Source organism: Temnothorax longispinosus, chromosome 5, assembly GCF_030848805.1.
Source record: "Temnothorax longispinosus isolate EJ_2023e chromosome 5, Tlon_JGU_v1, whole genome shotgun sequence".
Taxonomy (NCBI): Eukaryota; Metazoa; Arthropoda; class Insecta; order Hymenoptera; family Formicidae; genus Temnothorax; species Temnothorax longispinosus.
This window is the reverse complement of record NC_092362.1, coordinates 6034754-6159717: the sequence shown is the minus strand read 5'-3', so window position 1 is coordinate 6159717 and position 124964 is coordinate 6034754. Positions and strand designations below refer to the sequence as shown.

At 38.3% G+C, this 124964-nt stretch overlaps 11 protein-coding genes, 1 long non-coding RNA gene and 4 pseudogenes across 20 annotated transcripts; 6 read left to right on the top strand and 10 right to left on the bottom strand.

The window, feature by feature from the left end:
• Positions 1–2500: 2500 nt before the first annotated feature.
• LOC139813389 (uncharacterized) lies at positions 2501–5356 on the bottom strand. 2 transcript variants are annotated; one of them, XM_071778889.1, is made up of 6 exons: positions 4842–5352; positions 4379–4730; positions 4102–4293; positions 3824–4006; positions 3545–3712; positions 2502–3481 (listed from the first exon to the last, which is right to left on the bottom strand). In XM_071778889.1, exons 2-6 carry the CDS (start codon positions 4629–4631, stop codon positions 3276–3278), a joined length of 1002 nt encoding a protein of 333 aa, XP_071634990.1. In that variant the 5' UTR covers positions 4632–4730; positions 4842–5352; the 3' UTR covers positions 2502–3275. The 2 variants fall into 2 exon arrangements, with proteins under 2 accessions (XP_071634991.1, XP_071634990.1); XM_071778890.1 differs by having other exon boundaries at positions 2501–3481; positions 3563–3712; positions 4379–5356.
• A 10059-nt stretch (positions 5357–15415) lies between these two features.
• Positions 15416–18765, top strand: LOC139813592 (uncharacterized; annotated as a pseudogene).
• Positions 18766–18816: 51 nt separating this feature from the next.
• LOC139813593 (MYG1 exonuclease-like) lies at positions 18817–20335 on the bottom strand (annotated as a pseudogene).
• Positions 20336–22090: 1755 nt separating this feature from the next.
• On the bottom strand, positions 22091–27247 carry LOC139812848 (MYG1 exonuclease-like; the record flags this gene model as incomplete). Its single annotated transcript, XM_071777948.1, has 6 exons — positions 22091–24721; positions 25690–25872; positions 26139–26490; positions 26574–26711; positions 26815–27061; positions 27147–27247. Coding segments are annotated over 6 exons (1374 nt in total), but the record flags the coding sequence as incomplete, so codon positions are not given.
• A 1419-nt stretch (positions 27248–28666) lies between these two features.
• On the top strand, positions 28667–31075 carry LOC139812925 (uncharacterized). 2 transcript variants are annotated; one of them, XM_071778112.1, is made up of 6 exons: positions 28667–28848; positions 28964–29081; positions 29422–29463; positions 29550–29851; positions 30109–30257; positions 30350–31075. In XM_071778112.1, exons 2-6 carry the CDS (start codon positions 28974–28976, stop codon positions 30520–30522), a joined length of 774 nt encoding a protein of 257 aa, XP_071634213.1. In that variant the 5' UTR covers positions 28667–28848; positions 28964–28973; the 3' UTR covers positions 30523–31075. The 2 variants fall into 2 exon arrangements, with proteins under 2 accessions (XP_071634213.1, XP_071634214.1); XM_071778113.1 differs by having other exon boundaries at positions 28671–28848; positions 29616–29851.
• A 329-nt stretch (positions 31076–31404) lies between these two features.
• Positions 31405–34857, bottom strand: LOC139812924 (uncharacterized). 2 transcript variants are annotated; one of them, XM_071778109.1, is made up of 8 exons: positions 34515–34857; positions 33704–33876; positions 33527–33636; positions 32960–33427; positions 32823–32883; positions 32545–32737; positions 32293–32470; positions 31405–31896 (listed from the first exon to the last, which is right to left on the bottom strand). In XM_071778109.1, the coding sequence occupies exons 1-8, from the start codon at positions 34803–34805 to the stop codon at positions 31634–31636; spliced, it is 1737 nt and encodes a 578-aa protein (XP_071634210.1). In that variant the 5' UTR covers positions 34806–34857; the 3' UTR covers positions 31405–31633. The 2 variants fall into 2 exon arrangements, with proteins under 2 accessions (XP_071634210.1, XP_071634211.1); XM_071778110.1 differs by having other exon boundaries at positions 32563–32737.
• Positions 34858–35159: 302 nt separating this feature from the next.
• LOC139812847 (uncharacterized) lies at positions 35160–36987 on the top strand (annotated as a pseudogene).
• An 8100-nt stretch (positions 36988–45087) lies between these two features.
• Positions 45088–73948, bottom strand: LOC139813761 (uncharacterized). Of its 2 annotated transcripts, XM_071779454.1 has the most exons (7): positions 56618–57092; positions 53587–53826; positions 52056–52445; positions 51339–51640; positions 50688–51087; positions 48916–49031; positions 45088–48680 (listed from the first exon to the last, which is right to left on the bottom strand). In XM_071779454.1, the coding sequence occupies exons 2-7, from the start codon at positions 53666–53668 to the stop codon at positions 46086–46088; spliced, it is 3885 nt and encodes a 1294-aa protein (XP_071635555.1). In that variant the 5' UTR covers positions 53669–53826; positions 56618–57092; the 3' UTR covers positions 45088–46085. The 2 variants fall into 2 exon arrangements, with proteins under 2 accessions (XP_071635555.1, XP_071635556.1); XM_071779455.1 differs by lacking the exons at positions 53587–53826; positions 56618–57092 and adding an exon at positions 73032–73948.
• A 202-nt stretch (positions 73949–74150) lies between these two features.
• On the top strand, positions 74151–77107 carry LOC139813764 (aladin). Its single transcript, XM_071779462.1, has 7 exons — positions 74151–74433; positions 74888–75294; positions 75381–75498; positions 75575–75874; positions 75965–76134; positions 76210–76540; positions 76683–77107. Exons 2-7 carry the CDS (start codon positions 74936–74938, stop codon positions 76983–76985), a joined length of 1581 nt encoding a protein of 526 aa, XP_071635563.1. The 5' UTR covers positions 74151–74433; positions 74888–74935; the 3' UTR covers positions 76986–77107.
• Positions 76684–86784, top strand: LOC139813762 (uncharacterized). Of its 4 annotated transcripts, none has more exons than XM_071779459.1 (6): positions 76684–76812; positions 81296–82271; positions 82623–83053; positions 83401–83562; positions 83858–84260; positions 85510–86784. In XM_071779459.1, the coding sequence occupies exons 2-6, from the start codon at positions 81377–81379 to the stop codon at positions 85617–85619; spliced, it is 2001 nt and encodes a 666-aa protein (XP_071635560.1). In that variant the 5' UTR covers positions 76684–76812; positions 81296–81376; the 3' UTR covers positions 85620–86784. The 4 variants fall into 4 exon arrangements, with proteins under 4 accessions (XP_071635560.1, XP_071635559.1, XP_071635557.1 ...); XM_071779458.1 differs by lacking the exon at positions 76684–76812 and adding an exon at positions 79991–80143; XM_071779456.1 differs by lacking the exon at positions 76684–76812 and adding an exon at positions 79992–80448.
• On the bottom strand, positions 84284–87802 carry Coa7 (Cytochrome c oxidase assembly factor 7). Its single transcript, XM_071779463.1, has 3 exons — positions 87660–87802; positions 87462–87596; positions 84284–86576 (listed from the first exon to the last, which is right to left on the bottom strand). Exons 1-3 carry the CDS (start codon positions 87757–87759, stop codon positions 86107–86109), a joined length of 705 nt encoding a protein of 234 aa, XP_071635564.1. The 5' UTR covers positions 87760–87802; the 3' UTR covers positions 84284–86106.
• A 14-nt stretch (positions 87803–87816) lies between these two features.
• On the top strand, positions 87817–91300 carry LOC139813763 (mini-chromosome maintenance complex-binding protein). The gene is made up of 8 exons (XM_071779461.1): positions 87817–88082; positions 88335–88609; positions 89263–89604; positions 89691–90016; positions 90100–90279; positions 90358–90601; positions 90679–90849; positions 90970–91300. The coding sequence occupies exons 1-8, from the start codon at positions 88076–88078 to the stop codon at positions 91162–91164; spliced, it is 1740 nt and encodes a 579-aa protein (XP_071635562.1). The 5' UTR covers positions 87817–88075; the 3' UTR covers positions 91165–91300.
• LOC139813766 (uncharacterized) lies at positions 91077–92596 on the bottom strand. Its single transcript, XR_011732233.1, has 2 exons — positions 91796–92596; positions 91077–91511 (listed from the first exon to the last, which is right to left on the bottom strand). It is a non-coding gene; the product is annotated as an uncharacterized lncRNA (long non-coding RNA).
• Positions 92597–96829: 4233 nt separating this feature from the next.
• Positions 96830–99896, bottom strand: Gilt1 (Gamma-interferon-inducible lysosomal thiol reductase 1). The gene is made up of 5 exons (XM_071779140.1): positions 99736–99896; positions 98940–99113; positions 98306–98503; positions 97200–97355; positions 96830–97112 (listed from the first exon to the last, which is right to left on the bottom strand). The coding sequence occupies exons 1-5, from the start codon at positions 99808–99810 to the stop codon at positions 97005–97007; spliced, it is 711 nt and encodes a 236-aa protein (XP_071635241.1). The 5' UTR covers positions 99811–99896; the 3' UTR covers positions 96830–97004.
• Positions 99897–101801: 1905 nt separating this feature from the next.
• LOC139812846 (ciliary microtubule inner protein 2B-like) lies at positions 101802–105108 on the bottom strand (annotated as a pseudogene).
• Positions 104512–121247, bottom strand: Ip6k (Inositol hexakisphosphate kinase). Of its 2 annotated transcripts, none has more exons than XM_071779139.1 (9): positions 121188–121247; positions 111349–111424; positions 110999–111155; positions 110592–110816; positions 107540–110322; positions 107307–107434; positions 106979–107028; positions 106261–106627; positions 104512–104592 (listed from the first exon to the last, which is right to left on the bottom strand). In XM_071779139.1, exons 2-5 carry the CDS (start codon positions 111352–111354, stop codon positions 110099–110101), a joined length of 612 nt encoding a protein of 203 aa, XP_071635240.1. In that variant the 5' UTR covers positions 111355–111424; positions 121188–121247; the 3' UTR covers positions 104512–104592; positions 106261–106627; positions 106979–107028; positions 107307–107434; positions 107540–110098. The 2 variants fall into 2 exon arrangements, with proteins under 2 accessions (XP_071635240.1, XP_071635238.1); XM_071779137.1 differs by lacking the exon at positions 121188–121247 and adding an exon at positions 116313–117416.
• Between the last annotated feature and the right edge of the window lie 3717 nt (positions 121248–124964).

The window sequence follows — 124964 nt, the reverse complement described above, 5'->3', positions numbered from 1 at the left end:
TACATGAAGGATTAGTGACAAACGATTGACTAATGATTGACATTAACAGGCCTCAGAGTTAATAAGATTTAGAAAGTAAACTAATATTAATTTCATAGGAGAATTCAATATTAATCAAGATGACAAGTGCGGGAAAATCGATCTGGAATTTCGGGCACGTCGTCGCCTCGCAGCACCTTTCCCCGATTTTGCCAGCGTATACTCACGACGTATCTGATCATCATCGCGGCGATCACCCTGCGTATTCCAAAGGTATCCCGTCGCCCTCAGATCTCTCGGCAAGACACTGTGCGGTTGTCGGGCACGCACGTTTAGATCCGCATTACAGCCGCCATCAACGTGCGTGGTGCAATTTATAGGGGTACGAGCGTCTCGATCGGGCGTGCTGTGGCTGCCCGTACCCCGCCTGACTTGGCGCGATCGACTCGCGGGGTAACAACCACACCCAGGAAAAACGTTCTCCTTAACCGCACACCACGCCGTGCCCCGTAACATTTACGCCGTGCGTTAACAATGGCACCCGTATGCGCGTGTCCCGTGACCTCGTGTCGCGAGTAAAATATGCACACCTCGGCTAGATGCTGCGCCGCTATGCGCGTCATCCGCGGATGCAGTTCGCAGTCATTTAAGTCGCCGGCTTTCGCCAAAGTGATCTCGCTGATGCCGCGAGATCAATGATTTTTCCATTCCCAGCATCGTTGCCTCTTCAAACGCGGTGCCAGGAATTAAATCGAGAAGTTACAAAAGTCACTTTGCAAAGAATGTCCGAGATTCTCACTCAATTACTATTTCGTCCATATTTAATTTCTCGATTAAATATATTATGCACAGAGAGAAAAGTTCTTTAGATTTAATAAATTTTCTTAAATCTTAAAGAAATTTATGCATACAATTCTTTAGATTTAAGAAAATTTATTAAATCTAAAGAAACATTTCCCTCTGTGTGCTATCCAAATTTTTCTTTGCTTTTCTTCTAAAAATTTTTCACTGTTAAATTCGTAGTGCCAAATTATACTCAATTTGAGTCATTTTTAACCATTCTTATAGGTCGCCACTGCTCTTACTCAATATATTGTTAAATTAATTAAAACATTTTAATTAATAATAAAATAAAACAATTAATTTAACTATATCTATTAAAATAATACTATTTTGTTAAAATAATATATTTTGACACATAATATGGTAGTTAAAAATAACAAAATGTTATTTAATTTAGGTATTGGCTTAAATTTTATTTTTTAATATTTAACCCGTTGACTGTGTATGACGGCTATAGCCGCAACGTAGAAAAAAACAAAGTAAAACTTTCTAATTTGCTTGAAACTTGTTACTCGGGGGTTTCTGGGGTCGCTGATTACGAATCCGAAGTCAGATGTAAAAAATTCAAAATGGCGGATCCAATATGGCGGATCAAAATTACAAAAAAAGGTCTGATTTTTATGAAATTTGGTACCCTTATGTTTTTTGGGTTTCTGAATTCGAATATAAAGTCAGATTTTCAAAATTCAAAATCATAATAAAATTCCGTCTATTTTTTGTAATTTTGATCCGCCATATTGGACCAGCCATTTTGAATTTTGTAAATCTGACATATTCGGATTCAGAGACCCAACAAACATAAGGGTATCAAGTTTCATAATAATCCGATGAACTTTTTTTTCAACACACTTTTGGCCCAAATAGTAAAATTCTCTTACACAGCCAATGGGTTAACAGTGTTTCTTTGAGAATTAAAAGCATGAGAAATGAGTTCCGTTTTATTTGCACAAATATACGATATACGATCAATTATTATGGGTACTATGGGTGAAGTTTTCAGTAAATTTTCATTAGCATTTTATTGAAAGCAACAGATAACAGCCCGCGAGACCGATTTACGATTGTATCTCACACGTGCCATTATCTTTAGGCCACGATCACGCAACGAGTTACACCCACTATATGCCCCGCAGTTTACGGGGATTATTTATCCGCACGTGTCGTATCAATCACAATAGTATGTCACCGGATGACGATAACAATAGTTGTTTGAATTACTAAAACGGAGATAGCGGTGTCGCAACCGACCGCTTGGCCAGTTCATCGATCAAGCCTTATTGGTACGTTTTATCTGAAAGGAATTGCGGAGTAGCAGTCGATCGTGAGTGATCGATACGCACGATCGGCAACCGAACTCGTGCTTCTGAACCATAATTGAGCTCGGCTCGTCGTCAGCACTTCTCACCGCAGAACCGCGAGAAAAAATTCTTATGCACTCTAACCGCGTGAAACAAAACATTTGCACTCTGCTGTATAAATATTATTCAAAAGGCAGAAATGCATGGAAATATCAAAACATCAAAAAATACAAAAATCGAGTATATAATTAATTTCCGTAATTTTCTATTCAAAATTATTACGTTACGAAATTAATAATTATTTGAAAGCAATAACGAATCTTACGGAGATACCTTCGATTTGTACGAGAGGGAAATCAATGAATGTCATTTACTCACACGTTATATTTTATTTGTTATTTATTTACACATTATATTTGTTATTTACTCACACGTTGTATTGTATTTGTTATTTTCGTGTCGTTACATTTATAGCGTGTATGAAATAATATTTATGTTGCTCGAGATGCACATCCGCCAACGCGAGCGTAACAAGATGCGCGTCGACACAATTCTTTGAAGATGAAAGCAATGAGAGTTAATGGTCCTTCCGTGGTGTATTCCCTCGACAAGGTGTTCATCATGAGAAGTGCGGATAGGAATACGCGTACGGCAGATGCTTGGCCAACTCCTCGGCGTGGGTGGACAGATGCGCGATCTTGGCGTGGGCCACTTCCGGCGTATCTACGACTCGTCCGTCCTTGCCGAGCGGTGCCGGTGGACCGTGGTACTTGCTCTGGTACCCGCCGTGATGTCCGTCGGCGTAAGCGATGTAACTTCCGCCCGCGGGATATCCCCCGTCGAATCCGCCGTCAAATCCGCCGGCGTATCCCCCGTCGTGACCTCCGCCCGCATAATATCCAACGTGAAGCGGCGCCGCTTTGGCAGCCGCCTCGCGTAGGAATTCGAAAACGGGCCAGCTTTGGTCCAAGCCTGGGCACCCAGGTTGCCAATCTTGGGCGCCGTTTCTTAGCCTCGACTGGCCCAGTTTTGGTTGTATGACGGGATGATAACATCGGCCCAACACTGGCTACAAGCTTCGGCCAAACCTTGGGCCACCAGTCTTGGGCCATACAACGGCGTTTACGTGAGTAGATAGGCTATGCCGGTTCTGGATCAAGGCGCGGTGCTCGCGCGGGGTGCGGTTGAAGTTAAATTAGGTCCAGCTGCAGAAGTCAAATCCGCACCAATGATCGTATTTTTCAACTCATTTATCTTTATCCTTAAATCGTATCCAATTCTTTCTCTTAGATTTTCAATTTTCTTCTCAATATAGTTTTTTAAGTCTTGGAATGGTTCGATATTATCAGCAGTCGACAATTCTAGATTTTCAAAAAAATATGTTAAGAATTATTCAAAAGTGGACTTTTAATTTTGTTTCTTACCATTGGATACTTTTTCACCTCCTTTGGATTTTTCTTTCATTGATGGTGTTAGTAACTGTTGCGACATTGATGTCGGTCTTTTATTAGGAGTTAATACATTTAACGTACTGTCATCTTCACTCTGTTTTGACTCTATGCTTTTAAATAATTGCTTCCTTGGATTGCTTGCTATCAATACAAAAATGTATGTTATTTTTCATTATTGTTACATAAATTGGAATTAATTAAATTCATGATTTATTATGTGAAAAATAGTGAGAAGCTCTAAATAAATTTTACCATTAATCTTCTTAGAATTTGATGAAGATTGCTTTGTCTGATATGCCTTATCAGTATTGTGCGACTTTCTCAATGGTGATAAATGTGAGGAATAAGTGGATCTATGCTCCTCATGTTCACTGTCAGAATCACTTGCAATTACGTTTATTCTGCTGAATCGTGACTCTGACTTTGATCGTGTGCCTAAAGAAAATTTAATTAATAAGTACATATTTGTTTATGATTTTCAAATAAAAAGTTTGTAATTAAAATTTATTTGCATCATAAGAAGAAATTACCCGTGGGTGTATTTTTCCTTTGAAGTGCAGAGTTAGAACGCATTGGGAGACTGTCATGAAGAGTTTCACTAATCTGAGACTTAGATAATAGTGGTGGTGCTTTAGCAGATTTTTCGCCTTCCATATCAGTGGTTTGACAATCTTTGGTAAAGTGTGCTCTTTGTAATCGTCTATGACCCTGTGCCACGTTTTCTAGCAATAAAAGACAAATTGCATTTTTTATATCTGTTTATTGAACAAAGAAATAAAAAAGCATGATTAATTAAGCAAGATTTACCTGCACCAACAATGAATGTGTAGGGAACGCAGGGCCACAATTTTTCTGGCGTTCTGAACTCTTCAAGAAATTGATCTCGTAAATGGTACTGAGCTTCAGGTGGATATTTGCACATGTTTTTATTGCCACGCGTTATGAACCACTTTTTTAATACTAAATCGATGCATAATTTTCCCTCCTCGTCTATGTCATCGAATTGAACTATTGCATACGGTTCTTTGGGATTTCGTGGATCCAAGGATGAATTTGCCATTTTTGGTGACTTGAGAACGTCTCCGAACGTGAGGCGAGGCGGGCAAGGCCACTTCCTATTGGAGCGATGAGCCACCGGGTGGCTGGCTACCGGCGCTTTCTGATACACGAGCGAAATCGATAGATAAACAAACGGGAAAGGAGCGGTGACAGGACGAGAGATAGTACACTCCCGTCGTCCTGCCGTCGCCGACGTTGTCGCGTGACTCACGCTCTCTCGCTCTCGATCTCTTTCAATATAATCCCGTCGCCGGACCGCTTGCACGCTCCTTCCGGGTTCCACGCGAGCGAGCCGCCTTTCTTTCCCTCTATATATATGTAAATAATTGGCGTGCACGAATCCCTGAGGTTAGGTTTACGTTATAATTATAAAAGCTATTTAATGTCTATTTACCACATACACAAATTATATTGACGGGTATTAACTATTATTAATGTAAGCAACTCTGCTCACGGGAACACGATATAACAACTCAATCGCGGGACCGAGGGACAGAGATGAAGCAACGACGCGAGAATCGAGATACACTTGTACATACAACGTGCGACGTGCGACCACGCCGCGTCGCGCCGCGCGAATCTGCAAGAGTAGAATTGTGCAATGTCGTGAGTCGTTACCACGCGTACTCAATCGCTCGATCGCTCGCAATCACAATAAGTGCCTTTTATTCACCCGAATACTTTCGATGCAATATACCGGTCGGGAGGGTCGCGTGCTCGTAGCTCAACAACCGTTCCCGCCTTCTTCCTTCTTCTTGCGTAAGTGCAGAGTCTCTCATTGGCCTGTCCGCGGGCCTGTCTTCTCATTGGTTGCGGTGCGTCGGCTGTAGCGCCGGCGTCTCGGGAAATTTAGCGGCAAATTCGAACTCATCGTGGGGCCGCGGAAAATCGTTTACATTAATTTTACCGTAAAATTAATTATTAACTATGATTGTTGAATTATCACTCTAGCTACATGTTAAGCTAGTTTTCCCGCAATGACATCCCCCCTCGGTCTTCTCTTTAGTAGCGGCACTAGTACAGTTTATTCATGAAGAAGAGTAAATGAATATTTTTTTCCTTCGACATGTAACAAAGCACATTTGTATTTGATGTTTGTTGCAACCTCGTATTTTATTGTAGTTGAAAATTCGTTGACTAAAGTTATTCCCGCATTTATTGAAGAATCTGGAAAATCAAAAACTTCTCCTGTGTCACATTCTTCCTGTCCCATAATATAGATATTGTCAAGATTATTGAAATATTTTGGTGTTCCTACTTCGATTAATATTTTTGAGATAGTAAAGACTTTACCACTATGTAACTGCACAGTATTATCTGGATGCCTAGTTTTTAGAGTAATACCACGTATGTTGATTTGGCTTGCTGTTACATATTCTTTGTTACGAAAAAAAATTATTTCAGGATTCTTGGAGATGATCCAATCACTACATAAGTATTTTTTTTCAATTATTATCCGTTCACTAGATTCTAGCTCATCAAGTCGGTTCACAATTTGTGTATAAGTGGTTTATTCGTTGATTTAATGAGTTTTTTGAATAAACCTATGTAACTTTCGCCCCAAAAACCCGAAAGATCATTCAGTGGTATTTTAAAATGCTTGGCATCATCAGCAACGTGAATAATATTATGCCAACTCAAAACTTGGCTATCTATTCCATACAGAGAAGGTAATTACAGATCAAAAAATTTTTTCAGCAAGTCATTGGCATAATTAGTTGAATCCGCAATGAGTTCTTTATTGTTCAAGATGCGACTTGCAAACACGAGGAGCAAAAAATGACGATAATAATGACTTGGCAGGATATTTTTCAATACTACAGCTCCACAATAATTGAGCATAAACTTAAACTGTAATGCCTTCCATCGACAAATATGGTGCACATCAAATTTCTTCCTCTGAAATTCACGCGGAATATCATTAGCCAATTGTGTCATTATAGTTTGAAGACGTTTAAAATCAGCCAATTTCATGCGTGTTGCTTCATTTCTTGATGTCCACTTATCTAATAGCCATTTCATATTATTCAAATAAAATAAATGCATTACTTCTAGAACTACCTGCTTGATTGGATCAATATTCTTCATCAAAACTATCGGTGAATTACAATCTTCATGGTGATGCTCGCGTTGAAGTATTTCTTCAAATGATTGTCGCGTGCGCAATTCAGCATCAGTTTGAGGATACACTCGTTTTTTGGATCTTTCAATTTCTACTGATATGCCTTTTTGTTGTACATCTTTCACAGGCATAAAATGTTCCAGGTGCTTTACAACACTTCTGTTGGATATAGCGTGCCCTATTGCGAGAGAAATAAACTGGACAGACGTACTTTAGTTAAATATTATATTCTTCACAAGAGTACAGCGTACGTTATCAGGCGAAGGTTCGCAAGAAGAAGTAGAGAAGGGGCGCTAGCTAAAAAAAAAACTAAACGCGATTGTAGCGACGCTAACGCTAATTAAAAATAACTAAAACTAATTCGACCAATAGATGTCGTGAATGTCTCGAGATCGTATACCAATAACTTCAAAAATGCTCTGGCAGGAGAATCAGCTACTATGGTCATTATTTCAATTGAGTATTTTTTTCCGTGTAATTCTATTCCATTTTCAATCAAGTCATTTGCTTCTTCTACAAAATCAGAAAAATAATTTTCAGCAGAAAGAGGTTTAGAATCTCCGCAATAAATTGCTGCTACAAAAGGTTTAGCAATATAATTTGGATGATAAACTTTGACAGCAATAGGCCAAACTTGTTTCGGAGAGTTGTGGTAAATTTGCATTCCGTCAACATGTATTAAGAGAGAAATATGTTCTTCAGTGTATACATTCGGGGAAATAATACGTATAAGGCCTTTTTTGATGCCTAAATATGTATACTCTCCAACAATATTGTTGATGCCTGGCATTTCCTGAAGTGTCCTGCAATGCATTGTCCCCAATAAAGTCTCGGCAGTCTTCGGCAATGACATGTGGCCTATACTTCTTAATACGTTCAGCAAATCGGTCACTGCAGTGAGCGTTACATTAGTTCGATTACGTAGTGCCCAGTCACGAATTTTTTGCTTTGTTCCAATTAGCACAGATGGTCAGGGCCGTGCGAAAAGAAAACTGCGCCCGGGGCATAGCATGAGTTTGGCGCCCTTTCCGCGGTTAAAAAACAAAAATTTGACTGATACAAAATGCCCGAATGCCGTGTAGTTTTATAAGTCCGCCTTTTGTATAGGTAATATTCTTTGTGGAATTTGAAATAAATAATGAATACTTTTTCAGTTCTAATAAATATGTAACATACATAAATATTGTTAGGTATTTATATTATTATAATAAAACTAAATCAACTCATAAATTAGAACAATAAAGCTTCTTCTTTATTAAAAGTATTTTTTTTACAATTAGTCTTTAGTTGATAAAATAAAGTTGTATTTTAATACAATAAAATTTAAGTCTGGAGTTAATAGAATAAAACTTGTTAATATAATAAAATTGTTTGGACAATTACAAAAATAAAATTTGTTAATAAAATAAAACTTTTCTCTCTCCGTTTGGACAATCACAAAAATAAAATTTGTTGATAAAATAAACTTCTCTGTTTAAACAATTACAAAAATATAACTTAAAATTAGAAAATAATTACGTCAACTTTACTTTCCTAGCTTTTAAGGAAGCAAAATTATCAATTATTTTTTCCAAATCTAACAGTTGCGTTATTTCGTATTCAATTGCAAGTATACTTAAATTGCTTAATCTCTCTTGGCCCATTGCAGATCTTAAGTAATTTTTCACCAATTTAAGTTTGCTGAAGGATCTTTCCGCTGATGCGGAGGTGACTGGGATAGTTAAGTATGCTGTCTCCATATTTTTGTAATTAGGTGTCAAGTCAAAATCATGAATTAATTGAAGGATTTCTAAGTGGTCCATTTGTTTAAAATTTTTGTTTAAAGGCGGAAACAATTTTTTCGCACTCAGTACTTCACTCAAAAACTCCGGCCCGTTCAAGTCAGCAGCATATTTATCAACCAGGCCCATACAAAATTTGCTCAAAATATTTTCGTCCATTGATACTATATTTAAGCCAGAAAGAAATTCAAAATCTTCAGATATTTTCCGAAGTTTCTCAAATCTCCAGTTAAGTTGCTCGATTATTGTATCAATAGCTTCCAAGTAAGCAACACGAAATTTCGCATTCTCATTCAAATTGGCACTTTCATCAGAAGCTTCATAATTAAATTGTTTTTTTGTTTTTCTTTTCCGACTCTCCTTAAATACAGGATCTATATCTAATGACTTGGCCAAATCTATACTTTCCCGTAGAAAGTTTGGAAACTTCTCATTTCTTATTGTGCTTATAATATTTTTCAGACTTTCAATAAGTTTGCTAGCGATCGAAACTGTAATAGTTTTTTTCTGTAGAAGAACATTTACATTATCAATTTCCTCTAAGATGTTATTCCATACTACCAAACTGCAGATAAAGTGAAAATTTTTTATCTGTTTTAAAAAGTTTTTTGCTCCTGAGTATGATTCCTCATTTTTTCTAATTTGCGTAAGGTCTTCCAGAGCTTGTAAAATATCTCACTGTGAGATGGTTCATTAACAATTGACGAATCAGTAGAGACAATAATATCATGATCACTGATCATGTCACAATCGCTGATTATTGAATTTGGATCAAAATTGATTTTTGATGGAGTTTCTAAATCTTGAAAACTTAAAGATTGCCTACTGATATTCAACTCACGTTGCCCAAACTCAATCCTAACCTCACTTTCAACATTTGGTGTTCTGTTTATCTCACCATCATTCGGTTCATCATTGCACTCATTATCACTTGGTACTGATTTTGATTTTTTTTTCTGCTGCATATATTGCCATTTTTTCACACGTTTATATGAATTTGACGACATAATGAAAAGCTAAATGTTTCTCGCGTGTTTTTTACTGTATATATAGCAGTGATTTTTGTCAGGACTACACAGTGGGAGCTTTCCAACAAGATAAAAAATTTTCGATTCACACATCTACACACACGCGCATGCACACACGCATACGTACGCACATTTTTCTTTTTATACATTAGCTTACAAACTTTCGGGCTGGTGGTCCGTGGTAAGAGTAATGTCCCACGTGATACAGCTTAGGCTCGTGATGCGTCGGCAGAGTCAGCGTCGACAGCGTGAGGCACGATAGGACAATCTGAAAGAACGAAGAGATTTATCTGTGATAAAAGATCCTGAGAAAGAATCCTGAGATAAAAGGAGGAAACTATGGAAGACAGCGATAACAATAGTTATAAAAAGTCTCTTGGTGTACGCTGCAAAAAAATTTACAAGCAAAATAAGCAAAAATTGTATTCAGATGTGAAAGCAGTCTTTTCATTGCGCGAGAAAATTTAATTTTAATAAACTTAGTACAGAATGTTGTCTCAATCTAAATTTTTTCATATTATTGTCTTTTTTAATACTAAAAGGGTTTATTATTAAAAAATGATAATTTTTTTAAATATAATAATTAATATAACACTTTTGTTAATAAAGAATTGTGAAAATAAGAAGGATCTGGATAGAATATCCGTGTACTTACAAGGGACTTCATACTTGCGCGCGTCTATTCGAGATCAGGCGAATCTCTGTTTGTACGGTCAGGCCACGTAGACTTTATATAGCCGGCGAACGATACGCGGGCAACTAGTACAGACGTGCTGTACTAAATATTATAGCGTAAACGCGGAACGTTTTGATTGACAAGAACATGGGGCCGCCTTGATTTTCAGATAACAAAAACGCGAAAGAGGCGGTTTTTCGTGTTTGGTTCATTTCGCTTGAAAGGCGAAGTGGAGACACATCGGGGCGATCATTTTGCGCGATAAAAAGAGAGATCGAAAAATCGCGGTAGACAGAGAGAAAGAACGAGAAAAAGTTGGAAACAAAAAGTGAGAGATACAGATGGGATAGAGGGAGAGAAGCAGAGAGAAGGAGCGAGAAAGGGTGAAAAGGGGGAGGGATAGAGGGGCGGCTTGGAATGCCCGCAAGAACGGAATTATGATTGCGCCAAAACGCGAACGTTCTATGAGCGATGTTGTACAATTGGGCTCGGCAAAAAAGTGTCAGCGCCGATGGGAACGTATCCGATCGATTCTGCATCTCGTCGGCATCCCGATTGCCGAGCGAACGGCTCCGCGAGGAAAGATTCAAGATTGCAGCCCCGACATAAATCAGGAAGATTATCGAGACGAGCGATTAATCGCAAGTTCTTCGACATCGCGTTTATTAACGAATCTAACGTAAAGATTAAACGCTGTCAATTTAATTGTCCACGAGGAAAAAAACCCATTAGTCCCCTTTAATATTGAAATTACTCGTCGACATTGACATTCTCCTGACTACAATTAATAAATATCGTATAACAAAATACAGGTTCCCTAATAGCCCGTAACGTGATTCGCGATTATCTTGCACTGCGAATTAAATTCCGCCACGTAAAAGCACTGCGTCTAATTGTTTAATGAGCCATCGCGGTTTACTTGGAGAACAATAAGAGTGCCGATTATAATTACATCAGATACAATTAAATATATCTGATCCTTTGTTGCGAAATCTAACGAAAGATTAATGATTCGATCAACGAAATGAAATTACACGGGCGCCGCTTGGATTGTTGATCTAAACAATTGTGATTAAATTGCACATTCCCGCACGGAAAAAGAGATGTTGTATCAACAACGTTAGCTAACAACAATTATCTTCCAATTGAAACAAGAGTTTAATGACATTTTATTAAAACATATTTGTTTCATTAACACTGTTATTTAATTAAGATTATTTTTTATTAGACCGCTGTTAATACAACATTATATTTATTTCCGTAATATAGTCTCGCACCATTGATGCGAAAATATCGAGAATTTTGACGCAATTTCGTAAAAATCGAACGATCAGTTGTACGAATATTTGCCGAACGGTGTTCACCATTGGTGGGGTGACACTGTTAGGTAAGATTATATCACCGATTGTATATAAACCGAGCAATTTGCTCTCGATGGTTAGAAAACGGTGACACTTCTATTCAGACTTGAACGTAATAATGAAGTCCTTGAATGAAGTAAGTGTAATGAAGTAAGTGATTTTGTTGGATTACAACCATTTTTAGCAGTCAATCAAGAAATTATTGAGCAAGTATCAATAAATTATTATCATTAACGATTAAACAAACTGTCGGAATTGCGATAAAATCTGCAATAAGAATCGCAAAACCACGAAATTTGTATCCAAAAATCATTTTGCTGAAATATCGAAAAATGCTGTCTTCACACACACACACACACACACACACACATTAATCGTTTTTATGTTCATAGATCTTCTTAATCGCCACCGTTGTCTGCATAACTTTGGCTATGCCGACGCATTATCAATACCACGGACCACCGGCGCCCATAGGCCACGATGGCAGAGTCAGAAACACGCCGGAAGTGGCGCATGCCAAAGCGACGCATCTCGCCGCCGTGGCGGAAGCTGCCGCGAGAGTTCCGCACGGTGTGGCTTCCTACGCGGAAAATGAGGACTATCACGGATACGTCAAACCCGTATTGGTCGGTCATCAAATGTACCACAACGGATACGGATATCACGGGCCACCTGCCCCTTTGATCGCGACGTAAGATTTTTATCCCATTCAGTTGAGTGAACAATTAAGTTCGATGCGGTGCACAGTTTCAAAAATATGCGAAAATAATAATCCTAAAAGTGTACTCGGTTTAGATCAGTTTCTTCGAGTTCTTGAAGATTTGAACTATAATTTAATAATGATGATCAACGAATTAACATTCGCAAGCGTCTCGGTTCTGTATTCAGACCGGTGTAATTTACAAAAGAACACATGTAATTAAAACAAAGAAACATGCAATTAAAACTTATATAAGCACGCAAAGTGCATTATTCGCGGTCTATATTCTAACGCAATCATATAAAACGTAGATCAAATTCCCCGCGTGCGAACATATCAAAAATTAAAAAGTGAAAGCAGTAATAAAAATGGTTCAAATGTTCTTTATAATAAGACACGTTGTAAACTGTCATTATATAACGGTCGAGAAACACGTATCGATAAGGAGAATCGGGAGATCTTTATAACTTTATAAGATTGCATTAGAATATAGGCTGCGTGTAATGCGTCTTTGCGTGCTTATATAATTTTTAATTACCGTTCCTTTCGTAAATTACACTGAAGATGGTCTGATTACGGACCGAGACGCCTGTGAATATTAATTCGTATTAAATACATCGACACGAATACCTATTTATGGCACTAAACCTTTTTATTTTATTTGATTGATTTTTCTTCTTTGAGCTTTTTTAATAATAGATAATCATAATAATAATATAAAATCCTTCTTCCACTTTTCTTCACATTTCTTGTAGTTACGCTTTACTTGATTTCAGGTGTTAATTTTAGATTTTGAATATTAACAATAAAGAAGTATTATTCACTATAATTTACATACTTGAAATTTCGCAAACCTTTGAAAATAAATTTTATACATTTTTCAATTAGTAAGTGGAAATTACAGTAATTAATTGGAAGATAATTTAATAACATCGTATCGAAGAGGAAGGCCGTAGACGTTAAAAGGTGGATATTAATATGCCGCTTTCTTTATTGTTTTCTTCCTTTTGTTTTCAGGGTCGCGTGGTAGACACGCCGGAAGTGGCCCGAGCGAGGGCCACGCATTTCGCGGCTTACAATCACATAGCTTCCGCGACACCCGTCGCGTTCGATCATTCGCAGATTTACAAGCCCGCGGTCTACAGCCACGACGGCTATTACGGCGACCCGTCGGGCACCCTGTCTTGTGCGTTTCTATTCTGAATACACAGTCGAATTCAATTCAAAAGGCACACAACATTTCACACGCAACAACGATTCCGACACCCCTTGAATAGGTTTAATATTTTACAACGTCGACATCTCTCGCAATATCAATAAATCACTCGCGGTCCATTAAAAAAAAAATGTTAATTACGAATATTTTAAAATTAATAAAAAACGTTAATCCATTTTAAGTCTCTGATATTTATCTACTTACTTTTTTCTTTTCCCTCTTTTACTTTTTTCTTTCCAACATGCGTATTTCTTTAATTCGATAATTCTTTAATTTGATGATATAACAGGCTCCTCCTTATTTTCACTCTTTCGACAACTTGAAGATGAATTTCCTCACGATGAAGCAATTTTCCATACACGCAAATCTTATATAATTACACGCGTAATTATCTCAGCACGAGAAATCGCGGCTCGTCATAATAGCTGCTCCACCTAATCGGTACACTAGAAATCGCTGGGAGATCGATGCTTTCGGCCCACGCGCGCGCGTATACGCTCGAAGGAAAAACGGCAAGTTGGCCGGCGCTAATTGCAGACGTCGTTTAATGGGGAATTAAGGTCATACAGTCATACCCGTATATGCGCTTATGCTAATAGACAAATATAGGGTCGCCGGGCGTGCCGGAGATTATCTCGAATTCCAAGGAAAAGGGCTTTTGTTCCCCGGCCGTTGCGTTAATAAAGCGCCCACATAGATATGGGGAAAATTTCTCGCTGAAAACGCGAGTGAAAATTCTTCGCGTTTAAAGGAATCGTTGAAATTAACGCAACGTTCCGAATATAGTGGTCATGCGTTACTTGCGTGTTGCAAAATCACACGTGGATACTATTGTAAATTCATTTTTACATAAAAGAAAGATTGTTGCTAATTTTGAATACATTTCAAATTTAATATCTTTATTATGATATATATGAATAATTTTATATATTTAAAAATACATAGAATTTTGCATATCATATACGGTCGTATTTCACACATTTACTTATTAATATATAAAATTTATATGTATATTTGTTTGTAAATAATTTTTAATATATTCGTTTACAGGGTATATCCGTACTGCATACTGGATGATCTTAACGTTGCTTTTCGTAAGTGGCCTATTTACGACTTCTCATTAGTTATTTATCAAATTATTTAAAGTGATTTTAGCAATTAACTCACCGCATTTACGCATGTGCAAACCCATAAGGTTAACAATTCGCCATTATGTGCAAATGTAGTAGGTATCTTACAACTCGGTCGTTGCTCAATGATATTACGTTGGCAGAGCGCGTATAATGAATTAACGTAATGCTTATAAAGGCGTTACGATTTGCTACATATTTCATTTTAATAGATGCAACAGATACGAATCGCTTAAATAAATATTAAGAAGCGGTGTTCCGCAAGTTTCAAGCTCCCTCCCCTCACCGGCCCCGCTCCTCGTGAATGAAATTTTGGAATTTCCGGAAGATATTTTCTCCAAGAGATCCTAGAAATTAATGCGTTTTAATTTTCACGGAAGACGCTTTCGCGTTTCCGAGTAACGCGAAACCCGTAAAATCTTTCTCCCGCGAAACATTACGAGTTCTTAAACGTGTGGTCGGATGGCCGAAGCGTTCTGCGCGAGCACACAGCACAAAGAGAAGTTTCGTTCAGGAAGCGAGACCTTGAGGAAGCAGAATTTTCGATCGGCGAGCAAAAAGACGCGTGCCGCACCTGCCGATACGGATCAGACGTGTACCGTCAAAGAGAGCGATCCGTCCCGATCTTCCATCCAGGAAAAATCACGATCCCGATCTCGATCGAGGACGCGCGATCGAGACTTTCATTTCGGCACGCTCTCTTTTTCTACGTCGCACCTCATACATTTTAATTGCGTCTCGCCCCGTCCTTTCCCTTCCACCTTTCGGCAGCTTCGCTTTGATATCGGCAAGGACGGCCGTTGATCGGCATGCCTGAGAGTATCGAGAAGTTATGGTAACGCGGTGAACGGGGATCCTCCGCCGAACACGGTGATATACGCAACCTCGATTCTATTTCTTTTTATAGAAGATTTTTCTCGCAGATAAATATAAAGATCAATAAGGATTAAGACACCGACAAATGCAATTATAGCTGTTCAATATTTTATACCCTTCTTTTACACATCGTTTATTATTATATTTTTAAATATATAGACGCAATAAAGCGATCGAAAATGCGTTAAGTTTAGTAGCAGAGAATTCAGTGATTTAAATTAAATAATGCTATATATTAAATTATATGTAAGATTCAAGGAAACTAACGTATTTGTTTCCATTTTAATTAACCCTTCGTGTGTAACGTCGGGTCACTCGTGCCCTGGCGAAAGTGACTGTCCCCTGTAGCTCAAAGGTGGGGGGGAGGCGGGACCAAACTATACTGAAAAAAATTATATACTACTAAGCTACTAGCTCCCCAAGCGCCGACGGTCTAGTGCGTAAACAGCCGTTGTGAGAGCCAGACGAAATTTTGAAAGTGCACGAGTGATCCGACATTACACGTTACGTTGATTAAAAATAGCAGGTGAGTAAAATGTTTATTTTAATTTGGATGTTTTTTTTACTAAAAATTCATGTTCTTTCATTGGGAATTGATAGATTAATCTTAGTTATCGATAAATAATATGTTTTGACTGTGCACAATAATTTAGCCTCGATATAATTTTTTCATATTTTTGTACTTTTTTATAATTTTGTAATAAATAATTGTGATTGATTACATTTTCATGAATAAAATTGATTAAAAATGAATAAAATGTGTATTTTATGGAAATTTGTACCTATTTACGTACTTTCAAAAAACGTGATTTTGATGCTCAAAACTTAAGCATCCCATTAATTTATACATACTTCTAATATTTTTTTCTTTAAAGTACTATTCTTAAACTTTAATTTCTTTTTTTTTTTTTTTTAATATATTAATTTTTGCCAAAGTTACGATTTTTTGAAAAAAATGGTCTATTCTTCACGTTTTTATTTGTTTATATAAATATATTGTTTAAACAAATGAAAAAATCGGCAATATAGCGATTGATCCTTAAAGTAGGATAGTTAATAAGGTAACATGAATTTTTTCAGATTTTTTTAGAACACTTTAAAGTATTTTTTAGGCGTCGGACACGAGTGACCCGACGTTACCCGTTACAGGTGCCGAAAAAGACGTTACACACGAAGGGTTAAATCGCTCATTTCGAAGCTCACTTGATACGCTATGTAAATTTATGTACACCTGCAGGAAGATGATAGTCTAGCATATTGCGGTTACATGTCCATGAGAAGGAGGCTCATTGTCCATCATTTTCGCGGTAATAAACGAAACTTTACGGCCGGGAATCACCTTCCGCGCATCCATCCAGCAAAAAGTAATCGACCCTTCGTGCAGCAAACCGCGCCGGGCTTCCTATTAGGCCCGAGCCCTTGGCGGTCACTGTTGATGATGATGATGAGCGTGAAAAAGAGCCAGCCAACGAAGTCGCAAGACGATGTGAGACTGACCTCGACGATGCGGCCACATCTCAGAAGAGCCGGAGAGAATATCCCTCCCCGGGGCAGAATCAAACGGTGGCAGCAGGGCCTCATTAACGTAATGTCAATGTCAGCACTTTGAGGTATAATACTTATTGCTGCAGGGTGTGGTTCCCTCCTACGGGTTGACGACTCCCTACCAGGATTCACATATATAAAAGGAGATCCGAGACGCGACACGATACGACACAGCAGTCCATACTTTAGGGCGAGTACTGGTTTATCATCCAGCAGCGCTTGACCTCACTGATAAGATATGAGGGCTCTCGTGAGTACCATCGGATCGGTAGGGGACCCTTGAACGAATAATCTTACAGACGACAATTTTATTGCATTTAATCGTTTATTCCGCAATCAACTCGATTATCGTTCAACCGATTTATTAGTTGTAAATTTAAATAGAACTTGATATAATATCTGTCACTAATTCTTTCCGTAATTAGGTTTCTTTAATTTTGGGGTCAGATTCTTTGTTGAGAAAGTATTTCACAAGCATTTGGAATAATGACTATACGCACAAGATTTACGCGTGAATTTCTCTTTTACAGATTGTTCTATGCGCATTCTGCGCCATCGCGGCCGCAAAACCGGCCTACTCGATATATCGCGTCGGTGTACCGCTCGGACCGGACGGGAAAATCCTGGACACGCCGGAGGTAGCGCAGGCGAAAGCGGCGCATCTCGCCATTTAGGCTTACGAGGCTGCCAGGAACACGCTCGGCTACGGATACGTGCCCGCCATTTATGCACCTGCGATCTATGCACCTGCGATTACGTACGGCGCGCCCATCGGCGCCGACGGTCGGGTGGTAGACACACCTGAGGTCGCCCAGGCCAAGACTGCCCATCTCGCCGCTCACGTCCAAGTACGACACTCTCGGTTTAGAGATGGTTGCGCAAACGGCAATAGCTATTCGTGACCGGCATTCAACGTAGCACTGCTCTTCATTGTTAAAAGTCGAGAACCGTTGATGCAACGTTCATCTACACTCCACAGCATAGAAATATTATATATTGTATATTTAGACTGTAAATCGTTTAATGCCCCATTCATCTCGTTACATATCATCATATCTCCGAGGCGTTTTGGTAACATATTATTTAGTCTTCCGTGATTTCCTCGCGTCGCAATATATCGATGAGTAAGGTAAATTGTACCAATGCCTGGACACGTACCTATCCGTCCAGACATAAGGTACGTGTCCAGGCATTGATATATTTATCTTAATTTAATTAAATATTCGTTTACGCAGGAGGCAGCTAAGACCGTCGGACTGGTTCCATACGGTGCTCTGGCATACGCCACTTCGCCTGCGTTCTACGCTTACAGTTACGCTCCACTTGGACCTGACGGCCGAGTAATCGACACTCCCGAAGTGGCCCAGGCTAAGGCCGCGCATTTGGCCGCACACGCGCAAGCAGCCGCCCGAAATGCTGACTGACGAGTTAAGCAACCATCGGAAACCGCGTATCGATAAAATCGTGCTATCTCTTCGCCGATCGCAGAAGAACATTCGGAGAAAACTTGTGCCATGTTATATGGATCTGAGAAGTGAAGAAACTTCAACAATAAACGAACCATTTTTTAAATAATTTCTGGAATAAGTGTGTGCAGTTTGGTTCGTTTTTATTGAATATATGTATTTGACGCGTAAAAATTCAAAAGATGAAATGATTTTCTTATACTGTGATTCCATGAATGTAAAAAAAAATTACATGATCGAGTTGCATTTAATTAAGAAAAAAGTTTTTAAAAAATGTTCAATAATTGTCATAAAAATTCTAAAAAAAATTCAATGGTCTAGACATAATCATTTCTCTCCACTTTGCACAGTTTTCCCATAATCTTGAGTGCTTCCTGTGCCATACTTATTGCGCCGTCCTTGGTTTTGTGACTTCCCATGCACCGATTGGAAAGCACAAATAAAGCGCCCTCAATTCCACAGGCTTCTACAAGAGCATCACTCATTAAATCGCCCCACGCTTGCGGGAGTAACATTCTGTACATGCGACTTCTCAGCGCTACTGGCATACACTCAATCCAATAAAAACAGTCTCTAGACTCTTGACTCTGTAAAATAACATACTTTATTGATGGCGAAATGTTTATCTCCTTTTCCAGTTTAAACAGATACTCTTTATACGGTAGAGTTTTCGACAACGTTATTATCTCTCCGCTCGGATCGACCTTAAAAGAATGTTTTACATTAAACGATAATCGAAAATATATCCAAAAAGACAAATGGAGGAAATATTTTCCTTACTTCGAATCGACTTTCCACAGCGTGTCGCACGATGTCCATTGACGGTAAGTGAACCTTTTTCACGTCTTGTACAATTTCTAAAAATTCCTTTTGAGCCAAAGCCACGGCTTTCTCAAACTGTTTCTCTTTTTCCTGGCTGTCCACCGAAAAATTTAATCTATTTATGCGCGCACTTAAATCAGTACATGATAGATATCTGAAACAAATGCAGATGCAATTATTCTGGAGAAGCGTTCTAGACAGCATATAACATCACAAGCGTCCACTTATAATGACACTGCACCGTACATTTGCTCATCATTATCTATAGCGTCGATTTCCTTGATTAGCTTGTCATAAATGAACTTAAACATTTCATCAATAACTCTGCTCTCTGTTACGTCTGAAAGTACATTCCTCAATATCTTATGACCGAAATGACAGTAGATCAGTCCGGCACTGGTTAGTTCCACTGTCGAATCATACCCTGGTTTTCTTATGATGGTACTCACCGATTCTTTGAAATCTCTAATTAAAAAAAAAATAAGTAAATAGTGGTGTAGTAAAAACAGAAATTTTCTTTAATGGCGCATAATTAAATAGTACAAATATATTTTACTTTATGTTATGATCATATCGATGCCTGGATGGATCATATTCTCCGCCAACACCCACCACAATATCACAGGTATCTAAGACACTTTTATCTCCAGATCTAAAAATTTAATTGTATAGCTATGAATTTTGCAACCCAATATTTCATATTCAATTCCGATATAATAATCCATGTCAATTCCCTTTCTCGATATCAGTTAGGACGTCAAAATTCTTGACTCTTAGATGAGAATATATAATTACCTCACTATAGATGCATCCTTATACTGTGGTAGCAGTTTTAAGAGTGCACAGGCAAGTACTCCAAAGCAATAAAAATCTTCGTCATCTGTGCCGATCCTCACAATCGATTTTCCCGACATCGTGAGAAGATTGGAAAATCCGCCGAAAAGCGCGCTTCTTGATATAATCGACTGAAAACTATGATCATCATATTAAATTACGAGATTTAATGCTATATTAAGTAAATATATCGTGTTATTTAACAAATCAACAGATTGTAGCGAAACATGAGTTTCACCAGAAGCACTTTTGTATGCAGAAGTTCTTTAAGTTGTGTTTAGATACCTTAACGTTGCACGCCGAAGAACGTACGTTTTATATAGGATTTCGTGCTCCTTAAACTGACCGTTTTCCAGCAGAGAGTGGCAAGAAGATGTCCGTGCTCCCTTTCTGTCGGAAAAATCGAACTTCTTCCCTTGGTTGGCACCTGCCTCTTTTCAGAGGTCATTAATTCAATACGGCTAGTATGTTGTCGAAGTTGGTTTATTAAGGCGTATTTACACGAATACTGTTCGAGATTCTCTTTCGATATTTGTTGGTGGGAAAATCGAACGGTGTAACCCGTCCAATGACGCCTTTATGTACGCAAAATGTGCACGTTGAACTACTTAGCCATGAATATTTCCTGCAGGTAACACACATATACGTTTCAATGATTCCGTCCCATGCCCACAAAGTGTAACTGCGTAACAATATATTATTTAAAAGATAACTATAAAAATTGGAATAATTTAAGCCTGATAAGAGATATTAAAAATAAAAAAAGCGTCAACTATATACATATATATTCTTTAATAGTATTTTCATGCAAAACATATACCAAAGAATAACTGCAATGGAGAAGAACAAATATAATGCCATTGCTCAAACATTTATATTTGTACAGTTTTAACTTTTTAGGCTTTATTTTGACCGAATGTAATTACAATATAGAAACTTAAATTTGAATTTTTTCTATACAGATTATGAATATATATATTTTCAATATAAGAATTCAAATAAGGTTCAAATAAATAATTCAGTATAAATGGACCAACCGGTATAAAAAGCCTCCACTACTCCCGCCGATTATAATCGATCCACGATGTAACGCGCCGCGCAGTACTTACATGAAAATCAGCGTTGCGGAAGCCGTTCGCGCGGGTCTCGTGTTGCGCGATAACCGAAAATAAGGAAACGCTTGCGCGTTGCGTTTTTACATTGTCGTGACTTGTCGCGACGTTTTGGGAACAGGCTCGTGCCGATCAGTGATCACGAACTGGCGCGTGGTTGTATCAGAACCGTACGCGCGTGTGACATCGCTCAATGCTAAAAAGCTGTTTTTTCTTGATCCTTAAGAATATTATAAAAAAAATAACTAAAAATTGGAATAATTTGAGCCTGATAAGAGATATTAAAAATAACGAAAAGAAATTTAAAGAATTAAAAAAACAAGTCATTACCGCAATAGGCGTTACTTTTGAAACATTTATCGAAAGAAGAATTATTATCGTTATAGTAAGATATATATGTCGGCACCGAAAAAATAAATATTAATCAACGAAAAAAAACACAGTGACGTACACAAACCATATTTACCGAGACTGAAGTTTTCTGATGTCTTAGCACTAACTCATTCGAAATACAAAATACCTACGCTGCAAAATTGTCGTAGAAAAAAGATCTCCAGGATGTCACGTAGCTTGCCACAGCGGAAGTTCAAATAGAATTTCAAAAAAGAAATCTCCAGGAATCGAGGTCGTTAAAGTCGAAACTGCGACGAAAAAAGACGACGTAAAGGAAAAAGTTGAAGCGACGAAAAGCTACGATAAAAGTATTATACAAGAATGAACATTTGAATACCGTGGCTCAAAGCAAATCGTCACTTTATAATTGCTAAAACGAGATCATCAACGTGGAATCAACAGCGATGCCGGACAATTCTTTGTTTTTGTGATGCTCCTTGCTTTCGTGCGAAGAGACGCCAAAAAAAAAGAAAAAAGTAGAGATAAAGAATAGGAAAGCAACTGAATAATTCACGCAAAGAATAAACATTGAAGAAAAACGACTCGCGTAAAAAATCAAATAAAGCTGGTGAGAAGAGGAGAAAGTGGGAAACTATGAAAATCGAATATTCGCACGTTCTCCATCTCTGTGGAGTAGCGAGTGATTGTAGGACTTTTGGAACTTGGAAGGGTGGACGCGCGAGAGTCGGAGGCTTTCGGGGGTGGATTGTGCGCATGCGACATAAACAAATTAACCGTAAAGAAAAAGCCAATATACCGGGTGGGAGACTCTGACAGTCTCCGGTGTGTATTCAAGTAGATGACATTGTAATATACAATAATTTGAAACGGTAGTTCTGTGTCATGAGCGCAACGGACTTTGGCACTCCGGATATCCGGAATATCGCGCGAAACCGATAAAGGAAACCGGAATTGAAACCCCGATTTCCGGAAAATGCAAATCATTCAATAAACTGAAAAAAAATCGCTTCGCTTAATACAGGATATTCGCCGATATCGTGCAACAACAGTTACATGTATTCGCGTTATTGAGAGCATACAAAACGCTGTGCAAATACAGTTTCAACAAAGTTAAAAACGTGCAAAAGTGGCATTTTATTTTATTTAGTTCACGAAAAGGATTTCTTCTTTTTAGAAACTTCCGGATTTATATTGTCTCTCGATCATATGATAAATCGTTGTTAAATAACATATACATAATTGTAACGTCACTTAGTGATGCAGCGATACCTACATTATGTTCCGCACTCTCGTCTAACATATTGTCTGCTCTATCACTGACAAGCCTGTGCTACTCGTGTTCTGAATACAACGCATTCTGCGGCGCTACCTCGTATATAGGCTTGCAATCCGTCTAACTAACAGTCTGATGCGCTATAGATCTTCGCCTTCTCCGTGAATTGCAGTGTCTTAGAGCAGATATCTCAAACGACATTTGCAGTACGGCATAAATGTGCACCTCGCATTAACCCTCTCGCGGCTACGAAACCGACGATAACGTTCCATTATAAGGGGGAATACTCAATTAGAAGCGCGAAAAAAAGGCAATTTTTGTGAATTTTTTTAAGGAAACCTATATGAATTATGGTATTGGTATTTTTTCTACATAAAAGTACACACTTTTAAGAATGTTAAATTTTTTTTATTAAAAAATATTCAATATTGGCGGAGTATTCATGGGTTCTGTCGACTGCCGCAAAAGAAGGTCCTCCGCGGTGACCACTCCCATTTTTAATCATCAGAATAAAAAAAACCAAAAAGATTATTAAAATTGACACTATAATTTAGTCTTTTTCGTAGGGGTTTTTGAAAATATCAATTTTTGACAAAATGGCGGGCGTTTGAATTTAAGGGTTCGATTTTTAGGGAAAAATTCGGGTTTATTTTGCCGATAAAAAAAAACTAAGTCACTTAAAAAAAATCCTACGTCAAAGACTAGATAATTATGTATAGAATAACCTCTATAAATTTCAAATTGATTAGTTCAGTGGTTGCCGAGATATTTTGGTCACCGATTTTTAACATGGTTTCGAGAAAAACGCGTTTGAAAATTGAACAATGAATAAATTGCGAAAATTTTTCAACTTACATTAGAATCATCGATTCCAGGTCCATAATATAAGTCCTCCAGCTGGCTTGGAATGCAAAAATTGAACAATCAATTTTTTCGAACTTTTTAATTGGGTATTCCCCCTTAATAATAGTGATTATTACTGCTGATCGCGATAACGATATAAGGTTGCGCAGAGTTATCATTAACAAATAGCCCAACGTAAAGGATCTTACGGAAATTAAGTATCCGTCTTTATTCCTTATTCACGCTCGCCTGGATATGAAGTTCATGATTCTCATATTTAAGTCGCATTAAACGGTTTATAAAAAATTAAATAAAATTGAATTAAATTTATCATCGGAAGTGAAATTATTCACATAACTGCTGATAACGGATGCGTTTCTAATATATTCTCGTTATGTGATAACTTATGCTTGCAATATTTAAATATAAAGTGTATCGAAAGTGTGTTATCAAATAAATATTTTGACTCATCTTTGCGAAGAGTTTCAAGAGATACGTCATATAACGAGTTAGCATTTGAAAAAAATTTTTTCCAGCCTGTAACTAAGACTGGTCCTTCTTTACTTTGGATATAAATTTTATATACCTGAATACAAATCTTATATAGCTTTAGATTTGTTATTAGTAAGACAAATAGAGAAACTTATTTTTTTATTTTTTATATCAGTAGACATCTTAAGGTTAAAGGGCTGTCCTTCGATGTTACTAGATTGTAAAGTTTCAGCAAAGCTGCATTTCTCCCAAAAATTAGAAATACTCCATATAAAAGTAGTTTTTTTCAAATTATTACACTTTGTTCGATAATAACAAAGGTTATACTTCGTCTGTTGTTGATCCTTGTTTTCCGAATCGTTATTTTCCATGACGTACTTCGTCTGTTGTTGATCCTTGTTTTCCGAATCGTTATCTTCCGTCTTTTCCGGTGTGTTTGTACCGGTAGAATGGTACTCACCTGCAAGTAAACATTACCTGTTCTAAGTATTCGATAAGTTTATATACACTGCTGAAAAAAATTATAGCATAGAAAAAAATTTGCCGAAAATTGGCCAATTTTGACTGCCGGTTACTCCGCGAAAAATTATCATAGACGAATGTTTTTTATTTTTTTTTAAATTGAAGCTTGAAGTCTCTACTTTAAGAATGTATCTTCATTTTTTGTATGCGATGTACCCCTGTAACCCCTGAAATTTGAGGACATGTTTGGCATACCAAAAATTGCAAAGTTTGACGGAATGCACGGACGTGGAAAATTTTCTTTCGGCGACGCCGCGTTTGCATCGTCATAAAATTCAAATCTTTCACTTCAATTGAAAAAAAAAAGCGAAGTCGCTAAGATTTTTTTCGCAAAGTTACAGTTCTTCAAAATTACCGTTGTTTTTTTGGCTTTTGGACCAACTTTGCTTTTTTTTAAATTGAAGTAAAAGATTTGAATTTTATGATAATTGATGAAATTTTTCCACATCCGTGCATTCCGTCAAACTTTGCAATTTTCAAGTATGCCAAACATGCCCTTAGATTTTAGAGGTTACAAAGGTAGGGGTGCATTGCATGCAAAAAATGGAGGTACATTCTTAAAGTAGAGACTTCAAAAGCTTCAATTAAAAAAAAAAATTATTTGTCTACGATAATTTTTCGCGAAGTAATCGGCAATAAAATTGGCCAATTTTCGCCAAATTTTTTTATGCTATAATTTTGTTTAGCAGTGTATATATATATATATACATGTACATCTTATACACTTTAAGCAGAAATCGGTAATCCCTTCATCGATCCTCAATAACAATCTTCCTTTAAAATGATACTCTATCCATCAATAACTTAGGGTAGACCGAGGCGAATCAGATCTGCAATAAAAGTTTTAAGATCGTGCTAATTACTAATTACTAATTGGTAGTATCGAATTTTGAGGCGGGAAGGTACCTCCAGCATTATTTTGAGGTTGCTGCTGTTGCTGTTGTTGCGGTTGCTGCTGCTGCTGCTGCTGGTGCTGCTGTTGCTGTGGTCCGATAGGGTTGACACCAGGTGCTTGTGGTGGCTGCGGAGGCACCTGCGGTACAGGCTGAGGAGGATTTTGCTGTCTAGGTGGAGCCCTCTCTTCCCGATCTATATAATAAGTGTATGTAATTTTTTATTCGTTTTTATTGAATATGTTCGAAAGTATTTAACGCACGACCATTCGAGAGATAAATTAATTTTCTTATATTGGGATTCAATATGAGTGTTAAATGATCGGAGCCTTTAAATAGAACGAAATGTAGGAAGATCGAGTGCATTTAATTAAAAAAATGTTTTTTAAAAAATATTCAATAATCACCACCATAAAAATTCTAAAAAAAATCAATAGTCTAGACATAGTCATTCTTCTCCACCTTGCACAGTTTTCACAATTTTGAGCGCTTTCCGCGCCATGGCCATTGCGCCGTCCATAGTTTTGTGAACGCCGGTTTTTCGAGTGGAATTTACACGTACGGCGCCTTCAATTCCACAGACTTTTATAAGGGTATCATTCCGCAAACCGCCCCACTCTTCCGGCAATAACATTGCGCGCTTAGAACTAACCGGCATACACCTAATACGATAACTATTCCCAGTCTTAGAAATAGCGTACTTTATTGATGGCGAGACGTTCATTTCCTCTGCCAAATAAAACACAAATAACCGCCACATGTTTTGGCACCGCGATGATTGTGGCACCATTACTATCTCTCCGCTCAAATCAACCTTACAAGAAAATGGTTTACATTAAACGATAGTCGAAAGTATATCTAAAACGAAAAGAGAACTAGAGAAAGGGTCTTCCTTACTTCGAATCGATTCTCTACAGCACGTCGCATGTCTGTAATTGACGGTAACCAAATGTTCTTCGTGACGTGCAAAATTTCCAAAAATTTATCCTGAGCCAAAGCTATGGCTTTCTCAAATTGTGTCTTGATATTCTCATCCTGGTAGTTTAATCTGCTTACGCGTGCGCTTAAATCGCTAATTGATCGATAACTGAAACAAATGCAGATGCAATTATTCTGGAGAAGCGTTTTGTAACATCACAATGCAATGGCCCTGCATCGTACATTTGTTATCTATAGCGTCGATTTCCCGGATAAACGTGTCGTAAATGATCTTAAAGATTTCACCAACGATTATATCCTCGAGTACGTCCTTGGTTATGTCCGAAAGTATTCTCCTCAATATATCATGACCAAAATGGCAGTAGATCAATCCCGCACTGCTTAATTTATTTGTCCAATTGTACCCTGATTTCTTTACAATGGTACTCACTGATTCCTGAAATTCTCTGATACGAGGAAGGAAAAAATAATGATGTGGCGAAAACAGTGATTTTCTTTAATAGTGTACCATTAAAAAGTATGTTATTTTACCTCACGTGATGGTCGTATCGATGTCTGGGAGGATCATACTCGCCGCCAACACCTACTACGATATCACAGTTATCTAAGACACTCCGATCTCGAGATCTAAAAATTTAATTGAATATCTATGAATTCTGCCACTTAATACCTATTTCCTATTTTTTTCGTTGCGGTATTATAATTTATATGCCAATTCTGTTTCTTGATTTCATTCAATGTGTTAAAGCTCTTCCTCCGATAGAAAAATTGCGCAAATATTGTACAATAACTGCCTCATTCAATTGAGAGGAATTTCTCGATTATTGCATTAAGATAATTCGCCATAACGCAGCGGTTTTGCAAACATGAAATTTCTACATGAAATATCTAAATGATATTTGCACAAAAATTGGCAAATTCAATTTTAGATTTAAATTTTGCACAATTATTTACATATTCGACATTTAGAAGTAAAATTATCCCAGCAAACACCAATTATTCTTATCTTCTAGGATTCAATGTGTATTTAAAATTGCAGTTCCCTGCACGGACATGTCTTTAATCTGCATGTAACATTACAAGAAAAAACAATTTATTTCGACCAAACTGATAAAGTATTATTACGTTTATACACACGACTCTTGGTTTTTGTATATATGACAACGTTTTGACCATTATTTTTGGTCCTTATCAAGTACACTCTAAAAAAACAACGAAAGAGACACAGATATTAAGCCAAAAATAAAGAACTATGAGAGGGAATAAAAAAGAAAAAAGAAAGAAACATATCGATACCTATGTCATAAACTTAAGTAGCCGCTCGAAGAATCTTGTTAGTTGCGAGTTTTTTCCCGGAAATTCATATCTAAAAGCTAATTAAAAGTCAGAATGATAACACCAGAACATAATATTGAGTTATTTACATGTAATCGAGTATCCATATATGTTCGTGATTATTACAGCAATAGCATTGTAGCGAGATTAAGCCATTGTGTGACAATTGCAATCTTTTCTTTAAAACATATGATGTAACTATGAGATGAGACCATAATTGTCAAGACGGAGCAATAAGAGCAGCATGAATAAGATTGTAAATTTTGGTTTAGAGAAAATTGGAATGACGATTTTATATCAGAGCATAATTTTGGGGAAAAACCTATAATGCATGAATCAGCAAACACTGATGTATAACAGTACATAACAGTTACATAAATACATATACATATATACCACCGTCATCATATTTTACATACGAGAAAAAATGCCATCTAAGGGCAACCTGGCAAACCCAGAATATATGCTACATAATACACGAGTAACGTAATAAAAACTGAACTATATATTCAATTATTTTACAATTTCTTTCCAAATTTAATTTTGCAAATATTTGTAAGATAATTTGCCATATGCTGCTGTTTTGCTGAAATAAAATCGTGTTTTTCGTCTAGTTTAGTTACAGGAGGAAGCGGTCGTGCGGCCCGATTAGGCAGGGTGGCGCCATCCGCCGGCGCGGCGAAGCACCTCAAAATTGTAAGAGGCCGCGAAGCGGGCCCGCCAGTGGACGGTCCACGTCACTGTCAGTCGGCGTGGTTTCGGCGGTTTCGGCACATCGTACGGTTTTCCTGAGACGTGACTCGCGAACGGCGGCTCGCTCGTAACCTCGTGGCGGTCGATGAACGAAACGTTCACGCAGATGACAAGCTACCTGGACATTTCCTAGCGTAAACGAGAGGTACCTTTTCACGATCTCGCCGAGCGTGGCAACGTGGTCGAGCGCGAGAGCGTTTGCCGACATGTCCTGGAGCCCACGACTAACGTACGTTGTTTCCTTTTTTCTCTCGATACAGCGTAACGAAGATGCATTGGACGCTGTGCGTGCTGATAATCGGGTCGTTCGGATGCAAATACATCCTCGTCCAGGCGCAACGAGTTCCGCCCGGCGTACCGCCTCAGCATTATCAGCAGGTAACTCGCGCTTTTCCCAACGACGTTGCTCAACATATGGTTCAACGTGGTCGCTTCCCGGCGTATGACGTGGAAGTCAATTCGAAGCGAAGCCGGTATAATTCCGTCAAGTTTGATTTCCGACGTTGTGGGTACTCTAAGAAAAATCGTTCGGTCACGTTTTATTTACCGGCGAGTAAGCGTCAAGTTTGTTATTGTCAGGTTTTTGACATCTAAATGTATAGCAGAATTATACTGGCCTAAATCCTCGCGTTGAAGTATTCAACATTGTTTATAAACAGCTGTCGTTAACGATACTCCGATGTACGTTATTTTATAATTGCCTACTTGTCTGTTTCAGCAACAAATGCCGCAACATGCGCAGCACGTGCCGCAGCAACAGGTAAATTTGCTTGATTACATCTCAGTCACCCAATTATCTTCAATACCGCTACATCTTATCTTCGCTGTTGGCTTTTTTTTCTTTAGTATATGTTTAAGTTAAGAACGAGTTCCGATTTAATTAATGTCTGGCATAATAAAACTCTGCCTAAGTATCAAGTACCAGCGCAGCAACAGGTTCCCCTTCAACAAGCATCGATGCAGCAAGTACCCATGCAACAGCAGGTACCTGTACAGCAGCAAGTACCTATGCAACAGCAAGTACCCATGCAACAGCAAGTACCCATGCAACAACAAATTCCTGGTCAGCCTCAGATTCAACAACCACATGGGCATGGTCATGGGCAACCTCAGTTACTTAATACCGCCAACATAGCTCACGAGAAAGAGTAGGTATCATCTGGATACGGGTTTACGTAAAAATTTAATTATTTAGCTTCTTTTATTATTATTATTTTTTTATCTTATTTTTTTATTTATCTTTTATTTATTTTATTATTATTCTTTTATTATTTTTTTTATCTTATTTTATTATTATTATTATTATTATTATTTTTATCTTTATTGCAAAGATAAGGCACCAACAATTTGTTGCTATAAAGCCTTCCAATATACAAATGACAGTATATTTCTTTTTTTCTACCAGACACATCGCCGAGCACGCTGACGTTCCAATAGATACCAGCAAGATGACAGATCAGGAGCTGCAGTTTCACTATTTCAAGATGCATGATGCAGATAATAACAATAAGTTGGACGGTTGTGAGTTGATCAAGTCGCTTATACATTGGCATGGTATGTACGAACTAAATCCATCAGCAATCTCTCTTTTTACTGTATCTTTTCTTGCGCAACTGAATTTCTAAGTATTTCCATTGTATCCGTAGAACAAGGTAGCCCGGATTCTCGTACGCACGGCGATAAATTGTTCAAGGATGAGGAATTAGTGCAATTGATAGATCCGATACTTAGCATGGACGACAGTAATAACGACGGCTATATCGATTACCCAGAATTTATCCGAGCCCAACAAAACGCCGCAGCTAATACCCGTACATAGTGGTGAATCGAAATTTAATATGAACTTTTAAAAGAGATTGTGCAAAGTCGAAGGAACATGGAGGGAATGTTGGATTTTCGTTATGGATTATTCATGATGCATTATTGACACGTCATTTATCCTATGTACATGATGAAGCAGAATCAGTACTTGTGGTAATTCATCCTTTATCAAATTAATTATTGAGTTATAAGCAAGAAAACTAAGAAAACAGTTGAATATAAAAGAGAGGAAACTTTTTTAATATTAGTTATACACATTGTCTATGTGTTATACACATATAGACAATACATAATTTGAAAAATTGTATACTTGAACAAAATATTGTATAATTAAAGAAATGATTGAGGAGTATTCCTCTTGATTATTGCTTGATTATGCTCGACGAGATTAATTTTACAATGAAAGCGTGTGCTGTGTATTATGGTGTAAGATGATCACAATGTTCTATTGTTACTAAATAAGTTTTTTGATATATTAGAAGACTATTTTTAAACGAGAATATCTTATAGAATATCTCGGACTCTGTTAATAAATAAAAAATGGTCATTTATCAGTTTTTTATTATTTTATTTTTTTTAATTTTTTTTTATTGAAATTGCATAAATTTATAAAATAATATTTATATTAAGATAAATGTTTCATTTTCTAGTGAATATTTCTGAGTAAGATAAGGCATAAAAGATTTTTCATGTAATAATAATGTATATACATACCTTTATCTAACTCTATCATATGTATCAATTGAAATTTTGTTCATAATTAACTATATTACAATTCAAAACACTTTTGCAAGGTTTTATCGCAAAAGATATTTAAAATAATAAGAATAAATATAATGTGTATAGAGAAAAATCAGTAATAATATAACAATAATTCATAAATTTTTTGCTTATTGCATTTTTATATCAAAATGCTATCAATAATCACAAAAACACTTGCAATTTTATGTAAAGCGAATAAGTATAGCTAACAAAGTTTCAGCTTTAGAGAATGACACAATTCGTTTAAAGAGATCGTAATCATGGAAATATAACCTGATACGAAAATATGATAAATACATTAAAATGACTAGATTGCGGCTAAATTTATATAAGCAATTCGTATTTACTTATAAATACATTCCGTTAACTAAATAATCGGCATCGTGCGCAAAAGGTCCATGCCCGCATCGTCCACGCCGTTTTACTACTCGCAATCGGCAAACAATTAAAGCAGCCGTGATCGCGGTCGCGATAAGTCCCAGTGATAACGACACTACGGCACCTTTGGGCTTTAAAACGTCATTTTCGATTATTTGAAGATGTTCCGCAATAACGTCAGTTCTCTCATGTACCTTTGCGCGCTCTTCGATTACAATCACAGTTTTATGATCTGAAAGAAACCGTGTTATAATAAAAATTAAATTAATGCATTGTAGATGTTAAAAAAAGATTTAAAACTTTAAGAATGTATAAAAATTACTAAGAAGGATGATTAAGGCTGCGATCCACTTGACGCTACGAATGCTCTAAAGCGTTCTTCTTCTCCTTCTTTCTTCTTTGAAAGAAAGAAGAAGAAGAATGCTGCGAAGCATTTGTAGCGTCAAGTGAACCACAGCCTAAAAAACATATCATTTGCATGGATCCACACTTATACGCACATTAATAAAAATTAATTTCTATAATTTACTTATAAATAAAAGATATTAAGATACTAAGATTATCGAAAATAGAATAGTATACATTTTTTCCTTCTTTAATATTATAGCAAGTTTATAACTACATTTACCTTTCGCTTCTTTTACATGATTATGTTTAACAACAATCTCACTTGCTGATAAAGTTGGTTTTTCAGTGATTTGTTTGCTTGTCTTTACATGTGTTGTCACATATTTATTGACTTTTTCTTCCTTCTGTACAGGTTCCTTATTCTCATTTGTTAATTCATTTTTATGTTCCTCCGAAGTCTATTAACGAAATTATTATTTACCAAATTTTTCAAGATTCTGTAATAACTCTAATTGCCGAAAGACGTACTTACATCACAAGACGTACTTACATCACAAGCGGGCGTCGTCGTAATTATTGCAAGATTTCCCACATCATTGGCCTGCTTATGTTGAGAGTTCGGTGCAACAGATGGTGAAAATTGCACGGGATTTTCTTGCCAAACTGCTTTGTTTGACGATGGAAAATGTGGAGAATATGGATGTTTGGAATCTATATACGGTCCCCTAACATAATATTACAAAACACAAATTAGAGTCTAATTATTCGTTAGTTTAATGTAATAATTACAAGGACAATATTTTGAATTACCTATCCGCTTCATTGTTTCCTATGACGCTCGAACCTTTGTGATTAAATATACGTGGTTGCTCTGGAAACATATTCACATTCCATATGATGCAATCCAATGACGATTATGTATGGCAAAAGAATTATATTTTACATACGTTCATAAGGATTCATATGTTGTTCACGAATAGTATTAGCAGGGACATAGGGATCCTTATTTGGCTCATATAGAGGCGGATAATTCCATTCAGGCGGATGGTATCCCGATGATCCGTAATTCGTATGCATTTGCGGCACCTCTACCGGTTGGTCGGGATATATCATATTTTGCGGCTGTGACATTTGATGGGCCAGATTCGATATATCCCAAGCTTTAGGATTGATCTCCGGCCTGGGATAGAACGGGGGAAGAGGCTTACGCTGATCGATCACTTGCTGATACCGGAGGATATCGGCGGGCGGACGTGGTGCCTGTATTATTGGAGGAACCGTCGGTTTCTCCGTGGGACATACGAGATCTGCTGCTTCGTCGGAGCCGTCCGCACATTGCGGGATACCGTCGCAAACGTTATAAATGGCTATGCAATCTCCGGATGTACGACACTCGTACTGATTTCTGGAGCAAGCTATTATTAACGACAAAAGATTTATATTAATATCGATCTGTAAATTCTTCAATTATTTATAACACTCAGACACTCCTAACGTTTAGAATAACATCATACCTGGTTTTACCGGTGCTGACGTAGTTAGTATCACTTTTGCTATTTGCGTGACTACAGATTTGACAGGAGTTTCCGTGAATCCGTAATCCGACGTGATCTCGTTACTTTTTCTGAGACACGAGAACATTTAATTAGTCGCGAAATCGATAAAGGAAATAAGGAATCATAGGTAAATACCTGAGAGATTTTAACTCGTGCTCCTGCTGAGATATCCTCACTTCCTCTTCCACTTGTACATTCTGTATAGGATAACTGGTGCGCACTGCACTGGTATAATTGGCGTGCCTCGTAAATTTGCACTTGAAATCGTGCAGCGGGCCACACTGGAAAAGGTAACAGCTGCTCGGTTTCTGTAAGAGACGAAGCAATCGAGATGAAACATTGATCCTGTAACGTGGTAACACTTTGTCTTGTATTATTTATACAAGATGATTCTGAATAATCTTACAAAAATTAAACAGGAAGGAGAAAGTCCTACTGACTATTTTGATATAAACAGTTTACGGTCTGCGAAACCACTTTAAGGAGATATCCACTTGCACAACCATGTGAGAGTGGAGCCAACATTTATGTCTTGACGGATGATGCCTGTTGGAAGATCGTTCCCTGTAAAGCTCTTCAACAGCAATAACATCGCTACAAACTTCTCCAAAAACAAGATGCATGTCTGCTAGCTCTGCAAAGGTGTAGTCCTCCATCTGTATGCTGTGTACTTCAAACCTCGACAGCGTCTCTTGTCAAATGGGGCTTGTTATATCAACATGGTCTCCTCTGGACGACGGAGATACGATTGACAACCAGTCAGCGGACGTGTATGATGAGTTGCCTACTCTCCAGGCTCTTACATGTTTAAGCCCATATCTCTTTAAGCTGGCTTCGCAGACCCTAAGTTGCCTATCTTAAGATACTCAGTAGGGCACTCTCTCCTTCCTGTTTAATTTTTTATAAGGTCATTCAGAATAATCCTGTCGATTAGGCATGTTATTACCTTCTCTTCGAAAATGAACACGTCGCAGCGTTCAGTCTCGCAGCAATATTTCAGGCAATCCAGTCTGGAGTCGACGTCCAACACGTTCAAGTACTTGGCGCCCATATCGCGGGAGTCCTGGGTCCGGATGATCTTGTCCTTGTGGATGTCGAAGCTCTCGAGGCACATCTGATAGTCGTTCGCGCCGCCGTGACGCTTCTCGCTCGCCCTGATCGCGTTGTCGCCGCACGCACGGTGGAGGATCGAGACGATGAGGATTAAAGGCACGACCCGCCGCGTTCCGTCCAACATCGTTTCTGCTTGTGCATCATACTGGAGCGTCCGAGTGGAGCCCTAGAGCAAAGTTGCGCGCGCTGTCGCGCCCATATATGTTTTATATGTATGTATAGGCGCGACCCGTATCACGATCGATAGCTGAATCTGTCTTGTCAGACGATAAATCTGTCGCGCCTCTTCCATCTTTCGCCGTCGAACGGCATGACAGAACGTCGAATCGTGTCAATCAGCGTCATTTTTTTTCTTTTTTCTTTTATTCTCGTTCTTCCTTTTTGCGTAAGCTTTGATTTAACCCGCTCTAATGGTAATTAACGTCGTCAGATGCGACCCATGATGGCTTCGTCTATTTTTCATTTTTTGTTTTACTGAAATTATTTAAAGCAAGTTAATAAATTTTATTGTATTTCAAAATATATCAAACGTGTATTTTCGTCAAGACCTGTAGTAGAACCCCATCCTTTTCCCATCGACATAGAATATCCATTTTTCGTGGACTATCAAACTATTAAAGATTATAATTTATCTACATCATACATATTACTCTGTATATCAAAGTTACACGCAGGTATGCGCAAATATTTTTATCGCACTTCTGTTGTGATTCCGAGCCGTCACGAAATTTACCGAGTTGCGTGCATGTATAGAAGAACATCAAGAGTTACTATATATGGTAAATAATAATTAAAGCATCATGCATCATGTTCAATTTATTTAAATTTTTTAGATTAGGTATTTGCTTTATTATTCATATATTTTCTCTGTATAAGAGAGTAATCAGTGTTACATATAAAGCAATATTATCTTAAAAAATTTTTTTTAATATTAAAAAATTTCTATTCTATTATATAAATGGTTGAAATTGCAATTTATAATAATATTTTATATTAAGTCAATAAAAAGTTCTAATTTAAGTTTAAGTAGAAAATTAATTAATCCATCTTTATCTATTTATCTATTAATATTCCAAGATATATTGGTAATTAATCATTCTTGCATGCGGTTTTATAAAATGTGTTAATATAACTGATTCTAGTATAAAAAAAATTTTTTTTTTATTAAACAATATTTATTGTTAAAAAGAGCATAAGTGACATTTAATTAATTCTTACATCAACGTTAACTGCAAGATTTTGATAGAAATGTATCTCTTTCATTTTAGGTACGGAAGAAAGGTTACCCTTTCTATTCGATATGTAATGTTAGCGTCGTTAGCCATCATAGGACGATAGTTATTATTTTTACTGGTTGCACTTTTCTTAGCGTGAGTAAAATGGTTCATTTTAGTTAACGAAAAGTAGATATAAATATCATACCTGATATTTTTCAATTTTTTGTTTCTATATAACGTAAGCATCTGGCACGTAAAACTTTTGTAATACAGTTTTCTTATTATTTCTGCAAGGTAGTTTATTTACGATAGTCCCATAATTCGAATATGTTAATTTAAAGAACATTTCAACAGAACATATCGTTTGACGAAGCATAATTAGATATCACATATCTACCGTTACAATCCTGTCTTTTAACAGCGACAACCAATGTCAGTAAAATCTACGTTCTTAATCTTCTTTATTTCATCTCTCGCAAAAGTATATTTGTGTGCGTGGCCAGCTGACCATCTGCTAAGTGCAGTAAGTTACGTTTATATATCTATATGTAGAGATCGTAATAAAAGAAGCTCGATACTTTTAAAAATTAATATTCTAGAGCTCTAATGTTGCACACGCAGCGTATGATTCGATGTGGTATAACGGGAAAGTTGATTTTCAAAAGAACTTTTTACACACTCTATTGCGTGCCCAACAACCTATAGCTGTAAATGTATGTACCTTGCATGTTACCGTAGCACTATTTCTGTATTACTTGATATAGATGCGTATACTGGAGATAACATCGTGCCTGTTATCCCGCACAAGAATTATTTATAAAAATTCATATATGTCTATGTTAATATGTTTTTTACAAGAAAAAAGTTCTTTTTTTTTGTAATTAATTTACTTTGCATATGCTATTTATTATATTATTATCTATATACAGAATGTTTATAATCCCCCTTTTGTCATATAACATAATTATTTTAAACGTCTAAATTAAAATTATTGTATTCGTATTATTTTAGTACGTCTCAACTCTCAACTGCCTTCTTCTATCTGGCTATACTTTTCGAATTATACTTGAAGAAAGCAATGAAGACTAATTGACTGGTGCAGATGTATTATGGTGATGATACATTTGTTTATGTTCAGTATGTACAAGTATTTTTTCTGTAATTGTATATTTACTATCAAAAGTATTTCTAATCTAAATAAAAGTAAAAAATCGTGCCCATTGATTTCACCTGTACGCTGATCCAAATTATAGACCTAGATCCCCGAGTTCGTGAATGCCGGCGTGCACGGTAACGTCTGTCGTAAATATTTTGGTGCTTTTAGTAGCAGCTGATTTTTAAAGCTGGTTTTATTTTACGTAGCGAGTGATCTGCTTCCAAAGCAGCGTCGTTTACGCTGTCACAGCTTCCTCCCTAATGTGAGATGTATTATTAATGATATTGCAATCACATTAGCGCTAATTACGATATTTTATGTCGTTTTTGAATGATGTTTATATCTGTGGTGGTTGCCGAGATATAAGCGTTTAATGAAAATAAGAAATCGCTCGGCGCTGCTCGGCGCCCGAACGTTGAGATTTTGCGCGCTTTCTCGTCTTAATAAACGGAAACAAATAATTGCCAATAATAAAAGTGAGCAATTCTAATAGAGTAGAGAGCACGATCTAAACAGTGCTTTTTGAATCATTTTTCTGTCTTTTACGATTGCCGAGATATAAGGGTTTTATGAAAGTCAGAAATCATTTGGCGCCCGATCTTTACGGCCAGCTCGCGCTTTATTGCTTTAATAAACGAAAGTATATAATTGCGAGTAATATAATTGAGTAATACCAATAGGGCAAAGTATAAAGTACAAAGTCTTTCTTTAATTATCTTTCTATCATTTACGGTTGCCGAGATATAAGCGTTTTATGAAAGTTAGAAATCATTTGGCGCCCGATCTTTATTACGGCCCGCGCGCGTGCTTTATTATGTTAAATAAACAGAAGGGCGTAATTGTTGGTAACAAAATCAAGATATTATAAACTAAACAGTCCTTTTTGAATCATCTCAATATCTTGGGTGGTTGCCCAGATATTTGCGATCAACGAAAGGGGAGACTTTTTTTTCTCGCGCCAAGCCAGCGACACATGGCCTTGACCGGCTTGACCTACTTTCGACGAACAGCTGTACATTATTGATCTACTTTCTAAATTGGCCTTGACCTAGATCGCCGAGTCCGCGAACGCCAGCGCGCGCCCCGTCTATCCCTAAAATTCCTCAGAAATCGCTCCTGTTACGCGGGAAGCATGATGATGCAAGGAGGGTGCAGTAGAGGTATTCCAGCAGCGCAGCACGCCTACCCCCACTTATTACCCATCGCCATCGGAACGGCGCGCGGTACAAAATATTTCATGTCGTTGTTGAATGATGTTTATATCTGTGGTGGTTGTTGCGATATAAGAATTTATTGATTTGTTGATTAAAGCAATATGCGTTTTAAAATTCTTTATCGTTAAATCTTGTTCAAGAGATCATGCCTTATATTAAGAAGCATACTGTTAATTGGAACAAACAATGTATTATTAATTTGTAATGTATTTTGACAAAGATCTGGACGATAATCGTTACTGAGATATTAGTGATTATCATTAAGTACCTGATGCAATATTTTTTATTTGTGTTTATTAATTAATAAAACAAACGGTTTACTAAAAACTTGAAGGTTGTATATTTCATAGTTCGAAGAGAACATTATTCATTACTCCCTCACCCCCCTTCCCCCACCAGTTAATTCCAATTTGTTTTCGTCTTTATTGCTAATTTTGCGATATTCGTCCTTATACATGTTGCGTGCGCGTGAATTATACATTCATATCTCTATGTATACATAAACTTGGAACATAACACTACCGTGTCTCTTGTTAAGCAAATGTAATTAATAAATTATTACATTACTAATTTAATAAACAATTTATATTAATATAATATTAAATTACTATTAAGTAGTAGCGAGAAACATATTGTGTATTCGTTAATACGCTTGAAAGATCGAAAAAATTATGGAAAAAATTTTACGTTATAAGAAAAGCGAGAATCTCGAGTTTAGAGTCGTTTTTAATTCCTCAGAAATCGCTCCTGTTACGCGGGAAACATGATGAGCAAGGAGGGTGCAGTAGATATTCGAGCAGCGGCACGCCTACCCCCACTTATTACCCGTCACCGTCGGAACGGCGGCGCGCGGCGGCCACGGCGCGGATGCCCAGCCTACGGCCAATCAGAGCGCTAGCAGGTATGCATAGAAGGGGCAGTAGGCTCTCGCGCTCTGGCCAATAGCAGCGTGACTAAGCGGAGGCAATGTGGGGAGGCAACACCCTCGTTTAGAATACCTCCGTCAACTTCCTTGCCTAACATGCTATGCTGATACCTTTGCCGATTTAAACGGTGTTTTCGACACCAAGAATCTCCGCCATTTCGCCTTTCGCTTAATCTCTTATCCTAATACATACTTTCAACTATTTTTATGATCTGTTGTGCATCTCTACGATACGTGAATAAATTCTTCTATTGTTTAATTTTAACCTAACATAAAAATATGAAACTTTTGTTATTATTATTATTATTATTATATTTATTAATTATATTCGTTTAAATTACAAATAATTGACGCGTATGTGGCACGCAATAACGCTCCAATTCATTTTTCACGTTAAACATGGACACCATAGCGAATTGAGAAGACCCGTAATATACGTGTTTTTCGCAAAACAGCAGATATTAACTTACATTACTTTGCTAAAAAATTTCTAATTATTTAATAAAGATTAAAAAGTTCGTGAAACAATAAGCGTTGTGTAAACGTATATTTCTTGAAACTTGTTTAGTATCGGGCGACGGCATTCGTCGCTCTTTTCTCTCATTGCCGCGTTGGCTAGAATTATGAAACAATATTCTAGAACCTTTTATCATTTAACCTTGTTCGATAAAGCATGCCTCACATTAAAGGACAGATAACAATGATAAAATTAACGTATTTCTCGAGATTCCTCTCGTGTCATTCATCGTACATATCTCGGACCTTTTGTCTTCCCGAGCGCCGCCCGACGGCACTCGACCCTACCTTTTTCTCGTTACCTAGCATTATGCAACGATATTCTAAAACTTTTTATTGTTTAATGTTGTTCGAGAGAGCATATTTCACGTTAAAGGATACATAACAATGATGAGATGAATGTATTTTTCGAGACTTGTTTAGTGTTGTTTGTCACATTTCGACGCTCCCGATTTTCTCGCCGAGCGAACAGCAACAGCATGCGCGTAGCTCCTTCTTCTCGTTGGTTAGCATTATGCAACAACATTCTAAAACCTTTTATCATTTAATCATATTCGAGAGAGCATACTTTGCATTAAAGGATACATAGCAATGATAAGATGAATGTATTTCTCGAGATTTGTTTAAGTGTCGTTTGTCACACTTCGGATCGTCTATCTTCGCGCAAAGCGCGAGCGACGGCATTCGTATAGTTTCCTTTTCTTCGTTGGCTAGCATTATGCAAAGGCATTTTACAACTCTTTATCGTTCAATCTTGTTCGAGAGAGCATGCCTCACATTAAAGGACACATAACAATGATAAGATGAATGTATTTATCGAGATTTGTTTAGTCGTTTGTCACATTTCGGACCGTCTTTCTGCCGAGCACGAGCAACGAGACTCGTAGTTTCCTTTTTTTTGTTGGCTAGTATTATGCAAAGGCATTTTATAACTCTTTATAGTTCAATCTTGTTCGAGAGAGCATGCCTCACATTAAAGGACACATATGTTAGCAATGATAAGATGAATGTATTTATCGAGATTTGTTTAGATGTCTTGTCACATTTCGGACCGTCTACCTTCTCGCCGAGCACGAGCGACGAGATTCGTAGCTTCCGAAAATAAAAGCAGCTTATACACACAAGAGAGCTCTAAGGTACTGTAATACAGGATATAGCTTATATTATAGCTATATTGTGTGTACTCAATTTTACTGTTACACATATCCATATGTATTTATAACACGTATACATATTATAATTGTACATGTATTCCTACAAGATATATTCTATCTAAAAAAGTATTATGTTTTTAATTTGTGCATGAAGATTTGTTAATCTCATTGAAGCAGTGTTCAGCCAAATGTTCCTTAGCGGGTTTCAATATGCTTATTATTAGTATAACAGGTGTTACGGTATGTTAGCTTCATTCATCTTAATTATAATAATATATGATAATGTTCTATTTTCTATTTCGTTCGATAGCGTACGTTGAATGTAATTATTAATATGAAAAAACTGATTAATTGCTTCAACATCTATGTAATTTAAAGATTAGTAAAAAATAAAAGTATTTTAATGAACAATTTAGTAATATTAATTAAAAATGGATGCGTAGATTTAAAATTAAAATATTACTTATTCCTTTGTAATTACAATGTTAAATGTTTTTAAGGCAGTCACAAATATGGATAACCCTGAAGAGTTTTTAAGACAAATAACATTTTCATGTGCATTGTTAGTACATCTATTTTTCGTCTAATTGACCATAGCACATATATTCACACCAGTTTGTACGTACAAACATTTTGGTATTATAAGAAAATCTTTAATGTGATCTCGTGGAGTATATATCTAAAATATTCATAAAATGAAGAAAAAATTTAGAGCAGATAATACATTTTGTAAATATAGCGAATCGATGAGTTTACAAAAATTTTTGTATTAAATACTTAAGTATTCTAATAAAATGAGTCAATCTATTCTTGCTTATTTTCAAACTAAATAAAAGAGGAACAATTCTAATCTATATACTTAACTAAAAATAAATTCTATAATACATTGCTTCGAGAATGATCTTAAATACAAGTCATTGTAATTTATTTGCAGAATAAACGTAGCATGCCATGGTATCAAACTTAATCTCGAACAAGAAAAATCTTAATTTTTATGATAATGAAAACGCAAGAACCTTATGTATTAACAGCAGGAAAAATGGATTTGTTATATCCATAGATTCTCTACGTACGGTAAGTCATATATAGCATATGCATATTATATACGAATATGTGTGTGTGTGTGTGTGTGTGTGTGTGTGTGTGTGTGTGTGTGTGTGTGTGTATATATATATATATATATATATATATATATATATATATATATATATATATATATATATATACATATAGTTCGCTCGGCGAGAAAGCTAGAGCGTCGAAAAAGTGACAAACGTCACTAAAGAAATCTCGAAAAATACGTTTATTTTATCACTGCTATGTATCCTTTAATGCGAAGCATGCTCTCACGAACAAGATTAAACGATAAAAGGTTTTAGAATGTTGTTGCATAATGCTAGTACACGAGAAAGAGCAGGTAATAGCGCCGAATGCCGTCGGGCAGTGCTCGACGGGAAGATAGAAGTTCCGAAATGCGACAAACGATACTAGACGAAGTTCGAGAAATACGTTTATTTTAACATCGCTATGTACCCTTTAATTAATGCGAATTATGCTATTTCGAACAAGATTAGACGATAAAAAGTTCGTCCGCATTTCAGAGTTTTTTCCTTTTCCAACTACCGCCCGACAGCATTCGTCGTTACCTCTTTCTGGTTCGCTAGCATTATGCAACAGCATTCTAAAAATCTTATTTGTCTAATTTTAATCAAAAAAGCATCCTTTTACTTAAAAAGCATATCAATGTAAACATTACGGCACTTTGTAACAATTATTTAATTCCGTACGCTGATTTAGAACACTTGGTTTTTTTTCGCTGGTTTACTTTATTCACTAATATTTCGAAACGTATTATTTTTAAATCTTTGAGCAGTATACCATTTATTGGCACTAACATTGTAATGTTAATATTTTTTATGTATTTTGTCTAAATTTGACAATAATTACTAATAGGATGTTATTATATTTTTCAAATGAAACAAAAATGCAATTTTTAATATACCGATGAGATAGATTTGAACAAAGTTAGTCCATAAAAGTTTTATAAAAAATAGTAAATTTGCAATATTTAATTTGTGTTTATTAATCAATAAAACAGATCCTTTATTAAACTATTTAAGGAATACTTCGTTGTTTGAAGAAAACATGTTCATATTACAGTTGATGTCAATTTGTTATCGTTTTATTGCTAATCTTACAAAATATGTTGCTACATTTTGCGTGCGCGTAAATTATACATACATGTATGTACATATCGCTGTGAACTTGGCATAAGATACTACTGTGTCTTTTAATAAACAAATGTTATTAATAACACAATATTTTAATATTTATTATTAAGTAATAGCGAGAAATATATACATATAATGTATTCGCCGAGGCGCTTGAAAGATCATAAAAATGTGAGAAAAATAGTTTTGGGTTATGAGGAAAGCGAGAATCTCGAATTTGCAGTCGTCTGTAATTCCTCAGAAATCGCTCCTGTTACGCGGGAAGCATGTTGAGCGAGGAAGTTGCAGGAGGTATTCGAACAGCGCGCAGCGGCAAAACGAGTTTGCAGTCGTTTGTAATTCCTCAGAAATTGCTCCTGTTACGCGGGAAGCATGTTGAGCAAGGAGGTTGCAGAGGTATTCGAACAGCGGCACACCTACCCCCACTTATTACCCGTCGCCATTGGAACGGTTCGCGGCGCAGATGCCCCTCCCACGGCCAATCAGAGCGCTGGCGGGTATGCTTAGAGGGGTCAGAGGCTCCCGCGCTCTGACCAATAGCAGCGTGACTGAGCGGAGGCAATGTGGGGAGGCATCACCCTCGCTTAGAATACCTCCGTCAACCTCCTTGCCTAACATGCTATGCTAATACTTTCGCCGATTTAAATGAAGTTTTTGACATCGAGAAACGCCATTTTCGCCTAACCTCGTAATAGATTATATGTATGTATATAGGCGCGACCCCGTATCACGATCGATAGCTGAATCTGTCTTGTCAGACGATAAATCTGTCGCGCCTCTTTCATCTTTCGCCGTCAAACGGCATGACAGAACGTCGAATCATGTGAATCAGCGTCATTTTTTTTCTTTTATTCTCATTCTCCCTTTTTGCGTACTTAAGCTTCGATTTAACCCTCTAATGATAATTAACGTCGTCAGATGCGACCCATGATGGGTTCGTCTATTTTTCATTTTTTGTTTTACTGCAATTATTTAAAGCAAGTTAATAAATTTTATTGTATTTCAAAATATATCAAACGTGTATTTTCGTCAAGACGCTTTTTTAATATAAGTCGTTTTATTTTCGACCCAACTGGCCAATTAAAACAAGATTGCACGACGTTTCGACCGAATTCCGGTCCTTATCAAGTGCTACTGTAACGATTTTGTATAGTTTTTCTATTGTTAAATGTATTATTTTCTCTTTTGTTTAGTTTTGCGTTTGTCTTGACGTTGTCAGGACACCACGTCAACGATGCAATTTGTTATGCGGATCGGTGTAACTTAAATTAATAGCACTTGATAAGGACCGAAATTCGGTCGAAACGTCGTGCAATCTTGCTTTTTTAACCATGATTAATCAAGGTCGTATATTGTCTTGACGATTATAGCCAGAAGAAAAGATAAAAAGTAAATTAAACCGAGATTAAAGTTATCTGCGCTAATAGAAATGGACGATACTCCGAAACTATAATATATACTCAAATTAAAAATCCTGCAGTAAATCGAAGTTGCAGTCGTGTTATCATCTTTTTACTCGTTTCTAAAAAATTACGAGATTAATATATATATGTATAGAGCTCGCGATAAAAGTCAGGAGTAAAGATTTATATATGTATTTCAATATTGTTTTCTTTTCTTATTTTTGACACAAAGCAAATGTAGCTCACAAAAATTCGATTCGCAAAAAACTTTTCAATAATACTTCAAAATTCTTCATACAAAATACGAAAACGATTTCAATTTATTTATGTCGATTAACATGGTAAAAATAATTAATTAATTAAAATTATCTGTATGTCTGTCAAACCTTTTTAATTATAATTCAAGTCTTCATATGAAATACAAACAATTTCATACGGAAATTGTTTAAGAAATTATTAAAAAGAAATGAAAAATGATAAATGTATAATCGCAAAAGATGGACAAAGTAAAATAATGGCGTCTCCTTTCTTGCCTTGATTTTTTTCTTCTTCCTTCCTCTCACATTTGAATATAAATATTAGGGGCACTGTTGACTTTAAAAATTGAAACGTTTTATTCATATTTTATAAGCAAAAACACAACAAAATTCAAGTACACTTATTCCATACATGTTAACTTCAACTAAAATATAATTGTACAATAACATGACTCGTGTGTGTACGATGCAACGCTTTAATGTCTTTATGAATAATCGGCATACAATCGGATCGGACGCATCCGATGAATGGAGGTCGATAATTTCGTGAAAAGGAATCTAAACGAATATGCGCATGCACTGATAAGGATCATCATCATCAAGCGGACAAGGTCTCCCACGCGCTTCTCTCTCTCTCTCTCTCTTTCTCTCTCTCTCTCTCATTCTCTCTTTCTCTCATCAATTTTAACAAGTCTTAATCGCACCTTGATATCTCGCTATTGACTATTATCAAGGAGAGTGCTTTGAAATAGTTACAAAAACGGCCGCCACAGAATAAGGCACACAATTGATGCAACGCGCATTTTTTTTCAACAATGTAACGATATATATTCGTACTTATTCTTTAATGTTACTTTGATGTGAACAAACGTCCATAAAGCTACGCCTGATCATCTTGGAAATGATTTATATGTATTCATGCTTAAGGAAACTAGAACTTTGCAGGAACAATGGTGTCTACATATTGATGCTGTGTGACATTAGGTTTCGCGTTTTTTTTTCTCCCCCCCTCGCTTCCCCCGTTATCATCTTCACCCAGCACTGTCTTATATGTCGCTATTCGATTCATTCTTTTCTTTCTCTTTATTATCGTTATCGTTAATGTGTACTATCGGTATTTATTATCGTTTTGCGTTCTGCTAATGCCTCGAATGACTTCTATTTACACATCCCTCTGAGGTATGTTGCGGGCGTTATGATATGGGATACATGACTTCGCGAACCACGTCTATCAATCGACCTATAATCGCGATTATGCAACCTAAGGTACTCTCGATCTATCCCTGGACACAAATCAACTAAAGCGTGAGCTATCGTCGTAACGAACGATATTATTGTATGTTGCAGCACACCGCTCTGCTCGGTATCGGACCCTCGCCGTTCTGACCGTACAACGGCCGTTGCCGGAACATCTTCGTATCGAACGATAAGAATGGCGATTTCCCGGTGTAACAGCTCTCGTACGCCTCGAACGCCTCGTCGATGGGTATCTTCTCGTTCCCTATGGTAATGTCCTGATTTTTGTCCGGTATAAAGATCGGGATTTCCTCGCCGCGGAAATACCCGATTGTTTTGTCCTCCGGATCATTTGGCACTGTTCTCGACTTCGTCGAGATTACCGACGTGCTGAACTCGCTCGACTCCTCCTCCGTATTGACGGTATCCCGCGCCAATCTGTAATACCTCTGCACATGTTCCACGTTAGCTCGTTCGATCTCGATGTTATCGTCCTCCGCCGCCTCGCCCTCGCATAAAACCCCCGGGGTTTGCAGCATCCTCCTCGGGGTTATCACAGGTTCCACAGTTTCCGCTTCCCAACACTCCAACACGTCGGGCTCCTCTATGCTGACCGAGGACGCTATCATTACGCTATCGTTCTCGTCGTTCTCGCTGCTGGTCTTCTCGCGTATCTCCACGTTTTTGTTAATCACGTCGATATAAGCAGCGGTCTTCGCGACGGGATTATCATGATCGTTAAACGGAACAGGTTCGTACGAGGAGGTCGGTAACAACCTACCGTCTTCCGAGATGATAATCTCCCCCTTCTCGAACGTCCGTACGCTCACCATACTGCCCTCGCTTGTCTCTTTGCCCTCCTCGACGTTTAAATTATCTATACGTCTCATCTTGATGTCGATATTCTCAACGGGATTTTTACTGATTTTTCTCAATGTCTTCATTCGTTTTGCGTTAACTCTCTTCGAGTTTATCCGAGAACTTAAAGCAACCCTCATACCCGCAACGCTATCCTCCTGAGTAAATTCGCAAACGTCACCAACATTATTCTTCGGCTTGTCTCTTGATCTCACGCCAGTGACAAAGTCCAACGAAACCAACGAAGAAACCAACTGGCTCTGCGTCTTCTCATCAACGTTCTTGTTCCGTTTGTCGTTTCTCTTTGCCTTTGTTTTTCTTTTCACGACTTTCGCGTCCCTCTTTCTTCTGCCGATCGATGCCGAATCAGTTTCCATCTCATCGTTCCTGGCGTTGATGTTGTTGTTGTTGGTCTTTGCGAATTCGCCGCAGCTAGCCGTGCGCGACAACGTAACGTTGTCGACGCCGCTATTAGCAGATAGTGCAGGCATGGGGTTGCCTTGCAAGTTTTTTGGCGGCTTTACATCCATTTCTTCGTCATCGTCCTCGTCTGTCTCGCTCTCCGAGGTTGACGCTGATGTTACGAACAGATCGGGCGAGTTCGCTCGACGCAGCCACTCCTTTACCGCAGCCGTAACGGGATACTTCTCCGACACCCGAGTCTGGCTCTCAAACCCGGAATCCTCGTTCGAACCTTCGACTGTGACTCGGCTTGTCGCTTTAATCGTGTCCTCGTTACATACCTCCGATGCGTCTTCCTTGTTCGCCACTTTCTGTTCCGTCTCGCCCAGCTTATCGTTCACAATACTGCATTTGCAGTCTGCGTCCGACAGTTCAACGGCTTCGACCTGTTGTATGAGCATCTTATTCTCTACATCCAGGTGCGCGGAGTCATCTAAGTCCGGTCCGGGCGTACTCTCTCTCACGAATTTCAGACCTTTCTTATATTTCCTGGGCAATCCAAGTGATGTTGCTCGTGTAACGGACGAATTGTTGCAGTGTCGCAATCGTTGAATTTCGTCTTTTTCGTTGATATTTATCGTTGTTAAATTGGAGCCATTGTTTTGAGGACTTACCGATCTCGACTTCGATGCCCTCTCTGTCAAGTCAGCAAGATGTTCGTAATTCGTATCGCCGTTCGTTAAACTTTCTTGATGATGTCTAACGCGATTACTCAATATATCTGTATTAACGTCGCTGCTATTATTTTCGAATAGCTCATGTTTCACATTGGCACTAGTCGAATCGCCATCATTCTCCATAGTATCAGTTCTGGAGGGCGCTACATCAGTCGGAGCACTGCTCCTTATCTCTGTAGTCTCGTTCGTCATTATCGCTTCCACATTCACGACTAGATGATTCGCTTGACCGTTAATTTCTGTATTTCTGCTTCTTGGCGTATGTCCAACTGCGACTAATTGAATGTTCTCTAAAGACGTCTTCCTCACGATTTGCTCCGAGTTGCAGATTGCCATTTCTTCCTGGTTCGTTAGACTTTGAGCAGTTGACGAATCACACGTCTCGGTCTCGCGACTGGCGGATTCCGTTTCGACGTAGGATGATACATCCCGTGCGTCAGTGACAGACGACGACGTGACTTCTTCGGCCACGGTGGTGACGATGGATGTCGAAACAGGACCAAAGGGGATTCGCGATTGCAGGTCCGGCCGCAACTGAAATTCCTGGCACTCGGGATTGAGCGGTCGATTCGCCGCCGTCGTCGTTGCAGTCGCGGTCGAGGTCGGACATTCTGACCAAGGTAATCGGGAAGACGATACATCATTATCACATTCGGAACTGTATTCTCCTTCTTCCTCATCTTCGGTGTTACCCTGTTTAATCAGAAAAAAAATTTAATTTAAAAAATGCCAAGTTTTACCAAGCGATATTTCAGTGAAAAATATCTCGCAACAAAAAATAGTTACGAGATATTTCTGGTATTCATATTCATACCATCGGTAATATATATTATTGCTGTTATATGTTAATCATTTCTTCCACAAAAGCAATTTAAGTGCTTTAACAGCATTTATTTTACTTTGCGTTAGGTGAGTTTTGCCGACTTACCAAAGTAGGTCTTCTCTGTTTTCTTTTCTTTTTCTTCTTTCTTCGCTTGGCGCACGCCATTGTCATAGCTGTTACGTCCATAGTTCTCACCAATGGCCCGCCCTGGATGGTAACACCTTGGAAACAAAAGAAACGGTCGCGCGTTATCAATCTGTCGAGGGACACGGGGAAAACTGTCAACAAATAATATTTCAGTGCGATAATTGGAGACCCGATGAGCGATTATGATCAGGAGCTTAAATGAGCGACTAGAACGTGCCGGAGTTGTCGCGAAAAGTGAACTTGGCTTCTCGCTGCTTCTCTGTGCCTTCCGACTTCTCGTATATCGAAGCGAACGACACGCAAGTGTTATTTTTGACGAGTTCTATTTAAGATGTAGCAACGCGTTGCCGTTGCCAAACTCTCATCTCATGTCTCTCGCGCAGCCAAAACATATTTCCGACGTTAAATTGTGCCGGTGTGACCACGGGACGACGTATCTTCTCGTGCGGTAGCCGCGAGTCAATGGACTCTCGTATGAGATATGCTTCGTTACTGGTGCAATGTGAGAACAATGAGACAATACGGCGTGTCGCAGCTGTGAAAAGTACATCGAATGACACTTATGCGAGTGACATATGTCGTTAGTCGCGAGCGACAAACAGACAAATCGAGCGTGTACAGAGTTGGAACTTTAGGAACGATCGTGAAGAATGAACTGCATGTACCAGGCTAACTCTCGACATGAAAAAGCGCCGAGCAATCTCATCGATACGATCAGCCTCATTTCACGAGGCTGCGGGGACTCGAGGCTCCCGTTTCCACGATCGTGTCTAAAGCGTGGTACCTTTTTTGCGAATTATTACCTTTTACCTTGAATGTGGTAGAGGCACGGTGGTAATAAAACAGCAATGATGCCGATGGACGGGACAGAAGTCATGAATCGGGGCATATCCCTTTCCTTTGGCCGCGCTTCCGATCGACACTGTTCTCGTTTAACATTAGAAATAGGTACAATCAAGCGTACTACGGCCAGTGTAGCGCAGTACGAGGAAGGAGCGTTCAATCCGCACATATATAAATAGTTCAATAATTGCGGTACTCAATAATTGATCGTTACTTTTTCATACAATTTTTTCATTCCATTCTCGTTATTAGTCTAGCTTTTAGTTACGCAACGATTGATTGCGTACAAAATGAGTGTCTCGCATTACTATTCTTCCTTTAAATCAAATCTTTAATCGAGTTGATATTTCCTCTAGAAAATTATCGAGATATTTAATAGCGTTTGAATATAAGCAATAAAGAGTTAAAAACTTTTTGAAAAGTAAATTTTAAACTTGCTAACAAGTAACAAAATGTTCGGACAATTATAAATAAGCTTGACTGTAATAAAATCTAACGAACTCTAATCATACTTTATTTCAATTTTTACTATTTTATTATCCACATTAAACAGTATAATCTGAATTAACTTTCAATAATTAACAAACATTATAAATTCTAGTAAATTTTTTCTTTTTAATGCATAAATTGCGAATTTCGATCGCGCTAGCATTCCTTCCCCGAAATGCGCCTCTTTCTCTTAAACGCAAACGTGGGCAACAACACACTTGTCCGTTGTTCCGTCCATCCGACTGTGAACAGAACGAAGGCTACGAGGGCAAATGTAGGTCTGCTCATGCAAGTAGCAAAGAGCAAGTACAGATTTTGCCAATCCGTATATCATAGCACGCGCACATTACTCAGGGGGACCGCTTCGATCCTATAAATCTATCTATTTCGTAACTAACCATTAACGTTGACCAAAGGAGGCCCGAACATGTAGTGACCAGGATACATGTACGGCTGCGGCACGGCCGGCATCATATGTGACATGTGCACTGGTTCTTGCATCAGTAGCGGATCCAGGTAGGGATCGACCGTTGTCATGCCGTTCTCCAAATGTTGCTGCCCGTCGAGATGCAGCTGCTCCGGTGGTTGTTCCTCCGCGAGCTGCTCCTTCACGACGTGCTGTTCCATGGCCGCGTTATTCGCCTCTTCGGGTTGCTCTTCGATCTCTTCGGCTACGCTGCCGCTGCAGCTAGCGCTACCAGTGCCGCTTTCATTCCACACGTTGTTGGAAGCTTCCGCTGTCACTATCGTGCCGTTCTGTTCCTCCACTATCGTGACCGGTTCTGTACTTTGATTAGTCTATAAGTAAATAATTAAATAATAATTAATTAGATATATTATTATTATAATTGTTTGGAATTAATACGAAACAAGTTTTTCCCACGTATCTCAGAATCTCAATATTATTTTACAGTAACAACCAAACAATCTAAAATACTCTTAATAGATTACAAAATTATAGATAATATTTGCATTTCTCTGAAATTTATGCGGATTTATTTCAATCGAGCATTTAATGGAGATATACAAGTGAGATTTCGGGCTATTACCTGATAGTCCATTAAACAATATGGTTGATTGGCAAGTTTAGGCACGAAGGCAGGATTAATCCATTCAATCGGTCTTAGAGGAACCGGGCCGCAGGGTACAGTTGCTAGAACGCTTGGTCCAACTTGAGCAGGTACTGGTGCAGGTCCGACCAACATCACAGGATATTCGTAATAGTAGCCGCTCGCATGATCGTAAAACGTCCCATATCCTAGTTGCGCTCCTGGCTCTACCACGGGCGGATATTCTGCCGTTCCGCTGTCCCTATCCAATAGTTGCTGGTCCTCTGTAGTTTCACTACCGTCTGCAAGGATATTATCGTTTAAACGTCTCTCTAATATTCGTTTATCGGCAGACTAAACATATTAGCGAAAGGATGATAAAAACTTTCTCCTAAGCAGTGCCGTTGTAGAAAAAACGAAAGATGCAAGCTTTTCTTGAATAGATATAGAGTAAAATGCGAGTAGACGCTCAGACATTAGAATTCATGTTTCAACAATAAAGTTTCAAGATATCAGAATTAAACGTACAACATACAATAATGGCAACTTATAAAATTGGAATATTATTTATTAGAAATATCTTATTAGAATATATTTTAACTTGACCCGCTAATTGGTGGAAAAAAAAAAACAAATTTGCTGGCGTTTTAGCATGCGCTTTTTGCTCGCTGTTGGGGCATATAGCGTTTAACAGTACGTTTATGCTACAATCACCACCTGCGGTGGAATGTGACGCCGATTGACTCTCCGTGGTCGACGGCGTAGCGCTAGTGCTCGCGTTTCCAGTCCAGGGCTTCTTGCGCGACAGGTAGCCCTTCTTGAAGAGAACATCCTGCCGCGGCGTCGTGATCCTCGTGTACTCTTCCTCGTTGAAAATGATCTTGGGCTGCGACGGCGAGCCCGCGCTCTCGTCCCTGTGCGATCTCGAGCCGCTGCTGGCGTAGCCGCTCGTACTTCCGCCGCTGGTGCTGGTGCCAGCCCGACGTGGCTTGTAACCGCTCTGTTGTCCATTCCGTTCGAAGTGTGTGTGCGCGTTCGTCTCCTTCTCCTGGCTCTTCACATAGTCCTTTCGCAAACCCTCCTCCTCATCCTCTTCACCGGGTGGAGCTGTCGAATCGAGAACGTGATTAGTGCTGAGACTTACTAATTGCGTGTTGTAGTCTTTAATTAAACTCGAGTGAAATATAACAAATGAAATTGTATGAAATACAAATTTCGCGATAATGAATTAGTGTACGCAGAATATCCGAGATTTTTAATAATTCGAATTTTAAAAAATACTCAAAAGGATATTTTAAAAATACCTAAATAACATTTTGTAGACGTTTCTTTAGACTTTTTTTTACAATTGGCATCGCGTTTAGTCATATATGTACATTCGGATTTTTATATCAGGATATAGGCTATATAACATTACAAATATCAAGTGGATTCGATTTCTAGGAAATCGATGCGCCGCCTGCATACGTAAATTTAATTGAGCAAAAAGTGAGCAATTAATGAACACGTAATTGCCAGACTGTCAGTCGCGTTTAATAACGAGAGAAAATGTTAGACATTTCCGTGACATCTGGAATGACCACTTCGCACGTTGTGTTTAACGCAGGGACCATATCCTTCCAAATGTAATTCGCATGAAATTGATCGTATCACGCAGGAAGTGTTTATGGAATTGATCGCTATGCACACAACTATAAGAGAGCTTCATTCAGAAAAACGGAGCTATTAATTCATACGCAAAACGTGTTATTACTGTTCGTGTAAAACATATTATATCGTGCACGAGTTAATATGTTTTACGTCCGTCTCATTTAGAATTTTATGCAAATACAATATTTTAACATATACAATATTAATAAAATCGGACAGAAAACCTAGAAAAATTGCAGCGGAATTAGTTCGCATTTTATGGTTTCGAGACTATATCTTAAAGAGTGTTTAAATTATTCAACTGATGGCCGACAAGCGAATAAATTATTTAAATCACATACGATAAGAAAAACTTTGCACCATTTTCTTTCACCTGCCGCTATAATTCTCTGCTTAAAAATCTCAACGTTCTTTATATGTGTATATATATATATACATATAAAGAACGTTGAGAGATATATATATATATATATATATATATCTCAACGTTCTTATATATATATATATATATATATTGACTCTCTCTACATATTGGCTTAATATATTATACAACAAGCTGTGTTCTCCACGTGTAACTATTAAGGTGGTGTTTCCGTACCATCTTGGTACCTCGCTAAGAGTAGCACATGATTCGAGGAGCCGATCACGCGGGTGACCTTCTTCTGTCGACGCCACTGCATCGCACCCTTCCTCCACCTGATGTTATCTTCCCTTCAGGATTGTCCTGACTGATCGGCGAACAAAACCGCTCTCCGAGGAGACCGGTCGATTCGATCCAAACGTTGTTTGGCGCTTGACGTAGACCGAGAGATCGGTTCAGAGACGTTCACCGCGGCCACTGATGAAGGACGAGGGGATGGCGGTAACGAGCAATATGTGAATACAGGATTAATGCACCGCACACGATTCCCCGAGAACGACTGCGATCGGTACGGGGAAGGGGGTGATGGTGCACGCGCCGAACGAGACGAGGAGCGAAGAGTCCGCGAGGGATGTATTTGCGCGTATGGTAGCCGGGAGGACGCGTTGCCCATTGGCTGCCTCCACCGGTACCAGAATAGCATCGGAATTAGAATAGAAAACGGGCTACCAAGGAGGCTACCGAACTGTCGGCGACTGATGTCTCCGTAGAGACGAGTGAAGAATCGCCTCGACGCCTGACTCCTTCATCTTCGGCTGACCGTTCGATTAATTCTTTACTGAACCGAATCGATATTGTAGATTAAGACATATTTCCATCAATGTAAATTCATTTTAATCTCGCTTAACTTATTTATCTTTTTTTAGTTCTAAGACTTATTGTTAGAAAAAGATTTTAAGTTAAACCGAGATTAAAATTAATCTACGTTGATAGATAATGGACATAATTCCTACAGACATTGACCGAAGAATTTATGAAAGTAAATAAAACAGTAAATAGTTGATTAATATAATGGCAATGTAAATAATTCAGATGATAGGCCAGATGTTACATTTTATTTCGGTAGAATGATGACAATTTTATTAGATCCGGGCAGACGGTTTGCCGCTTAATTAAAACTGACTTGAATCTTTTAAAAGAGATAGAGAGTACTTTTTTAAAACAAAGAAATGTGTTGAAAAACTAATAATGATTATTTTGATAAATAAGAATTATTTCGAAATTGCACAAAAGTTTCATTATTTTTATAACATATTTATACAACTTCTGACAAATAAAAGGTAGAGGTAACAAGTATACTTCATTCAATGGTGGTTTAATAAGTCGTGCATAATTTTATTGCGGAGTATACGGCTCGTAAACTGGATTAGAATCATTGTCGACAAACATAAAATTTCAAACGTTTCTCGCTTTGACGTTTACTGCATTATAAAAGTCGGAAGACAAATAACAATACTTGCTATAAACCTGCCAGATAATTTTCTAAGAAAACTTTCTAAGATTGAGATACCAACGAATTTTTTTTTGGTTCAAGCAGGAGTGCGAACGCTCACTGAGAGCAATTATAGTAAGATCACTAAATGAAGTGCTAATTTTTGCCGGTGAAGAGCAATATTGAAAGGAAATTAGTGTGTCAGAAGGCAGGCACATTTGCAGCCGAAAATATTTTACGATTTATGTCGGTTTCGTCCAATTATTATATCATTATTAATAGTAATATTATTATTATTATAACATCATTGGATTTAAAACATCTTTATCTTTTATCTCATCTCTCTTTTCCGCTATCTTTTCCTATTAATATGTTACTTTTTTTAGGTTCTTCGAGTGCGGAAACGTCATATTCGTGATACTATCAACTGAAAAATAACATTTTTTAAAACTTGAATGTGATTAATGCACGCAGGGAAAAATGGAAAATAAAAAAAAAGAGCGAGCGAATCTCACTCTTGTGCGACGCGAATTATTTTTAAAACGTAACGCCGAGTCTCGTCCCAACGTGCATACATAACATACGACATATCGCATTCTCGTTCCAGATTCCGTCCTGGCTTACGTTTCAAGCGAACCGTGCGTTAAAACGTCTAGATATCGCGCGGGCGTATTAATATCTAGATGATACGTTTCATTGATCGTGTGCAAGCGAACTAGTGCTCTCCGCGTATACATCGAGTGCATATCCTCCGTACTCGAGTATCCGAGTACCCGTCGTCCGTTACCCAGAATCCGCGCGATTGATACCAAAAATATCTACAGAACACCTGGCGTCTCAGGATAAGCTGATAAGTAGAATCGCGTTCGTTGTATTTGCATCCTGCAAACATACCCGACCCGCAATATTAGTACATTCGCGCCGTACCAGATCGTCGTACATTACGAAAAATCGTCCTTGATGTCGAAAATAATTTTTCCTTGAAATCTGTTTTGCTGCACGAACGTGCCTTATATGTCATATAATGCTGCACTTATAATGTATAATTTAAAGAAGTTCGCCGCCTTATATTCGCGTTTCATGTGTTACAAAAAAATTTGTAAAAAAAGGAATCGACGTTCTACGGCTAGCAGTTTTATAGCCTAAAGGCTAAAAAAACGTAGAAACAAAGTATCAGTAATTGTGAATAAATATATTACGTATAGAGGAAATATTTTCGTACAAAAGATATTCTTACGCGAAAGATTCTTAATGAAATTATAAATTCTACAACAATTTATAACGAGTTATAAATAGATTCGGTTCGCGGAGTCGATCTTTATTTAGCAACAAAATTTCAAGTATCATCATTTAATGTTTTCTAATTTTGATATCGTACTTTTATGTAATCGAATTTCAAATTAAAAATTAATAAAGTCTTGAAATTGACTGAGGAATTATTCACGTGTTTTTTTTAAATTTATATTACGGGTCGCTTTACTTTCAATTGTTCATTGATGAAAATTACAGGTATCAACATTTTCGCAATCAACTGTTTTCCATATTAATAAGGAATTTTCTACCTAATTTATCTAGAAAATTTAGATATATTAAAACATTTATATCCATCAGTAGAGATAAAATATTTTGTATAAATGCATTGTTTCTGTGATAATTTTTTAATTTTTCTTTCTTATCCACATGAAAGAATATTTATTCACTCTAATGTGTATTCGAAGAGCGCCGGAGCGGAGAGTATCATAGACGGCCGGGCCGCGAGAAATTACGTAATCTTACGAGTCATATGGCGATGAGTACTAGAAACAATTCTTTTCTTCGGGAAAAACTTCGCTTTACGATTTCAGGATCGTAAAATCTCCCCGCGCATGATCCTCTACTTTGAGATAAATCGTCGAAAGGATACTTTCGCTCGTGGAATTTTTCATTAAGGACAATTTTCTATCAAAGACAAAGGCAAAGCGGAGAAGATCGCCACGCCCGCCGTGCTTTCGGGAACCATGGCACGTTTCACGTATTTTCAGTCAATGCGAGACCCGGTCGAAGTCGGAAACGGAGTCCTCGCGGACGGACGGCAGATCCGCCGGCTTCGGGGACGTTGCTCGTTTTCGCGGCGTCGTCGTCGCCGGATGGCAATCGAACTTGGGATTCCCCTCGCCGTCCGTGGACACGCACGAATAATGCATACCGGTCGCGCACTATTTCTGTCAGGACGAGGAGTCGCGGAATTCTCTAAGATCGTCCCGGCGGCACTGCACTGGCGCGACCGTCTCGGCATGCACCGCGCCACGATGCTCGTCGCTTCGATTTTCCGTGGTCGTCTGCGACTGTGCAACGCGAACGATTTTGTGCCATCATGTGCTTCCCATCCATGAGCGAAGAAGGTTCGCGAGTCCGTTCTTTCCTGTTCCTCGGCTATTTTAGAAGCAATTTCGATCTCTTCAGCCCTTTAACCACTTCCCTTGCACGAGCATGCTCGGATATTATGTCTTCGATATAGTGCACCAAGTATATTAGAAAACATTAGCAGTCTAATAAGTAAAGAAATATATGTATGAGGAAGATCTCCATAAAAATGCATATACATTTTACTTTGCTGTTATAAATTTAAAACCAAATAAAGTAAAAGAAACTTAACTACTTTTTCACTTTATAATCATTTTTCTGCAAAGATACTCGGGAAAACATGATAAATTATTTAGGGATAAATTAGAGGGGAGAGAGTTCCTAAGAGTATTTGTATTTTCGGATTTGCCAAACAATTTTTCTATATATAATTGCGCGAATTAATAATAAATCTATTCATTCATTAACTGATGTTCTCCTCATTCGAAAAAATATCGAAAATCTAGTTATTGTAGGTATTGTAAAAATAATTATCTTCTTCTAGATATTATTTTTTGTATTCATCACATATTTTTTCGAGATTAAAGATCTGCAAAAAAAAAGAAAAGATAATAGATCTTCCGAAAAGATAATTTATTTTCTTCTAACGATCTGGATAATTTGGTGAGATGTCCTGTAAATCTACTTTAATGAATTGATTCTTGTAATTGCAGTACCTACATAGAACAAGAGAATTCAGCGTAAGAGAAAATGAGCGTTGATTTACGATTTGACGAAAGCCGGCGTCTGTCGTTTCGACGAGGCAGGTCGAGGCTTCGGGGATGACGAAACGGCGAGCGCACTTTGCTCACCGTCCTCGTGGCAGGTTGATGTCTAAGACGATGTCTCACGAATAGTCGAAGTATAATGATTTGGAACGTTGGACTATTATAGAACGGCCTAGGCACATTGTCAAAAACATAGGCCCAATGTTCTCTCTCTCTCTTCCTCCGCAATTTGATCTTTTACCGATCTACTTTCCAACAGGATCGGTTACTGAAAAGCGGCTACACCTTCGACTGCAACGGGAATAACATATGCATGATCTGATGATTTAACCAGTTATCGCATCTCGAGGTGCGAGACGCGAGCAAAGTTCTTCGAACTGGTATGGGCTTTGTCTTGGACTTTGCGACTTATTATCAAAAATGAGTCATTACGTTTCTTGCGATATTTTTCTCCTAATATAAAACACATATTCAATTAAATATTGTCGCTAATTACTGCACGATTAATAAGCGATTTTTAAGCAAAGAATAGTATACACGGAGAGAATTTTTCGTTATATTTTATCGTTAAATCCATTACAAATTTGGGACAACTTGGCAACCAATTAAATATTATCGGACTTGGCAATCAATCAAATATTATCGGTATATAACGATAGGACTTTTTGAAATATACAAAAGACATTTTATAAACAACGTAATAAAAATTATCAAGCAGATTAATAATTTTTAAAAAATTATTGAAATTTTACTACATATTTTAGTAAAATTAATCAAATATATTTTATATTTTATTGTAATAAATATTAATATTTTTTATTATGATAGATATTCATCAGAATAGCTCGCATAAAATTCTTCGTGATACATGTTGTCCCACGACTATCATGATTTTTAGAGTAAATTCTAAGAGAAAATTCTCTCTGTGTATTAGCACACAATCATTTTTGTAAAAAATGTTGAATCGCCGAGTTGCCGTGATTATAAAAAATCCAGTTGCTATAAATAAACCGCGGTTACAGCATTTATTATTACATGAATATGTATGTGCATAAAATAAAGTAGATATACGGAGCTATTAATTAAATAAAAAAGCAACATGAAATAATGATGTATTGACACTGATACTCAATGACGTAGCGTAGTTTTAAGACCAAAAAGATATAACACAGGCCTAGGATGTTTTTTAAGGCCTTGTAACTTGATCTTTAATTCTTGAACATGTGGTAAGGCACAAAAAATATGTTGTGACAATCTCTGGTAATACTTACTAAACACGTTGAAAGTTTCAGATTCTTGTATGGTTTTTCTTCTCTTTCTTAGGAGATATATGATTAGTTAGAGAAATGTGATACGTTTCTGGCGCAAAGGATCATTACCCTCTATCTTAAAGAAATCAATATGAGAAAATGGTCCCCCCCCCCCGCCACTTATATATATTTTATAAATATATTAAACTATTTTTCTTTCCGTTAATTGAAATTTTGACTATCAACTACCCGAAATAGACCAAGCACTACTAAATAAATTCCAACGTTTATAATAGAATAGAGAAGAGTAAGGGCAACTTATGAGAAACATCTAGATATGAAAGATATGTTAATCAATTTTTCAAACTACCGTTTTTTCAATTTGGAAACAAATAACTTATGTATTGCCAAAAATTAGATTCTTCATTTAAAAGATGCATGTTACCTATTTAGTACGACAGTATGTATAGAATATTACAACTTGTTTCAACGAGTTTAATACCCGGTACTATTGATATTCGAGACTGTATCTAAAAAAGCAATTAGTATAAAAGTGCAGGTGATTAATTGAACTTTAAAATTAATAACGTTTGGATCTTAAGATAATCTTGGAAGTAATGTGACATGACATAAGAAGATTACTTGCACTTGCTGGCAAGCTGATTTTTATGACCGTTGTAAAACTAAAAGTGGTTATAATATAACTTCCTCGAACGTCATGTTATACGAACGTGCTTGACGAAAATATTAACACTGAGAAATCAGCTTAGAAACTATACACTTGTCCTTCTGTCATGCTTACGTAAGATGCATTACGTGAATAACTTAGTATGTTGCATTAACGATAAAACATGATTTTAATACAAGACATGAAATTTAGAATAACTAGATTTCTTCAAGCACAAGTTTCTAATTATGGAAGAATAAATAAATAGCATCGAGCGATTTATCTATTTTTGTCTCTTATCTTATTTCTATCTCGGTAATAAATATTTCGCGAAAACGCGAATATTTTCAAACTGCTGCTCAATCCTTTTCGCGCAAAGATCGGTCAAGGGATACTTTCCTCCTTCAAGCTGTGTACATTATATGATACGTACAGAGAGCACGTATATTTCTGATAAGCAAATACCAGATTAAGTGTCAAGTTCACAAACTGGTATGACATGGTACACGATAGCCAACGAATATGTCGTATCACTTCAACTGTACTACGTACTATCGATCAATATGCGTGACAATGAAAGTATTATGTAACTCTTGGGTCGACACCTTATCGGAATTAATACGCATGCCAACTTAGCTCGTACTCGAAAACAGACGAGTAATTCAGAAATGTATGTGTGTGTGTGTCAAATACACTCAATGAATCGTATGCAGTCCACAACCATAATCGTATGAGGCGGAACCCCCATTTATTGCCAATTGTATTGTATCGCGTAAAACGTGCGCTAATAATTAATTCCGTGCAGAGTTTCTGCAACGGTTGTAAAAATATCGATCTTAACTACCCTGTTGCCGGAAACATCTTGACGTGATCAATTGTGGACGAGAAAAGTTTTCCCAGCCGGATGAGAATATCGCTCGTCGAAAATTTCAACCGCTCGAGTCAGATCGATTGATGGATGAAAGAGGTATCGCAAAAAATTGGATAATTTTTTTAACACTTATGTGCTACGCGGCTAAGACTCTGATTTATTCCTTGAAATATTTTTTCGCAAGAAAAATGTTTCTCTCCAAATTGTGTAGCAGAAAACGTTCCTCTCTCCAACTTTCTTTCCACAATTTTAGAAACGTTATGCATATCAGGAACTACAGAATTGTATCAGCAATACTAGAATTGGCAAATAGTCCAAAAGTTCTTTGACCTTTCAAGGCACAAGATCATAAATTTACGGGAAAAGAGTGACTAAAACAAACGCTTGTGCCAGGAGCGTTAAATTGCCGATATCGCCCTAAGTTTGACGCTTAAAAGACCGTAAAACAACTATTCTGAAGCAAAATAGGTGTGACGAACGAAGACCATAAATGAGGCGGACGACGGTATCGATAGGTATAAATAGCGTGTAAGGTCCAAATGTGTTCTGCGGAACACCGCGCGCGTGAACGTGACACGCGCTATTCTCTTAGTGCAAGTCTATTATTAACAATCCTAGACGCTGTATCCTCAGCAATTTCGCGAGTTCGGTAATGAACGCTCTTGGCTGTCGCGGGTGTCGAGACGGTGCGTCGCAAGACTTATCGTAAATTTTATGACAGATTTCTAAGACTGTTCTGGCAAAGGTCTATTATTAACATTTCCAGACGCTGCATCTTTAGCTATATATTTAACGAGCAACGAATACCCATGTCAATACCAGCATGTCGCAGACCGACTCGCTGTAAATTTTGTAGGAGACTTTATAACCGGCTATGCCCGGTTTCTTCACCGTCGGATAACTTTATCCTTAGGATAAACTCACTCTTCATCTCTTTCTAACCTAACTCTTAGAAAGAGATGAAGAGTGAATTTAACCTAAGGATAAAGTTATCCAACAGTGAAGAAACCGGGCATAAGAGTTGACTTTTTAAGAAGTTTTGAAAGACGAGCAGTTTTCAATTATAAAAATTATAATTCAAGCATTGTTATTAATTCACTAATTGATTAGTTATGAATAATGTTTGAGGCAGCCTTCATATATTTCCCGTCTCTACGACTTTATTCTATTTTATATAACTCAGTTCTTCTTCGGAAATAATTTGCTGCTTAATTACCATGATGACTACAGTTGTTGACATAAAAACTCATCCTTTCTAAGAGACATGAAATAAACAGAGAGAATTAATTAGCAAGAAAAAAAGGAAAGAAATATTTTATATTTTCAAAATGCGTTCGATGTAGAATCGCGGATTCTTGATGGACATGGAGAACGACAGACACGGGGACACAAGCTGTGTGCTGATAGAACGCGATACTTCAGGCTTGAGAGGAGATTCGGCCGGTTGTGCAAGATCGTGCCGAAAATGCCGTTGCCGACTCAAAATCATGCGGACGAGTCGCCGACGTCGCCGCTCGTGACAACAGCGCGGAAAACTCGTCCGCGAGCATGTGACGAGAACCTCGTGGTCACTCACGTGCTATTCATAACCCGAACTCGCAGCTCTCCGGGCCGTTCCATGCACCTCCCGATGTGCGCGTATACGTATTCGCAGCGCGCGTTACACACGTTATATGCATTCACGGCGCGCGCACATGCACACAACGTTGCACGTAAAGCTGCATTTTATTATCGGTAACCGTTACGTAATTCGTCGAACGTCAGGAAGGTCTACGATCTTGAGCACGTGCAACGTACAACGTGTGGAAACCTCGCCCGCGCTCGATACGATATGTCCACGCGGAAAGGAGCATAGAAAAATAAAGAAAAAGAAAGAGAAGGAAGAAAGAGAGATTCTATTTTTTATTCCTTTGTACGTGCGTTTATTATTGTTACGGATTCTGTATATCCATAAAGTAGCACGATGTAAACGGAAAGTCTTACGTAACACAATGTGCTTTCGATTTCATTATTTCTTATTTCAGGGTGAACAAACGGTTTTCGATCAAATTTAATTACGTAATAGTAAAATATCCTCTTATCTTCCTTGTATTAATGGCTCAATTTAACATAGCTGTAGTAATTTAATTGGAGCGAAATAATTGGATAGGCGATCAATTTCAGAGTATGGTAAGTCGGATTAAATGTAACAGATCGATTGTCGCGGCCTTCTCATTAGCGAAAGATAATTGCTTCTAATATTTTTACGACCTATACTAATTACTACCGCTTGATTTCGCTTCAGTTCTTCCATCTGTTTTCATTAATTTTTCCGTTAATGTTAACGTCTTATAAGTTAGAGTTAACTAATGTTATATCCAAGCAATTATTATGAAGCACATTCGCTTTTATCCACATAGCTTTTATACTAACAAATGAAAAAAAAATGTTTATTTAATCTGAATGACTTTGATAAGAAGTAATTTGATTAACAAAGAAAAAAAAAGAAAAAAACCAATTCCTTTTTCTAACAAAATATTGCCCTCGATATCTCTGCATTGACATAAACTTGCGTCAATCTTTCTTATTATTTCAGGTTTTTATAATGTATAAAGTCTATAAAAGATCTATTGGGTTATCTTCAACTTTCATTGCATGTCATAATTCATCTCACGCGTTTTTCTAAAATAGTCTACTCGCCTTAGGTTCGACGTTCGATGGAAAATGTGCTGTAAGAGCTTACGTAACAATCGTGCTTCTGTCCACGAACACACAAGTGCAGACATGCATGCATGCATATTCTATTTCGTTCTTTCTGTTTTGTTAATGTTATACTTAGCTTCTCGCTGTGTCTGTAACGTGAACTTCGGCCGTGTCGAAAGTTCACGCCGCTTACTGGGATCACTATCGATCCTAAGAGGCAATTACGTTTGGACACCACTCTAATTACTTAAGCATGAAGCCTCAAAGTTTGCTTAATAATGAAAGAGAAGACGTGATATAATTATATTCGTTGTGAGATATTTCTAGATAATGCATCATACCGAGAGAGATATTTAAGATACTTTTTGGACTAATTAATAATTTTTATTAATTATTTTTGTTTGTTTCTTATAAAAAAAAGAAGAAACGAATAAATTAATGAATTAATATTTGACTAATTTTAATATTTATGATTGATTTTATTTCTGCACATAATTAATAAAAATAAAAATGGCATGATAAATGATAAGGAATTTTTTTACTTTTACAAAATACGTCGCGTGTTATGTATCTACTGCATTCCTGTGATTTGTATATCTATAATAAACCAAACGCTAATATATATAGATATGTACAAATAGTATTAAAGTGAATAAATAAGTCATTGAACTTATAAGATTGCAATATTACATAGAATATCTTGTATTTAATAGTAAATAAACAAGATTATATCTTTATAGTATCTCAATATTAAAATAGTTGCAAGAGATATTAAATCTCGCTTATTGGAAAAAGAATCTGATTAATGTAATTGAAAACTCATTAACGTTTTATACATATTTCCATTGCAAGCTTGAAAGATCATAATATTATTTCACGAGTTCGCTAATCGAGCAATATTCTCGACATCATTCTCGATTTATATCTCACGTTATTTTGGAAATTTTTACTCACCATCTCATAATTTAAACTATCTTTATATTTTTGCACCGATGCCTCGAGTTTTTACTTTATTAAATCGCAAGGAACTGACCTCAAAACGTGGCGATAAATTTCACAGAGATAGATCGGCAATTTTGTTCAACGTTTATTCGTCACCGATTAATTGTAAATGCAGAATTGCTACGATTATTTGCGCAAGAGAAAAAAGCGCGGATATATTTGCGTTGCGGGCACTATAGGAGATAATGCCACTTTCTCGGCGAACTCCAACGCTCGGAGAAATGTGGCATGTGCATTTGCAGTAGTAAGAGTCGATCATTTATGGTACTATAAGCAGCTTGCGCTGCCGCGATGTCCGCCGGCATAAGAAATTTAAGATGCAATCGATTCTCTCGTAAAGAGGAGAAACGGAAAGAGAGAAGGGGAGGAAAGAGACTTGAGATTACGCACAGAGATTTTACCCGGATTTTCCTTGTATGAAAAAAAATTTCTCTCGAACTTCGAAGCTTCGGAGTTTTCGAAAAGTCGATACTCTCGTGGAACTGTTGAAACTGGAAACGGTCATGACATTCCGATCTTTACAATTACAATGTGTATAAATTTGGTATCCATTATGTGTCAGTATTTAATTTTTTTTAATATTAATTATTAACAATCAACAATGCTTACGCGCGTCGAAGAAAGTCCTATGTCGAGCAAGAAATATCGATACATTTGACGCGTTGAAGAAAGATGTTAATTGCTAACAATTAATGTTAATCGCTAATATTGGAATATTTTGTATTTTTTTCGATATTACTCATACATTAACTTCTTTATTGTATCACAGCATTTTACTTCCATGAATAGTATGGACTACAAAGTGTCAACACACTTTTTCTTTCGTAAGAAAAAGAATATTGATGCTATATTGCTCTAATTGGAAACGTGATCAACTTTATTAATCGATACCCGTGACGAGTATTCCGTGAGGTATGTTTGAATAAATTATGTGTCAAGCTCTAAAGCCTGTAAAAGCCATTTATCATAAATTCCTGCTCGAAATCAGAAATTTCATCAGGAAAATAAAAATTACGAGATTTCCCGGGGGACGGTGTAGACGACCGCTGTGTCCGAGATTGGCATTTCATTTACCGACGTTAGCTCGGCGAGGCATTCCATTTCCTATACGTAATACGCGGCACGACGACGATCGAGAGACGCGACGCCTAACTATTGATTTGCTCCGGTATCGAGTTGAACGGGAGTTTCCCTCTCTCGACCCTAGGAACTCGCAATGCGGCTCGTGAAGACATTTATCTCATTTTTACAATGCAAACTTTTACGAGGTGCGCGGATATTCCGAGTCACTATTGTTTTTAATGCGTGGTTACGCTGAGAGAGCGCGACAAATTTAGAACTCGCTGGATATTATTCAGAAATACGCGAAGCTGATGTATGAAAGGTCGTGGTAAATAGACAAAAACAAAACGCGGCAAACTTTAATGTAACATAAATGGAAAAAGCGGATATACAATTATGGGAAAGTTTACTACAGCTAAGTAGAATTATGTTACAAAAACAGAGGATAAACTCTGTTATATGATGTATATATGGTTAACATAGTTTGATAGCTGTAATTCTCATTTGACATCGCGCGGTTAATGGTGCTCGATGTATTCATGGTTCCGAGGTAAGATGATGACAACAAAGTGACAGGTTTCGGAAGTGATAGATTGCCCAAAATTATACGCTATGTCGCTCTTCGTGTTCTGCGATCTGCAGACACGACACCGTAGAAATACATCGAGGACGTTCGTCAGTTCAATTAATTTAATTAGTCATAACATGCAATCCAAGATCATTGAGGAGCCAGCCGCCTCCGTCATTGCGCGTATGTACTGACGACGTTATTAATTTCCGTACAGATATTCCTGCGAACTTAGATATGCCATGTTTGACCGCGAAAGTAATTCCCAACGATTCACGAATGACAAACTTTTCGCGATAACGTAGAATAAAATAAAAACAATGCTTCGAGGATACAGAAATGCCGTGAACTTCATTTTGAGAATTGCATGCAATGAAACACAGGTTCATTGAGAGCCGTGTTCTACAATCGATTGAAAGATTGCATTGTAGCTGTTAAGCCTTAACTCATTACGCTCCACTGTCTAAATATTCATGCAATAAACTGGCAACCTTCCAGATCTCAATAAGTCTGTGTAGTATTAATATAACTTTCGCTAAATTCTTCAATTGACTTCTTGGACGTGCTTTCTCTTCAGTTACAATGGTTCTTTGATCTTTATTCGCTAGAACAGAGTATTATTGAAAGTAAATCAAGTTGTGCGTGCATTGCATATATTTTATCGGTGTTAATTTAGAACATACGATTCGTAATTAGATATGTGTGGTGTGATGACTGTTACATACTTCTTTTTAAACACAACGATATCTATATAAAATTGTAAAATATAAGAAAATATATTTATAACACGATTCCAGAGATAATCATTGCCTCGATTTAGCTTCGATATCGAATAAATTTTAATCTAATCACAGTCTGCTCGACTAGGCTTACTGTACTGATAAGAGTCGTTTTCAATTTGTGGCACATCAATACGAGAAATCAGAAGCCACTAGATATTGAAAAAAATATTAAATTCTATTTTTAATTTGTTACATAATCAAACGTAGAAGTCAACAATAAATATTGCCGTATTTTTTATTTTCCGTATATGTATATCTCATTTCCAAAGATGATTCATCCAAAGTAAAAAATAACAAATATAAAACGTTAGTTGGTTCAAAATTAATAAATTGTTTAACGCAATATGAACATATGATTTCAGATATGCAAGAATTATGCAATACAATTTGTGACACATACACACGCACACACTGCAACATCGTGCAACAGTAATAATTAGATTTTATCTCTCGCGGAATTGTGGTCGCGCTAACAATAAGAGTATTTTTGCGTAGTTAAAAATACAGATGTTAACTTTAATATTTCCGTCGCAGTAATGGCGGTAAAACTTACCATAGAGACGCAAAAGATTAAAACGATGGCTCCCCCGACTTATAAAACACTGCTTTCAACTATTCACTATAATTACTACATAACGCGTATATATATATATATATATATATATATATATATATATATATATATATATATCTCCCCCTACTACACGCGTTATGAAACACGGCACTATTACATTTGGCAATTGCCCCTACATCGAGACGTACAACTCATTACCGCGCTGACCTATTATAGTGCGCTATACGAATGTGTTTGTATATTTGCCATGAATAGCGTATTGTATTGACCATGAAACGCGCGAGAAAATTTTGTTTTATAATAATAATCGCGAATCGTTAATCACAAGTACAATACTTGACGGTCCAATTAATCCTGTCGAACGTTGAAGTTATTATTTATATATTATATTATTTTTCCTAACTGAATAAAAACATAGATTCGAAGACAATTATAAATTTTAAATATTTGAAGAGAGAAGTGAGGAAAAATAAATAAAATTCGCAATTTTGATCTACGTATGCGCAATATAGCAAAAAATAACCGCAAAATATAAGCTTTTATCTATAGATATAAAGTTGCTTGCATGTTATATTTATATATTTTTATTTTTATACTTCATAATGGTGTTCGATGATTTTTTATAATCAAACCGTAATTTGACTACAGAACATTCATGAATAATCATGTAACCCGTGTCATTATGATTAGAACAATAACGCACAGATGGTTTACTTCTGACAGGTGTAATGATGAATGATACTAGCAATGAATGACATGAATAAATGTCATGAATAATAATGGATGATATTGCAAAATAACAGACTAAAAAATAAACTCTTTAATTCGTTTAAACTGCAAAATTTGTGCCAAGGAATAGTCTGACTTTTAGAATTTTGATGACCTTTTAAAGATAAATTTTGCAAGTAAAACAATTTATAAAAACATATAATTTATTCATTTTTTAGGAATTAAAATAATCTCGACTCTGAAACTCGATATGGATTTCAATAAAACTTTTTGTAAATACTGCATATCGGATAAAAAAACAGGCTATAAGCTTACTACAAATAAAATTTAGCTTAAATAATCTTAATTATTAAAGCAGTTTCGAATTACAATCAAATTACAATGTAAAAAAAACAATTATTGTGCCTAATTTCTGTTAATAAAAAAAGGTTTGCTTAGATTCTCTTCTAATGCAACCGATATACAAATTTTTATTATGAAATATATTGTAGTTACTTTAAGCATCATCGCCCGGTTAATTTTTGTCCGAAATAAACACACGAGCGTTAAAGGATAAACCACGAAAATCAGATGCCAAATATCGTTGGGAAAATACGCGAGATAAAGAAAACGCTATTCAGTAACCGAGTTTGCACTGATAGTACAAGCTACCGGATCATCGGGTGGACATAGATGAAGACGTATACCAGCGGGGTCATTCGCTACAAAGATATATGCGGAAGAAAGAGACGGAGCAATTTATACTCCGTGCCGAGAAAGTTTTCTCGCGTTTGAAAAACCGAGACGGCGAGATGGAGGGCAAATACGCGACGAAGAAACAACGAGGAACATACGTGCGTTTGTGTTACTTCAATCTTTGAAGGCAATCGGAAGTCACTACGTCTCTTTCCGTTTCAGCCGGAAAGTAGCTACAATAGAAATGGCATTGTCGGAAAGTTACAAAGGGCCTGCCAAATCATATTTGCTCCACAAATTAATTCTCCACTCTCCGCCTCCTTCCGTTTCTTCTTCCAGTCGAAAAACAAATTTCACGCGACAATAGAAATTTTCGCCTGTCCATTTGAGCGAGCACAAACATTCTCTATTTCTCCAAGAGAAATTATCTCTCTCTCGTTTTCTCTCTCGGGTATTTTTAAACATTAATATTGTTGCACGACGCAATATCTTATTTAATTTGCCACCGAGCGGACATTCTAATTATTCGCAACGCGAATTACGTGCGTCTATGCATTTCTCATCGTGATATTATGTCAACATTATGTAATGCGTTTCAAAAATAGGATGCATGTGCATGCATGTGCTTATGTTTAAGCATTAGTTTCGACAGATGGTTTTTGCGAATACTTTCATGAAGAGTATACTCATGCCGGCACACTTCATTACGTGTCACGGCGGGTCATTTATCTTCTCGCAAGTATTCATATATCGCGACATATTCCGAGATTGCTCGCAGAGTGCTTGATCGCATTTTTCGTGTGTAAAAAAATTAATTTTCCTACGTACGGACTTTAACGTATAGACTAAAAGGAATTTGTGTTTGTTACAATCGTAGAAGAGCGAGGGGACGACCTAAATCACTGGGGAATAAAAAAGTTCGCGTTGTAAAGTGCGTGTAATACAGAACATGTGTGGGAGGATGGACAGTTCTCCAGAAAATAGCTGAAAAATAGCTGATGTAAATCCCGCGTTTCATCGCTCAGCAATATTTTTCGACAAAACGCAAACGAATTCCCGTTCATCGAAAAAAATTCGACCATTATTTCTCAAACGCGAAAACCTGATAACATAACGTCAGCGTAGTATGCTAATCCACCGAAGTCAGAGTGTATTTTTGATACGCATTATCTGCGCGTTGTTACGTCGTAAATGTCTCACTATCAAAATTGCGTTTCTTCGTCACGTAATCTTTACGAAGTTGATAGTACGATCAGTCACAGGTCCATATACTCGTCTAGCGTTAAACGTAAGAAAAATCGGAGTAAACCGAGAGAACGCGTACACACCATCGCAGGACTGTTTATATTTACGTATAGACGCACAACTTCTTTGAATTTGTTCACGTGCTCGCGGTCTATAGGTCTAAGAAAAATCGAAGGAAACAAAAATGTAAATATGTGCACCTCGCACAAAGATGAATAACAAATTGACAGAGAGTGCCCGAGCCTTTGCCATTGACCAGGAATTCTTTATCTCCTTTATCTCCAATATGCGCGCTTTTTGTCTTGAATATTACGTATCTCGATTACCATATACGCTTTTAAATAAAATCGAAATCACCGCGAGAGAAAAACCGGCGGAACTACTATTTAGTATCAGTTATGAAGAAAAAATACGTATATAAAATAAGTGTTCTCTTTTTTCTCTCTTAAATATATTCCGCGCGATTAATAGAACGGAAAATCGAAGTACGTCTCAGCAGTGGCCAGCCAAGGATAAGCCGGCAAGTAGAGTAAACACCACCTTGGCTCTTCGTCCTAAGGAAAGAAACGTCCAGGCACGAGGAAAGGAAGGTCGCGCGGCCGCGTCGTAGAGCCAATCTTTCGCGCGCGGTACGCTTGAGCCCTAAGCGGGTAAGTAGGTACGACAACGGAGGAGGAAAGAGTTAGGTAGAGGGTGGGCGCGGATCGATGCATCGGCGGCGCGAATCGGAGTAGCATGCTTCTTCCCGTAAAGCTTGCGCCAGACTATGCACGACTCGTAGCTTTGCTATTCCTGCGAAATTCATACAAATGGGCAAATTCGAGCTCGCAGGCGTTTGTTGCTACCGATCGTGTCGTGATTCGCCAGCGAAATGGTTTTCAACGAGGTCAAAGGGCGCGAATCGACCGATTCGCGTGTGGCGCTGTTTTAGCGACAAGATTCATATTTACTTTTACGTATAATGAAAAGTCCATTATGGTGATTAAACTATACTCGACTGGAAAATTAGATTAATTATTATGATGGACTTTTTCATTATGCTAATTAATCTAATCAAACTTGCCATGGAATCCGAGAGAATACATGATCGCAAATTATAAATTGCGAATGGTGAAGGGTACATCTACATTGGTAAACGGTGAGTTTCCGGGTTGCGGCAAATGTCGTATCGAATTTTTTCTGAAAAGTTCGGATAGCAGGTAGCTCCTCAACGAATTCCCTTAGTCGTGTTCTAAAGAATTTCGAAAAGGAGAATTTTAGTTTTCACTGGAAAATGACTCGAGCTCTTTTCTCGCTCCGGAAGAGCTCCGGAGATCGCTGCGATTAAAGTCCCGGAGATCTTAGCAGTGGGATAGACAAATTGGATAACTTAAGACGAATGACTCGCGTCGAATCTCCTCGAAAAGCTCCGGCTCTTCGCGCGAGATCGGGAGATAGACACTTCCATTACAGTTAAATACGTACGCGACTAAGTCGCGCAAATTCGGAGTCTTTATTCTTCATTTTCGGAAATATAAAGTTCAGTTGTCGATAACGATCAACGGCTCGAGTGCCTCGCGTCGAGTTTCTCCAAAAAAAAGCCTTCAGCTTCGCGCTAGAAATCGGACGAGAGAGACACTTCTATTGTTACGGCTAGAAATTAATTCTGTCAATGTTGATTAAACTCTCGCGCTACGATTTAACTGATTCTCCGTTCATTCTCTTTCTATCCGAATTGTGCTACCCGCTATAATGTAGACAACGATAGAGATAGACCACCCACTCGACTGCCAATTACTAACCAACGCTGATAAAATCCAGTCTTGCAAATATGTGCAAACAAAGAGCGAGTTTAAACTCCTCACTTATTTTGTGAAAGATAAGTCTTCGATTAGAAACATGCGTATAACAAGTCCTCGTTTCAGAGAATGTGGCTTTCGCGAGTCAAAGTCTGGATTTTAGCACGAATTCGCGTTACTTCTTCGAGAAGCTTCATCTCTCGCGAGAAATCAGAGGATACAGTCCTGCGATCAGAAACGTACTCGAACGAATCTTTTATCCAGAGATGAGATGCTCTCGCGAGTTGAAGATTCTCGATAGCGTCAGGCAAATTCAGCTTGATTTGCACATCGAGCAGGAGCTTCGACCATTCGCGCAACTAGACTCTACTGGACTAACATAGGCTGACAAACGCGTTGTCATGATCGGGGAACGTACGCGAGTCGCGTAATACAGAGTCCTCGTTTCTCATTCTAGAGGCCAGCGTCCTTGTTTGTTATTTTACAGCCGCGACGCTCATTTTTTTTCCCCTTTTTACACGCAGATACGGCGAACGGACACGAAGGGACGAAAGGGGAAAGGAGTTCGGTTTCGTACTTAATTTCATGGGCCGCGAGAACGTCCAGCCTAGAAAGAGATCTCTCGGACATTCTGCGTGACCGGGAAGCGACGGATTCGAGGAAGGGAAAAGGTGGGCTTCCGTCGCCCTTCAAAGCCGCGCGATCGCTCATCTTCTCATCTAATACGATCGCGGATCCACGCGACACGTTCGTGAAATTCTCGTCACGTCGCTCTCGGTTCAGCGAGACTCGTCCGTCGTCCCTGCCTTTTCCTCCCCTTTCGAGAACTCTGCTCGTCCTCGGCGGAAGAGAAACGTGCGGACGAGGGACCATCTGGAGACGATGAAGAGGAGGAAGAAGAGGGACCCAACGAATCTTCTCACGATAACGCGATAACGTTATCTCCTCTTTCTTTCTCTCGCTTTCTGTCTCTCTCCTTCTCCCTCCCCGACGACGTTTCTCTCGCGCGCGCCGTTGATCGATGACCGGTCACACGCTTCGCGGTTCCCGCGGCGCGGAATCGCCCGCTCCGCGAGGAAAATGTTACGTGAGATTAGCGCGCGACGGCCGCGGGTGAGGGAGACGGAACGGACAGATGGACGAACAGACGAGAGCGGACCGGAAACGGAGAGACGGAAACAGGCGGGATACTCACCACCGATGCTCAGCGTTCTCCATCGGGTCTTGCGCTTGGAACCCTTCTTGCCCATTTCTCGCGGTCGCCCGCACCACCACTACCACCACCTCCTCCTCCTCCTCCTTCGTCTGCACTCTGCGCCTCGTCCTGCGCCGCGATGATCTTCCTCGGTCGATCGTTCGTTTCTTCTGCTTCTTCTTCCTCGTCTTCCTCCCTTTTACGACATTGACGACCCTCGGCGAGTGATCGTCATCGCGCGGCGGATCCTCTCGGGCACAGTTCGCGCACTACCTCGTCGGTAGCATCGCGAGAATCGCCGTCGCTCGCTCGCTCGTCGATCGGAGGGGGTCGAAAGGGGGGAAGGGGAGGGTTAAAAGGCTCACGGTCCTACGATCCGATCACTCGCTCGTTTCGTTCGTTCGTTCGTGTTTGTCGTCGCGGACGTGTAACGTAGAACGGCGCGGATACTACTTGCTCCCTTTCTCTCTCTTTTTCTCTCTCGCGAAAAGGCAAGTCTCTCGTTACGCGAACAATTCTAATATGTAATCCACGCCGCTCGAACGGCGACCGCATACTGCGGACCTCACCTCACCCCACTTCACCCCTTCCGACGGTGCTCCACCACCCACCTCGCTCCGTTCTCCCTCTCTCATTCTCTCTCCTTCTCTCTCTTCCTCTCGTCGTGCTCCCTCCTCCGCGCCGAGCCGATAGATTGCTCCGATTGCTCCTCTCGTTCACGTTTAGCTGCACCTGGCTGCACCTTCTGCTCTCAAAGCGGGACGGCCGTACGCTCGCGGCGCGGCGAGAGGGAGAGACAGGAGCGCGCGCGCAGAAAGTGCAGATGCTCGTAACCTGTACGCGCCGCCGCAATGCCGGTCGTTCCGATTCACGTGATTCCTCGGTAACTTCCTTTCCTACGAGCTGAGTCGAAGCTGTTCGCTAAACGCGCCTCGCAGCCGCGTCGTGTCTTCCTCGCGATCCACGTTCGTACAAAACGTCGCAAGTCTCGAGTTCGAGTACCGAATCGCACTGAATTGCGCCGCGACTTTGCGCGGCCTCAGGAATTTGAACCGCTCTCCGGGCGCTCTCGTCGCGCGCGGCGCGCATGCGCCCCCCGTTGCCGTGGCGACCGGTGTAAACAACCGCACGCCATTTTCTCCGGCTAACGGCAGTGTCGGCAGCTGATAGCAATTCCCGCGACTTCTCGATGAGAGATTCTCGTCGTCGTCGAGTCTCACGTGGTTTCACGTCTCGAGATCGTTTAATCGGGAATATCAAAACCCGCCGTTTTACACGCGTGTCCGAAAAAGTATAACTTAAATAACTGAATTAAACGAATTTTGCGTCGCGCAGTTCAAACTTGTGCATTGTTTCCAAGAAAAATAAAATAAAAACTGATGAGTGCAGCTTAGCGCCAATTGTGTGTAACGATATTGAATTTACCTTTCCCTTTTTCTTTAATCGCGCAATACGAATATGATATGTAATTTATTGAAGCCAAACATGACATTAAAATTAAAATCTAACGTTACCTGTGAAGTGATAATAATCAATATCGGATTTAGCGAAATAAATTCACGTTAATTAATTCAGTTAATGCACTTTCGCTCGCGAAAGGTCTTTGTGTCTGAAAGAAAGAAATTTTTCACGCGAACAGAGATATGTTGGAGTTATAGAGTCCTCGTCTGAGTTAATTAAACGGAGCCGGCGCGATCGAAGATAGGTTATGTGCGCCATGCTAAGTTAAAGAAATATTTCAAGTTACGTTTAAAGCTCGCGATAATAAACCCCTTCATTTACGTAACAATACGTTTATGTAATTAATTGGGAAACGTAGTTAATCGTAAATAATCGTAACGTTGTTTTGCACGTAGGTTGAACGTACAGGTTAGGTCGCGACAGCGGCTGACGGCAGAGGAAGGATGCTCCGGATCTTATCGCTCCACGACTTCGAGGGTCCCGTCTTCGGCGAGGCGGCCATCATCGGCCTGATCGAGGGCGTCATCCATTACTGCGCCTACGATGCCCTGCAGGACGAGATGCAGCCCTTCGCCAAGTACCTGCGTGACTATCCCGAGGTGTCCGTCACGCAGGAGATCCTCGCGACCCGCGAGACCGCGCGCACGATCAGCGCCGGGGAACTGTTCCTCCCCGTTCACGACAGCGTCTTCAAAAAGATCGTCAATGTATGGAGAGAGAGAGGGTTGTCCGAGGCGATCCGCTTTGCCGCAGCCACAGATCCAGAACAGATTACGAACGTTGTGCACTGGATCGCGACGAGGTATGGCATTTCCGTATCTTTATCGTGTTCTTCGCGGGATTTAATGCATCTGCGTGTCGATAACGGAAAGTATATGACGATTTCAGGCTGAATCGAGTATTGGATTTGATGGACAGAGGAATATATCACAGAGATGTGTTGCCGATGTCGGGAAATGGATCTGTTACCGATATCGTTGCTACACGGGACTGGAATACATCGCTGGTAGGATCATTTAGTATTCAGGAATCTCTACAGGCACGTTCGAAACGTTTATAAGTATTCTGAGTATTTATTATAGGTAAGGTGTCTGTCCTGGCATCCGCACTGCACTCGCCTGGCTGTGGCCATGAGGGACGATAGAATTCGTATTTTCTCGCAAGGTCTACTGGGGGTACCGGTATTGAGGCACAGTGCGCAAAAGTCAGTTTGCTGTTTGAGTTGGAGACCGCACGCCGGTCGCGAATTAGCGGTTGCTTGCTATTCCGGAGTATTAATTTGGACAATAGAGTTGGGAGCAGCTAGTAATTTACTCAGCCACGCGATACTTTTGAAGCAAAGAAATCATGTACCCGTTACAAACGTCGTATGGCATCCACAAGTAATATGTCACTTTATTTCTGTCAATATGCATTAAATATAATAGGAATTACACTCACAGATAGTGTTATAATATTAAGTTTTTTTCCAGGGTGATTTGTTGGCATCTTGCTCACCAACGGATTCAAATATAATGATCTGGAATGTTTCTAAAGAAGAAGGGGTTCCTCTGAAACGCGTCGGTGGAGGTGGCATATGCTTTACATGTTGGTCGCCTTGTGGCTTGCGATTATTTTCTGCTTCATGCAGAAATATTTTTAGGTAATATTTTTACATAAATAGGTAACAGAAAACTCAATTAAATATGTAGTTAAAACGGCGGATATTTAATTTTAGAGTTTGGAATACTGGCGTTCCAACGCCATGGCATACAGAAAAGTGGACTGTACCCCAAGGTCGTGTAGCAACTGCATGCTTTGGTCCCAACTTAACGCTGCTCTTCGCCACCACCGGAGATCCTGCTACGATATTCTCGTTGCCGTTGCAAGATACTATATTTGACGTTAAAAAGGCTACCAATAACGATGTAAAGATAGCTATGCGTCTAATCGATTTAACGAAAGTAAATTTTTCATCGGATGATAATGATGATTATATCACGGTGGGCGGGAAAATAGTTTCTATGGAATGGGATCCAACGGGAAAATATCTTGCCATTCTTTTCCAGGTTTGTAAAAAAATATGTGAATTTAGCTGCACTCTTTTATGCACTTTTTGTTTATAAAATGAAATAGATGTACGTACTAACTTTGAAGAAAGAGAAATGAATCATAGGATCTCTTGTGCTAATTGTTTCTTCTCGATAACAGGACAGTCCAGTTATTGCTCTAGTGAAAACGAACTTGAGTCGTTTATCGCGGATAGTGGAAGTGCAGCCGAGCTGTCTTATCAAAGGATTTCCCGGGGAAGTGCCGAACTGCATTAACTTCTATCAAAAACGTACGTCGTGGATTTGTTTAACAATAGCTTGGAGCAGTGGACGCGTGCAGCATTTTCCGATTGTGGAAAATGAATCTAGAGTTGATACTAGCACATATTCTACGTTATTACCTCAATTTGTGAGACCGAATGGATCGTACAGCTTTGACGTCCGCGGTTACAGTCAATATTAAGTTATTATAATATAATACAGTAGCAATAAGACAATAAGATAATAAAGACATTTTTCTATTTTTATTCGTAATTGATAATATAATAATGAAATAATGAACTAATAAACTCATTTGCAAGATAATACCTCATTAATTAACTGCATTTGCGTCGCAGGCAATATAAAACTTCTCTAGACATATGTGTGTATGCGTATATAGAGCTTACGCAATTCTCGTTTGAGGGAACTTTATATACCCGTTTTACCGTCTTCGAGAGAAAGAAGAGAAAAAAATGAGTGGCCCGTCGTTAGACTCTCTAATGGACTGCGCTTGTAGCGTATGGAGAAGCATAGAACACAACGCGTTCTCTTCAGTGCCTAATTATACGAAGTCACATGCAGAGCGCGCGTCTTTCTATTTTTACGTCGCTTGACCGAATGCTAAACGGTTTGTCGGCACGTTGTGTATGTATGTATGTACGTGACCCACGCTATTTTCAATACTCCGCGTATGTGAATGACCGAGCGTGTCTCGAGTACCTAAATCGAATTGATTTAATCCGAACAATTTTTTCTTCATTTTGCCTTTTTCCTTTTTTATAGAGAAAAATGAAGAGAGTTAATTTCACGCACGGTACCCGTTGTTAAATCATCAAGCTTTGAGAATCCAATCTGGGTGAAAAATAAGCGCCGTTAACGTATCGCGGATCGTCAATATCGGCTAAAACGTGAGCTTAACGCGTATTTTCTGATGTTTATTCATTCTTATCGGTCCTGATATGATCGCTTTTTGGAGATTACGCGTGCGGGGACGCGGGTGGACGGTTGTTTTTATGCGGGGCGCGATTAAACGCGCTCAGGATGATTTTTCTCTTCTTTTTCTACTCGTTTCGCTGTTATTGCATCCGTATGGAGGGATGAGAACATGATCGGTGTCCTTTTTACGGTATATTTATTTTGAGGGCGGTCTCTCTTTTTCTCGGGGTCGCGTACGCACATGCGGCGACTATGGTACGAGCGAAGCTGACAGGTGCCCGAGCAAAAAAGCCAGGACCGCGAGCGGTTATAGTGTGCATGTAATGTAAGCACAGAGGGCTGGCAGACCACATGTGCCACTCTATCACTTATCTACCCGTAATATGACGTACTAACTTGCCCAGAGAGATGCACCAGGACGCGTACATACGCATACTCGCATACGCGCGCTCATAATTTTCCGCGGAAGGGAGAAACACCGAGATGAAAACGGAGCTCCGAATCCCGTCCACATATTATACATATAGGAAAAAAAGAAAAACACAAAATGACATATTGCAACACACTGAAGAGGAGCGTGAGATTTAACGAAAAATTTGAAACGAAAATATTCCATTTTGGTTGTATGTACATCAAAACCGGATTTCTCCCTTAGGATTTCGTACTCAGTTCGAATGTCATCGACCTGCTAACTGCTGCGAGGTCACCGCCCTGTGTGTCGTTGAGGCAACGATTGTTACTTCGGGTTCGGGGATGTTTTCTTAAGGATAGGGTTGGCTGACAGGTGAATCGTGAATCGTGATTCGAACGTGAAAAAGAAACGGCGCGGCCGACCTCAGTTTTCGGTCTTCGCGATTATTCTCTTCGCGCGAATCGCGAAGAATCGAGACGATCGCGACGAGGTGAGAAGAACGAGCGAGGGTGGTCTGGTAAGATAGACGAGCGAGGAGTGAACGACTTGTCCTCATGTGGCACGCCTATGGAAGCATGTTGTTAATAAGTGACGCGTGTGTGGCAGCTGGTCTTACATTTTTTTGCCCCCGCACCCGATTCTTAGGGGCTCGAGCGACGAAAGATCGTCTCGAGCGCGCTCCCCCTCTTTCATTCTTTCCCTTCTTTTCCCTTTCGCTCGTTGCGTCCTCCTTCGTTTCTCCCTCGCTTACGCGCTTGGATACTTTTTCAAACAATTTTCGACGCGATGAATCACGTGTATCAACTCGACGCTAGCAACCCACGATCGAAAATTAATTCTTTGCGGTCCTATGTCAAAGACCTGACAATTCTACCCCGAATTCCGACTCGAATTACAGGTTGCTAAAAAATGATAATAGTTATCAGAAAAGTTGTGAAAAATAATTTTACTTTACGTAGTCGCAGTCTTTTTCTTAACCTAGTATATCATAAACACATCATATACACATGATATACTAAAAAGATGTTTTGCAACCTGTCTCTTCCATTGGGTCTCTCAGAATAGAATTCCGTTTCTACCATATACATATCGCTCATCTACAACAATGAATTGCCATTTAAATTTATATTTTCTGGAAAACTTTGTTTTTCAAGCTATGTTGTTATTGCAGCAAATAAGCGATATGTATGCGTTTCTCAATGTATCTTTTATGTATGTGCGCATTCTAATTCTTCCAATGTATTACGCGAGACATGAAACCGTGAGCGAAATCCTAAACTCTGGCGCGAATTATAGAATCCTTTAAAGCGGGCCCTAGGCGTCATGGGGGCGAAATCATGAATGGTTCGCGCGTGGAAGGACCGCCGACGACGTGAGGTCGCCGAACGCGCGTATTTACGCGCCTCGGCAGATGTTCGGTCGCAACCCGCGACCCCCGGGGGTCCCCGCGAAGGGAAAACCGCGCGTACCCCCGCGACAAGTGCAGCGGCGGGTTGCGGCCGTGTACCGCGAAGAAGAAGCGCATCAGGAGGGGGCTCTCGGCTGCCGCGATGCAGCCACGCGAGTGGGCGGCGCGATGTTCCCTTCTCGCCCTCCGCTTTCCAAGAAGAGGAGCATTCGATCTCGAAGGGCCACGCTCTTCATTAGAGGAGGAGGAGGTGGTGGAGGGTGGGAGATCCCTTGATCTCCTCTCTCAACTTTCTGAGAGATTCCTCCGACGGAGAAGAGAGGATTGTCTCGCAGCTGATAGTCTTCGACGAGACGCGTTAACGGGTGGTGCGAAAGCGCCGGACCCCCCGATTTCCCGCTTTATCGGTTCCGCGAGAAGAAACCGGTGCTGTCCTCGTTCGTTCGCTGTATACGGTCCTCATTTCTCGCGCGATCGTTATCGCGCGCGTGCCACGCAAGGAAGACAGATAGAGAGGGTGGGAGAGAAGGCTCTCGAGCGGAAAAGGCCGGCGCGATAAGCGGCCCGCCGATCATCGTGTACATGTTGATACGTTGATATCGAAGTAAGCCGTTTCTCTGACGTTATTCTCGAATTTCGCGCTATCTCCGGCTCCCGGAGGAAAGTGAGGCACAATTGGACGTCTCCCTGTACTCGCGAAGATAGTTCAAGTTCAAAGGGACGTGCTATCCGCTAAATCGAAAAATCCGGCGGTGACTTCGACACGTTTCTGAAAAAAAAAAAGTCAGAGATTTCGTTATTGTGCTCCTACATGATCGCGCCTCATTTCCTTCTAGTGATTACACTGGATTGAAGGGTGGTCCTCTTCGAGAGAGTTAATTTTCTAGAGATCGCGATCGAGATAAGCAGGTGAGACGTCATTTCAACTTGTGCGGCTGTCCGAAAGCGAATCGAGCACGTCACTTCTGTCAGTCGTGATCGCGAGAGGTGCTCCTCACAACTATAGAGACGATCGCAATCGCGATTTTAGAGCCGCGATATAACGTACAAAAGCTGTACGTAAGTACTGAAAGTCCCATTTATGGATTTAGCCGAAGCAGATCTGGTTCCGATCTCGTTTTACTTTTTTATTTTTCGGTATCCCATATAATGCGCATGACATTAATTATTATCTGACGCATTGATAAACCGAACGTACGTTTTCCGTTTCAATCTATTTTTCACCATTAAGTCACATGGGTCTATCGAGAATTACATAAATGCGCGCATGATTGATTATCAAATTAGATCGTGACGCATGGAAAGAATCGCGTGACTATTCGCTTCGCGGAAGTAAGTCGGATGTCGGATGAATCTTTGGCGAGGTCCATGAGAAGATTTTTAGGGTAATTCTGAGGGTGAACCGAATAACGGGGGAACATCGACACACTCGGCGCGGAACCGTTCGACAAATTCGTCAACGACGCGATCGTCGGTGGCGATCGTCGCGAATTCGTTCCATCATTGTTATCCGCTGATATTTCCGCAGGCTCTGCCGCGTTATCTCGCGTCTTACGCGATGACGAGGGAGAGCCACGTGATAATAACGCGATCGGGCACAAAGTGCACGGTGACGGATAAGGCGCTGAAAAGCGCGTCTCGCGGCTCGCTTTCTCAATTCTCGCGCGCGTCGCGCGGCGTTACAAAATCCGTGAGTTTCGCAACCTTTCGATCGGCGTGCTGCAACTAACGCACATATCGGTATGATTGACGGCAGGCTGCCGGCGGCTACGAGCTCGGATCGACGAGGAGGACGACGACGACGACGGAAGAAGAGGAGGCGGAGGAGGAGGAGGAGATGCACCTCGAGGATTACCACGGCGAGAGGAGCGAGGAGGACGTGCGACGGCCCGTGTCCGTTCTGGAGCAAGACGACTTCGTCGACGACGGTTCCCTGCCCGATCTGATGTCCATGACGATGGCCGGCATGGACGTCGACGTCGCCCAGTGCTGGACGACCTCGCAAGCGGACAACGTCTTCTTCTCGCCGCTGGAAACCGACGCGGACCCGCGAGATTATCTCGACTGGGACCAGGTGCCCGTGGTCTTTCAGTATCCCTCCAACGGTGGTGGATCACCGGGTGGTAGCACCTCCAGCGAAGCAACAACGCCGATCTGGAGCAACGCGGCGACAGCGACGACGACGACGACGACGACGGATCATGACGAGGACAAATCGGACCGGAAGTTACCCTCAATGGGCTCGGCCTTCCCCTTCTCGCGCACATTCTGCAACACGATCTATCCGGAATTTGGAGCGGAGTCGCAGGGTGATTATCAGGATTATCCGGACTGCCAGGAGGACGTGGTGTCGTTGCTGATGAGCATTCAGAACGACGTGGCGGCTCAGAGCTACAACCCTCCAGTCGCCGACGAATTCGACCTCAGTCTGATTAGGGGCGACCCGACGTCATTGCTGAGCACCGTGGACTCATCGTCCGCGAACTGTTTCGCGAGCGACGATCAGCAGGAACCGTCCCAGAGCTTCAATCCGCCGTACTACGCGGTCGGGCATCTCGTCTCCTCCCAGCAGCAGCCATCGACGATCAATCTCGCTGGTGAGCTTGTCGGTGCGATGGACAGTTTCGGTAATCAGGTGATACTACCGCGGAACGAGGGTCTGCTGCTCGGGAATGATCGACGTGTCGCCGGGTCGAAGGTCGCTGAAACCGAGAAGAACGACAAGTCTTACGGTAAGCGCCACTGTCCTCGTTTATTTTAGAGAAACTGAATCTTTCACGCTCTCATTTCGCCAGAATTTATCCGCGAGTTCTATCAGATTGACGAAAAGAGCCTGCTCGGCTAAATCAAAACGAGAATTCTCAGCATTTTTAGAATACTTATTGGACCGAAGAGTCCAGGACGCTCCGAGTATTTGCGGCATCCGAAAGAAAGTTATAATGAGCTTCCAACATTTTTAGCGCCGTTAGATATGCCACGCGATATCCGGATATGCGGGATATGTGTGGCAATCTCCGCGCACGCACGCAATTTCTGTTCCAGTTGCGCGTGTTTACGTTTCGCGTGCGTACGTCACGTTGCAGATTGCGCGAGACCGGTGGACGATAGCCTCGCGTCGGCTTATCAGTGCCGCTGGATCGACTGCGGCTGTGTGTTCGCGGAACAGGAGGGCCTGGTGCGGCACATCGAGAGGCGGCACGTGGAGTCGTCCTCGGCGAGTGCGCACGGCCACGGCAGGCGGATTCAGCGGGACCGGGACAAGGAGCGAGACGACAAGGAGGCGGGAGAGAGCTTCTCCGTCGCGACGCCGGCGACGACGACGGGCCGCGAGGACGAGTTCGCCTGCCTGTGGCAAGGATGTCCGCGCGCCCGGCCGTTCAACGCGAGATACAAATTGTTGATCCACATGCGAGTGCACACTCAAGAAAAGCCGAACAAATGTCCGGTTAGTGTCCTCGTTCGTCCCTTCTCGGCGATTTCCAACTCCAGCGTGACTCCAATAACGCGCCTTATGGTCCTTCAGTAACTCTTTTCATTATCTCATTGGTCGCTTCATCGAGTCGTATGTAAATATACTAAAAAAAGGAAATTCCTTTAACGGTGGAGATTTTTTGGTCAATTTGTTTTTGGTTTTATCATTTTTATTATAATTTTCTTGTCAGTCCCAAATACATCGCGTTTTTGCATTAAGCAAATAGATTCTCATAAGCAATTTAATTGAAAATTTTACGGACTGATTCTGTTTGTTCTAACTGCACAAGTCATATCGATATCGTTGTTTTCTATATATTCATCAAGCTTCGTTTTCTACAAAATTGTCCGCTAGCAAAATTAATTTCTTACTGTTGATGTTTATTTCAGTTTGCCGGCTGTAAGAAGGCATTCAGTCGATTAGAAAACTTGAAGATACATCAGAGATCGCACACGGGCGAAAGGCCTTATGCGTGTCAACACAATGGATGTTCAAAGGCGTTTAGCAACAGCAGCGATCGAGCAAAACATCAGAGAACACACTATGACAGAGTAGGGTGTCTTTCTTATTTCTCACACATTTAATAAATACGTAATTGACAATTTGAGTTTCTTTTCCAATATTTCTTATTAGCAGCTAATCTTTTTGGTTTAATATGATCTTATTCGATATGCTGTACCGATATAAATTGTTATGGGACGTATTACGGCTTATTAATATCCTACAAAAATTAATATAAGCTTTATAGTATTATTTATTTATAGTATAAAGCTTTATGGTATAAGCTTTGTATCTTTGATTCATAATCTTCGATAAAAAAATAATTTTGATGGTAACTTTTTCTAGAAACCATACGCTTGCCAGGTAATCGGCTGCGGCAAACGTTACACCGATCCATCGAGTCTTAGAAAGCACCTGAAAAATCATACGGAAAATTCAAGTACGTTGTCCAGTCTGTTATCGTCGGATAAGATATCAACGAATAATGTGACAGCAATAGGACACAAGTTAAACTCGACGATTCCTCAGCGAGGAAGCCATGACGCGTGCATTTTTGACGTGGAAACGAATCATTCGTACAAATTGTCTAAAACTTATGTCAAAGAAGAGAACACATCGCCGAACAATACGTGCCAGCTGAATAGAATCTCCCTGAATTTTGACGGCAATCAGCAGGAATACGTGCCGATCGAATCGGTTCGTCATCTTCTGATCAACGACCTCACCAACGCACAGGACGAGAATACAGGTAATGGATATATTCAATCAATTCAACTGTTAGAGAGTGTTATATATTTCAAGTCTTTGGTACCATGAAGTCACGAAGCTCGTCAGAATTTGAAGGAAATTTTAATAAGTGAATACTTATTAGAATAATTTTAATTATTTTATTTTGTATGTATAATATTCTATTTCCTATTAATAGTTGTGTAGAATATTTTAAAAAGATCTCATGGTATTAATTGCAAATTACATTTCGAGCATCTTCTCGGATCGATTGAAGGTCTCGCTTATCGTCGTGACGACGTATGGCTTTCATATTCAGCATGATCTATATTTTTTCAGTCGACATTTTCAATGTAGGAAAATCTGACCGAGATGCGATAAGAACCACTAGAACTTGCTACTTATTACTACTCACATTATAGTGTTTCTAACATATGCGCGCAAGATACGGTGTGACCTTTAACTTTTATTGGCAATCGAGTAAGACTTTGTTTTTCAGTTTACGAGATGTATGACAGTTTCTCTTTGCATAAATAACATTTGCGAAATAGACCAATGGAATTATTTAAATCAATATCTAATCTTGGTAATTGAAGAAAGAATGTATCCCGAGAAATCTTCTCTTAGCTGTGTTTTCTGATCTTCTATTATATAATTTCTTAGAAAAAGAGGATCATATCTATTTCTCGAAGAAATATAGCATCTTTCACAAATATATTTGACGTGATGCGAGATGCTATTGTTTCCTTGATTCTCTTTCTTGAGTTCTATTATATTTCTAGAGGTAGGGTGCAATTCCGCAAAGATCATAAACCATCGGTTGTACATGCGTGCGTGCGTGCATCTCGCGGGCGCGTGCTGGCTTTTTCTGTCGCGGCTCGCGCATCGCGCCGATGACAGTGTTCGCGCCTGGCCGTCTATAGCTGATCTCAGAGGAGGTTCGCCGCCCGCTCCTTTATGCCTTTACCCCATACCGAGTCTTAAAATAATATTCCTTACTTTTTTGGGAGGGAAAGGAGGGCCGTACGGCGTACGCCGCGTACGGAGGACGCGCGAACGGGTGAAGTCGCGTACGCGTGACAAAACAGATGACAAAACAGATTGCCACGTGCCACGCACCCGTGCTATTTCCAAAGGAGCCCTCGCGTAAATGTAATTTCGTGAAAGTATATAAAAACGTGCGCGCGAGATGAAGCGCGTGAAAGAAAGAGGGAGATTGAGAGAAAGCGAGAATGAGAGCGAAGCACCGTGACCATCGTTATTCTTTGCAGGATTCTGCGTGCCCGCGGAGGACGACGTGCCGGATTTCCACGAGCTCGACATCGAGCGACAGTTCCACGAGCTGAGCGCCCTGAATGACGCTATCTTCATCGACGGATGAGCCTCCTCTGCGGGAGAGTCCCTTCCCTGACGAAGCGAAAGACAGGATGCAATGCGTCGGTGAATGAACGAAAGAATAAACGTTCAATGTAATTTAACGTGCATCTTGATTCGATTAAGATTCGTTGTGCAATTAATCACCAATCCTGCCGATTCTTCAATTTCTATTAAAAAGAATTACGTTTGCTCTTTATATAATTTACGTATTTTTTCTGATGGAAAGAAGAAACATGAGTGATTCACCGATCATTTACTGACGCGTTCATCCTGCCCTCGCGATCTCACTGTTTCGTTTCTCTCTTTTTACGACTTCTTTTATACTCATTAGTCCGTTGTAATTGACAAATCGTATATATTTTTGTACATAGATACTTATGTATATTATCTTCCTCGTATGCATAGTCGAGCTATTCTTTTGTTTCACAGAATTATACGAAGAAAAAAAACTAATCTCTTAAGCAGTTTAATGCATATCGTGTAAACAAGCGTTATGGATTTACGCCTTGATGAAACTTTAATTCTGGCTGCACTCGTTTCAGTTCTTCGTGTAAATCTATAGCGCGTTTCTTAAAAGTTGCGGCGAGCTCGGGATTCTTCTGCGCGCCTTCTCCGCGCGCGTGCATCTGCGACAGGTTTGCGCAGGCATATGGATTGCCGTGCTCGCAGCTCTTCAACGACAACTTATATGCTTCTTTGTAGTTCTTTTCGATAACGTCCTCTATGCCGCCCAGATAGATACCCGATAGGTAGAAACAGGCCTTGTCCGAGTTGTACATGTCGCAGGCCTTCTTCAGGTACCTGACGCCCGCTTGGACCTGAGTGGCCCTATCCTTCTCTCCGACGTCGTTCTTGGACGTTCCCAAGACACCGGCATGCAGACATCCGGACTCGTCATTGAGCTCGCAGCTTTTCGACATGTACTTGTATGCCGTCGGTAAATCCTTCTTGCAGCCTTTACCTGCGTGAATAAAAAGAACGTTATGAAGAATATATAATAGAATAATTAGACTTAGATATTCTAGCCCGATCTTATATTTAAGATCTCAAGAAGCTACAGTAGAGGCTCTCAATCTTTTTTGTCAAAAGGGCCACATTAAAATCTTTATAATGACCAGGGGTAAGTTTTATTTTTAATAATTATATAAAAATAAAATATGTTTACATTATTTATTATTTACAATTCTTTTATATTATAAAAGTCCGACCAAGTTGCAGAATCAAAATACAAAAATATATAATTTAATACTGAAATTTTTTGGCGAGTCAGATAAAACTTTACAGAGATCAGATTGGGGACCCTTGAGCTATATCGCTTCACTGGCTAAATGGAATCTTAATATCACTTCAGATTAAATGATTTTAATAGCCATACAGTTATTTCATCGGTTTTTTTATGGGATTTTAATATATTTAAAATTAAATTTAAGATGATCTTCAATATTAGATTGGAATACTGCGCTTTGAATAATTAAAATAGTTCTGCAATGCAGAACGAACTCTAAAATCTTACTTTTCTGCTAAAGTAAATTTCGCAAATTAGAAATAAAATGCTGTGCCAGCATTATTTCAAATATAACAAACTATCCTCCTCAAATACAATTTTATGTATTATATGTGTTTTTAGAAAATCTGTCTATGTGAAGTATTAGGGGAGCGTTTGATTCCTTATTGCGTAACTGCATCCATTTCACGTTTCGAAGTCTGCGCCACGACCGACGCCACGACATTCTCGACATCTACCGCAGATGCCGTAACTAACATTGCGAGCGTCTGCTAGAGCACCTCGTGCCGCCTCGTGAATCGTGGCATTTCGTGGCTCTCGTGCTTCTCTCGTTGAACTCACCGATCGCTTTGAAATCGCCGAATTTCGCACAGCTCCTGGCATAGTTGTATTGATCGCAGGTCGTCTTGTACAACGACGCGGCCTTCGCCATGTCCGCGTTCACCGCCTCATAATAGTCGCCCAGCAAGTGGCACACTGTTTCCGAAGCAAAAACGTTATCTGTGAACCCGTTGAGGTTAGATTCTAAACTTGACTCACCCTCCGGCTTTTTCTCGCTGTAGCAACCGAACTGATACTCTATGTGAAGGTTCTTCAGGTACTCCTTCACGTCCTCCTCTTTCTTCAAGTCGTACGCCATCGTCTCGGTCCTCCTATCTCACGTCGTACCCGCGATCGCATAATAACGGAGCAGCCGCCATATCAGGATACAGATATACACCTGTTCTCTTAAAAAAAAAAAAAAAAAAAAAGTACGCATCTTCAGCGCCACCTGGAGCTACGATCGCGAGTGAGAGAATCGCGAGAGGAGTCGACTTTTTGCTTTGTGCTGACAGCTGACACTTTGCCGCCAAATTTTGCTGATCTCAATCGAGAAAGTCATCTTGCACGGAGGCCTACCAGCTTTTCTTTATTAGGATTAGTGATTACGTTGGGATAACACGAGTTTTCTCAAAATGACATGTAGGTATATCTGCGTTCCGCACATGCACGAGATTGTGTGCTTTGCAGTCGGTTTATTTTGGTCGTGTAATCTCGTCGCACTTTCGATACTTCAATAAATAAAATAGATATATATTTAGATTTTCTTTTTTGGAAGATTAAGGGAAACGAAAGGTGTACAAGGTGCAATAGATCTTGTAAACTCTATGTTACACAAGGTTAAGGAAATTCCTTTGTTCTCTGCTATATTTTATGTTGATTCTCTCATTCCAGCGATCGAGATAAAGAATTGGACGCCGGAGTACTATGTCGCAAATCAGTCGGACTGTCAGCAAATTCTGGAAGGTTCAGATGCACTGATGGAAATACCGTTGTTGAACAATGCTCGATTACACGATATCAAAGATAAAGAGTTGGTCAGATTCCGAGGGATGATTCAGGATATGTATAATCCTGAGTATTATTTTAAGCAGTACGAGGTGAAGAACACAGACACGGGGGAGAGTAACATTAGATCCGGGATGTATATGGATGCGGCTCGATGTCTGGTAAATTATCTATCTGTTTTTAATTTTTCTTGTATACGTTAGAAGCCATTTTGTGTGACTCTGTGAAACCACTGAGAAATCCATTTTAGTTGAATCAACTAAATTTTTTGGTTGGAAAATTTTTTGTTATGTTAACCAAATTTTTGGTTAACCAAAAGATTTAGTTGATTCAACTAAAATGGGTTTCTCAGTGCTTGTCAGAAATGTGTTGTCCCTGCTACCACATGAGCAGCGGATAAGAAGCAGAGTCTAGATTAAAGTAACATGCAGATCAGGTGTGGGATGCTATAAGAACAGTTTTTCTCACGTATAAATACTGCATACACATTTGGTGCGTTCGGGAAGACGCTATTAGTGCTATTTGCTTATTCTATCCTTGTTTTACACCTGATGATGAGTGATAAAGATAAAATGATGTAATAGCGCGCTTCCCGAACGCAACCATTATCATCATTTCATTTCAATGGCGCAACAGTCCGAGTCGGATCTGGTTCCACCAGGACTGGATTCGAAATTCGAACCTTTGGTTTAGCAGACCAGTGCGCTGTCTGCTACGCCACGCTCGCTCTCAGATATACACATTATCACAGAAACATAATATCTATCGAATGTTCGTCTATAGTAGTGTTTATTAACTTTTATTTTGAGTACAGCCGCACGAAGAAATATCGTTGTATTCCAACAAGAATAAAAACTCAGAGAGACAAACTTACGTTGTGATTTCTATACCTGGGTTAAATGACTGGGCAAAGGAAAAGAGTACGAATACACGGACGTCTGATGCAACGACACACAACAATAGTATCAGTAAAAGGAGTTTGGATAATAATGACTCAGAGGAAATGGATTGCTCGGAACCTGTTACAAAAAAAGAGAAAGTCTCAGATAGTAATGATGTAGACATGAGCAATACAAAAGTTCAAAATATGTTATCAGAAGATCACATATTGAATTTTCCAATTCCAATTGATGGGGGAAGAGCTTGCATAGTAAAGGTAAATTATATTAAATAAAAAAATAGATATATATATACATTAAATAAAAAATATATATGATGTATATTTTTCTTAATACTTTTCAGGTTTATGATGAGACTATCTTAAAACTGAACCAGGTTATTGATGTAATAGGATTTATATCGTTGGATCCAATATTAAGTACTATTCATGGCTCAGATGATGAGATGAACGAAGCCGAAATACATACTCATAATCCACCGGCTTCCCTAGTACCTCGGTTACACGCAGTAAAAATAATTGAGCTCACAAAACCAAAAATTTTAAATGCTCCGGAAATAATGTCTAAAGCACAGCTCATCAGGAGTGATTTGCACATAATATTAAGTCAATTGCTATTTGGAGATAGCTTAGCTGCGGATTACTTGATATGTCACCTGCTTTCTACAATGTAATTTTTTCTTAATACCTTTATAGAAATATACATCTGAGCGTGTTATTTCTGTAATATTTCATCTTTTGTAATGTTTTTAGATATATGAGGAGAGATTACTTTTGTCTCGGTACATTTCCGTTGAACGTAACGAATTTTCCAGCGAGTAAACTCAAGATCTTCCCGAAAGAGTTTTATAACTTTCTAAAATTATTTGTAAAGAAAAGTCACTTTTTGGAGATGACTTTGGAAAATTTGAACGAACTGGCTTTAATTCCGAAGTAAGTTTGTCTCGTTGAGTGCACATTGTCAGTATGCACGTATATCACGTATGATGAATATATTCGCATTGTTTTCAGGAAGGATTATGAATGCAATAGATTGACGAGTGGTATTCTTCAATTAAGCAATAATACGCACCTTGTAATAGACGAGACAGGCTTAACCACCGGTACACTTACTGGGACTGGCAAGGAAAATTATAAAGCCCTTTCTGATCTACTTACGTTTCAAAAACTGACGTACGACTTTAAGTATTACACAATGGAATACGAAACAGACATCCCAATTCTAATCTTTTCCGATGTGAAGTCGTTCGTTCCTGTAAGTATTTATTTATAGCATATAAAGTATATTACTCTTTTTCTATGAAAATTAACTAATGAAATGTTTATTTATAGTGTCCCATTCAAATTATTTTAAATGTCGATGCGGATTCGGAAAATTTATATAGTCAGGTAGTTGAAGCTGCACATCAGTATTTGAAAGATGAGAATCGATTGGCGAATATGCGTCAGTACATAGAAGTCTTGAAGGACGCAGAATTCGTTTTTAATGAAGAAATCACAAAAGTATGTCATACTTGCTTGATTCTTTCGACGTTAATATCTATGTTCATTCAATTTACTTTAATGGCTTTGTTTTTTTTTATATATATTTAATTATCTTATATTATTTTGTTATATGTTCAGACTATCCAAGACGATTTTGTGAAGATGCGCAGTGCAAACAAGAATATAGATGCAGACAACCTACACGCATTAATGGTTTTCGCTAGATTAATGTCTTTATCTTATGGACAAACGACGCTAGATATAGAATGCTGGAAGAAAACCGTGCAATTGGAAATGGAAAGAATGAGTAGGCTGCCACAGCGCGGAAGGTAATCGTTGGACCCAGGAAAGAATTATAATACCGAGTGTACATCAAATAATGCGATACTAATATTTATTTTCTACGTATCTTTGTAATTATTTCATTAATAATAATAATGTGTGAAAATTATATACCATTATATCTGTATACATTTTTATGAAATAGGACGAAAGTTCAATAGCCGTTTAATAGCCCATATCCTCCTTGGCGTGCCTCTCATTACGTTCCTTTTGAACACTTCGAAATCCTATCCGGGCGGATTCACCGTACCCCTTGGAATGATCAACTTCAAGTCTCGCTCCTGGAATGTGGCCTGTATAACCGGGGATCGGCGGTTTTTCTGAATCGACATTATAATCTGCAACGAAAATAATTACACAATAGTTCTTGGAACTTGATGCTTCGCTTCGAGCCTCAACAAAAATGTCCTGATTATAATAATTGATTAAAAGAATCAAGTTCTATTGAGGCTCGAAGCGAAAGATATATATATATATATATATCTTTCAACTTGGTCTTTTATTTTTGTTATTATTTTAGAAGTAAACGATATTAATTAATTCTATTTGGAATAACGCACTATGCATTGTTAGATTAAATTATAAATGACAGAAATTAACAAGCAACGTAATATGCAAGTACCGTAGGTCCTTCTGTCTTTGCCATCACCGTCATCGATCTCAAAGTCCACATTATCTGTCCTCGCTCGAGATGGAAGATTTTTCGGATCTGTCCGCTCTGTCAGAGCGTGAGCCCTTATCGCGTCCTGTTCCCACATATTCTCTTGCGTTTTGTGCCATTCTTTGCCACCGACTTCCACGGCTTTCATGAAAGTCATGCCGTAGGTATGCCTGTCGTTGCGGCCAGGAATAAATCCTGTGATATAAATCAAGACTACGTCAAATATAAATCTTTTTGCGGCTGAATGCATTGTATAAAAAGCATCAAATCTTATACTAATGTAATCTTTATATGTGTATATTATAATATATAGTATTTTTTAATTAATTATAATAGTTTTTAGTATCTTTATGTTATTATAATAGTATAGTATAATGTTCGTATTAATATCAAGAGACTAGAAAAAATACATTTCTTACAAATATTTCTTAATCCTGCAAGTTGACATAAAAAATACTTTTAATTAAAATATCAAAATGTGTCTCGTCCGTGTATTATATAACTTTTTTATGCTGCTTATGTTGGATTAATTTTATATCGCGTCTCATCAGATAATTGCAACTTTGTTGATCATAGGAGCGCAAAACTCATAGCAGAACAAAAATTAATCGAAAGATAATTTTTAATTTTAATAAATCAAGAAAATGAAATTAAATCCATTTTTTTTATAATAATTCAATAGAATGCAAATATTTCACGCAATTTATATTATTGTTCCGTTGCAATAACTCTATCTGTAATTATGTCTCTCTCTCTCTCTCTCTCTCTCTCTCTCTCTCTCTCTTACATAGACAGCATATCGCGCCGCGCTTTGAATTTCCGCCAAATTAAATGTAATTGCCTACTTTCAGGTGATTGGGACAGTACAGAGTACAGAGTAATAGTAGTAATACACGCGTCATCGGATTAACTGAGGTGCAAAAGGATCTGGCGCGTCGATCATTTATTAACAATATATACGCATTTATTAATAATATTAATAATGCAAAATTTATATGCATCCCAATACTGGCTTTTGATCGTAAACCACCTCAATTACAGTGATATCGTGAAGTTGGTAACGCCACAAAATTTTCAAGTAGGGTAACCGGAAGCGTCGCGGGGGATTGTGGTCTTGTGAGTTGTGGTTGGTTGTGGTCGCGGGTGGTTGTAGTCGCAGGACGCAGGCCAGAGGCCAGAGGATGCGACTGCTGCGAGCGATGCAGCATCGTGACACGTTTTAACAAGGAAGTACGGCCGCGATTAGCATGATTTCGGTTAATTCGGTTAACTGCGCCGTGAGATCGACGTTCGTCGCATCGTGACCTCTCGAGACGCGTATTTCGTATTTCGCGAGATTCCGGCTGCGGTCCATCTGACGCTACACAAATGCTTTGGAGCGTTCTTCTTCTCCTTCTTTCTTCATTGAAAGAAAAGAGAAGAGGAATACTTGGAAGCATTTTTGTAGCGTCAAGTGGACCGCAGCCTCCATCGATCGAAGTGATCGATCCGCTTCGGCAAGTGGGCGACCGCCATGTTTTCGCGCACGGTACCCTGCGGATACCTGCCTCGATTCCGACTCGTATATCTAAGTATGCGAATCTATTCGTGCGTTCATTACAGTAATGCATCGTAGTAAGATTGCTGTAACGGGAGACGGTAATCGGGCCGAAAAACGCGATTGAGTGCGTGCCCTTTGTGTAGTTTGTGTTAACAAGTGTGGCGTCGCCGCGGCAGAGTGTCGTGAATTTCGGCGCGCGTCTCGCGAATCTTCTTCTCCCGTCGTTACGTAGTGAAGCGAGCGTCAATTAGGCGGAAAATGATCCGTGATTTTGGGAGTGCCGTGTTGCGCGCGATCGTGATTATATCTCTGTAAATGATACGTGCGCGAATGTAATCCGTCGTTGAGCGCGTCGTGCAAAGTGCCGCGCGATCATCGCGTATGCAGTGAGTCGAAATAACGCTTTAATGTATTTAAAACGGATTAATTCATTTTTGAACAGTTAATAATTCCTGACGTATGAATTTCGCGTTACAATCGCGCAAGAGCGGCATACCGACACGGTTATATTAATCGCGAATCATATACGTTTCGCTTTCCATTTACCTATATGGACTTTTTTAGCGCTGGAAATCTATAGTACACTTAACGTATACTATAGATAGTATAGAGTATAGATTGTCATCGCTGGCAATGAATTTTGAAACTCAGCCTATTTCGGAGAAATTGAAGAAAAAAAAAAACGTCGCTCGCGAGCCGTGTCGCATTATTGCCGCTTATGGCCGCTTGCTCGCCGAGGTTGTTTACGTCTTTTCGGAGAAATTGGGGAAAAAAAAACGTCGCTCGCGAGCCATCGCATTATTGCCGCTTGCTGTTTGGCCACTTGCTAGCTGAGGTTGTTTACGTTTTTTTCGGCTCGCCTGGGCTCGCCGCTCGCGGGCGGCTCGAAGCTGCGGAAGTCAGCTATCGTTTTCCAGATGAATTTCACACAGGTATGAAGTGTTTGTGCTCCGCGCGCCCGTCGCCGTGCTGCGTGCTATTGGTGCTGTGTGTGTGTGTTATTCGGAACGCGCTTATTGTTTCCGCGATTGGCACTCCTGCTCCTCGTTTCGCGGGCCGCGCCGGCCGCGGGAGTAATCGCCTGGCGCGAGTACGTGCCGTATACGCGTTCAATAATTTCCGAGTGTGTTAAGTGTTTGTCGAAATTAACGTATCGCGCGAATCGCTCGCTCGAGACGGAGATACCGGAGGCGGAGACGGGCGAAGGTACGTACGGCAATTGCGAACGATTGACTTTCGCCGTGATATTCGCCGGCGATAATCGTGGTGCTCGTCTCGCTATATTTATAGATTCGAATGCAGCATTTGGAATCGTCTCCGATGTTGATTTATCTCCGATTCTCTCGGGGAAAATGAGGGCTGAGTGATACTCTGTCGTATCGAATGATTCGAGTAACGGAACGCCGTGATACATCGCCCGTTTCGCGAATATGCGTCATATTCCCGTGCATCTCGCGTCGCGTAAATTGGCGGTCGGCAGTCACGATTCTTCGTCGCGCAAATTAATAACGCAGTTTCGCTTTCACGAGATTTACGAGATCGATACCGTACTGCGCGTGCTGTATTTAATTTCAATAGGGTATCTTTGATTAATCAACGGCGCGCGTCTGCGTGTCTTTATCAATCGTCCGCTCGATTTGCGTAGTGTCGCGGCAAGTTGCCGACATCTTAGAACATTTCGTCGTCATTAAAGTAACGCGGTGATCGAACGTAGAACGACTCGGGGCGATTTTTATTATTATTCTAATTATTGTTTTATTAATTTATTTAATGAAAAAGAAGACAATTATTAATTATGTCGCAATTTTATTCTAAATTCTTTGTAGCCTGTCTATCCATATTTATATATCGATAACTTGATTTTGTAATACGTGCTTTTATATTACGTAGTAAAGTACTTCCTTCCCCACGGGTACGACCTTGGCGAGGTGGGAAGGCCCAGTACCCAGTACGAGGATTTTACCCAAGCAAAACTCTTGTTCTGCTTGGATAAAAATCTAAAGACGGGGAAGCTAACGTACCCTCGTCCGCCGATTTAATTGAATAAACGAACCGCAGCCGGTTCGTCGCGTTTGCTTCGGGAGTGCCGTTCAAGTAATCGGACTAAAGGACTTTTTCAAACGGGAGTGCCGTACAGTATCGCGCGAGAAAGACTTTTACTGAAATTAGTCCGCGCGCGATTGTAGTTTATTATCCGCGAGTGTTTCTCGCGAGTGTCCTGTGCGGTGAGAGGAGGAGGAGGTCCGAGAGAGACATCGGGCACCGACGGAGCAACCTTGGGGTAAATATCATTATTTCTTAGCTACATAAAATTAATGATTCGTTTCCTTTTATTCGAATTGTTTTATTTCGATAAGTTAAAATTGTTTTATTTCGATAATTAAAGACAGATAAATTAAAGATTTTATTCTTGTAAATATTTTTTTCGGTAAATAACTAATTATTGCTAAATATCATTAAAAGACGAATTAGAGACGCGTAAAAATTATCTTTTAAAATGTTAATTATTTTGAGCATTTTTTAAATTTGAATCTTGTTTGTATGTTACAGTATCATCGTAGCTAAATGATGCTGCATAACTCCGTTCGTTGCGCATCAAGAGTTGGTGAGTCAAAAAAAATACTAATAGTTCTGTCTGAATGATTAATTAATATCCATGAGTCTATCGCAGTATTTATATATTTTCTTAGTGGACCATAAACGCTAATGTCCAGCGGCTGCATTTTATGAGAGTAGTGTGGTGGAAATGATAGCATTATAATACCGTTTTTCTTTGCAAAATCAATAGCACTTATTGATAAGTGAGATTCGTGATTATCTAGTAAAAGTAGAACACGATTACTTTGATTGCATCTCACATGCTTTACGAAATATAATGTAAACTTAAATCAAGTATAAACGAAATAGATCTTCATTCATCTCTCCACCCAGATGGATTTGCTCCCTCAGAACTACCCACAGGACCGTCGCGAATAAAATGATCTTTGAAATGAACTCGGGGAAATACAAAAAATGGTGGGATGTAAGCTCCAGTAGTCGATACGGTGCAAGCTAATGTGACAAGCTGTCCTCTCTTAGCAGAAGTTATATATCCAACTTGTTTTCTACCACGTCTTGCCACTACTTTATTTGGTTTTTGTACCGTAAATACTCCAGTTTTATTCATGTTCTATATATCATGCGATTGCACTTCAAAACGTGTCATAAAATTTGTCAAATTATTAAAAAACAATTCAACATTATTGCGATTAAAGCTGGTAGCTCTAGCTAAACTTGTTGCTTCAGGTGTTCTTAAACTTAATATGCTGTGACGTTTCATAAAACTGAACCAATCTTCTCCGGCTTTTTGATTTTTAGTCCAACTTTCAGGGATGTTTGCTTTAATAGCTATAGCATATTGATATGCTAACTTTCTAATTTCTCTCGGTGACAGTTCAAAATAAAGATTGCTACACTTTAAAATGTATCATTCCAATTTATCTTATGTATATTATAGTTCGAATCGTATGCATGTATATTATGTTATATTATAGACGAACAAAATATATATCATTTATTTCGACCGAGCGATTATTCATCCCCGCACCTTCAACGCGCGACTCGGCTTATTTCTTCTCTTCGATCTTCCTTTTAATTTTCGCTGCTGCAGACACTCGGCTTCCCCTCTGCTGTTAAATGCCGACAGATCAGTCCTGAGAAGCTTCTCATCGCTTCGTCCTGATTTTCCTTCGAGTACACCTGCAAAGGCAATTATAATGACATTGGCTAAACCGACTTGGACATGTGTGTCGCGCACGAATTAACGAGATTCTGTTCTACGCTTACCTTGTTAATTACTATTGTCGGTACGAATTTCAAGGGAGGCTCGAGGGCCTCCGTTTTGTTGCCGTTCGCCGCAAGCAAATCGTCCGCCAGCGGACTCGCGATGCAGTCGTCGATCAATTTTCGCGTTTCTTCGCTCAGGCCGACATCTCGAGCGCACTAAAATTCAGTCGTTACATTACTACGATTTATGTTAAAGTTTTTTATTATTTTAACCCGACAGATGACCGTATTTATCAGCGAGAAATTTTTGCACCGTATATATTTTCATACAATAATCCCAAGGTTAGATAATCTCTCAAAGTGTTCAAGTACATGTAAGTGTTTAACGCGAAGGATACCTGAAAAACACATTTCAATGTTTTGAATGTGCTCAAATTATTTTTCACGCTGTTTCTTTTATGCGCAATCAAACGATTAAACGATTAAACGATTAAACGATTAAACGATTAAACGTGAAACGTGGAGAGAAAGTGAATTCCATTTCTTAAACTGATTTCTGTACTTCTGTAGATGATAATTCTCGTGTTATCACTAATTCTCGCGATAACACGCGTAATGCGGCATTTAATGTTTATCGGTGTATAACAATACGTGACTCGTTATGTTTCCATATCACGTCACGTAAATCACAAAAGTATATGGTGCAACAATTTGTTTATTATTATTATTAAATCATATATAAAAAGAAACGCTTAGCCCATTCTGCCCGCTAGATTTGTTTTGTCACGAGGCAAAATATATTTTATCGCTAGACGGTTAGATAATAATTAATTCTGATTTCTCTCACATCTCTCAGTATTTTATCCAATGATGAAACATCTCTTATCTCAAACTTCACAAACACAGCATTGGTTTTTAAATTTAATTAAATGCATCCACGAGAGTCGACGTTTCGTCAAAACACTGTTATACTGTTCGGCGTGTCGCGGCACGCGATCGCGCGAATTCAACGGGAAAGTATGCCAAAAGGTCGACGTTACGAGTTAAATGTCAACTCTTACTCATCGGTGCAAGTCCTACGGAGATTAATTACACGTTACTCGGGTAAAAGCACGTTCGCCGCGGCTAATCGCGGCCGGGAAAATTACGGAGGCGAAGCTGCCTACCTGCGGGACGGCGGTCGCCGGGTTTCCAGCGGACATTGCACAACCGACCAGACTGACCGTCAGCGGCTGCTGATTCTCGGCCGCCTCGGAGGACCGTATGGAGTGAATCGCGCAAGCCTGGGCCTTATTCCCACGGCACTCGGCGGGCCCGTGTTGACACAAGAACTGCCACGGACCGGTTTCGGTATCGCGCGTATGCTGTGTGCAGAGAGACATATACACGCCATCAATTTGCATTTAATAAATCGTAAAAACTATACAATATTTTCCTCGTGGCCCACGCGGACGAGACCGAGGACCACAGCACGAGGGCAGTTGTTGTGCGTTTTCAAGGTCGTGTGGCTCGACGCGGATCCTTGGATCCGACTCACTGATACCTCGACGTGAAAGAAATATTTGATACAAAAGCCAGTAAACAAAAATAAATATGAGCTCTTTGGTGAATTAACAGATTAAGACGATTAGATATATCATGACATCGAATAGTTTAAAAATAGATGTATGTTGAAAGCAGATAAAGTATATTTCCACATGTCTTCACGTGATTATCCTTGTCGAGATGCAATCGCCTCGCTGTCATCTCATTATCGTCGCCTCAGGCCGAGGCGATAAAATCAATTATGAAGTTACTTACCGTAGCCTTACCGTAGGGTACCAACGTGATGTGAACATGACGCTTCAATTCCGGATACGACGGCAAAAGCTGATTTACGATCCATCGCATGCTATCACTGCATAACGATTCATAATAAACATCGACGTTGACCACGTTCTTATCTGATTCACCATCGGCCGACTGCCCGTTGGACTTCAACAGATTTATAAAATTATCATGTACTCTTCGTTATAAATATTAAATTTAAAAAAAAACTTGTCTTTCAATTCTTCTCGTCTCTTGTAAAAAACTCGGATCAAGAAGAATTGATAGACTTCTCTTCTATAGATGTGAATACGCGATCTTCGAAAGCGGGGAGAACGGTTCAAACATTTCTGAATTTTACTCTAATTATATCTATTTCTTTTTTTAATCAGTATGTTAAATCTCCCAATAAAGTTAAATAATTTAATTAATTAATTAAAATTAAAATTAAATTTATTATATTTCTATATCAAGATATTGTTTTAATTCACGTTATTTGATTAAATTGTTTAAAATGCCAAGTAAAAATTACGGAGTTAGATTAAATTAGTGCAACGCCAAAAGTGCTGAAGTGAAAAACAGTAAAAGATTATAAAGAATATTATTAAGACTCACACACTAAAAATAAAAAACAAATATTTTCTTTAAAAGTAGATACAAAATATTGGGAGATTCGTGAGATCAAGAGTTTGATGTTTAAATCAATTTACGAATATTGGAGATATTTGATGAAAAGACGGATATATTAATTTATCTCACGAAAAGTACCAGTTTTAAGATTCACGCTTACCAGAACACCATGAGAGACGAGGGCGATAAAGACGGCGGCCGCCAACCGGGCGCGAGAAATCAAGTAGTATCGCATGGTCGTGCCGTTGATGAGTGAGTCAGGGAAGGCGTTTTCAACTTGCTGCGGACAATAGTCGACGGACGAACGGAGATGGACACGAGAGAGGGAGATACGAAAAGCCGCGAGTAGTGGGGAATTGAAAAAGAGAGAGTGAAACGAGATAATCGATAACGGAGGGAGAGAAAGAGAGCTCACAGCCTCATCCTTGCGATATTAGTCAAGGACGTTTCTTAGAAAACAGACCCATTGTATGAAAAATAAAAACAAGAATTTTTATCTAGACAAAGTGAGTTACTTCAAGTTGACTACAAAATATTCTTTAACACTACCAAGCTTGCTGTTCTAAGCCTGTATTCCAGTAGAAAGTGAAGATCATAAGTCATAGAGCTGTTGAAAGTCTTCAGCCTCTACACTCGTGTTTGAAAGCGAGCTATCGTGAAACTAATAAGCTTGTATCTATGATTGAAGCATCGAGACAAACGTGTGCGTGTGACGTGTGACGTGTGCGTGTGACGTGTGCGTGTGCGTGTGTGTGTCGTGTAACCCACCGTTGATATTTCTTTTCTTTCTTAGTCATGGTAATTAGCTCACATACGTTTCGGTACTGCGACGAAGAGATCTTGACTTCTTCCTCGTCGGAAATCTGCGAGATTTGCGCCCTTTTTGTGTTCTTGTCTTTTTTTTATAATTTGGCCGTCAAGCAATACTGCTCAAATAAGGCCCGGGCGATCCACTCGCATATCCACTCGCGATCCAATAGCAATGCAGGCATGATAAATTAATTATGCTTTGATATATCAAAATGATGTTTCTAAAGTGATGTAGGAAATTAGTTCGCTATTTCTTTATTTAATTTCGCATTTTTTTGTTTAAAGACGGTTTAAAGACTCATTTTCCGTCGTTTGTTATGTCAACTTTTCGGAAATAACACCATTATTTTTAGTTAGCTAATAATTGTAGGTGAAACCTTATACCCTTTTTCAGGAGAACAAAATTTTTCTGCATAGCTAATTACTTTGGAGCATTGTGTTCAAAATTTGCTATGCAGTTTGCGAGGAAGTTCCGTAGACTATCTCGCAAACATAGCGGCGGAGCGTGTTTTAATCTCTTCTCTTGAAGTTCCGTAGCTCCGCACCTTTTAAAATATAGTTTATAAGGAGGAATTATTACACGATATTTTCTCGAAAAAGAGTTCATTTTTGTGCGAAAGATGTTATACGTAGCGCTTGTTAATCTCGGCAAGAGCAATCTTTTTTTAAACGTTGCGTAAAAAGACAGGTATTACTTTTATTTTTGATTAAATTTATTTTATAAATTACAATTTTACACATTTTTAAGTGTGTTCGGTGGGAAAAAGGAAATCGAATGTCGATAGCTTTTTCTCGGAAAAATCGGATTCAGGCAATAATGATTAGCTACTCAAGAATGAGTAGGCTGCCACAGCGCGGAAGGTAATCGTTGGGCCCAGGAAAGAATTATAATACCGAGTGTACATCAAATCATACGATACTACTAATATTTATTTTCTTGACCGATCAAGGAACCTTAAAATTTATGAAATGTAGAGAACAAAGAATTCTCATTCCTCAAGGAAAGGCTATGAATACGGCTATAAGGTATAACCATGTGATCTTTGCCTGTGTAAATTCAAGGTGGATCTTATCCACCTTAGCAAATAAAATTTTACTAATAAGTATCATACACTTTAGAATGTTGTTTGTCATATACATCGGCTATAATCCATTTCGTAAATTTTAAAGTTTAGATTTACGTCCTTCTTTATTTTATCCGAAATGGAACTAGCGTATATATAAATTGTCTCTATCCATTTCTTTGAAAATATTTTCCGGTAGAAATATTCCCCAAAATTTTATTTCTTTCCATGTGTTAAGTGTGAAACGGTCATGTACATATATGTACGTGGTGCATTTATGTGCAGTAACCTATTGAACATTGGAAGCTCAAAGCTTGAAATAACTTTGGAGTAATTCACATATTTTTATAGATTCATTTCTACGGTATATTTATTTCTACATGAACAAATATTAAGATAAATACATTTAATGGTTTATGTGATTGTTCTCTAAATAACAATCTAGCTTGTTTTTTGATTGTCCTACTTCAAGTGATGCTTAAAATTTTCTTGATTCAGACATAAATAATTTTACAATTAGATTATTCTCTAACATAAATATTCTATATTTACTTACTACTTTCAATACTGCCAAAGAAAAGGCACAAAATATTTCTTAAACGAAGCTTGAATATTCAAAACTTTAAGTACAACAAAATCTGGCAAAATTTCGGAACTGTATATCGATGTTCGGAAATATATCTTGTATTATTTTTCATATTTGTTATTTTTACTTATTTCTCTTTTTTAGTTTTTCTCTGAATGTATTTTTATTTCATTTTGTATGCTGCAATTAGAAAACCGTATTCTTGTGTCGCCTTATGCACGCGTGTATCCCAGTTCATAGAGATTCGCATTGTCGAAGACACTCTTAATGGCAGGATATGGGCGCTAAGACCATATCCTCCTTGGCGTGCCTCTCATCACGTTCCTTTTGGACACCTCGAAATCCTATCCGGGCGGATTCACCGTACCCCTTCGAATGATCAACTTCAAGTCTCGCTCCTGGAATGTGGCCTGTATAACCGGGGATCGGCGGTTTTTCTGAGTCGACATTATAATCTGCAACGAAAATAATTACACAATAGTTCTTGGAACTTGATGCCTCGCTTCGAGCTTCAATAGAACTTCAATCTTTTAATCAATTATAATCAGGACATTTTTGTTACGAAAATCTTATTAAAAGCATGCATTTTTTATGTATTTTAAGTTTTGGATAAATCTTTGTTAATCTCTAATATATATATCTTTCAACTTGGTCTTTTATTTTTGTTATTATTTTAGAAGTAAACGATATTAATTAATTGTTTTTGGAATAACGCAATATGCATTGTTAGATTAAATTATAAATGACAGAAATTGACAAGCAACGTAATATGCAAGTACCATAGGTCTTTCTGTCTTTGCCATAACCGTCATTGATCTCAAAGTCCTCATTGTCTGTCCTCGCTTGAGATAGAAGATTTCTCGAATCACGTTCCTTTTGGACACCTCGAAATCCTATCCGGGCGGACTCACCGTACCCCTTCGAATGATCAACTTCAAGTCTCGCTCCTGGAATGTGGCCTGTATAACCGAGGATCGGCGGTTTTTCTGAGTCGACATGATAATCTGTAACGAAAATAATAATTACACAATAGTTCTTGGAACTTGATGCTTCGCTTCGAGCCTCAACAAAAATGTCCTGATTATAATAATTGATTAAAAGATTCAAGTTCTATTGAGGCTTGAAGCGAAAGATATATATATATATATCTTTCAACTTGGTCTTTTATTTTAGTTATTATTTTAGAAGAAAACGATTAATTAATTGTATTTGGAATAACGCAATATGTATTGTTAGATTAAGTTAGAAATGACAGAAATTAACAAGCAACGTAATATGCAAGTACCGTAGGTCTTTCTGTCTTTGCCATCACCGTCATCGGTCTCAAAGTCCACATTATCTGCCCTCGCTCCAGATAGAAGATGTGTTGGATTTGTCCGCTCTATCAGATCGTGAGCCCTTATCGCGTCCTGTTCCCACAGCCTCAATTGCGTTTTGTGCCACTCTTTGCCACCGACTTCCACGGCTTTCATGAAAGTCATGCCGTAGGTATGCCTGTCGTTGCGGCCAGGAATAAATCCTGTGATAAATGAAGACAACGTCAAATATAAATCTCTTTGCGGATGAATGCATTGTATATAAAAAGCATCAAATCCTATACTAATGTAATCTTTATATTTATATATTATAATATGTATGTATATATGTTACATTATACATATCTTTATGTGTATATATATTATAATATATAGTATTTTTTAATTAATTATAATAGTGTTTAGTATCTATTATATTATTATAATAGTATAATCTTCGTATTAATATCAAGAGACGAGAAAAAATACTTTTAATTAAAATATCAAAATGTGTCTCGTCCGTATATTACATAACTGTCTTATGCTGCTTATGTTGGATTAATGCCGCGCGAAAATACTTGGCGTATGAATGTCGCGTTACAATTGCGCGAGAGCGGCATACCGACACGCTGATATGTATTAACCGCGAATCATATACGTTTTGCTTTCCATATACCTATATGGACTTTTACCTATATGGAAATGTATAATACACGTAACGTATACTATAGATAGTATAGATTTTCAGCTCTGGCAATGAATTTAGAAACTCAGCCTATTTCGTAAGGAGAAATTGAAAAAAACGTCGTTTGGGCTCGCCGCTCGGGCGATTCTTACCGGTATATCCTAGAATGTACGGAGCTACCGTGCAAAACATAGCTTCGTTATTCCATCCTTTTATGATCTTTTTATCCTGAAGAGTTGGATACTCTTCCGCCTTCATACCGGAATATTGCCTATTTGGTTCAGTCTCAAGAACCTTACTTTCCAACAAATCCGTTTCCTGTAACAATACATAATACAAAATTAAATTTCGAAGTGCGTAATTTGATTAAATCCGTAATATTTTACGATTATTATACAATCTTTTTTATTCAAGTTTCTCTATAAATAAACACGTCTTTCTTATTTCAACAGTTTAATTAATTTCTATATAATCTTTCGATATCTCCTCTTCTTACCTTCATTATCGGCATATCTGCCGTACTCGCTCTGAATCTCTTCCCAATGCGAAATTAAGGGTGGGACAGTGACCCGTGTACCTAAAAGTGAACACGCCATGATATTAGTGATTTTCAAATTATAAGAGACTTCTATTGGTTGATTGTGAGCATTTATGTAATGTTGGTATCATACATAATACTCTGATAAAAAAACGGGCACAGCAACAACTGTGCCGCAACCAATAACGTAGAACTACGTCTACTGTCACTAGTTTATGTTAAACTTTAAAGTATTCAGCGAAGGACAGTTGATGTAGCCCTACGTCAACTGTCCTTCGCTGAATACTTCAACATGAGCTAGTGACAGTAGACGTAGTTCTACGTTGTTGGTTGCGGCACAGTTGTTACTGTGCCTGTTTTTTTTTATCAGAGTATTATGTATGATACCAACATTACATAAATGCTCACAATCAACCAATGAAAGTCGACCGAGCGATTAACCGAAAACCGTTTCTCCAAGTTTCGGGTCAATCTGTAAAAATATTTCTAAGAAGTTTCTATAAAGTAATTGAAACCTGCTTTATTCTTTTAACGGTACATATGTTTATACCCCATAGTCATTTATTTTAATCACAGATTTCCGGATCGATCTCGATTCCTTTGCGAGTTGTGCTATTTTAATTATTCACGGTATACATATTTTATACAGAAGTTACAGGTAGACAAGTATACCTCGCGTGTATGTTTACATTTTTTTTCTCGGAATACGATAGTGCAAAATTATGACCTATTACGCGAACGTTATAGGCGTTTTTCTGCCCGGTGAAGCGTATATCTAATTCTTTAGATATCTTGCGCGACATACGCACGCATGGTGGCTTCTTCGTTAGATCTATATACTTGTAGTTACATCGCTACATATTGCGACGTAGGTTGGATTCGGAAACGTCACCCGGGTACACATGGGTATACTCCCTTCTCTTTCAATCTCAGCGAGTTAGAAAGAGAAGGGTACTCCCTTCTCTTTCAATCTCAGCAAGTTAGAAAGAGATGGGTACTCACTTCTCTTTCAATCTCAGCGAGTTAGAAAGAGAAGGGAGTATACCCATGTATACCCGGGTGACGTTTCCGAACGCAGCCTACGTCGCAACATGTAGCGATGTAACTACAAGTATAGATCTAACGAAGAAGCCACCGTGCGTGCATATGTCGCGCAAGATATCTAAGAAATTAGATACGCTTCACCGGGCAGAAAGACGCCTATAACGTTGCGTGTAATAGGTCATAATTTTGCACTATCGTCCAGTATATTTCCTTAATCCTTAATATATTTTGCAAGTCATAGAAAAGTGAAATGCAAATTAATTTTGCATCGATCAAATATTACATGAGAGTTAAGTGGGAGAGTTTCTATTTCGCTAGACCTCAAAATTTAATAAAGTACTAAAATTTTGATTCAAATATTTTTTTAAGCAGTATATGCATTCTCTTTGGCACAATTGGCACAATTTCACTTTTTTTTAAAAATACATATTACTCGAGATATTACTTATTTGAGTTAGGTAACGCATAAAATTTTTTGAATTATTTTGTTAGGGAAAAATAAAGCTATTTACTACTATTTAGGATTTTTGGATTTACAACATACATTGCGCGTGTACTTGGCGCCTTTTTTTACCTTTTTTTAAAAAAGGTAATTTTGTATTGATAAAAATTCACATCAGTGTATTTAAAATCCAATTTAGTCATGGTAATTAGCTCACATACGTTTCGGTACTGCGACGAGATCTCGACTTCTTCCTTTTTCTTCCTGACAAAACACGTCTGAATACGATGAAGCTCGCCAATCAACTGGGAGTTCTGGTTCTCGCCATCATTTTCATTGCGTATCTTGCGTCGCATGGCGCAATATGAGAACGGGGGTTAGGTCGCCTTTCCGCACCGCGCTACCCCGTATCCTTGTTTGCCTCCTTCCTGCATCTACGCCGTACTCGAGTGACCGTGAAAGCGCAGATGCAGAGAGCACTCCGGCGAATCGAAATCAATACCACGATGGCCTACTACGCCGTGGCCTTCTTTTCAGTTAAATCCTTTTACCGCCATGCCGTGTCTAATGCGAGTGTCTATCGTGTCACTGAAGTATCAAACGATTTATAAATTGGTTAATTTAAAAATGTAGTTTTTTTTAGAAATATGTATTTTAATTCAGGAAACAGGTACTAAATTATAAATTTTTGTCGGAATAAAATTGCATTAGTTTCGGGATGACGCAAATAAAACAGTTAAAATATTCTTTTTCGAGATTTACAGTGTACTACTCAATAGCAATGCATCAGGCATGACAAATTAATTATGGTTCGGTATATCAAAATGGATGTTTCTAAAGTGATGTAATAAATTAGTTCGCTATTTCTTTGCGATATATTCAATTTCAACTCGAATCAGAATTATATTACGTTATATTAGAATAAGTTTTTTCACTTACCGACAGATGTGCAGCAGCGGAATTATCAGCCACGTAGCTATACGTCAATTCTGTAACATATAAGATTTAAAATAAAGTTAAAAAGCGTTAAAAGTGATTAATTTTTCAAAAAATAAATCTTATAAACAGTGAATTTTTTATTCATTTTTCAATTAAATATTTTTGAAATAATGATATACTTTTCGAAAGAGATCTTCACAAGAATAAAATTTTATAAAATTTTAAATATTTTTACTCTTGTGTAAAATTAATCATTTCTTTGTGTTTATTTGGATAGTTTGATTTTATTCATTTAAAAATAATAATTAGAGATAAAAAAATAATTTACCGCAAGGTTGGTCCGCTGGCGCCCGATGCCTACCCAAGGTCTCCTCCTCCTCTCAGGCCATCCAGATAGTCTGCTGCGTAGAATTCCCGTGTTGTGTGCGTGTGTCGTACAGATCTCAAGATTATCAGCTGCAGAATACAAAGATTTAATTCTACTATCAGTAATGCAATTTTCCCTCTAACCCACCGTTGATATTTCTTCTCTTTCTTAGCCATGGTAATTAGCTCACATACGTTTCGGTACTGCGACGAAGAGATCTTGACTTTTTCCTCGTCGGAAATCTGCGAGATTTGCGCCCCTCTTGTGTTCTTGTCTTCTTTTTATAATTTGGCCGTCAAGCAATACTGCTCTAAATAAGGTCCGGGCAATCCACTCGTCGTATAAGCCGCAAGCGGCGTAAATTACAAAGGTTGGAGGTTGGAGGCCTCTAGAGGCGCTGATGCAAGGTAGTTTTTTTTAGAGATATGAATTTTAATTCAGGAAACAGGCACTAAATTATACATTTTTGTCGGAATAAAATTGCATTAATTTCGGGATGACGGAAATAAAACAGTTAAAATATTCATTTTCGAGCTTTACAGTGTATTAATCAATAGCAATGCAGGCATGATAAATTAATTATGCTTTGATATATCAAAATGATGTTTCTAAAGTGATGTAGTAAATTAGTTCGCTATTTCTTTATTTGATTTGGCATTTTCTTGTCTAAAGACCGTTTAAAGACTCATTTTCCGTCGTTTGTTATGTCAACTTTTCGGAAATAACACCATTATTTTTAGTTACCTAATAATTGTACCCTTACCCTTACCCTTACCCTTTTTCAGGAGAACAAAATTTTTCTGCATAGCTAATTACTTTGGAGCATTGTGTTCAAAATTTGCTATGCAGTTTGCGAGGAAGTTTCGCAGACTATCTCGCAAACATAGCGGAGCGTGTTTTAATCTCTTAGCCACGAACCTTTACCACGTTATTTATCGACTGCTTCCGTATGCTCATCTTCAAAAACTTCCCTTTTGCATATCTTAACTTCGATTTGAGAGGAGAGTCACGCTGTGTATCGCTCTTCTCTCCGACGCATTCCGTTCTCGATCTCCTTACTTCCTTCAACCGTCTTATCGTTCAGCTTTATCCTGCAGATACTTGCTCCGCTAAAAGTTAACGTCTGGAAATCGTGAATTGATTTGAGACAAGCCACTGTTGAAATTTTTAGAACGCAGATATACAGCGGCTGAGAAGTTTACCGAACGGAAGTTCCTTTCCTTCTTCGGTGGGAAAAAGGAAATCGAATGTCGATAGCTTTTTCTCGGAAAAATCTGATTCGGACACTAATGATTAGCTACTTAAGAATGAGTAGGCTGCCACAGCGCGGAAGGTAATCGTTGGGCCCAGGAAAGAATTATAATACCGAGTGTACATCAAATCATACGATACTAATATTTATTTTCTACGTATCTTTGTAATTATTTCATTAATAATAATAATGTAAAAATTATATACCATTATATCTATATACATTTTTATGAAATAGGACGGAAGTTTAATAGCCGTATTTATAGTCTTTCTTTGAGGAATGAGGATTTTTTATTCTACATTTTATAAACATTCCTTGACCGATCAAGGAACCTTAAGATTTATGAAATGTAGACTGAGGAACAAGGAATCCTCACTCCTCAAGGAAAGACTATGAATACGTCTATAAGATTCATCTTTAAATTCAAGGTCAGTAAAATTTTATTTGCTAAGATATAACCATGTGATCTTTGCCTTTGTAAATGAAATTTTACTAATAAGTATCATACACTTTCGAATGTTGTTTGTCATATGTATCGGCTATAATCCATTTCGTAAATTCTAAAGTTTAGACGTACGTCCTTCTTTATTTTATCCGAAATGGAACTAGCGTATATATAAATTGTCTCTATCCGTTTCTTTGAAAATATTTCTCTGTAGAAATATTCCCAAAAATTTTATTTCTTTCCATGTGTTAAGTGTGAAACGGTCATGTACATGTATGTACGTCGTGGTGCATGTATGTGCAGAAACTTATTGAACATTGGAAGCTCAAAGCTTAAAGTAACTTTGGAGTAATTCACGTATTTATAGATTTATTTCTGCGGTAGATTTATTTCTACATGGACAAATATTAAGATAAATATGTTTAATGATTCATGTAATTGTTCTCTAAATAACAATCTAGCTTGTTTCTCGATTGTCCTACTTCTCTTTGAAGACTTAAAAATCTGTCACATTCAACACATTTCAATACATCTTCAAAAATTAGTAAAGTTATTACTTCATGTAGGGGAATACATGCTTTAACACTTATATATTATTTGTCGCTACACTCGAATAGTTTATTGAAAATTATTTATGTCCGAAAATTAGAAGATACAGCAAACTTTATTACTCGTATCGCTCGAGATACTGGAGTATAAAAAGTAATGCTTATAATTTTCTTGATTCAGACATAAATAATTTTACAATTAGATTATTCTCTAACATAAGTCTTTCATATTTACTTACTACTTTCATTACTGTCAAAGAAAAGGCACACAAAATATTTGTTAAACGAAGCCCGAGTATTTAAAACTTTAAGTACAAATCTGGCAAAATTTTGGAACTGTATATCGATGTATATCGATGATTGGAAATATCTTGTATTATTCTTATAATACTTGCTTTTTCATATTTGTTCTTTTCACCAGTTACTTTTTTTTTAGTTTTTCTTCTCTCTGAATGTATTTTTATTTTATTCTGTATGCTACAGTTAGAAACTGTATTTCTGTGTCGCCTTATGCACGCGTGTGTCCCGTTTCATCGAGATACGCATTGTCAAGGATTCTCTTAATAGCGCCCATTTCCTTGCTGTGCCTCTCTTCACGTTCCTTTTGGACACTTCGAAATCCTATCCGGGCGGCTTCAGCGTACCTCTTGGAATGATCAACTTCTACTCTCGCTCCTGGAATGTGGCCTGTATAACCGACGATCGGCGGTCTTTCTGGGGAGACATGATAATCTGCAACGAAAATAATAATTACACAATAGTTCTTGGAACTTGATGCTTCGCTTCGAGCCTCAACAAAAATGTCCTGATTATAATGATTGATTAAAAGATTCAAGTTCTATTGAGGCTCAAAGCGAAAGATATATCAACTTGGTCTTTTATTTTAGTTATTATTTTAGAGGTAAACGATTAATTAATTGTGTTTGGAATAACGCAATATGAATTGTTAGATTAAATTAGAAATGACAGAAATTAACAAGCAACGTAAAATATGCAAGTACCGTAGGTCCTTCTGTCTTTGCCATAACCGTGATCGATCTCAATGTCCACATTATCTGTCCTCGCTCGAGATAGAAGATTTCTCGGATCTGTCCGCTCAGCGTGAGCTCTCATCGCGTCCTGTTGCGCTCTCAGCTTCATTTGCGTTTTGTGCCACTCTTTGGCACCGACTTCCACGGCTCTCATGAAAGACAGTCCATACCTGTCGTTGAAGCCAGGAATATATCCTGTGATAAATCAAGAAAACGTCAAATATAAATCTCTTTGTGGATGAATGCATTGTATAAAAAGCATCACATCCTATACTAATGTAATCTTTATATGGGAGAGGTGCATGTGTACATACACCACATTATTTTTAAATTAATTGTACAAAACCTGCAATTACATAAAATGCCGGTGGTCTTACCGGTATATCCTAGAATGTACGGAGGTGCTTTGTACGATGTAGCTTCGTTATTCCAATTTCTTCTTATCTCTTTATCCTGAAGAGTTGGTAATTCCGCCTCTCTACCGGAATTTGGCCTATATGGTCCAGTCTTAAGAACCTTACTTTCCAACAATTCCTGTAACAATACATAATACAGAATTAAACTTCGAAATGCGTAATATTGGATTATATTCGTAATAGTTTACGATTATTATACAATCTTTTTTATTCAAGTTTCTCTATAAATGAATACGTTTTCTTATTTCTACAGTTTAATTAATTTTTATTATAATAGAAGAGGAGAATCGAAAGATTATAATAGAAATTACCTTCATTATCTCTGCCGTATTCGCTCCGAATCTCTTTCCAACGCGAAATTTGAGGGTGGGACAGTGACCCGTGTATCTAAAAGTACACACGCAATTATAATTAAAGATGATATAAAATGAATTTTGAAAGATGATAAATTTAAATGATAACACTGCTGTACCCTATCAGAATTAAAGAAATCGTGTTTTTTTTATTATAAATAAACGACCGTTTTGATGTTATGATATTGTTTCACGGTTGCGATAGAGCGGGACATAGTTTATTCGCCAGGTCGATTGAGCATTTTTTCGAGGTTGATGGTTTAAGTTTTTTTTTATGTTTTTTGGGTCGTAGAACAAGAATCTGTAAATAGTTTTTTCGTAAGTCGATGCAATAAAAAGTTAATCACAATTTATTTGTTTAAATTGCCCTAGCGATCAAACTATACGCATCCTATAAAAAAATGAACTGGAGAAAATTTGTTCCTCTTTTCACGACGAACAAAATGGCGTTTGAATTTTTTTAAAATCTTGATTATAATCTATAATTATTGACGGAAATATGTCAATTTTTAGGTAATTACTGCCTACGCGTCGCGGAGTACCCTATAGGTGTGCGCGCTCGCGCGTTATTGCAAGTTCAGACAAGTTCAGAGTTTCAATTGCTTTAACGATACAATTGAACACTGCCTTCAGCAGATATATGATAAATGCGACTCCATACACTGGTACTATAGAAAAAAAGTTCAATGAGGTTCCTCAGTGAAAGCTAGCATAGAGTGCTACACTATATCAAAATTGGTAGTATTCCGCGCGAGTTTCAAACACGAATTGTTAACATATGGGAAAAATCAGTATTGTAATAAAAATATTACGACTGTATGTCAATCGATAATGTTTGTTCGCATTCATTAACTGAAATAACTCTGTTACAATTTGGTTCGCCGGGTAGAGAGTATATTAGACATAATAACTTATATTGACCATCTATTTTACCGATCTTGTAAATTCTTCTTTTTCCCCGTTACTTTTGCTCTTCGAGAACGGAGCTCTTTTTTTAATTTTTCCACAGACCACTTTGCGTATTTTTCGCCACTCATTATTATCACAATTCTTTTTTATTCTTTCGCTGCTTTGACATTTGCGCCGTTAGCTGCCAGGCACAGTGGCTCCCCTGTGCGGGAGCAAAAGTTAGTGAGGAACCTCATTCGCACTTCTTTCTTATTGTACCTTCAAAAAGATTGACTTAAATTCAAAAGGTCCTGACGGCAACGTCTCAAGCGATCTATTAGATAGCGACCTCGCTTCCGTGACACTGATCTTGCGATGTGGACACGGTAAGATGGTTCAACGACCCAGATACAATTTATGTAGATCTTAATAGCGGTGTCGGGACTCGTGACAACCACGTAGGAGTGACTTCGGCTGGTTATTGCACCGTGACCGCCACAAAGTGAAGGCTCGATTTACTGGGTCACCGGTAGTCCGCTTTTACGGTTCTGCGATTACTTTATTTAGGGATTGGCCGTGATCGTATTATTTTCTCAGATGCATTTAAAACGTCCTAGAGGAGGCAGTGTGGTCTCTAGACTCGTAACCGTGAGGACTCGTGTTCGAGTCCAGCTGACTACAGTTGAAATTTCGTTTTTTAAAAGGTAGACATGGTTTTTTTTGTCTTTCAAAAAAAAAAAAAAACTTTGTTTTTCTTATATCGATGTTTGGAAATATCTTGTATTATTCTTGTAATACTTGGTTTTTTATATTTGCTATTTTTACTTGTTTCTTTTTTTCTTTTCTATCAAAGTATTATATATGATACCATTACAATGCTAAATGCCTACAATCAACCAATGAAGGTCGATCGAGCGATTAACCGAAAACAGTTTCTCCAAGTTTCGAGTCAATCTGTAAAAATATTTCTGAGAAGTTTCCATAAAATAATTGAAACATCATGCTTTATTCTTTTAACGATATATGTTTATACTCCATAGTCATTTATTTCAATTACAAATTCGCGGTTTGATCTCGATTCCTTTGCGAGTTGTGCTATTTTAATTATTCATGGTATACATATTTTATACAGAAGTTACAGGTAGACAAGTATACCTCGTGTGCATGTCCACATTTTTTTTCTCGGAATATGCATACTTTATTGTATCTTACTATGTCATAATATGTAACTACAAGTATAGATCTCAGAAGCCACCGTGCGTGCATATGTCGTGAAAGATATCTAAGGAATTAGATACGCTTCATCGGGCAGAAAAATGCCTATAACGGTCGCGTAATAGGTCATAATTTTGCTGCACTATCGTCCAGTATATTTGCTTAATATATTTTGCAGGTCATGGAAAAGTGAACTGCAAATTAATGTAATATTTGATTGATGTAAGATTAATTTGCAGTTGCTAAGAAATAGAAACTCCCCCATTTAACTCTCATGGGGTTCTATTTCTTTCAAACATTTTTTCTCTCGAACAACTCGTCTCAGTTTCGATCTGCGTCTTTTCTCACTCGGATCGATATGCCGGAGCCTAGGGTAAATCACGATAAATAGTTCGAGGTGATTCGCCGTACGGAAGGGTAGTTTAGCGCGTGATGTAGCTTCGTGGGGACGTGGGGGTGTAAATTGGCACGGTACCAACCGCGGTACCAGCACTTTCGTCCCCCGCGCGACTTCGAGGTCAATACTTTGGGAATGCATGCTTCCGGAGGGTCATCCGGCGATCTAGTTCGAATCCGATATAATCTCGAAGGCGAGACACGTGTGCCACTTTGAGATTTTACCGTCCGATGTCCGTGCGACCAGCAAATATTGCGAATGTATAATGCATTGGATGCAATATACATGTAATATATTATGAGAGAGATTGTTTTACTGCAGTCAATTTTTAAACGTATAGAGCTTTTAAGATATTGCCATGTAACTTTCAAATTTAATGTTAAATTATTTGATATTGTAGTCAATATCAACAGACTTCATCAGTGGTTTAAATACCGTTAAATACGGTTTCTATTAAGCTCAAGATCGAATGGATTAAAATTAGATTACCTAGAATCGTTCGCGAAAAAAAGATCCGATCTCGTGCAGAACAGACGTGATTTCGTTGAAAATACTTCGATCAGATGCGGTTTCCTTGTGGAATCAATTTCACGCTTTCTGCGTTTTTGTCAAGTTTATAAAGGCTAAACGCGCTTTGTAGGTTGTTTCGTATAGTATATAATTCCAATAAGTTTAAAATTTTGATGTTAGAGATGTGAAACATTTTACGCAAAATAAAAAATTTACTGGAATTTGAAAGCATGGTCAAGAAATATTGGAAAAAAAGATACAGATTACGATAAATTTCTAAAACTTTCACCGGTTAAAATTAAAAAATGAGATTCCAAATTTTTTAATTACATTTGTGGACATTCGTAATATTAATTTGTCTGCTTGTTTTGATGGTCAGTTACAGTGAATTTATTTGCATTGCTAATAAACATAGAGATTATTTTTTGTAACGTCGAGATCTGAATTGAGAGTTTTATTAGGTTCAACGCTTACACTTTTTATAATTACACTTATGTTATTTGTAGCAGTATATATGTATATACATGTACAAATATGCATGTGTTTGTGAGCGAATATTAAATATTCTGTTCATACATCCGTACTTTAATGTGAGTGTGATCGCGCATACAGAGTTATGATACCGTTATTATACTTACCCAACATAAAAGCTAATTGTAAGATCTCTAAACTTTCTTTAAAGAAATATATTAATACCGTTTACATGATTTAACAGAGTTATGACGTTTGCACAGACGCATACAATATTTAAGATTTAATTATTACCACTATCTGGTTATTTTTTTAAGTAACAGTTAATCTATATAGATTTATATAGTATTCATTGTTATTCATACGTTAGCTAGGAATCGTTTTCTCTTGATAAGCGTGTTTTTCATCAAGTTTCACAAATAAATGTTTAGTTACATTGGAATAACTTTCTATTGCAAATGAGATTATGTACATACATTCACAGAAAAAATAGAGCAAGTTTTATGTATATATGACACTTTCATTTAATAAAATAAAATAAAATAAAAGAACTAATAAAAGAAAGAATAGAAAAGGTGAGAGAAAGTTAATGTCTATTTGTATCTAATAAACTTTAATGATTAAAACTTATTAATGTTGATGTATACAATATCTGTCTTTATATTACGAACTTTTTTCTTCGACGCTATGCGTCTGCACGCATTACGCAACGGTAATGAAGCTAACGAGACATTTAGTACCTATGATAACGAAACCGTAAATTCAATTAGATACTTTTAATTGTTGAACTAAATTTAGCGAAAAAAATCGCAAAGTTTCTGTCATTTAAAGGCAATGCTGCATTGTCAATTTTTTGTTTCTTGACGATATGTATCTTGCTTTCTTTTGTTTGATTAAAGTATCTCGATAATCATTTGCGCGTGCCTTTCGCGAATATTTAATATTTTCAGTATGAATTCGTATGACCAGTTAAATCTTTCTACGAGATATAGCATTAAAACGAAGTGTGCATTTAACGCATTAAGGGCCAATTTCATCAACGTTGGTCAACTGTAACCTTCGGTTAAACTCACTTTTCATCTTTTTCTAATTACCCTCGTAGAAAGAGACGAAGAATGAGTTTAATCGAAGGTTACACTCACTCTTCGTCTCTTTCTAAGGGGGAAGTTAGAAAGAGATGAAGAGTTAACCGACGTTGGTGAAATTGGCCCTAAGACCCGTATACTGAACACACTTTTATCGATAAATATGCGCTTTTATCGATAAAAGTTAGTTGAGAATATGTGCTTAAAGCTTTAGCGATACTAAATGCAAGTAAGGTTTCAACAGTTTGTAACAAACGTGAACGAGTTTCAGGGAATCGATGAATAGAAGAGAAGCGCTTTCAATCCGCAAATTAATCGCATGTTGAAAACAGTCAATTGACCACATATGCACTTACCCGGGTAAATGAGCCCCATAGCTCTGCCTGAAGAATTGTTTCCTCTGCTCCTCGCACATCGCGTCGAACACCATTTTTCATGCTATCGATCTTTATCACGTGTAGTTGTAAACAAATCACAGTGCGACGACGCTCAGCGAGATTTTTGATCCGATTTTTCTCTTCATGTCTTTCTCTCCTCCTTTTATTCTCAAGTTGTTCCAATATGCGTTTCTATCACATAGTATCCATTTATGTGTTCCACAATTCTTCTTATCTTATCATATTCGGCGAAAATCCTCATCCGTTCTTCATTCGCTCGATCGTTTGCAGTTTGCGACGATCGATCACCATCGAGGACGCACCCGTCGTCAATTAGTATCGATCGCAAATTTTACCGTCTCCGAGCGATCGTTAAGATTGCATTTGGAAAATCATCCGGACGTTCCGTCGAGCGTTGCGCGACGGCGCGACCGCGCCGAGGATGATCGCCGACTGGAAGCGATTGAGTCGCCGCTGGATCCACGGGCGGCCCGGGAAGGGATCGATCGATGATCCGGCGTCGATTCCAACGACGATCGCGTGAATCGTCGTGCGCGGCCGGCGCGTTAGTGAAACAGGATTGTATATAGCCGGCCCGAAGATACATAGTGCGCGAGCCGTGTCCTACTAAAGGCGCCCCTCCATTTCCGCGCGCCGCCCTTCAACGGGGGGTTCGACACACCATCGAGGTCGTGTCAGCGCATCCGTACTGCTTAATCGTGCGGAACGCCTCGGCTTCGGCACACGTGATTGTCAGATTCACCCTCGGACGCGTTATCGGTCATTAACTCTTCCGCTACCTCGTGTCGGCGTAATTTTGGATAATGCCGCATTGTGGTCATGCCCTCTTTTTTCATGCATTCGACGCCAATGGTCTTGCAGCGATACATTTTTTTTTATTTTTTTAAACATAGATGTAGTAAGTAAATTAATTACATACAATCACACTGGGACGTTAGCAGTCATCGACTTCTCGTGCTTCCTTAGTGGGGCTCATGATATACTCTATACTGTATTAATAGCGACCCTGTATTCATTTTTTTTCTGCTTGATACACTCGATGTAGCGATTTAGAGTAACCGTGTTCTTCTATACACTCGATAAGGAAACTGAAAATTTTCTCGGAGATTATAAATCAGTATTAAAATTTTTTTTATATCATGAATTAGATATATATTTTGAATACTAGATGCAGCACGATAATTTATGTTACGATATAGAGATTATCGAATCTGTTAGACTTACTAGCAGAATGAGGGCAGCGGGGCTTGCCATTTAGTTTTTTCGCACAAATCTCTTCATGTTTTTCTCGTATTTACTATTTATTCTTTTAACGCAGTCCAAAGTTGTGAAAAAAGTATTCTTCAGTTTACTAAAAAGCAGACGCTCCTTCATTTCTTCTGCGTTTCATCGGTAACTAGGGGACACTTAAGCAGCAAGCGGGACGGTTTCCAGAGTAACTCTGGCGAAAAATCGATATAGGGGGTTGAATGCATCACTCACTCCTCACGAAAGCCGTCTCGACGAACATTAAGTATCGTCAGGCAATCCGATGTTTATAACTTGCGATATGATTTGATAATGCCACGACGAGCATTGTTTAATAATAAAACTTCGGAGAACGATTGATATAAACAAATTATTTATGATGCAGGCAAATTTCTCACTTATTAAGAATATATGTGTTTCAAAGAGCCTATAACTTTCTTTTTATTATTGCCAGTTATTATCATTTTCTTCCTACATTTTCCGTCTTAAGTACTACAAATATATTGAACTTTTAGATATTGTAATTTTGTAATAAAGAAAGATAATTAACGCATTTTAAAGCTTTTAATGTAAAATTTAAAATATTTTACATCGTATATTAGTTTTAGACGAAAGAAAATACGTTGAAATTGATTATATTTTAATTTTGCATTAATAGTCAATTGTAAAAAGTATTTGTTTATGGAGATACACAGAAATGTTTACTTTCTTAATTACTGTGCTTTAATTTCAGGCAATGTAACTTATTACGTAATCAGACCGTCAAAGATAAAATGTTATTTTCCGATTAATTTCTAACTATCTATTGTAAATTAACAATGTCGATTTTTTTTATTAGATCAAGTTAAATTCATCACACTTGATCTTATCGATGATCAGTAACACAAATTTCGTTATTTATCGTTGATAAAATTGCAATCAATTGATAACTGACTAGGCAATTTGACGCTTAGATTATCATATGTCGGTAATCATGACTTAACTTGAAATTCCATTCATCTGATGATATGTCTATTCCTATTTTTTATCAATGAACATTTTAGTGTATGAGAAACTGAAACAAATATTTAATTTTTTATAAATGTTGCATATTGCACAGCAAATAGAATCGCGAGACAATCCAGCAGGGATTTTTTGCGTGGTTTTTGTTTCGCTTCTACGATATGACGCAGCATGTTCATATAACGTAGGAATACGTCATTTTTAACACTTACACGTCACAAAGTTGTAAATATTTTAAAAGCATCAGAGTTCATGGTAAACAATAAACCTCTCCTGTCTCGCTTCTCCCGTTTTTTAAAGTCAATCCTGAGCAGATTCTCATTTTTCCACCTCGGAGGGTCGAAAACAAATCAATAGGGATCGATAGCAGCGATTCCTTTCAGAACGCCCGTCTAACTTTTCATCCCCCTTTCTATGACATCTTATTTGTCTCGATAGATTGTATTCAGTTAAATTGAGAGCTATACGGTGGAGGGTCGTCGCGACAAACGTCGGTAAAAATGTCGACGCGAGGTCGTCGCCGATACCCGAGACCCCCGAGACACGGAAGCGCGTCACAGGCGCCGTTCACCGCGACGCCGTTACGCCAAAAATAACGAGGCTGATCCGACGGTTTTATTCAGATCTGCACGGCACGTGCGTTGTCCGAGGTGTCCGCGTCGCGACACGCCGGGCGATTGTCCAAATCGCGCGCCATTGTGACCATCATCGGTCCACTCTCTTTTCCGCTTCCCCTCGATAGAGAGGAGCGGAGTTCTGTAACATCCCAAATTGCTTCCTACTTCGTCTGCAACACCGTCTCGCGTTTCCCAGATATTAACTCACTTTTCTCGGAATGTTCACCTGCTCGTTAGGCGCTGCCAACTTATCGGTTCGGTTCCGGTTCTCTGAGTTACAAATTCAATTTTATTCAATTTTATTCAATTCTAATCAGAATTCGAAAATAAGATTTATTTATTGCTAGTTAATTTCTACTGTCGCTCAATCAATAGCTCATATTGATCGTTGAAAATTATTTTGTACTCGCAGTTGGACTTTTAAGAAAACATATGATTTGTCTATTAATTATTTAGGTGCTCACAAGAAATTAAAAAACTTCTTGCTAAAAAATTATTAGAATTGTTTATGGCGAAGCATATAGCACTGTATTTATATGAATAATATAAACGAGAAAATTACTTTTTTTAACTGTGTTGTGCACTCTGAACAACGAACGATAATTCAATTTTTAAGATTGAATTACTTCTTAAAATTGACGCAGATCTTGTCGAGTTGGAAACAAAATTACGTAGTTTTGAAGTTAATTTTTGTTATAATCAACATAAATCATCATTAGTCATTTATCAGACGATACATTTATCATCTTTGGAAAGCAGCTGTCTTTTATCTCCTTTTTAAAAAGTCAATCTGATCAAAGCGTTATTATCTTTATCTCAAAATACAATTTAATAGAAGAGCGGAAAGTTTTTCTCCCAAATCTAATCAATGTAGGAAGAGAAAAATCGATAAGTAATTCAGTATTGCTTTTCCGAGATAAGTAACGGAAGGAAAAATTTGTGGTTTAATCGGTCGCGCTGGTTGTTTAGTAATCTCGAGCGGAGCGTGCCCCTCGTCTGAGGCCTGCATCCGCTAGAGGAAAGTTCATCAAGGTGCACGAACGCCCACGTCCGTTTATCAAATCTCATTCTCGAGCGCGCCCATTCAGCTCCCACACGTATCATATCACGGACTAACACCTACACTTGGGCTTCACTTGCACTTGCGTGGCGTTCTCCTCGTCCCGCTCGTTTCTCGCGGCGAAAAATTCTTTCTTTTCTGCCGCGTATCCCGTACTGGGCACAAATGCCTCGACCGATGCGCCGGATACATTCTGATACATTTATACATCCAAGGAGGTATTTTGTTTGACGCACTGTACGTTTGCAAAGAAAACTTACGTATCGACATCGTTGTTATTTCTAATTTTTTACCGGGTAAAATAACAGGATATATATTTATGATATGTTCTGTAACTTTACGTCTGACGAAAAGTCGTGGAAAATTTTGTGAAGGATACGTGATGACTACCCTCGGCCCGCGCATGAAAGATAATCGAGTCAGCTAAGAGAGAACGAGAGGGGGACAGAGAGCTTCCTTGGGCGAGGTCGGTAAATCATCGATTATCAGTTAATTCCTCAAAGCTTTCTCGGCAAACATATCTGTTATTATGTAATCAGTGTTTACGAACTCTTGTTGCAGACTTATTATAAAAGGCGTTCACCGGGCTTTATAACGGAAAAGAGAAATAATCTCTTGTGCACGAATACTCTCCGAATTATATTGCGGTGAAAAAAACAAACAGATGCTCTCTTTAAGAGCTCGAATCTTTAGATATTAAATATTAAAATTTTTAGATGCCGCACGAAAATAAAATTCCATATAATTTCGGTCCAATAAAATTCCAGTGAAGGTAAAACTATTTTAATTTTTGACAAAGATTATCGACTATAAAATACGCTATTAGCGGAATTTACTACACATTTTACAAACTGCGTGCGCAAAATTAATAGGCGTATTAATTATACGAAATAAATGTCGACTCACCGAACGCGCCCTGGAAACGTCGAAATTCAGCTTGGACTGCTTCGCGATGATTCGGTGACGCTGGAAAAAAAAATCGCGTGAACGTCGTTTGCGTAACTTTTGATAATTTTTTTAAAACAATTCTAAGGTTTTGCCATCAGGAACTCTACTTGGCTAAATGCTTCAGATGAGCTATTCGATTTTAAAGTTGAGTGTGAAGTTAGCACCCCATTTTTTAATTGTTTCTTTCAATAGTGTTAATCGCTGGAGCTCTTTTTATAAACATAAAAATACTCCTATATACTCTTCGAAAAGATGCTGGAACTCTAATCAGAACTATCGAATTTTAAAGTAGGGTATAAGGTAGTTTTTTTTTTAATTTCAAACGCGTAATACATGCTTGATTACTCAATTTTGTTTTATATGTAAAACAGTACATACAGTAATTAAGTAATTATACAGAAATTATGCACAAGATATTCTACAAATATCATACAATAATTCGATAGTATCCTGAAAATTAAGTTGGGTAGAAAGTCTTGATATAAAATTATCTTTTACACTTGTATTGTTGATCTTCGCAATTTAGATGATGTTAATTCAAACTTTTTTTTTTTAATTAAAATTCTCATTCTGCCACGTGGCTTATATATTACTTGTCCGCGTTTGCAATCTCCCAGCTTACTCGCGTAGCCCGTATGTTAAAAATTTATCGGATGCACCGGTTGCAAAATACCTATCTCGCGCAGTATTTAAAAATGAAATGAGTTCAGGTCGGTGGACCTGCTGGGGTTGGCGCGGAATAAGAACGCCGATCAATACGCTCGCGTACGTCGTAATACTATTTCCGATTCGTCGCGAGTTATTCATAGTAAAACTGCCGTTTATCCGCGCATTAATTTGACTAATTCGCGCGAGAGATAATCTGTGCGACGCGTTGTGGGGGCTGACTCGATTTTTAAATTTGCAAAGTTTCTTCTAGAGTCTGCCGGAATTCACGTGTGTCGTGTGCGTGTGTCGTGTGTGAAATATTTTCTGTAAATTTTACTTGAAATATATAAACTTTTCATAGAATTATCTCTTATCTTTATATATATATATATATATATATATATATATATATATATCCATTAGTTTCACTGCGCTGTGCTGTTAAATTTTCTCCCTATATATTAACACGTATCATTAAATACATTTATCGATGCTGGAAATTAGTAAGGTATATTAAAAGCAAAATGAGGTGGTGTGTTTCGTAATACCTTCATCATTTTTTTAAATATGCTATTATGCTAACTTTTAAATGATTTCTTTCCAATATTGTTTGGGGATGGGTCGTGAATATAAGTAATTTATTCGAGTTCGTATCGTGATATAGTCTTTAATCCCACAAGTTACACGTATATACAAGTTCGCGGATACGTCCGTATGCAAGCGAGTCTCGGTACCGAATGCCTACCTCTCTGTCTCCGAAAAACTCGCTGTCGTTCTCTTCTCTCCGGACTTCACGTCCTTCGAGGAGTCGCTCGTCATGTTTTGCTCCGTTACATGTTATTAATTAATGTGTATATGTCTTGCCTGTACGTTCCCGCTTATTGTTACCTATGTTTCTGTTTCCTAACGTCTTTTCTTATTTACAATTTCGCTACTTACGATTTGAGCTGTTTCGGCGGTTAAGTATCTGGCGATATAATCGCTACAATTGGAAAATAGATCAAACGCTTTTCACGTTTTAATTGTTTCAAAAATGCTTCTGTCAAGAATAATAAAATTGCTTTGATAAAATTGAATTTTCAAAATTGTTATATATATATATATATATATATATATATATATATATATATATATAAACATGTATTATTTCTGGGTTTAATAGTACGCGTGTGTATGCGGGTGTGTAAGATCGATCTAACAATACACGTACGCCAGATTAGAACCGGCCGAGGCGCATCATGTGCCAAGATGCGAAGATTCGATGTAAACACAGAACGTGTTTTTGCGGGAGTTTGCGAATGGATGTAAAAATAGTTCGCGCTAATCTACTCGATATTGGCGCCTACGAGACGCCTCTTCGTCACTAATCACGTTCGACGCAAAATAACATAAATGTAACATAGCCGGCGAAGCTAAAATTGAGCTCATCTGTTGCTCGTGTTAACTAGAAGAAATGAATTTTATTTAACGTGGCATAAATTTGTCGTGCACTTAGACGTTACTAAAAGCGTTGTGCGTCATCTAGTTTACTGTTGTGATTTGCAATTTCGCGATTTAAATGCCAAGTATCGTCCAAGTCACGATATCGTATACCGCAAGTCTAATATCCTTAGCACAGTTGCCGTGACCTTTTGATCTCATGACATAAAACTGCTGTAACAGTATAATTCAAAAAGTATAGCCTTTTTTATATGACGAAATAAATAAAATTATTTTCTTATGTGAGCTCTTTTATTTTAATAATGTTATGTGATGTAGAAAAAAAGAATTTATTTTATATTATATATAAAAAGTCGCCAAGTGTGTAAGATCTTGAATATCCATCTCTCAGATAAAAGCAGCATAAAACATTTTTATAAGAATCCTGCAACATCAAAATTTATCAAAATATGCTTGCACGATCTACGCTGAGAATTAACCTTATGACGTTTAGTACCTGGAATTCTTTTACGATTCTATCTGTCTACTTTGGATTGTTAGCATATGACGATAGGCTGGTGACGCGCAACGCTTTTAGAAACTTTAAAGTTGAAGTTCATTATGCCACTTTAGATGAAATGCGCTTCTAGTTAGCGCGCGCGTTAAATCATCAATTTGGCAACGAGATCCTGTCACACGTTGGCTGCCACGGGCGTCATACGTTTTACATAGGTTGTTGGGAATCATGTTTTGCGCGTAGCTGCAAAATTTAACTTTCACTTAATTTGAATATACCGATGTGCTGGTATATATTCGAGTATGCATAATAGAAATTAAAATCTGAATTATTGAACGCATTTTTTAGAATCAAAATAAAAGTCTTAATAATGTGTATTTTTGCAATTAATTTTTGATATATCTATTTTTTATTAAAAATATCACACATCAATCCTTCAAAGTTTGATTCATATTCGTAATTTTTTCGGCTCAAAGTCATTATTCAAATAACGCAATTGTACAGGAACATAATACAAATTCCAAATTGTCAACAAAATTTAATAAAATAAAGAAAATTTTCCTTTTTATTAATACCTATGTGTATTCATTGAGAAAAAAAATACTAATAAAAAGAAAAATTTTCTTCATTTTAATAAATAGAGTTACAGTTGTATGCGAACTATATAATATTTACTAAATATCTAGAACATTTTTTTCTCAGTGTATTATTGCAGACGCAGATTTCCCGCGAATAACTCAGACAATAACACAGTAGGCGCCAGTCCTCTTGCGATGGAAATCTCCATTCGTGGAGTCATTGGCGTAAGCAATTCTATGTATGTTACGATGCGGTATATAATCACGTTCCTTTTCTTATTAACTCTACAAAAGGCAAACTCAAGGGAAAAAATGAACAAAAAGTATTCATATTTAAGAATTATTACAATGGTAATATAATTGAAAATTTCTGTTTCTGTTATGATATATGTACAGTACAAAAAAATCAGAATTGATGAATAACTTTTTTTTAAGAAATACATTTTTGTATGCGTAAAGTTCCTATATACAAAAGTTATTTCTATAATAAATATGGAAATCAATTCTTTCAACTATATTGTTTGCTATGAACAATAAGTCAGTTTTTAAAATTGAATCAGTTCTTAAAATTGA

Bases quoted from the DNA above. Each gene is read 5' to 3' on its own strand.
- LOC139813389 (XM_071778889.1), bottom strand. From the start codon at position 4,631: ATGGCAAATTCATCCTTGGATCCACGAAATCCCAAAGAACCGTATGCA. The intron at 4,294-4,378 runs GTAAATCTTGCT...TTTTATTGCTAG, and splicing joins CACATTCATTGTTGGTGCAG to AAAACGTGGCACAGGGTCAT. The intron at 3,713-3,823 runs GTAAAATTTATT...TTGTATTGATAG, and splicing joins AAATTCTAAGAAGATTAATG to CAAGCAATCCAAGGAAGCAA.
- LOC139812925 (XM_071778112.1), top strand. From the start codon at position 28,974: ATGCATTGGACGCTGTGCGTGCTGATAATCGGGTCGTTCGGATGCAAA. The intron at 29,852-30,108 runs GTAGGTATCATC...TTTTTCTACCAG, and splicing joins AACATAGCTCACGAGAAAGA to ACACATCGCCGAGCACGCTG. The intron at 30,258-30,349 runs GTATGTACGAAC...TTGTATCCGTAG, and splicing joins GTCGCTTATACATTGGCATG to AACAAGGTAGCCCGGATTCT.
- LOC139812924 (XM_071778109.1), bottom strand. From the start codon at position 34,805: ATGTTGGACGGAACGCGGCGGGTCGTGCCTTTAATCCTCATCGTCTCG. The intron at 32,884-32,959 runs GTATGTAAAATA...ATATGTTTCCAG, and splicing joins ACATATGAATCCTTATGAAC to AGCAACCACGTATATTTAAT. The intron at 32,471-32,544 runs GTAAGTACGTCT...TTTCGTTAATAG, and splicing joins ATGTAAGTACGTCTTGTGAT to ACTTCGGAGGAACATAAAAA.
- LOC139813761 (XM_071779454.1), bottom strand. From the start codon at position 53,668: ATGCAGTGGCGTCGACAGAAGAAGGTCACCCGCGTGATCGGCTCCTCG. The intron at 51,088-51,338 runs GTAATAGCCCGA...ATTTACTTATAG, and splicing joins ATTGTTTAATGGACTATCAG to ACTAATCAAAGTACAGAACC. The intron at 48,681-48,915 runs GTAAGTCGGCAA...CTGATTAAACAG, and splicing joins AACAGAGAAGACCTACTTTG to GGTAACACCGAAGATGAGGA.
- LOC139813764 (XM_071779462.1), top strand. From the start codon at position 74,936: ATGCTCCGGATCTTATCGCTCCACGACTTCGAGGGTCCCGTCTTCGGC. The intron at 75,499-75,574 runs GTAGGATCATTT...TATTTATTATAG, and splicing joins GGGACTGGAATACATCGCTG to GTAAGGTGTCTGTCCTGGCA. The intron at 76,135-76,209 runs GTAATATTTTTA...ATTTAATTTTAG, and splicing joins TCATGCAGAAATATTTTTAG to AGTTTGGAATACTGGCGTTC.
- LOC139813762 (XM_071779459.1), top strand. From the start codon at position 81,377: ATGCACCTCGAGGATTACCACGGCGAGAGGAGCGAGGAGGACGTGCGA. The intron at 83,563-83,857 runs GTAGGGTGTCTT...AACTTTTTCTAG, and splicing joins AGAGAACACACTATGACAGA to AAACCATACGCTTGCCAGGT. The intron at 84,261-85,509 runs GTAATGGATATA...TATTCTTTGCAG, and splicing joins CGCACAGGACGAGAATACAG to GATTCTGCGTGCCCGCGGAG.
- Coa7 (XM_071779463.1), bottom strand. From the start codon at position 87,759: ATGGCGTACGACTTGAAGAAAGAGGAGGACGTGAAGGAGTACCTGAAG. The intron at 87,597-87,659 runs GTGAGTCAAGTT...CTTCGGAAACAG, and splicing joins CAGCGAGAAAAAGCCGGAGG to TGTGCCACTTGCTGGGCGAC. The intron at 86,577-87,461 runs GTGAGTTCAACG...TTATTCACGCAG, and splicing joins CGGCGATTTCAAAGCGATCG to GTAAAGGCTGCAAGAAGGAT.
- LOC139813763 (XM_071779461.1), top strand. The intron at 90,017-90,099 runs GTAATTTTTTCT...TAATGTTTTTAG, and splicing joins TGTCACCTGCTTTCTACAAT to ATATATGAGGAGAGATTACT. The intron at 90,602-90,678 runs GTAAGTATTTAT...GTTTATTTATAG, and splicing joins ATGTGAAGTCGTTCGTTCCT to TGTCCCATTCAAATTATTTT.
- Gilt1 (XM_071779140.1), bottom strand. From the start codon at position 99,810: ATGCGATACTACTTGATTTCTCGCGCCCGGTTGGCGGCCGCCGTCTTT. The intron at 99,114-99,735 runs GTAAGCGTGAAT...AATCTGTTGAAG, and splicing joins TCGTCTCTCATGGTGTTCTG to TCCAACGGGCAGTCGGCCGA. The intron at 97,113-97,199 runs GTAAGCGTAGAA...TTGCCTTTGCAG, and splicing joins CGACAATAGTAATTAACAAG to GTGTACTCGAAGGAAAATCA.
- Ip6k (XM_071779137.1), bottom strand. From the start codon at position 116,386: ATGGTGTTCGACGCGATGTGCGAGGAGCAGAGGAAACAATTCTTCAGG. The intron at 111,156-111,348 runs GTAATTTCTATT...GTATTGTTACAG, and splicing joins ATACGGCAGAGATAATGAAG to GAATTGTTGGAAAGTAAGGT. The intron at 110,817-110,998 runs GTAAGACCACCG...GATTTATCACAG, and splicing joins GTACATTCTAGGATATACCG to GATATATTCCTGGCTTCAAC.